The sequence below is a fragment of the Sinohyriopsis cumingii genome, chromosome 10 (genome assembly GCF_028554795.1).
Source record: "Sinohyriopsis cumingii isolate HCF-2022 chromosome 10, ASM2855479v2, whole genome shotgun sequence".
Taxonomy (NCBI): domain Eukaryota; kingdom Metazoa; phylum Mollusca; class Bivalvia; order Unionida; family Unionidae; genus Sinohyriopsis; species Sinohyriopsis cumingii.
In genome coordinates, this window is record NC_142970.1 from 111,150,460 (window position 1) to 111,294,638 (window position 144,179).

Here is a 144,179-nt window from a genome sequence, read left to right on the forward strand (position 1 = left end):
AGAGTTTTTCCATTCATCTACAGGAAGTGGTCTTGTCACTTGTCCCAGCAATATTCTCTCCGAGATAGAAAGACTAGAAGTTCTCATAGGAGGAAAACGTGCTGGTAATAATTCTCCGGAAATATTTAATGAAGAAGCTGATATTTGTTAGTGATTATTTCAAGTTGGTATCATGGATATTAGTGTTTACCGAGAACATATTGATGAACTCGTTGACGACCTTGACTAAGTGACTAGTTTTCACAATGATTAGATAAATGGCAAGTAAAATAAGATAATCGTACACAATAGTCAGGGTGGAGCTGTGCTGGTCAGAGAAATAAACTCACGATTACTAACCTACAGAGCGATTTACGGAGATGGATTTGGTGATGTTGTTCAGGGATTATTCAGAAGGCTAGATCCAAACGTAGCACCTATTGCAAAACAATTATCAATGAGAGATATTGCGTTGTTCGTGAAAAAGCTCCTGGTGCAATCGGCAACGTTGCTGGTAAAGCATTCTCGGCAGTCAAAGAAAGACTAGCACGATTAATACGCAGACAGCAAGCAGTCCGACCACAATCAGTTAAATTACCAAGTACTGAAGTTATGCCTAGAATAATCAAGCTGCAAATCAGAAACTGGCATGGCTAGCGGATCAAGGACCCAGTAAAACAGGGCATACTATTTCAAAGGGTTAATCCTCATGTTCGACGAAAATAATTATAATAAAAATGTTTACGCGCATATGCGACACAGCATTTGACAAGGAAGCACCTGTCTTTAAAGACGAGTCTGTGCGTGATTATCAATTTTTATTCTTATGACGCACTACCAAATCAGCGTGGAAGAACTGAACTGCAAGTCCATGATACAAGTAGAGGTAGAAGGTGAAATTATAAAAACAGATGATACTGTATATGCAAATGAAGTATGAGTTGGTTTTGTCAACTACGGCATCATGGCATTGTTTGATAGCGCCACCTATATGATCGATGGAAATAATATCGAGACAATTCAGAAAGACGTTGACGTTGCTGCAACAATAATGGATTGGCAAGATAATCTGATGATTATACAAAATCAGCAGGCCCTACAATGCTGTTTATGAAAGACAATTCTGATATCCCCGACGACAATCAGTATAATATAAGACGGTCAAGAAACAATGCCAATAATTCTGAGGCTCATGTGTGGCCGGTGGTTCATAGTAGTAATCCAGAATTTAACCTAGGATTTGAAACACGCTGAGCAATGATGGAAAGAGGTTGTAGAAAGTTTTCATACTCAATCCCACTGTCGCATATCTTTGGATTTTGCAGAAATGTTAGAAAAGTTATCTTTGGAGCTAAACACACAGCTGCTCTTGTGAGAAAGGCTACCGGCGACGATGCTATCTGGAGACCTCTTGGTATTCCTGGTAAGGTAATACTAACAAAACTTTAATTGTGGATGCCGGTAATGACTCTAACGATCGCAGAAGAACAGCGACTATTATCTTTCATGGATACAGGTGGTAAGTCCCTGTTGTCATGGTTGACAACAACCACGGCCAGAATTCAAACTGATTTTAACGGTCAATTTACATGGCACATAGCATCGCAGCAAAGTGTTTCTGCACCACGACATTTATATGTTGCTTTTCAGAATTATAATCGAGTAAACTCACAAACTCACTCCCACATGATATTCGACAGACTGGGTGTTGCTGAGATTTCTTTCCGGATAAACGGACAACAAGAACCAACAGAAAACATACTACTGAATTTTGAAAACAAACATAGAGCACGTGTATACCATAGGTTAATGACGTTTATGGGACGTGATCAAAACGTTGATACTGGTTTACAGATCTCACAGCATGATTTTAAAACTCGATATCCGATCTATTACTTTTCGCTGGAGCATCTTGATTTGTCCAAACAGTCAGTTGTTGATTTACACTTCAGGGCCAGCGTGAATACAGGTAGTGGTGTTAATGACAGAGCAATCACGGTCATGGTCAGTGACAAATTGATGTTACCTGAAGGTGGTAGTGGTCGAATGAGAGTTGTTGATACCCCAGTGACAAATCTTAATGTTTCATTTTAATCACGTTATTTAGAAACATGAGTATTTTATCAAATGTCTTACCATCATGTTAGTGTTAGCCTGACTCCTGGTCAAATCAAGAAGCTAAAATCCACATCAGCAACAAATTTGGGACCACAATAACGCTAAAGCGCACTCGAATCACAAGCAGTGATAAAAAACTGTCGTTGTTAGAACGTCAGCGCAAACATTTTGATGAAGCCAAACAATGCAAGAGTGGAATAAGACTTAAACTCTCCACTGGAGCCATCAGCGACACCGCAAGGGCAGGTGGGATATTCCCCCTTTTCGCAGCAATACCAGCGCTGATAGCTGCTGCCGCACCTGCCGTCGCAAAAGCAGCTTCGTTAGGTGCTGTTGGAACCGCCGCCGAAAGGGCATAAGATTCCCGGGAACATATCGAGGAAAATGTCCAAGGATTCCAGGGACACTAAGTTGAACACCCAGTGGAGTTTCCCACCAATGTCAAATTTTGATTTACTTGATGCTGCTAAAAACTTAAAATAAAAATCTTCAGAGTTTTTTTATGCGACATCAATTACCACAACAACCAAACAGCTCTGAAACCGGTATTAATAATCTCGATAACAGCAATGGATCTGGAACTCATTGGGTATCATACGCGATTGACCCTCTTGGAACTGTTTAGTTTGATTCGTATGGGTTAGCTCCACCGCAGGAATTAATCAAGTATGTCAAACCCGTTCACGCAAAAGTTTGGTACTCAACGCTACCAGTACAAAAATTAACCAATCTGCCAATATCCGGCCGTGAAGTAATTGCTGTACTCGTCTGTATCAAAGTCATCATTACCACCTCACATATTTGTGCACGATTATGCAAGTCAGCATTAGAAATCTGCGATTTCTAATCACTGATTTAGATCCCCCATTTGAAAAAACGGAGAAAGGAATAATGGTAGAGATTTGCGGAAGATCCCGCGCTGGTATTAATGCGAGTAAAACACATTTGACAAAGATTTGTCAAATTACGCGACTAAAGACGACCTTCATGATCTCATGAATCACTTTGGGGTTGACCGACATGAAGTTGTTGTTTTTAAGGATAAATACGGCGTTTTAAAAACGAGCAATATCAAATGGAATGATATAGTTCGACGAGTACTCGGTTCTACCACGGATAACATTGGTGTGTTTACTGACGGTGGTAAAATCAGAGACTCAAGTACATCGTTTACAACCGTCAGATTTGAAATTGCAAGAAGTGTTGCTAATCGTTTGAAGAATACCGGTGACACAATGACAGGTGAGCTCAGGATGAACGGAAATAAATTAGTAGTGCTCAGAGATCAACATCCGACGAAGACACGGAAACAAAGAAATATGTAGACGTTAACTACAGCACCTTTGATGGTAAATTATCCACATTGCGGGCCAAGTATGACGTTCATCTAAAAATATTTTCACGAACCTTCGTAGAAACTTTAGAAAAATTAACGAAACCGCAGAGGAATTCTTTGGTACCCCGTTGACCTCTGGTGTGAAACTCTATTATATCAAGACGAGCATTGAAACGATTAAAAAAACACTAGAAGATGTCGAAAGTGGAATTCCTGATATCTTTAACAAAATTAATCTGATTAAAATACCATATTAACAGATCGTCAATAAAGTATGCACAGTGTCACCAGGGTTCGCACCATGGTCGTAGCAAAATAATACTATCAAACATACCGCAGATGTCACTGGTGTGTACAGGCTGCCTGTGTTCAGCACTGCAAAATTTTGTATAAACACCACATATCCGTGGCGGCATTCAACCGATAAGTTTTACCGGGTTGTGTCTGTTGTCTTAAATAGCGGGAAGGAAGAGACATTTATACAGGAAGCAGCTGATAAAAAATAACCGCTATATCTTACTGGTGGTGTCTGGAATTTGTTGCTGAAACGCCTCGAATGGTTACTGTGTAAGGTATAATGGAAGTTCAAAAATTTAGATATAATCAAGTACATGAATGGCAAACAGCACTAAAAACCGTTGTTGACAAGTATGCAATCAAAATTAAAAAAATATCGGAGACGTGTAGTTGCCATCTGTGTTGCAGTATACTCGGTATCTACACTCTTTGCGTCCACCGGTGTGGTGTTATCAGCGCTGACCCCGCTAACGGTAGTAATAGCAACAATATGTGTTTCATCATCGGCAGGAATTGCTGGGGTTTTAAATATCGTGAAAAAGATATCAACGTGCACGGGTACAAATTAAAATGACTACGTTGTGCGATTAAGTACAGCCTCAGCTGCGTAATCGAAATTATCGTCGCTGATATCATCAAGCCTCGACGATACAACAATATCAGATTCCGAATTTGCCATAATGGTTAAGACATACACTAAAGGAATTGATTTAGAAAACCACCATTTGAAAAATGATGGTTTAAATAATGACCGAAATACTTAAGCAGATAGCCGCAAATACAAGTCCGGTGAAAACCACAATGATAACAGTAAACTCTACCAACCCTGAATTCAGTACTAATTTTCCAACTGCGATTCTGGTAAAGGAAATCGCTCTTGCACAGTTGCGAGTATACCACACTTGGATAAATATCAGATCGAAATCATTCGTTGGTTTACAATTAAATAATTCGCTGATATTCGCGAAAAAAAAACCACCAGATGGCACTTCTGACTAGACAGTTGTTGGAATACCACCGGAACTTATCAAATCGAACTGATGAATGATGACTTTTCGTGTAGAATAAAAAATATTACCGAGAAAGAATCCAAGATAGCAATTAAAGTTCATGAACCAACACGGTCTGCTGCGATAGAGATACAATTTCCGGATTACGCGGTTGATATATATCAGTCATCAATCAGATCAGTACTAGGATGGCCTGATGTTGCCCTGGAGTCACCACCACCAATACCTGAACCAAAACGGTCTGATTTTACTTAGGACAAATAATCATACTATTATGCAAATATCGTTTGCTTGATATAAAAAAATGCAGTGTTGACTGATTATCTTAGCTTCATTAACAAAGACGATGTAACTTGGAATATCGTTCAGGAACATCTCGGTTTTGGAGTATATAAATATGTGAATATTCGCCTAGATTAAATTATTAAATGCTTTACAAATCATTAATCAAGAACATGCAATACAAAAAGAAAAACTATGGCAAAGTTTCACTGAATATCGTTTTGATATAACAAGTTCACGCGAGGAAATCATTAAACAAACTGAAATATTAAATCAGCTTGTATCTGATATGAAAGATAACAAAATCTGATCTACCAATAACCCAGACGAACTGCAAAAATCCGCTGACGAAATCGTCGGTGAGTTATTTTTTAAAATAGTTGAATCATGAAAAAAAAAACACTACCGGTGGCAACTGTTCTCAAATGCAACAATGATCCCAACAGGGCGGGCTTCCACGTTTCTCAAGGAATCTTAAACATAACCTCGACAATCGTGGTCAATCTTGTGTGTGATGTAATTGTATGAAGCTATCAGACATAAAATACAGAAATATCAGCACAGGCGCAGCAAGGGTATATCTTATATACTTTTACCCCGCAAGTCCCACTTGGAATTCTCATTGTGCAGGAACCAATTAATCCAGTCTATCTTCGACGTCATAATCCTCTATTATCAAGAATAAATTTCAGACTAACTGACCAGTCCGGCAACTTGATTGACCTAAGGAATGCAACGCTTAGTCTGAATTTATATGTGAAATCTTAATGATTTTCAATCGTAAAAATCTACGATTTTCAAAGATTTCCTTGTAGTGTTATCTCTCTTTGATATCAGTACATATTTTAAAAATGACACTGAAACGTTAAAAGCAGCAACAAAAAATAATCTCCGTATATTCCTCCTCCTCCTTACATTCTTGTAATATTTTAAGACCAGAAATACATGTTTTTCTTCAGGATTTAGTTCATCATATATATTAATTCCGTCTTTTTCTATTTTTTTAATAGCAGAAATAATATCACTGATATTTTCGTAATTCATTATACAGTATATAATACATCTTTGCAAGAAAAATGGGGTCATTGCTGACCATTTTTGTTTTTGCAGCATATTTACAGCATTGTATTTACAATATTTACGATATTTGCAAACTTAATTCTTAGGTAGGCACAAACATACGATCTTAATTAACTTAAATCTGTGGAAATCACAGCTCATATAGCAGCATGTTTACATTATTGTATTTACAGTATTTACTGTAGGGACTGCACAACACATATAATATATTCAATATTTACAGTAGGGACGGAAGAACACATATAGTATTTACAATATTTACAGTAGGAAGGACACAACAAACACTTAAGCCATTCTCTACATTCCAAATATTTTTTCACGCCCTCCCTCCGAAATCAACCCCGCGTAGTAACATAGTGAGAGGGTGTTTTTTCCTGTTGAGTTTTGAGGAAGAGGCTGGGCCCGTAATTATATATAAAATCACGAAATATTCGCAACCGTCGATAATATCCGCCACGGAGACTCGATAACCGGACCTCCAGTATCAGAGTTATACGCGCTAGCAATTGAGCTACAGAGATATCTGACAGATATATGTTTCAGAAATTATTATAAAGTTACCTGTTTTGGATTGCAAGATACAACTTGAGTTTATTTCCGAATACAGAAAATACGCTATTCTGTTTTACAAGTCAGATGTGGAAAGTTATTTATTTTCTGGATATACCTGAAAATAATTCAGGAAATGGTGTGGCTACTCGCTGTTTGTGTTTTTTCATGGAAGAAAAATATAGATGAACCTAGAAACCGGACGAATTCAATAAAAATACTATCCTGTTTCTGAAAACAATTACACCTACCTGTACTGACAGTCCTTGATAAAAAATCTACGGGAAGTAATGTTGCAATGGAGATAAGTGTGAGGGCTTCAAATAAAACTTCCCTGAAATCCGTTTGTTGTAAGAGACAGGCTGATTGTTAGGTAGACCGAAGTTATTTACTTCCGTGTTCAATTTCGATTTGCCGAATTAACATTACATTATTACAGGATTGTTTTTCCAACTGACTTTAGAAATACATGACAAGAGAGAATTAACCGAAAAAAATATATTTATTTACAAGTCAATATTATTGTGTAATCTATCCGGTTGATTTCCATCTGACAAAGTCAAGGGGAGCTAACTCCATCACCCGCGTTACATGTCCGTTTCAGAGTTTTCTCCGTTATTCGTATCTAATACGATTGGGATATAAGAAAAGAAAATCCAATTTTCATACTTGTTTGAAACTCTGATTTGGTTATCTGCTACATATTGAACCCCTCGTGGATTGATACCGAAATACTTACCAGCTACGGTCATTGACTGAAATATTATATCCTTACCTGTTTGAATATTGAAAGATTTAACCGCCTTTCTTGAAACAGTCTTACATTTTCCTGTATTACCGTGTCATACTTCTCACTCTGTGTGATAGCTTGAAGGTTCTGTAGAGAATTTTTTATCCGAGTAAGTATGATTGATCACAGGACCGTTTTTGATAACCGGTGAAAAGTCTTGAACACAAACCTGTGACAGTAATACCTTTCTTCGCAGCGCAGAACGCTAGATAACCGGTGTTATCAACAACACAGGCTGATTTTCTCAGTCGACAGTTTCTGATTTCACCAACACGAAATGCTTACCTAATTCTTGATGATAGGTGTCTGACAAATTCTTTTTGTTCCTTTCATATATAATATTATTTGTCTAAATTATAATTTATCTTCAGATCTGGCTTTATAGTCTTCAGGAGTTCTTATAACCTTATCAATGACAGGGTTGTTATTATTTTATCACAAGATCATTTTAGTTTTCTGTATCTTTTACCACCATCTTGCACACACTGCTTTTTTTCCTCTAACTCCAACACCACATCTTAAACACGGCTTTGGTCCAAGACTCTCTCGTCTTACACTTTGCAAATGTTGACCGTAGAATTCATTTACGCAGGATTTGTTACAAGGAGTTGAAGATCCTAACATCAACCACTTGCACTGATTTCTTGTTTGGGTCATTATATTTATATATAATATTTTTTATTTAAATACTTGTCTGAAATATAATATGTAAGAGTTTGAGAGATTATCTACAATTCAGCCTTGGGAAAGTTCAAGATTTGATCTTGACAGATTAACTCCTGAACCGAATAGGCGAGATTTGGGTAAATGGGATTTTTATCTGATTTCTCATATCATGGATGCTAATAAATTTTTCGTAATGATGGAGCATCACACACTTGGTCGACGTTCTGTATTTGGGGCAGGGACAATGATGGCGATTTGTGTATAGATGCCCTTTCTAAAAAAAATTATGAGTGAGAGAAAATATTCTTGATTATCTCGACAATCAAAGATATTTTATCAGAGTAAAGTTTATTGAGCCAAAGAATCCGGATGCATGGATCCCAGAGTGGATTATTCGTGACAAACGTGGTCCTGTCTGTGTTGGTGATAAAATCCTTTCGTTAAGTTAACAGTTCGGGTGGGGAATGCAGGCTGGAATTGACAGAGAATATAGCGCTGAATTGGGTGAACGATACTCGATTCTTTGTGAAATTTTCGGCTAAATGATAACGAATTTTTTTATAAGATTTAACAGTGCGAGTTGTTTAGGAGCATCTGTAGATTGCAGGTTTACGAACTCAGTATTACAATCTTTTTTTTACTTGATCATTATACTAGCATCAATATTACTCTGATTTCTTATTGAAGTCGTCATATATATATATATATATATATATATATATATATATATATATATATATATATATATATATAATATTTTTTATTTAAATATTTACCTAAAATATAATATGGAAGAGTTAGAGAGATGATCTACAATCGAGCCCTGGAAAATTTCCAGATTTGATCTTGACAGAAAAGCTCCTGACTTGCGGTGGCGAGCTCTGACTGATCCGATGATTAATCTGATTAATATTATCATGGTTGTTAAAAAAGAATTTCGTGATGATGAGGCATCTCACACTTGGTCGACATTCAAAATTGTACACGACGACGAAGGTGACGACGACGTCATTGATGCTACAATGAACCTTACGCTGGCGAAAACGCTTATCGATGATATCAGCGATGAAAGGTATCTTTTCAGAATAAAGTTTTTTATTATCAGAAGAAGAGGATTATGATGGGTGGATTATCCATGACAAACTCGACCCTGTCCTTGTTAATAGTAAAACCGCTGTGCTAAGTAAAACTTCCAAGCCAGGAATGCTGACTGGTATCGACATACCATATTACGTTCTATGACAGCAGTTGTTTATGGAGTTTATCAGCTAAATGATAACCCCAACGTTAATGATCTTGCTCGAATTAGATTTTCAAAGCTGAATTGTGTAGCCGAACGAGAAATCGAACATTTTACAAACGCGATGTGTGGAAATGGGTAAACGGATTTACAACGTGAGCGAATAAACAATTGAGCCGAATCGGTCAATGATACCAGAGCTACAATAAATGATGTCACCGAGTTAGGAAGTAAATTCAAAGGTCCAATAGTAGTAAAAACGATAATCGAGGAGAATACGTCGAAAGGAGCGCCATTTGAAATTATTGATCATAATGCGCACGCGTGGACCAGTGCAGTCACAATTTTTCCACGAGATCAAACTGTAAGATTTTACCAAGGAGGTATCTTTGATTTTATTCACGAAATAAGTAAAAGCGATCCTGTGTACGTATGGCTATTTAAAAGTTCAGATGATGAAAAATATGATCAATTTGAAATGAAAATCTCGCGCAGATATTTTCAACAGAGAATACTGAGCAATTACTAAATAATTGTTTTACAGTTACCTCAGTTGCAGCTCACTTTGCAAGAGAGAAAAAATCGTGGAAGCCAACACGATTTGAATTTCTCGAGGACGTACAATTAAGATGCTGTGAATACGGACACGGTGAATTGTGGAATACCAGGTATGACCACAACGACGTTATCTCGGTTGATATGGTCGCGTGTTAAAAGGGAGTTTTCTTGGATTGGGGAAGTGTTCTGAGTATTTTAAAAGATTTGGACATCCCACAAACGAGATGAGAAGAGTATCGACAAATGGAGCCCTGCTCGATTTTGATCTAACCAGATTCGCTTGTATTGTATCATTCGAGTTTGCGAAGGGTCTTCATCCGATCTATTATGTTTGGTTTAGTAGACATTTTTCAGGAAAACGATGGGCACCAATAGTTTTATTACGACATATACTTGATTGTAAAATATCAATATCGTTGATTGTAAGTGAGGCAATTATATCCTATCGGAAGCAGACCGAATTTTGGTTACCACCACCTGATGATGATAAAACAGCAAAGGATCTTGGTAGGAGAAAAATCGGTAAATTCGTCCAAGGCGGGGCATATGATTATAAACTACATTATGTATGATTAATTCTCGATGATCCTGAATATGATTTTATAATCACTGATGGAACAAAGAGAAATATATTTGTAAGTCGAGAAAACGCTAACTTATCTGACGGAACACGGTTAGGTACAATTGCTGGTTATATTGATGGCGAGTCACCTCAGTTTACTCATTAAATATCTTCAATGGTCGCTTATGTGTATATAAATTTATTATCAATGATAAATAGATTCCCTGACACTACAGTCAGAGTTGCAACGGAGTCGTTTGGTATCGATAACAAATATTCAGAATTACTGACTCAGTTTGCAATTACTGATGCATTATGGGGCAAATGAAGAATAAAATAATGAATGTTATATAATTATCTTGAATCTGCAGATGTTGAGATCAAGGATATTTATTACAACAATCAGAAATCAGAATTATCGTCTGCGGCATCTGTGTATGATCCAGTATCCATACACAAGACGGTCTATCTAAACGGGCCGGGAGGTTCTGGTAAGACGAATCGGGTGATCGAATTATTTCGACAGAAGTCGGAGGATATGGTTGTTTTAACACCTACACACAGACTCGCAAGAGAAATGAAACAATTAAGAGTACAATCATGTACTTATCATAGCTTTATTGATGCAAGGGTGACACATGGACTCCTGATCGAATGGGAGAGATAAATATTTCAAAAATTATTATTTGGGATGAAGTATTCTCAGTATCTAAAGATATATTAAAAACGTTTCTCGATTGGTTGTTATTGAAAAATACATCTGTGATAATGTTCGGCGATCACAGTCAACCACCACCGTTTGTTAAACCATATCCACATGATTGGCTAAAGAATTTTGTAGATTATTACGAGGAGATAACTGATGATCATAGATCTCTTGATGCAGAATTAAGGTAGTTTAAAAAATTATTCAGACTACAACCGAATGCAATTCAGTTTGAAATAATGCGTAAGATAATTTCAGAAACTTCAATGAACGACTTTCTACAGGTGTGAGACCAAATGATTTGATAGTGGCAAATATAAAGATAATTCGAGATACTCTTCAACAGCGGTTATTTGAAAAGCATAAAAAATTTCAGATCTACGTGTACTATTGTGCTATATACCAGCTGATACACGACGACAAAATATCGACGTTGATATACCAGGACAGACTGTGAAACTGAATCTAGTATTAAATGATGTTGTCGCAGTTAATGTCAAAGTATGTTTTAGGGATGCGATACACGCTAAAAAATCCCCGTGGAAGTTAGGATACACAATGACAATTCACTCATCTCAAGGTTAATCATTTCTGATACTCGAGTTTGGATTGTCCATGATCGTGTCGAATGTTCAAACTTAGTTTATCTCGCAGTGTCTCAAGTCAGAAGAATATCTCATCTGTAGAGAATTATCATAGTCGTTACAGAAATGATCAATGATGTTAATGACAGCGATATAGTAAGAAAAAAAATAGTTGGTTATTAAAAACGTGACCAAAAAAAATCAAACCGAGCGCGACTTTGATCTAGATGTTGAATTTGTCATAACTCTGAAGCAGCAGCAGAATAATCACTGTGTGAGCTGTAATTGTAAAATGTTGTGGCAGTACTCGAGTAATAATCCAAGACAATTTACCGTAGACAGAAAAGATAGTAGTCTTGGTCATACACGTGAAAATCCGATGTTGACCTGTCTCTAGTGCAATCAATGTCGGGGTGCTAGTTAAGTGATCGGGGTGGTAATTTTATGTCTTCGGGAATTACTTGTATTTGTTCACGTGTAAATCCACGTTGAGGAGCAGTTGAATCTAGTCGGTAGATTGCAGATCTACCCGCGGATCTTACCACGTTGGAACTTTTATGTGTCGTAATACTCCAGACAGGATCAATCGCTCTTTTTTAACCACCTTCAGATACTCCGGGTTCATATAGATATCTTACAGACACATTACCCAGCACTGACTGCGCTGAAAAATCACGTCTTTGTAATGATATATACGCGCTTGTAATTACGTTAATAGGCTTCTTATTTGTTGTTCGAATTACTTAATTATTTAATGCAGCTATCACACTTGGTAATCTTGCAACCCACTCGCGAGATCTAGTATTCTTGAATTATTTCCTTCGCGTATTGATATCCGAATAACCGCTCAGCATGTGTTTGATTAAATCGCTCAACAATTGCCTGATCGCGGTGAATTGCGGTATGTCCTCGTAGTATTTTGACGTTATGTTGCTTCATCAGCGATGATTCATTCTACACCTTGAAATTGTCGCCAGTATCAATCTGTAGCAGTTGTGGCCATCGTAGAAAGCCACGTCGATAAATTCGTTCAAACGCAGAAGCTACTTCAGCAGCTGCCTTTGTTGATAACGGCTCTGCTTCCTTGTATCTACTTGCAACATCAACGAAAGTTAATGCGTTGTTGTGTGTTACTCGACGTCTTCTAATTGTGATAGTATCATGTGGTAGAAATAAAATATCAGCCTGATGAACTTCATTAGGATCGCTAACATCAAAATGTGCGTATTGTATTGTTTTAGGTGGTGGTAATTAATTTGCCATATTGCCTGTCGGACTAATCAATTTCAGCAGTAGAACGTTCTACACCTGCCGCCGAAGCGAGTTTACTAATCGCTGCTCTACCCCCCCCCCCAGTATCCTCTTGGGAATAATAAATCGACTCCATTATGATAATAATCGGTTGATTAATTACCAGCTTAGGAAACTCCGTTTTCCAATACAAGCTACCCTTCATTGCAGATTTCACGAACCAATTAGCTAATGATTCTTCGAAAGATTTATTTTTTTATGGAATTTAGCGCGTGAATTAATTTCATATCTGATATGTGCCTATGCTGCAGATCTTTACTTTCATAAGCTACATCATGAGCATACAAGTTTGATCAATAGCATTTATTGGATATTCATCTGGTTTTGGTTGGTCTTGGTTATCAAGTCTGATATCAAGTCGAGTTCTATGGCCACAGTAATTATATCCTGGGAGGTGTTTTTCTCCTGGGTACTTAGCCCACGGAGTTCCTGGTAGTTTAGCTAACTTGGCGGCAATATCACCTCTTTTTTATATTGTTTAGATTAGAAGTAAACTTTAATTTCTTTGTACCGCATCGTTCACACTTACCTGTGACTGCTGATTTGTTATTTTTTGTTCTAATAGTTGTCAGTGTACTTGCTGAAGTACGCGTCCTGCATTTTACACATAAATCCATATTATGTATTATATTTCTATAACATGAATGTAACTGATTTCTCAGCGACAAGAAAACAAGGGCCGGTTAAGCATCACGCAGCGTTACCAAATTATATCCGAATGATCATAATTGGACTGTCCGGGTCTGGTAAGACGCAACTGTTGCTTAGTTTGATAATGAGGTGGTTGAAATGGGATACATTGTATTTAGTTGCTCCGTATGTAGATGATCAGCGATGTTATGATGTACTGAAAGACTTAAGTGAAAAGGCAAAATTGTTAAATGAAAACGGTGATGATGTTATTGAATTTATTAATGACATTAATGAAGCACCGTCTGTAGATGATATTGACGGGATTATTAATAATTATGTTGTGTACGATGATGTAATGCTAGATAAACAATCAAATCCTGCACGGACATTTTCACACGATAGGCATAAAAACACAGACGTGATTTATGTTACTCAACGATATACACAAATACCAAAAGTGATCAGGGATAACTGTAATATCCCTGCTGTGTTTAACGGAGTTGATACACATACACTGCGAAATATTCATCGGACTTGGTGTTGGGGTGATATGGATATAATTAAGTTTAGAAATTTATTTAGTCAGGCTCAGTTATCCCCGCATGGTTTCATAACAATAAACTTACATGACCCAAGGACGAGATATCGAATTAGCATTGATACAATTTTTGGATAGTAGCAGCAACGAGGGCGACATCTCATACGCGGCACCCAGTCACCGCAATAGCTTCTTTTTACGATTTTCAGGAAGGCTTAGTTTTACGATTTTAGAGAGAGTCAATTTTAGTCTGTTCTCGCGCTCTCTCTGAAATTATTTGTTATAATTTTATTTAACTATAGCAGCGGGGAGGGTAAATGTCTCCTACCTCACTAAGTCACCGCGATTCCTTTCTCCAATTTTTTTTACGATTTTCAAAGGAAGGCATATTTTTGCGAATAGAGAGTGAGTCAATTGCTGTTCGCCCTCTCTGCTGCTGAGTAAGAATACCGATCTGGTAAATCGTATAAAACAGTGTCCGGTGTGCAATTACCATGAACACTGGAAACATTCCGCCTGCCACATTTAATATGCCTCTTAAATGTAGTAATTGGTGACAGGTGTATATAGGATCACGTGTTACGGGACACAATGTCGTGTCTTCCTCGCGCGATCGTGTTTCCCTCATGCAATAGTGCTTCTATCGTGTTTCCTTCAAGCGCTCGTGTTTCATGATTTGCTTAATTTTGTATAATTGTTGAAATGAGTAGAAGTTATGTGACGCTGTTACGTTATCGCTATTTCTTTGCTTTTCGATCTCGACTCGATTAAAAATGATCTATTAAATCCTTATATCGTCCGATATAATCTTATTTGTTCTACTATAGGTTTCTACACTGTATAAATTACCATTCGATCATCTATTTCATCATCACCATTTCCACAAGTTACTACATTTCTGGCACCAAAATCACAAGTTACATATGCCAAGTTAATGGCAACTGCTTGCAGAGACTTACTCCATGCTATCTCTGTTTAAAGATGATTTTATGTTCCTATTCACCAGATGCAACCCTTCTTATCGTATATGGCTCCACGTGACCGCTTGCACTAACGGATAATTTCAGTAATTCTGAATTACACATTCTTTTATTAAGTACAATATGAAGATAAAGTGGTAGAATAACTTCATTTCATGCGTACCCTGCTTGAAACACAATCTAATTGAAACAAATTACATATTTTTCACATCTAACATACTAAGCGAATACTGATAGTGACTAATAAGAATATTTATTTTTCTAGTCTTTTTTGATACTTTGGCGTGAAGTAAGTCTTTATGAAATGCTTAACTTTATCCCTTCGTGTTAATATATTTGGACTACAGATAGCGTCGTTAGATATCATAAAAATGTCTAATTTGCAGAGAAATTGTGGTTTGCTGTTCATGACTTGTGTTGTAGCGGATCTTGATTGAACTTAACGAAGGTAGAAATATTATTTTAAAGAGAACATTATTTGATGGATTTACATGTTTCATGCTACAATTAAAGCAACTATTGTAACGTGTCACCAATGTTGTCAGATAGGTGACAAATATGTTCTTGTTCTGACAAACTTCATAGATAAAGGATAGCTGCGAGAAAAAAAGAGTTAATTTTTCTCAAGGTATGATTTTGTGTGATAAATATACAATAAGTAAAGTAAAAACGACATTGTATTAAATCAGTTTTAATTCAAACTATAGTTTACAAGGCTTGAAGGTAACTATGGCATCGCCTCATAGCCACGAGGGGCCGGTAAATGACGTTAGTTCTTCTCGAAGCAACCTAGAACAGTAAAGAAACTGATTATATAATTAAATTTGCAATAAATTGTTCTATTGCCCAAAGTATTTGGAGACTAAAACATAAGTAAGCAAAAAAAAAAAAAAAAAAAAAAAATCCACCCTGCCACACATAAGAAAAAGCCCACAAACCCTTCCCTGACACACACACACACACACACACACACACACACACATAGACGAACACGCTGTCATACTCAAGAGTTCATCGAATAATGCTAAGGACCTAAAGCAGGCGCTCCCATTCAAAACTTTGAATGGTATTAGAGCATCTTTATTTGCACAAACATATGCACCAAATCGATACTTCTAGCTTAAAAAGAATTTTCTTTCAATTAAAGACATAATAACAATTAAATTAACCGCTTTGACAGATAATCCATTAAACTGAATGGTATAGGCACCCTCTGTTCAAAGACAATACACGTACAATAATCGAATACACAAGAGCGTTTATTGAAAATAAGAATTCAAGACAAAGATCAATGCATGTTTGGGAAGTAAAAAAAATTGTTTAAGATCAGTCAACTTGCATAGTAACACGGTAAGGGACCACTCAGTTTTAAAGTTGATTTTATCAATTAACGTCATCTTTAATATTAAGTTTTAAACTTTTACTTACCTGGAGGTGTTATTTCTGATGATGTACCTGTAATAGTAGTATTAAGATCAGTAGTAGTAGTTGTTGCGATATAATGAGAATATTGTTATAGACAATAATGCAATTCCTACAACTTTTGGATGCATTACATTTACTGTTATTACTATGATAGCTGTGTAGCTTGTGAAACACAGAGTTATTCACTGGAGATGCGCCACTTATTTTGTTTCCATATATAAATATCCGTATGTTTGCTTGTGAATAGTACGTGAGACTGAGCGTTAGGAACACAAAGAAGAAATTGCAGATCTTAAAATGAGGGCAACAGTCTTTGAAGATGTGATCAATATGTAGAGTTTCATATACTGAAATTAATTTCATAGAAATTGGGAGACATGATTCTGCTCTCGTAAGGTATCACAATATAGCTTTTGAAATTATTTATATTGTACATTTTGGTTTTCTTTAGTGTTAAGCATGCTTAAGTAAACATGCCATGTGTCACTGTAACAATCTATTGCAATATTTTTAATTTAGAAGTGTGCTAATGATGTTCTAGCTGCAATATAGACGAGAGAGTTAGGAAGCCAATTACTCATATCTACACTCAGAGTGGTGGTGATTTTGATGTGTACAACTGTAACCATGGTGTTCAAATTATACACGATGTTGTATGAGTTTCGAAATGTACACGTATTCTGGGACAGTTGTTGTACGGCTACACACTGCAATAATTTGGAACATTATAGGGCGCTCTACTACACCTTCTCCTTTTATCAAATTATGACGAGATAGTGTATTCGACTTGAATAATGGATCAATCGATGAATCGATCGATCTATCGATCAACTGGAGAGAGAGAGAGAGAGAGAGAGAGAGAGAGCAAAACTTACCATTATTCAATCCTTTAAACCATATTAAAGGTGTGCTACAAAATTATAAGTCTATATTGTCAGGGTTAATAAACAAAAGTAAAAACCAGGTGAAGTTAAACTTGGACAATCAAATACGCTTCTGAGAGAGAGAGAGAGAGAGAGAGAGAGAGAGAGTGATCGAGATCATATACACAGGTATATTCTTACAGCGTGGTTGGACTTCTTTGGACCACTACTCCTATCTTTGTGTGATTTCAAAGATTCGTCATTCCTGTAAGCGACTGGAAACGGGAAGTCAGGAATCTTCTGGAGACGTATGAATAAAACCTTAATTGAATGACAGGTAAGTATATGTATGTATGTATGTATGTATGTATGATCCAATCCCGCCCAGTTCCATGCAGTTTAACAGTTCAACATCGTGTGCGAATTGCATATAGTTATTAAACGATTGTTAGGAGTATGTATTAAAGCACGTTTTGGTCATAAACACGCGGTTTAAGGATGCTAATCATCGCAATTTATAACCTTTTACACGTTTGTCTTAATGATCTGTTTCTTTCCTTTGTCAAATATGTCATCAATCATCAGGTCAATGACTCACGCATAGACTGATGAAATTGACCATTGAGTACCTACTATTACGATTTACACAATTTAAGTGATTATGTCTGTGATCCGAAATTGTAGAGAATACAAGAGTGACATCTATATCTATATTTACGAATGTTTCTCGAGCTTCTTGCATTTATAAACATTCTCAACAACAAAGATCTCGTATTCACACAAAGTGAGAGTTTATTCCAATATTGTCTTTTGTGTATTTATGTACTTACTATTGGGGCATATTACCTAAAACTTTGTTTTCGCACCTTTATATAAAAATAAATAAGAATTGTGACAAACATTTTACAACGATTGTACAAAATATTATCGAAACCTCTGGCAAATAATCCCAAAGGCGAAGATATTTGCCTCATGACTTCTTTGAAGAAGACAAAATTTAACTTTGTAATGTTCAATTTCTTACTCATGGTGGAAAGTGAGAAATTAATTTGGGGCACCATAGTCGCAACACGAGAATGCGTTAAATCTACAAAATCTAGCAAGGTGTTGTACAAACATGGTTACTATTATGGTTTTCCGATTTACAAAATATCTCAGTTCTTTTCAAAGCAAAGCTGCATTCTTGAACATGATACAATTTATTAGTCTAGTGTTATATATATATATATATATATATATATATATATATATATATATATATATATATATATATATATATATATATATATAATTGTAAACCGACAATGCTATCATTAGAAGTTCAATATGAAGCTTCATTACCATATGTTAACATCTAGTACGAATGTAATAATTTATTGCAGGAACAAGTCTCGCCATTATACTGCAATAGTAATTTTGCCTGTACTTATCTGAAGTTGAATCATCTTTAAAGCTATTATATATTCTATGAAATAATTAATAAACATCTTGTAACATCAGAAACTGTTTTGCTTTTACATACATCTCGTTCTGAAGAATCAGAATCTGTCAGGGGCCAATCTTTGGGTGAGCTACCATCTGAAATTTAAAAGAAAGATAGGTCATTTTCAAAACGTACTAGAGTCAAGATAACGCAACATTAGAAAATAAACTTTACACAAAATTTGACAGACAGCAGAGCAGTATATACAATGTTTAAAACAGGATCGACCGAATGCCACTTATGTAATGACTCAGTTTATTCTTGTAATTATATATCTTTGGATAATCCTATAAATGGCAACAGTTGAATCTGTTAGAGAGATAAATTTTACAGAATTATTCAAATTGCTTAGATAAATATTACTTTATATTTGTTTTTGCGAAATAGTGTTAATTAGTCGCTTCCTGATTTTGCAATGTTTTTCTTTTTAAAACCAAATTTACAATGTGTGGAGGAAAACTGAATAGTTTATTTAGTCCAACAATGTGAATCAATTATACTTTTCTCAATAATAAGTAGAGATATGACTACAGATGATCAAAGTCAACATAACATGGTTTATCTTCTGGTAAGAATTCCTAATATATTTGATATAAATTTACGTATTTCCTTTCTCCTGCTATCATCATTGGATGAGTTCTTCCCGTTATTTTGTTTCGTTGAACATTAATCTCCCCTAGAAATGTATTTACTTTCTCTCTAGTATTGCAACATTGTTATATGCTCAATAGGTATGACTATTTCGTTCACTTCTGGAAACGACGGGCATTTTAAACGCTCGATAGTTAACATCTCTGAGTTCCTCGAGGATTTGGAATGAGGACGATACAGCCAAAAAGACGTCAAATTGTACGCAATACTAAATCTACCGTCATTTCACTGCGTCATCAATCTGATAATATAGCAATTACGAAATATTATCAAATAGGTGGAATAAATGCAAATGTTACAATATGAAATGGGATATTTTCCAAAAACATGACGATACCATCAAAAGAAGCATACAAAGTGCGGTATCTGAGGAATTATTGCCAAAATCGGAAGTTATTAATTCAGCTAAAGGTCACATGAGCCATGGATGTTTATTCCTTAAAATATTCCTAAACCGAGTTGTTACCTTTGGTTGTCATTATGTTATATGCGCCAATCTTTTAACAAGATATCGATGAAACGCTCATATTTACAAATACTGTACGTTCTTTAGATTGCGTAGATACCTTCAAGGCAATTCCATCTGATTCGACTTAATTGAAGAAAATACAACACAACACATCTGCAATAAACAGCCTACACAGGTTAACTTGTATTGCTTCATCTTTCCAATAAATATTGAGGATATTCTAGTAGTCTTCAACCATGCAAGTTTAAGGGATGATACGACCCATATTATATAAAACCAAGGCAGAACGATAGAGGCGCTTGAGTTTCGAATTACATTAAGGATAAATTCTCCTGCCCAACGCAGAATCTGAAACGTGTTCTTTTGAAATGCGAACCTGGGCCGTAAATACAAGTTCCAGAATGAAATATAAAATCGGGACATCGACATTCTTCTATAGAGGTAACATTGTTATTTATATTATCTTATTTCAAATATCTTAATCCTACCCAGGATAACCACTTATATGAAGTTCATTTATTTTATTATAAAGACTTAACCGCTCTCCGGAAATCAGATTCCGTTAGTGCATCTACATTCATGTGGCTCTAAATTTCACTGCCATTTTGTATCTGACGAAATACTGTTTCGTGATATTGAGGGTTTTAGCATCAGAATTGTGATATAACCTTGTTCAGCCCAGTCTGTTGGGGAGGGTGTATCCGAAGGCAACTTCGCTGCTTCAGATATATTGAAGACTAAATAGAAACATTACGGAATATCCAATGAAGAAATATAGACAAAACTACAAGGAACTTAGACAATGCTAAATTTAGTTTTATAAATGAATACAATAATGCAAATAATGATTTAGTGGAATGTAATCACATAGAAAGCATCTGATAATGTGGAGACAACGTGATTCATTTAGTGTTCTACAGTTCAACTCTACATTCTAATAAACGTATGTTGCTTGTTTTTCTGATAGTTTTCTAAACATCCTACACAGATCTATAATGCAAGAGCTTGCTAAAATAATAATAATAATAATAATAATAATAATAATAATGAGGAATTGTGTATCGCGCCTAATCTTGAGAAGCTCTAAGCGCTTTATAACATTAGACAAGACCTATAACATATATAAGATATACAATGATATGATTACAAAACAAACACCATGCTATCAGAAAATATTAAAATAATAATATACAAAAAAAACAGCAACAAAAAAAAACAAAAAAAAAAAATGCTGAAAATGTTTAAAGCAGGAAACATTAGGTCTTTCAGTTTGTTCTTGCAGTCGAAATAAATGAGTTTTAACAAATCTCTTGAATGTGATCACTTTGTTTTTGTTTCGAAGTTCAGTGGGAAATTCATTCCACATTAGTGGGCCCTGTTCTGCAAAAGAACGCTGTCCATATGACTTTGTTTTCATAGTGGGAATAATGAGTATACGATTGTCACAAGAGGAGCATATGCATCTTGCTGGCGTGTATACATGGGTGGGGTCAGATAAGTATGTTGGACTAGAGTCCAACAGTGGACTAGAGTCCAACAGTGAAACATAGCACAGAGAAAGAATTTTGTGTTTCATTCTAGATCGAATGGATAACCAGTGTAGGGTACAAAGCAGCAGGGAGGTGTGCTCTGATCGTGGTAAATTTATTATGATCCGAGGAGCTGTGTTTTGAACTTCTTGAAGTCTCAGGAGTAGATATTGAGATGAACCAGACATAATTGAGTTACAATAATAAAGTATTGAAAGTACTAATGAACACACAAGTGTTTTAGTGGCATCGACTGAAAGATAATTGCAAATGGAGCTGATGCGTCTCAGCTCAAGCTCTGCAGCCTTGCATATGTTCATGACACGTTGGTGCAATATAAGAGTACTGTCTAGAGTAACACCTATGTTTCGTACTTATTGTGTGAATTCTGAAAATTGGTGTTGCTGATATTTATTGTTTAAGGTAAAGGATGTGAATGAGAAAATTTGAGTATGGAACATTAAAGCTGGAATCTTTCTAACGAAAATATGTATGTCTATAAAATATATTTTCAGAATGTTACGGTAAAGATGGTCTGGACAAAATACTAGCTGGAACATTTCAGACAATACCAAAATTTAAATACATTAAATCGAGCTAATACTAACTTATGCAGAAACATAAATCTAGTATTGATTGATGCAGGAACGTGCATGATTGTTTTGCAAGTACTTCCTCCGCTGACGATTGAGAAGAAAGAAGTTAATATCAAATGTATGAGAGGATTCCTATGACTTTGAAACTGATGTGGCAAAGGCTAAAAGATCAATGCGTCCTGATGAAAACTTATATCCTGAAATTAATGTATCTTTACCCTGTTCAGTTTGCGCTTTCGTACAACTGAATATGATAACCCTACGTTTGACTAAATAAGGTAAAAAAAGAGCTATTCTGTCACCTCTTTTAATATGTATTTGAACGCTATTTATTCAGTTCTCTGAATTTCTCTTCAATCAAATAATTGGTATATGCAGAGGGCTTATCGCAAATAATTTTAAATCGAAAAACTAGCGCATATATTTGTATTTTAATTGTTTTTAAAAGTCGCAATTAAATTCAGCCACTTGCCTGCAGTAGGTCTTTTTAGCTAGAAGTTTCTAATAAGTTTTGATTGCAACTTCATTTTGTTGTTGTTTTATTTAGCGTTTAAGATATTGGAAATGCGATGCAAATTTTAAGATATTGGAAATGCAATGCAAATTTTCCCTGATGTAAATTATGTGGTCAAGGCCAATCATCCACCGACTCTGATTTAAAAAAAAAACTGATGTGTCAGATCCATGATTTTCGTGTCGCCTGTTTTTGCATAGGATCAATATAGGTTTCAATGATTCTGACTCTGGCGGTGGCGACGTCATCACCGTTGCTTAACCTTTTAATCCACTTTTGGTTATGGTCTTTAGCCACTAATGCTTTCCCCATTACGAGATTGATTCTATACATAGACAAAGATGTAAACTCAGTAAAGAACTAGTAAAGTTAAGTATTTAATCCCCTCACGCGGAAAACTTGTAGGCACAACGTCATTCAAATTTCATGACTACATACGGACATATTGTCTTCATTCTGAGGCCTAGAGGTGACTGCGCGAGGCGACGACCGTAACGATGTTAATTATTTTCTTGTTTCTGTAATGTCCTTTTTGAACCAAATTATCACTCTTAAGCAAGGATAGGGCAGAATCACATTCATAATGTTTATCAGGCCCTGATGTCAAAGGTAACGTTACTAGAAATAGTTTACTTCCACATCTCCAGCTTCTAGAAAGTAAATTTCATTACCTCCAAATTTTCATTACACTTTAGGAAGCCTACTCCTTATGGAGTATGCAATGGATATATGAAAGAGGTCACTAAACTGCATTATAGATATCTGCATAATGATTTACCTAACATGCATTTAATTCTCTTCACATTTCTTATTCATACAAAAAACACATATAATGTCAGCTTCTAATCCATTGCGGTTCGATCGATCTAACGTCACAGTTGCTGCCCCTGAAACTGTAATGCTCGTTACACATCGAAATTAAAGACACACATCCTCACACAATCAGTCAATTAAAGGATTTAAGTCGTCTACGCAACTAGTGCTTTCGTGACTGGTCAAATCTCGAAGGTCGAGATTTTCAATTGATCAGCGCCTGTAGAAATGTAACCACTACAGTCCCGGTTTTATGTGAAAATATCGCACTTTTTAATTCATGAACATGTGCGGCTGAGGAAAGGAGACGTGGGGCCCGCGGGACTCAAGAACAGTTGTACTAGTGGACAGAACTCTATTCCAATGGTGTGTAAGTCACTCATTTAATCTTCCTAATCCTTTGAGTTGTGTAATTTCATTACTATTTTTAAATTAAAGTTGGAATTTGGTGTACATGGTGTAGTTTTGATTTACCGAAATGTTGACAATCAGCTGGGTGTCAGGCACCCTATACACGTTTGGGTCACGCTGTGTTTAATTTCGGTTTTCATTTTGTTGGTGGTATACAAAGGATCGAGTTGGTGTTGTGGGTATAGAGCTTGTATTGAAAGAGGTCTTCAATAGCCGAAGGAAGAACATCATATAAATTGGCAATTTGAAAGTCGATGTCCGTTTTCTTCTTTGCTCCTACTTCACTCGGTGATACCCTCTTTCTTTCTTCTTCGTGCTGTTGTAGTGTTTTGCTATTTTGCTAGAGTTTGCTGTTCTGCTCGACTCGATTTGCATTGGCTTAGATCTTGATTTTGCGACTGGTCTTTTGTCGCCACGATTCTTTGTTTAATAGCTAAACTGAATTTAGAATGTGTATTATGAACCTTTTTGTTGTATAAATTAGTATATTTGGTCTGAGTATTAGTGTTGGATTTACGTGTCATGTTAAGAATTAGGGACTGTGTTGTTGTTATTTATCCTTACACGTTACTGCTAACTAAGATTAGAAGATTTCCATTTCAAGAAATTGCATGCACTCACTGATATAAATTACATGAGTTATAATGTATTGGCTTTTGTATAACAATATCAGATCAAATCAAAACATATCAAGGTATTTCGAGGTACAAATACATGCAATGTTACTGAATACCTATCATAAAAGTCAAGCATATTCAGAAAGCTCTGCAATATGGGATACATGTACTCTTTGACCATCATGCCTCATTCCTACATCAATACGATATGCGGGCGAGATATACAGTTCGTGGGAATCTCTTGGTAAATAGATTTCACATTTAAATTCGTATCATTAAAGGACTCGTCAGTTATTAACAATAACTGCATTGAAATTACCTGAAGTTGTTGTGTCCAATGCTGCGCCTGAAATAATAATAATAATAATAATAATAATAATAATGAGATGATTCCAAACGTAAATTCCGTAATTCGTGCAAGCTTCCTGCAATCTACCACGTGTCAGAAAACTTTTATTTTATTTTCATTCAGAAAATAAAGAGAGCGAGAGAGATAGAGAGAGAGATAGAGAGAGAGAGAGAAGCATTAATGAAAACACAATAAAAAAAGAAAAAGAAACTTAACGATGATCCTTGATTATAATACAAAAGTAAATATTCAAACATTCAAATAATTTAATTACATTTAAACCTGTAGAAACATAGTCACACTGGATCTGTAGGGTCATATTTCCAATGGGAGTAGGGAGTGTACAAAAATAAAAGCCATATATTTGCAAATATATGTATTCAACGGGTCATAATGATATTAATTTTTTTTGCACAGTTGGAAACACGAGCCTCTCATCCTTTAGTGTTCTGCTGTTCTTTCGATCAATCGAGAGAGAGAGAGAGAGAGAGAGAGAGAAAGACAGAGCAAGAGAGACGAGAGAGCGTTTGAAGTCCCACATGATGTTGCAACTTTAAACAATAGTCCCAATTGCACGAATGGTCCATCATATGATATACTTCATTGATTAAAGCACTATAGATAATTTGTTATTTGCTTTAAATAGTATCATCATTCATTAACTATATAACTATATAACATTAAGTTTGAAATAACAAAAGCCACTAATCTTTTATAAGCCCAAAAGCGAAGTTAATTTTGTTACTGTAACCTTTTGGGGCATATATTTCAAACTAATAATTGATAGTTCGTTCTGCTACTGTAGGATGACCATCATTACTTCATCCAAGGTCATCAAGGAATTGACATAATTTACGTCATTGAACGCTTGAATTTCGTATGCGACATTTCAATCAGTTTACTTTTGATCCATTCCAAGAAACAGTTGTATTGTTAAATGTGGTTCAAAGATACATACTTTTAATTCGGAAAATCTTCTCTATGATAACATCACACCATATTTTGTCCTAATATGAGTTTGTTTGCTTAAAAATGGTGATTTTGCTTTCAGGCAGCATTGTTGTTGTTTTTGTTGTTGTAGGGTTTCGCGTCATGTTTCAGCACACGATAGGCTATACATGGCGGCCAGTATTAATGGTGGAGGAAGAACCAGGGAAAACCCCAGAAAGACCCACCGACCCACGAGAAGCTACTGGAAAGCTTTCTCACATACCCACATTGGCTGAATCCGAGACTCGAAGCCACGAAGACAGAGGTGAGATGGCTGTGATCAGTAAGGGAGAGCGCTTTAGCCCAGACGGCCACACAGGGCCTATTAGGGCCCCTCAGTCAGCTTTGTGGATATTGCTATCTACACAACGTATGGGACATGCGTATAATGTATATTATGACTTCACAGTCATCCATATGCATCGTAGTGGAAACTGAGTCATCAGCTACTTCCTAGGGAATATACCTGTATGTAGCTGTCGTCAGCGAGTCTTCAGGATTCTGCGTCAATCAAATTACGTTAAATTCTCAAAGCCCAGCGAAATAAAACTTAAACGTATAGTTTTATTTTGCACTAAAGAAACTAAAGTAACATTAAGGATCTTGTTTTCCACTGTTTGTTAACATGTAATTGATCTGTGATCAAAAAGTTCAATTTTGACTCATTATTTGTCGTCTTAATTATGTAAACGACGATGACAGTCAATTTAATATCATATAGTGACCATTTGTACAATGTTAATATGGTAGATTATCCGATGCCTAGCAGTTCTTTCCTCCATTATCAAAACTTGAGTAGAAATTGGATTTCTTTTTGCCATTAGTTTATCATGGAAGCTGATTCCGACAAAGGTGATTATTTTTCGAACAACCAGGGTTTCTCAAAAGACATTCCTGGATCTATTGTTTTCTTGCCTAGACAAAGAAATGGATTTCAAACTGACCGCGATTAAAGTACATTGCTGGGATGTTTTGAGATTATATAATGTTTAATAAAAACCAAAACTATGCATACTTATAGAAAAATACACATCTCAAGCTTCTAGAAAGAAACTTTCATTACCTCCATATTTACATTAGACTTTAGGAAGGCTACGCCCTATTGAGTATGGAATGGATATATGAAAGAGGTCACTAAACTGCATTATAGATATCTGCATAATAATTTGCCAAACATGCATTTAATTCTCTACACATTTCTTATTTATACAGAAAACATATAGAGTAGCAGCTTTTAATCCATTACGGGTCGATCTATCTAACGTCAGAGTTGCATCCACTGAAACTGTAAAGCTCGTTACAGATCGAAATTAAGGACACATCCTCACACGTTACTGATAAATAAGATTAGAAGATTTCCATTTCAAGAAAGTGCATGCATTCACTGATATAAATTACATGAGTTATAATGTATTGGCTTTTTGTATAACAATATCGGATCAAATCAAAACATGCCAAGGTATTTCGAGGTACAAATACATGCAATGTTACTGAATACCTATCATAAAAGTCAAGCATATTCAGAAAGCTCTGAAATATGGGATACATGTAGTATTTGTCCATCATGCCTCATCGCTACATGAATACGATGTGCGGGCGAGATATACAGTTGATGGTAATCTCTTGGTAAATGGATTTCACAATTTAAATTCGTATCATTCAAGGACTCGTCTGTTATTAACAATAACTGCATTGAAATTACCTATCGTTGTTGTGTCCAATGCTGCGCCTGAAATAATAATAATAATAATAGTGAGACGATTGCAAAAATAAATTCCGTAAATCGAGCAAGTTTCCTACAAACTACCACATGTGAGAGAATATATATTTTATTTTCATTCAGATAATAACGAGAGAGAGAGAGAGAAGGAGAGAAAAAAAGTATTAATGAGAACAAAATGAAAAAAGAAAAAGAAACATAATGATGATCCTTGATTTTAATACAAAAAATTAAATATTCAAACAATCAAATAATTCAATTACATTTATACCTGTAGAACCATAGTCACACTGGATTTGTATGGTCATATTTCTAATGGGGGTAGGGAGAGTAAAACAATTAAAGCCATATATTTGCAAATGTATGTATTCAACGGGTTATAATGATATTAATTGTTTTTGCCCAAGTGCAAGCACGACTGTCTCATCCTTTAGTGTTCTGATGTTCTTTTGATCAATCAAAATATATAGAGGAAGAGAGAGAGAGAGAGAGAGAGAGAGAGAGATGGAGGGAGTAAGAGAAAGACAGAACGATAGAGAGGAGAGTGCGTTTGAAGTAGCACATGATGTTGCAACTTTAAATAATAGTCCCATATGAACGAATGGTTCAGATTATGATAGATTATCCTTCATTGATTAAATCATTGTATATAATTATTATTTGCTTTAAATAGTATCATCAGTCATTAACTATATAAGTATAGAATGTTACGTTTGAAATAAAAAAAACCCGACTAATCTATTATAAACCCCAAAACGAAGTTAGTTTTGTTACTGTAACCTTTTGTGGCATATATTGCAAACTAATAATTGATAGTTTGTTCTGCTACTGTAGGATGACCATTATTACTTCATCCAAGGTCAACAAGGAAATGACATAATTTACGTCATTGAACGCTTGAATTTCGTATGCGACATTTCAATAGTATAATTTTGATCCATTCAATGAAACAGTTGTATTCTTAAATGTCGTTCAATGATCCATACTTTTAATTCGGAAAATCGTCTCTATGATGACATCACACCATATTTTGTCTTTATATGGATTTGTGTGCTTAAGAATAGTCATTTTGCTGTCAGGCAGCCTTGTTGTTGTTGTTGTTGTAGGGTTTCGCGTCATGTTTCAGCACACGATAAGCTATACATGGCGGCTAGTATTAATGGTGGAGGAAGAACCCGGGAAAACCATAGAAAGAACCACCGACCCACGAGAAGCTACTGGAAAGCTTTCTCACATGCCCACATTGGCTGAATCCGAGACTCGAAGCCACGAAGACAGAGGTGAGATGGCTGTGATCAGTAAGGGAGAGCGCTTCAGCTCACACGGCCTCCTGGGGCCCATTAGGGCCCCTCAGTCAGCTTTGTGGATATTGCTATCTACACAACGTATGGGACATGCGTATAATGTATATTATGACTTCACAGTCATCCATATGCATCGTAGTGGAAACTGAGTCATCAGCTACTTCCTAGGGAATATACCTGTATGTAGCAGTCGTCAGCGAGTCTCCAGGATTCTGCGTCAATCAAATTACGTTAAATTCTCAAAGCCAAGCGAAATAAAATTTAAAGGTATAGTTTTATTTGCACTAAAGAAACTAAAGTAACATTAAGAACCTTGTTTTCCACTGCTTGTTAACATGTAATTGAACTGTTATCAAAACGTTCAATTTTGAATCATTATTTGTTGTTTTTAGTTATGGAAATGACGATGACAGTCAATGTAACATCATATAGTGACCATTTGTAAAATGTTAATATGGTAGATTATCCGATGCCAAGCAGTTCTTTCCTCCATTATCAAAACTTGAGTAGAACTTGGACTGCTTTTTGCCATTAGTTTATCATGGAAGCTGATTCCGACAAAGGTGATTATTTTTCGAACTACCAGGGTTTCTCAAAAGACATTCCTGGATCTGTTGTTTTCTTGCCTAGACAAAGAAATGGATTTCAAACTGACCGCGATTGAAGTACATTGATGTGATGTTTTGAGATTATATAATGTTTAATAAAAACCAAAACTGTGCATACTGATAGAAAAATAAACATCTCAAGCTTCTAGAAAGAAACTTTCATTACCTCCATATTTACATTACACTTTAGTAAGGCTACGCCCTATTGAGTATGGAATGGATATATGAAAGAGGCCACTAAACTGCATTATAGATATCTGCATAATAATTTGCCAAACATGCATTTAATTCTCTAAACATTTCTTATTTATACAAACAACATATAGAGTAGCAGCTTTTAATCCATTACGGGTCGATCTATCTAACGTCAGAGTTGCATCCACTGAAACTGTAAAGCTCGTTACAGATCGAAATTAAGGCCATACATCCTCACACGTTACTGCTAAATAAAATTAGAAGATTGCAAGCACTCACTGATATAAATTACATGAGTTATACTTTATTGGCTTTTGTATAACAATATCAGATCAAATCAAAACATGTCAAGGTATTTCGAGGTACAAATAGATGCAATGTTACTGAATACCTATCATAAAAGTCAAGCATATTCAGAAAGCTCTGCCATATGGGATAGATGCACTCTTTGACCATCTTGCCTCATCGCTACATGAATACGATATGCAGGCGAGATATACAGTTGATGGGAATCTCTTGGTAAATGGATTTCACTTTTTAAATTTTTATCATTAAAGGACTCGTCTGTTATTAACAATAACTGCGTTGAAATTACCTATCGTTGTTGTGTCCAATGCTGCGCCTGAAATAATAATAATAATAATAATAATAATAATAATAATGATAATGATAATAATAATAATAATGAGACGATAGTAAACATATATTCCCTAAATCGAGCAAGCTTCCTAAAAGCTACCACATTTGAGAAAATTTCTATTTTATTTTCATTCAGAAAATAACGAGAGAGAGAAAAGTATTAATAAGAATAAAGTGGATAAAGGAAAAGAAACATAATGATGATCTTTGATTTGAATGCAAAATTAAATATTCAAACAATCAAATAATTCAATTAAATTTATACCTGTAGAACCATAGTCACACTGGATTTGTATGGTCATATTTCTAATGGGGGTAGGGAGAGTAGAAAAATGAAAGCAATGTATTTGCAAATATATGTTTTTAACGCGTTATAATGATATTAATTGTTTTTGCATAAGTGGAAGTACGATCGTCTCATCCTTTAGTGTTCTGATGTTCTTTCGATCCATAGAGAGATATAGAGTGAGAGAGAGGAGAGAGCGTTTGAAGTCCCACATGATGTTGCAACTTTAAATAATAGTCCCAATTGAACGAATGGTCCATCATATGATAGATTATCCTTCATGGATTAAAGCATTGTATATATTTGTTATGTGCTTTAAATAGTATCATCATTCATTAACTATAGAACTATATAGCCTTACGTTTGAAATAAAAAACCCACTAATCTATTATAAACCCCAAAACGAAGTTAGTTTTGTTACTGTAACCTTTTGTGGCATATATTGCAAACTAATAATTGATAGTTTGTTCTGCTACTGTAGGATGACTATTATTACTTCATCCAAGGTCATCAAGGAATTGACATAATTTACGTCATTGAACACTTGAATTTCGTATGCGACATTTCAATAGTATAATTTTGATCCATTCCAAGAAACAGTTGTATTGTTAAATGTGGTTCAAATATCCGTACTTTTAATTCGGAAAATCTTCTCTATGATAACATCACACCATATTTTGTCCTGATATGGATTTGTTTGCTTAAGAATGGTCATTTTGCTGTCAGGCAGCCTTGTTGTTGTTGTTGCAGGGTTTCGCGTCATGTTTCAGCACACGATAGGTTATACATGGCGGCTAGTATTAATGGTGGAGAAAGAACCAGGGAAAACCCCAGAAAGACCCACCGACCCAAGAGAAGCTACTGGAAAGCTTTCTCACATACCCACATTGGCTGAATCCGAGACTCGAAGCCACGAAGACAGAAGTGAGATGGCTGTGATCAGTAAGGGAGAGCGCTTTAGCCCAGACGGCCACTCAGGGCCCATTAGGGCCCCTCAGTCAGCTTTGTGGATATTGCTATCTACACAACGTATGGGACATGCGTATAATGTAAATTATGACTTCACAGTCATCCATATGCATCGTAGTGGAAACTGAGTCATCAGCTACTTCCTAGGGAATATACCTGTATGTAGCAGTCGTATATACCTGTATGTAGCAGTCGTCAGCGAGTCTCCAGGGATTCTGCGTCAATCAAATTACGTTAAATTCTCAAAGCCCAGCGAAATAAAACTTAAACGTATAGTTTTATTTTGCACTAAAGAAACGAAAGTAGCACTAATGATTTTGTTTTCCACTGTTTGTTAACATGTAATTGATCTGTGATCAAAAAGTTCAATTTTGAATCATTATTTGCCGTCTTAATTATGTAAACGACGATGACAGTCAATTTAATATCATATAGTGACCATTTGTACAATGTTAATATGATAGATTATCCGATGCCTAGCAGTTCTTTCCTCCATTATCAAAACTTGAGTAGAACTTGGATTGCTTTTTGCTATTAGTTTATCATGGAAGCTGATTCCGACAAAGGTGATTATTTTTCGAACTACCAGGGTTTCTCAAAACACATTTAATATTCTAACAATCAAATAATTCAATTAAATTTATACCTGTAGAACCATAGTCACACTCGTTTTGTATGGTCATATTTCTAATGCGGGTAGGGAGTATTGAACAATTTAAGCCATATAATTGCAAATATATGTTTTCAAGGTTTTATAATGATATTAACTGTTTCTGCACTAATGAAGCACGAGCGTCTCATCCTTTGGTGTTCTGATATTCTTTCGATTAATTGTGAGAGATAGCGAAGAGAGAGAGAGAGAGAGAGAGAGAGAGAGAGAGAGAGAGAGAGAGAGAGAAAGACAGACAGAGAGAGAGAGAGGAGAGAGCGTTTGAAGTCCCACAAGATGTTGCAATTTTAAATAATAGTCCCAATTGAACGAATGGTCCATCATATGATTCATTATCTTTCACAGATTAAAGTATTGTATATAATTGTTATTTGCTTCAAATAGTGTCATCATTCCTTAACTATATACATATATAACCTTTGGTTTGAAATTTAAAAAAAAACACTAATCTATTATAAACCCCAAAACGAAGTTAATTATGTTACTGTAACATTTTGTTGGATATATTGCAAACTAATAATTGACAGTTCGTTCTGCTTCTGTAGGATGAGCATCATTACTTCATCCAAGGTCATCAAGGAATTGTCATAATTTACGTTATTGAACGCTTAAATTTTGTATGCGACATTTCAATAAATATAATTTTGATCCAATTCAAGAAACAGTTGTATTGTTAAATGTGGTTCAAAGATCCATTTGTTTATTTCGGATAATCCTCGCTATGATAACATCACACCATATTTGTCATAAGATGGATTTGGATGCTGTCAGACAGCATAGTTGTTGTTGTTGTTGTAGGGTTTTGCGCCATTTTTTCAGCACAGGATAGGCCTTACATGGCGGCCAGTATTAATGGTGGAGGAAGAACCCTGGATAACCCCAGAAAAAACGAGCGACCCACGATAAGCTACTGGAAAGCTTTCTCACATACCCACATTGGCTGAATCCGAGACTCGAACCCACAAAGACAGAGATGAGATGGCAGTGATCAGTAACGGAGGGCGCTTTAGACCACACGGCCCCTCAGGGCACCTCAGGGCCCTTCAGGCAGCATTTTGGATATTGTTATCTACACAACGTATGCGACATGCTTTTATTGCAAATTATGACTTCAAAGTCATCCATAAGCATCGTAGTGGAAACTGAGTCAGCAGGTACTTCCATAGGAATATACCTGTATGTAGCAGTCGTCAGCGAGTGTCCAGGATTCTGAGTCAATCAAATACTTTCAATTCTCAAAGCCCAGCGAAATACAAATTAAAGATATCGTTTTATTAAACGTATAGTTTTATTTTGCACTAAAGAAATAAAAGTAACAATAGGGATCTTGTTTTCCACTGCTTGAAAACAGGAAATTGATCTGTGCTTAAGCTATTCAATTTTGAATCATTATTTGTCGTCTTTAGTTATGTAAATGACGATGACAGTCAATTTAATATCACTTGGTGACCATTTGTAAAATGTTAATATGGCAGATTATCCGTAAGTTCTTTCCTCCATTATCAAAACTTGAGTAGAAATAGGATTGCTTTTTGCCATTAGTTTATCATGGAAGCTGATTCCGACAAAGGTGATTATTTTTCGAACTACCAGAGTTTCTCAAAACACATTCCTGGATCTATTGTTTTCTTGCCTATTCAAAGAAATGGATTTGAAACTGGCCGCGATTAAAGTACACTGCTGGAAAGTTTTGAGATTATATAATATTTAATAAAAGCCAAAACTATGCATACATATGGAAAAATACACATGTCAGTCTTCTCGAAAGAATCTTTCATTACCTCCATATTTACATTACACTTTAGGAAGGCTACTCCCTATAGACTTACCGCGAAGACTGCTAAATAAGATTAGAAGATTTCCATTTCAAGAAATTGCATGCACTCACTGATATAAATTACATGAGTTATAATGTATTGGCTTTTGTATAACAATATCAGATCAAATCAAAACATGCCAAGGTATTTCGAGGTTCAAATACATGCAATGTTACTGAATACCTATCAAAAAAGTCAAGCATATCCAGAAAGCTCTGTCATATGGGATACATGTACTCTTTGACCATCATGCCTCATCGCTACATGAATACGATATGCAGGCGAGATATACAGTTCATGGGAATCTCTTGGTAAATGGATTTCACGTTTTAAATTCGTTTCTTTAAAGGACGCGTCTGTTATTAACAATAGCTGTATTGAAGTTACCTGTAGGTGTTGTGTCCAATGCTGCGCCTGAAATAATAATAATAATAATAATAATAATAATAATAATAATGAGAATATTAAAAAAATAAATTTCCGTAATTCGAGCAACTTCCTACAAACTACCACACTTGACAATACAACTGTTTCTTGGAATGGATCAAAATTATACTTATTGAAATATCGCATAAGGAATTCAAGCCTTGAATGACGTAAACTATGTCAATTCCTTGATGACCTTGGATGAAGTAATCATGGTCATCCTACAGCAGCAGATGACTGTGAAGTCATAATTCATAAAATAGCTCTCATCGCTACGTGAGTACGATATGCAGGCGAGATATACATTTGATGGGAATCTCTTGGTAAATGGATTTCACATTTTAAATTCGTATCTTTAAAGGACGCGTCTGTTATTAACAATAACTGTTTTGAAATTACCTGAAGGTGTTGTGTCCAATGCTGCGTCTGAAATAATGATAATAATAATAATAATAATAATAATAATAATAATAATGATAATAATAATAATAACTGTTATCAAAACGTTCAATTGTGAATCATTATTTGTCGTCTTTAGTTATGTAAATAACGATGACAGTCAATTTAATATTATATAGTGACCATTCGTAAAATGTTAATATGGTAGATTATCCGATGCCTAGCAGTTCTTTCCTCCATTATCAAAACTTGAGTAGAAACTGGATTGTTTTTTGCCATTAGTTGTTTATGGAAGCTGATTCCGACAAAGGTGTTTATTTTTCGAACTACCAGGGTTTCTCAAAACACATTCCTGGATCTATTGCTTTCTTGCCTAGGCAAAGAAACGATTTCAAACTTACCGCGATTAAAGTACATTGTTGAAAAGTTTTGAGATTACATAATGTTTAATAAAAACCAAAACTATGCATACTTATAGAAAAATACACATCTCAAGCGTTTAGAAAGAAACGTTCACTTTACATTACACTTTAGGAAGGCTACTCCCTATTGAGTATGCAATGGATATTTGAAAGAGGTCACTAAACTGCATTATAGATATCTGCATAATAATTTGCCAAACATGTATTTTATTCGCTACACATTTCTTATTTATACAAAAAACATATAGAGTAGCAGCTTTTAATCCATTACTGGTCGATCTATCTATCGTCAGAGTTGCTGCCACTGAAACTGTAATGCTCGTTACAGATCGAAATTAAGGACACACATCCTCACACGTTACTGCCAAATAAGATTAGAAGATTTCCATTTCAAGAAATTTCATGCACTCACAGATATAAATTACATGAGTTATAATGTATTGGCTTTTGTATAACAATATCAGATCAAATCAAAACATGCCAAGGTATTTCGAGGTACAAATACATGCAATGTTACTGAATACCTATCATAAAAGTCAAGCATATTCAGAAAGCTCTGCCATATGGGATACATGTAGTCTTTGACCATCATGCCTCATCGCTACATGAATACGATATGCGGGCGAGATATACAGTTGATGGGAATCTCTTGGTAAATGGATTTCACATTTTGAATTCGTATCTTTAAAGGACGCGTCTGTTATTAACAATAACTGTATTGAAATTACCTGTAGGTGTTGTGTCCAATGCTGCGCATGAAATAATAATAATAATAATAATAATGAGAATATTACAAAAATTAATTTCCGTAATTCGAGCAACTTCCTACAAACTATTAAATGTGAGAACCTTTTGATTTTATTTTCATTCAGAAAATAAAGAGAGAGAGAGAGAGAGAGATAGATAGAGAGAGAGAGAGAGATAGAGAGAGAGAGAGAGAGAGAAAGAGAGAGAGAGAGAGAGAAGTATAAAGAGAACAAAATGAAAAAATAAAACGAAACGTAATGATGATCCTTGATTTATTGCAAAATTTGATATTCAAACAATAAAATAAATCAATTAAATGTATACCTGTAGAACCACAGTGACACTGGTTTTGTATGTTCATATTTCTAATGTGGGTAGGGAGAGTAGAACATTTAAAGCCATATATTTGCAAATATATATATTCAACAGGTTATAATGATATTAGTTGTTTTTGCACAAATGGAAGCAAGAGCGTCTCATCCTTTATTGTTCTGATGTTATTTCGATCAATAAACAGAGATAGAGGAAGAGAGAGAGAGAGAGAGAGAGACAGAGATAGAGAGACAGAGAGAGTGAGGGAGAGAGAGAAAGATAGAGCCAAAGGGAGGAGAGAGCGTTTGAAGTTCCACATGATGTTGCAACTTTAAATAATAGTCCCAATTGAACGAATGGTCCATCATATGACAGATTATCCTTCATTGATTAAAGTATTGTAGATAATTGTTATTTGCTTTAAATAGTATCATCATTCATTAACTATATAACTATTTAACCTTACGTTTGAAATGATATAAAAAAACACTAATCTATTATAAACCCCAAAACGAAGTTAATTTTGTGACTGTAACCTTTTGTGGCATATATTGCAACTAATTATTGATAGTTCGTTCTGCTACTGTTGGAGATGACTATCATTACTTCATCCAAGGTCATCAAGGAATTGACATAGTTTACGTCATTCAACGCTTGAATTCCGTATGCGACATATCAATAAGTATAATTTTGATTCAGACTTATAATTTTGTAATACATCTTTAATATTGTTTAAAGGATTGAACATTGGTAAGTTTCGCCCTCTCTCTCTGTCTGTCTGTCTGTCTCTCTCTCTCTTTCCAGTTGATCGATAGATCGATCGATTCATCGATTGGTCCATTATTCAAGTCGTAAACACTATCCCATCATAATTTGATAAACGGAGAGGGTGTAGTAGAGCGCCCTATAATGTTCCAAATTATTGCAGTGTGTAGCCAATCTTCGGGTGAGCTATCATCTTAAATTTAAGTTATAGATAGTTAGGTCTTTTTTGAAAACGTACTAGTGTCAAGATAACTCAAGATTAGAAAGAAACTTTACATAGAATTTGTCCAACAGCAGAGCAGTAAATAAAATGTTTAAAGTAGAATTGACTGAATGCCACTTATGTAATGATGCAGTTGATTCCTGTTATTATATATCTTGGAATAATCCTAAAACTGGCAACAGTTGAATCTATTTCCTTAATATGTTAGAAAGATAAATTTTACAGAATTATTCAAATTGCTCAGATAAATATTACTTCCTTTTCTTGCAGAACAGTTTTAATTAGTCGTTTCTTGATATTGCAATGTTTTTCTTTTTATTACCAAATTTACAATGTGTGGAGGAAATCGTAATAATATATTTAGTCCAATAATGTGAAACATTTATACGTTTCTCAATACCAAGTAGAGATATGGCTACGGATGATCAAAGTCAACATAACATGGTTTAACTTTTGGTAAGAATTCCTAATATACTTAATATAAATTTACGTAGTTCCTTTCTGCTAACGTCATTTGACGAATTCTTCCCATTATTTTGTTTCGTTGTTCTTTAATCTCCCTGTAGAAATGTATTTACTTTCTCTCTGGTATTGTAACATTGTTATATGCACAATAGGTAAGAATGTTTCGTCCTGTTCGGGAAACGACGGGCATTTTAAACGCTTGACAGTTAACACCTCCGAGCTACGAGGCTTAAGAATGAGGACTATACAGACAAGAAGACGTCGAATTGTACGCGTTACTAAATCTAGTCATTTCTCAGCATCGTCAATCTTATAATATAGCAATTACGAAATATTATCAAATCGGTGGAATAAATGTAAATGTTACAATATGAACTGGGATATTTTCCAAAAACATAACGATGCCATCAAAAGAGGTATACATAGTGCGGTATCTGAGGAATTATTGCCAACAATCTGAAGCCATTAATACAATAAAAGGCCACATGAGCCATGGATGTTTATTCCTTAAGTATTCCTAAACTGAGTTTGTACTTTTGGCTTTCATTATGTTATGTCCGCCAATCGTTTAACAAAATATCGACAGAAACGTACATCATTACAAATTCTGTACGTTCTTTAGATTGCGTAGATACCTTCAAGACAATTCCATCTGATTCGGCTTACCTAAAGAAAACAAAACATAACAAATCTGCAATAAACAGCCTACACAGGTAAACCGTTATTGCTCCATCTTTCCACTAGATATTGAGAACTTTCTAGTAGTCTTAAACCATGCAAGTTTAAGGGATGATAAGACTACGACCCATATTATATTAAACCAAGGCACAACGATAAAGGCGATTGAGTTTCGAATCACATTAAGGATAAATTCTCCTGCGCAACGCAGAATCTGAAAGGTGTTCTTTTGAAATGCAAACGTGGACCATAAATATATGTAGGAATTAAGTTCCAGCATTTAAATATAAAATCGGTACATCGACCTTCTTCTATAGAAGTAACACTGTTATTTATATTATCATATTCCAAATATCTTAATCCTACCCCGGATAACCATATATATGAAGTTCATTTATTTGGGATAAAGACTTAACCGCTCTCCGAAAATCAGATTTTCTTAGTGCATCTACTTTCCTGTGGCTCACAATTTCACTGCCATTTTGTATTTGACGAAATTCTGTTTAGTGATATTGAGGGTTTTAGCATCAGAAATGTGATATAACCTTGTTGAGCTTAGTCTGTTGGGGAGGGTGTATCCAAAGTCAACTTTGCTGTTTCAGATATATTGAAAACTAAAGTAGAAACAGTACTGAACAGCGAATGAGGAAATATATACATATTAAACGGAATTTAGACAATTCTAAATTTAGTTTTATGAATACAATAATGCAAATAATGATCTAGTGGAATGTAATCACACAATTATCATTTTATGAATAATGTGGAGACAATGTGATGCATTCAGTTCTCTACACGTCAACTCTACATTTTAAGAAACGTATGTTGCGTGTTTTTCCATTAGTTTTTAAACATCCTAAACAGATCTATAATGCAAGAGCTTCCTGAAATATGGAACCATAGAGCTGGAATCTTTCTGACGAAACTATTTATGTCTATCAAATTTATTATCAGGATTTTACGGTAAAGATGGTCCAGACCTGAAACTAGTTAGAAAATTTCAGACAATACCAAAGTTAAAATACATTCAATCTAATAGTAATTGACGCAGGAAAACAAAGACAATGAATCTAGCACTGATTGGTGCAGGAAAGTGCATGATTGTTATTGGACTACTTCCTCCGATGACAATTCACAAGAAAGAAGTTAGTAGCAAATGTGTGGGAGGATGAGTATGTTTTTGAAGCTGATATAGCATAGGTTAAATGATCAATGCGTCCTCATGAAAACGTACATCCTGAAATGATTGTATGTTTACCATGTTCAGTTTGCACTTTCCTACAACTGAATATAATAATAATGCTTTTACTTAAATAAGTGAACAAGAGAGCTAGTCTTTCACCTGTGTTAATATGTATATGACTGCTATTTATTCCGTTGTCTGAATTTCTCTTCATCAAATAATTGCAACATGCAGAGGAGTTATCACAATGACATATTAAATCGAACAACTAGCACATATATTTGTATTTTAATTTATTTTAATAAAAGTCGCAAATAAATTCAGCCACTTGGTTGTGGTAGGTCTATTTAGCTGAAAGTTGCTCACAAGATTTGATCACAACTTCATTGTGATTTTTGTTTTATTTAGCGTTTAAGATATTGGAAATGAAATGCTAATTTTCCCTGATGTCAATGATGTGGTTAAGGCCAATCATCCACCGACTCTGATTTCAAAGAAACGATATGTCAGATCCATGACTTTTGTCTCGCCTGTTTTTTCATAGGATCGATATAGGTTTCAATGATTCTGACTCTGGCGGTGGGTACGTCATCACCATTGCTTAACGTTTTAATCAACCTCTGCTTATGATCTTTAGCCGCTAATGCTTTCGCCATTAAGCGATTGATTTTATACAAAGACAGAGAGATAACTTCAGTAAAGAACTAGTAAAGTTAAGTATTCTATCCTGCACACGGAAACTTTGTATGTACAATTTCATCCAAATTTCATGACTAAAGACTGACATATTGTCTTCATTCTTAGGCCTACAGATGACTGCGCAAGGAGACAGCCAAAAATAAGTTAGTCTTTTTCTTGTTTCTGTCAGGTCGTTGTTTGAACCAAATTATCACTCTTAAGCAAGGATTGGGCAAAATCACATCCATAATGATTATCAGGCCCTGATGTCAAAAGTCACGTTACTAGAATTTGTTTACTTCCACATCTCAAGCATCTAGAAAATAACTTTCATTACCTCCATATTTGCATTGCACTTTAGGAAGGCTATTCCCTATAGAGCATGCGATGAATAGCTGAAAGAGGTAACTAAAATGCATTATTGGTATCTGTATAATAATTTACCAAACATGCATCTACTTCTGTATACATTTCTTATTTATACAGTAAACATATACAGTAGCAGCTTCTGATCCATTACGGGTCGATCGATCTAACATCAGAGTTGCTGCCATTGAAACTGTAATGCTCGTTACACATCGAAACCAAACACACACATCCTAAAAAGTTGCTGCTGAATAGCATTAGGAGATTTCTATTTCAAGAAATTGAATGCACTCACTGATGTAAATTACAGGAGTCAGAGGCAGCGTTAGCAGTACGCAGGGCTTGGGGCCAACCATGACAGCGCTGGGCCAAAGTATCGATATCTCGATTGGTATGCTACTTACTGCAAACACTGATTATGTCTAGACTAGATTTGGCGCACGAATTTAGTTTTTTCATTATTCATAAAAGAATTCCTGTTTGTCAACAACGGGCTTTTTAATCGAAATAATAACATGATGACAATGCCTTTGGCCTAATAAACTAATTATTATTGTCATTTTTCAAATAACACGAAAGCACGAATTAAGAACAATAATTTGCGTGCGTTACGTGCGGTCTGGAGAATATAGCTTGACAAACTCATAAGGACGACCTTTGGCTTGAAGCGCTGGGCGCCCTCAAGAGCGGGGCTTGGGGCGATCGCCCACTTGCAACCCCCAAATGACGCTTATGAGAAGGAGTTAAATATATTAGTTTTTTGTATAACAATATCAGATAAAATCAAGACGTGTCAAGGTATTTCGAGGTACAAATACATGAACTGTTCTTGAATACCTATCATAAAAGTCAAGTATAATTAGAACGCTCTGCCATATGGGATACATGTACTCTTTGACCGTCATGCCTCCTCAATAAAATTTGAAGCGAATACATCGCTATATGAATAAGATATGCAGGCGAGATCTTCAGTTCATTGGAATCTCTTGGTAAGTGGATTCCACATTTTAAATTCCTATCATTAAATGACTCGTCTGTTATTAACAATAATTGCATTTAAATTACCTGGAGGAGTTGTGCTCAATGCTGCGCCTGAAATAATAATAATGATAATAATAATAATAATAATAATAATAATAATAATAATAATGAGACGATTACAAAAATAAATTCCGAAATTCGAGCAACTTCCTACAAACTACCACATGTGAGACTATTTTTATTTGATTTTCATTCAGAAAAAAGTAATGTGAAAACGAGAATAAAATAAGATAAAGAAGAATTTTAATACGCTGAACTTGAGCAAGGAGCTTAAAAATAATACATAGTGCTTTAAATTATATGCATCGTGGAAGCTTTATTAAAAGTAGTAAACATAATTTCATTCAATATTGACAGCGGCTATGTGGTTATTATCACATGAGAGAGAGGGAAGCATTAATGAGATTAAAATTAAAAACAAAGAAAAATAATAATGATACATGATTTTAATGCAAAATTAAATATTCAAACAATCAAATAATTCAATTAAATTTATACCTGTAGAACCATAATCATACTGCTTTTGCATGGCTGCTTTTCTAATGGGGGTAGGGAGTGTACAAAAATAAAGCCATATATTTGCAAATATATGTATTCAAAGGGTCATAATGATATTAATTATTTGTGCATAAGTGGAAGCACGAGCGTCTCATTCTTTAGTGTTCTGCTGTTCGATCGGTCAATCCATCGATCGATCGATCGATCGAGAGAGAGAGAGGGATGGAGAGAGAGAAAGACAGAGCGAGAGAGAGGAGAGAGCGTTTGAAGTCCCATATGATGTTGCAACTTCAAATAATAGTCCCAATTGAACGAATGGTCAATCATATGATAGATTATCCTTCATTGATTAAAACACTGTAGATAATTGTTATTTGTTTTATAAAGGTATCATCATTAATTAACTATATAACTATAACAGTACGTTTTTGATTTAAAACAAATATTCACCTCATATGAAACCCAAAACAAAGTTAATTTTGTTGCTGTAATCTTTCGTGGCATATATTGCAAACTAACTCTTTTGATAGGTCGTTCTGTTACTGTAGGATGGCCATCCTTATTTCATCTAAAGTCATCAAGGAATAAACATAAGTAACGTCAGTGAATGCGTGAATTTCGTGTGCGACATTTCAATAAATATCATTTTCCTCCATTTCCAGAAACAGTTATATTGTTAGATATGGTCCAAAGACCCATTATTGTAATTCGGGTTAATCCTCTCTATGATGACCTATCTCCATGTTTGTCATAATATTTATTTGCTCTCTTAAGAATGGTCATTTTGCTGTCAGGCAGCATTGTGGATATTGTCATCTACACAAAGTATGGGATATGTGTAGAATCTAAATTATGACTTCACAGGCATCGATATGTATCGTAGTGGAAACTGAATCATCAGCTACTTCCATGGGAATATATGTAGCAGTCGGAGCCAGTGTCCTGGATTATGCGTTAATCAAATTACGTTAAATACTCAAAGCCCAACGAAACAAAACTAAGGGTATAGTTTAATTTTACACTAACGAAACTAAAGTAACATTAAGGATCTTGTTTTCCACTACTTAAAAACAAAACGTAATTGATCTGTGATCAAAATATTCAATTTTGAATCATTATTTGTCGTCCTTAGTTATGTAAATGACACTGAAAGTCAATTTAATATCATTTCGTGACCATTTGTAAAATGTTAATATGGTGGATTATCCGATGCCAAGCAGTTCTTTCCTCCATTATCAAAACTTGAGTAGAACTTGGACTGCTTTTTGCCATTAGTTTATCATGGAAGCTGATTCCGACAAAGGTGATTATTTTTCGAACTACCAGAGTTTCTCAAATCACATTCCTGGATCTATTGTTGTCTCGCCCAGACAAAGAAATGGATTTCAAACTGGCCTCGATTAAAGTACATTGCTGGAATGTTTTGAGATTATGTAATGCTTAAGAAACACGAAAACTATGTAAACTTATAGAAGAATACATGTTGATAGTTTTGTTTGCATTTGAGAAGCTCTAATTGAAATTATGGTTTTATACTGAATTTTTCATTATGTATGAAACTTGGTAAGAAGCAAGTAACTTCTTTTAAAAGACCCGTTAGATAATATTTTTTCATGGAGCTCAGTTAATATATACATGAAATTCATTTTACGATAAAACATGTACTGCTAATGTAGATGTATAATACGGGCCTTTTCTTTCCGTGAAAATGTTCTCACATTGGGAAGTTGAATTATAAGTTAAACTGTAATATACTTTGTTCCAGTCAGTATGGTAGAACATTAAGGTAAACCAAAAATATAATTGTGCCGAGAACGCGTAAAAGTTATCAAAAGTTTACTGTTAATTATTTCCGTGAGTCTAAGACATTCCCTATCCTTCTTGGCTGGACCTTGATTGTAATTATATACCACTAAGAACATTTAACTTACAAGAACATGAACAGTTGACTAGAACATGAACAGATTGACTCGAACACAAACAGCAAACCAATTTACAGTTAAGCATTATGTATGACTATGTGCTTTATTGTTATCCCGCGCGGTACACCTATATCACGACTTAATATCTCTGGTAAGATGTCACTCATACTTTCAAGGATGGCAATCTGAATCAGTGGAATGCAAAAAATACAATGCAATTCATAAGTAGTGTTTGGAAATTTAATAGATATGCATATTTAAACCTTAACATGTGTATAGGGTGACTATATCCCTGTATATCCTTACACTTTGGATGAAATTCGTTCACGCAGCACTCATCTGAAACGAAGAATTCGAACAGTTCCCATTTTCCGTTCTCGCATAAGTAGATCCTACAGTCTTGTACACGAATGGAACCCGGATAACAGTCAGAAGTCGAGACTGAAATAAACATTCGGTATTGTTTATCCATTTTTGCATGTATGTACTATTTATGTCCTCTCTTTTCATTCTGCATTATGTCTAAATTTAAACAGCAAAAACAATCTAAATATACTCACATTATCCTATCTTTTTCTAACCTTTCAGGCCCCTTCATGTGGAATAAGATGCAAACTAGACCGCATGTTAACAAATTTGTATCCCAGATAATAAATTGAGCCAATCGTTCTTTTCAAACGAGTTGAGAATCTCTCGTTCCCAAATACCTCAAGTGGCAACTAAGTACACAATACATAATATGATGCCATACATCACCATTAGACGAAGAGTATACAAATAAAGGTTTCCTAGACCTATCCATCAACTCAATATGTAGACTGCACATCAGTATGGAACATTTCCCTATCGATTATGAGGGGAAATTGCGAACGATCAAGTTCATTAAGTCTATAGAGTAATTAAGTTTGTACCCGTTCGAAGAGTCTCGTTTTCTGAATTTAATTTCATTAGATTGCACGGTTAGTCTACACGTCGAAGCGGTATACTGTAATGTATTGGTGAGTCCAGATTTTAAATGTCAGAGTCACCAGAACTAAAACTGTCATTTTGTACTTTTAATACTAGTTTGTTTAGCTAGGATTTCATTATTGTATAAACTTCATAGTTCCATACATGTTACGAAGATATACTCTCTTTTCTGTGTATCATCAATAGGTCAGGGGCCGATATCACTGGATTTGAAAATGCACCACTTTGTTCTTGTTAAATAATCTAGTATACACTTAGCCAATTTTTAATAAATTAAATAGGTATGATACGCAAGAACAGGAAAAGTTCCAAATCTCTTATTTAAGCCGATATATCAAGGGATTAATTTTGCTACGACTAAAGTTGTACTTTGTTACAAGTACAAACAAAACACCTCCGTCTGCATGGAGAGCAGGATTTTTTATGTTGGTTATTTATCTGTATTTTCGTTGTTCTAAGGAATTTCGGGAGACAACATTCATTGGACAGTCCTTCAAGATGTTATATCATATCCTTCCAGTGACCCTCGTGCAGGATCAAGGTCATAAGAAAATTTTCTGTTAAAGTTATTTCTGTATGGAGTTAGGGCTCAATGCTATTGTACTTTATAATTAAGAAACTCTCTCTCAAAGTAATACTAGTGTTTCGTTTACCTGGAGGTGTAAATCCAGTTTGTTCATCTGAAAAGAATGATAAAAAGCAGTTATAAGACGAAAAAAGCACAACTCCTTAAAATAGTAATGCTGCCTACACTATTAATTCGTGTCTTACTAAGCTGATTAGGTGTCACCAACAAATCGTTATGAGGGATAGCCATATCAAATTTGGTTTCGTAAGGCAATTCTGGTCTTAAAATTCTGAGAAAAATATAATGTAAAATGAGAGAAAAGACAAAGAAACCAGAAAGTACATGAGCTGAACGTTCGTTGCATGTTGTGCAGAATTGTGGATACTAAAATATATTGTTACGATTTTCATGAAAGGAGAGATAGATGCTTCAGCTCACTAATGCCAACAATGATAAAGGCGCTATAGTCTCGAATCACATTAAGGATACACTGTCCTGCTCATTGCACAAACTAAAACGTGTTCTTTTGAAATGCCTGCGAGGACCATGCATAGATGTACCATTTAAGTTCCAGTATTTAAATATGAAATTGGGACATAAACAGTCTTCTATGGAGGTAAAATCGTTTTTGTTTATTGTCATATTCCAAATATCTTAATCCTACCCCGGATACCCACGTATATGAATTTCATTTATTTGGGATAAAGACTTAAATGCTCACCGAAAAATAACAGTATTTTGTTAGTGCATCTACATTCACGTGGCTCGCTCTTTCACTGCCATTTTATATTTGAAGAAATACTGTGTGGTGATATTGGGTGTTTTAACATCATAAATGTGATATAACCTTGTTCAGCTCAGTCTGTTGGGGTGGGTGGGGTGTATCCAAAGTCAAGCTCGCTGTTTCAGATATATTGAAAAGTAAAGTAGAAATAGTACTGAATAGCGAATGAGGAAATATAGACACGCTACACGGAATTTTGACAATGCTAAATTTAGTTTTATAAATGAATACAATAATGCAAATAATGATCTAGTGGAATGTAATCACACAATTAGCATTTGATGAATAATAAGGAGACAAAGTGATTCATTTAGTTCTCTACTTTGTTTTGACTTTGCTAGCATGAAGTAGATCATGGTAGTGATAATTATTATATATGGACACTCTTATGAGGAAGCTATTCTCTTTCTTGTCCATGCACCACTATATCGCCTGTAGTCAGTATGCAAAGTCAAATTCATCTGAAAGTCTCGATTGACTGCCGGTCAGTGTGATCTAAATGGCCAAATGTCCAAATGATATCACATTTTAAGGTCATAATAAGAAGAGTACTCAGTACATATTCCTGTGACCGTGGTGCAAAATCAAGGTGAGAAACTGTGAGATGTATAATTCCGAGAAAAATTTTGCCAAAAATTGTATCACTTTACATTCATTTTATATGAAATATTAATAATTTGTTTACCTGTAAATCCCAATACTATGCCTGAAAAATAAAGATATGAGAATAAGTGGCCAGAATGTAAATGCTAGTACCATACATGAAATACAGCACTGTTTAATTGCGATGCAACACAGTAACACTTCTCTAGGAGAGATCACTATTAAGTGTGTTGCAAGTAGACTGCAATCTAATGCGTGAGCGAAAATGATAGGAGGAAATAAAATATCTAAGCAAGGTATATCCAAATGCATGCTGAATGTTTGATATTAAGTCTGTTATGGCGACCTTTATTGAACGATGGATGTCGTTTAAATTGCTAACAATGACGCATGTATTGATATTTTAAAGACAAATATAGAGAGAGTGGTCATTAAGATTTAAAATTCAAACTTATATCTAAACATTTTGTATGAAGATTTCCATGAAGTCAATATTCAATTATAGATATAAGAAATTATGGAAGGCGAACACGTTGTTGCTCGATAGTCTAGAAGCATCATCTACATGACATTTGATATACACTGTATTAATGGAGTCAGAATAATTGACATAAAGAAAGGGAGAAACATGGGAAAAATTGATCATGTTCGCTTAAAGTGATGAAATTTATCAATAGGTTGTTTTTCAAATTTAGTTTAAATTATGTCCTGAAAGATATGACAACAAAGTGTAAAGAACTAAATTTGCCGTAATTGCATTGTTTCTGACTATAACAAAAATTATTACCTTGAAGGCAGCTCAATATATGATCGAATAAAATGCATGTGATAAAAACAGAATTTATAGTTCCCGAGAATGATGTAAAGCAATATAACCTTATAGAAATCATACGATGTATTTGATATTTAAGCATTTCAAGACAGGGTGAGTGATCGTGAACACATCAATGGAATGCATGGAGGGAGTGAACACGATGAATACAATTCAAGAATGAAAACAGTAATTTCTATAACCTTTATATTATATTGGCAATCTTCTCTCACTGTTCAGCAGATGGCACATTGAATTAGGAGAAATGATTTTTTGCAGAGGCAAATATGTATGTATGTATGTATGTATGTATGTATGTATGTATGTATGCATGCATGCATGCATGCATGCATGTATGTATGTATGTATGTATGTATGTATGTATGTATGTATGTATGTATGTATGTATGTGCATTATGATTTCGATATATTACATATAAACGTGTATATTCTCACATATTGGTTGAAATTCTTTCAAGCAACACTCCTGTGAAACATCGAATTCAAAGGGCAGCCATTCACCGTTGAAACATATGGAGGAAGTACAGTCTTGTCTAAGATCGGATCCCTCTGCACATGCAGGAGCCAGAGTGGTCGTAGTTAATATAGGCTCTGTAAGAAGAATATATGCGTGAACTTCGTTACATTTTATATTATATTCCTCCTTTCAGCAATATTCTTTAAAAGGAAACAAAAACATTTTAATAGTCTGATTAGTCTATCTTTCATTGTAAATATCACGATGAGACAATACATAAAGTTGAAACATCGACAATATGATGTCTGCAACGTTTTTGATTTTAAAAAGTAAGTTATGGAATTGTTTCTCGAACCTTATGTGTGCAGTATTGACTGAAGAAACAGATTCGTGTTTATTTCGCGATGCTATGTCCAAGTTAATGACAGAATGAATGCAATAGCAATCGAAGATCAAGGACTAGTACTCGTGAGAAACGGAGTCTAGACCTAAGAAACCAGCTATCTGGATGCAGTTTTACAAGATGGCACGGTGACATTTAATTTACAGTTTATATGAGGAAGAATGATAGAATAAAGAAGATGTATATGAACAATCTTGGCCACGTTTGATATTTTTGTACCTGAAAGGCTTGACATTAAATACATGTCTCTTTGGACCTGACACTTTATGAGGAAGTAATCATTACATCTGTGCCAGTCATATTTATTCTGTGTTCTGTATTCCGGTATTGTATTGAGATATAGGCACCCATGATATCAGAAAACTCTGAAACTACAGCACAATATTCCTACCTGAGTATCAAATACAAATGAATATTTGACTTATATAGTAACGGTAGCTATCGGCGTCAATCAGCTCCAAATGATGGAACTCCAACGAAATAGTTTGTAAATTTGGTTCATATAATACTAGTCGACATAAGTTCCAAATCCTTGCAAGCGTTGAAAACAAATGTCTCCTTTAAGTACACCAATACCCCCACCGTTTCCAAAACACCAGTTGTGTGACCTCAACGGTTGGTATAAGCCATTCAGTAGTCCTGAGAAAGAGTATACTGAAGCTTATGTTGTATTTATGAATAGCCACTGTTCTAATATGTAAAGCCTAGGACAGCATTGTAATTCTGTTTGCATGCACCCTCGCCATCATTTGACGTGGGATAGTGAAACTAATTGTGGGGCACTGATTAAAACTTGCCGTGTATCGGCCCGCTCATGGACGGAATGGTTTCTGGAACACAGTTTGAGTTTTGTCGTGGAATCGTTGATCAGTCCTTACATGTGACCTACGCAATGTAAGGTGAAGCATCGTATTTTATTCGAACTGCGTCGTTGCAAAATAAGACGATTGGCGAGGGCAATGATATTTTTGTCACCTAGATTTTTTTGTCACATCATAGACTGACTAACAAATGCTAAATTCTATGGAGCCGATAATTTGTTTTTATTGTATTCATAACATTTCAGACTCCATCCATATACATATTAACAATCATGCAACCTTATGAATATTTAGAGTCAGCGTCACAGGAAATTAAATTATCATTTCGGGTTCAACATTATCACCCACCTACATCAAGGTTGTTAGAAATATTTGGCAATGAAGATTATATTCATTTTATAATTGAGACTGAAAAACTAATATAACTACCATCAAAGGTAAACGTTTATGTATAATAACATAACTTACATTAACCCAATATTTGTCAAATTCCACTGGTATAGCACACACGTACCTACAGAAACTGCTATTAATCCTGCTTCGTATTCGCTATGTAAGGTCATGAATGCTTCCACTAGATTTGTAAAAATTTATTTTATACATCCAAAACAGGCACACACCATGTTCTGAGCAACTTAGAGAGTCGAGTATTTCATTTAAGGAAACAAATTAATTGAAATTTAATAATTATCTTACTTTATGCATAGTGATGGCAAGTGTTGTAAAAGTCTCAAGGAAATTTGAGTTGCAATTATGTTTGTTTTTCAATATTAATAATAAAGGTGGGTCCGGGTGATCAGCCGTCCATCGTTTGACTATTTGGTTTATATAAGCATAATTTATATGGGATATCAAATTAGGGAGTAATTTCCTCTCTCACTCATACACTGCTATCATCCATGTAACCCACATGCAGGATCATATTAATTTAAAAAATGTGGATTGACCTCTTGGTAAAATTTTAATATGAGTAGATCCTCGTTATCCCTTCCTTTGAGGGTAGAAACAGAAAGACCTTCCAGTCCAAATGTTTGCACCTAGTATAAATGTGACCATCGTAAAAGCCTAGTTTGTTTGTGTTTGAAAATATATCTGCATTAAGTTGGAGAGCAAGTCGCATGAAATATCTTCTCAATTCGTGAGCACAGTGTTAAACAATGTTGGTATATATGTTGTTACCTGTAGATGAAAAACCCATTTCTGTTCATGATGAAAAGATCATTTCATTAGCCAAATCAGAATTCGTAAGATCATTCTTGCATGTCATTTTAAGAAATGTACTAATAAAGTGATTATCTATCATGCAATCTGCTGCCTGATCTTGAGGAATGATACACCGCATGTTTCTATTTTTTTTAGATACAGTATTCTGTTCTTTAGGCCTTTCAGTAGGGAAACGTGGTAGGAAGGGAATGAGGATGAAAGAAACAATTTTATTGCATTTCTTGTTGTTTTGGGTTTTAACAAAATTTCTCAAAGCAAGATAGGCTGTACATGGAGGCCAGAATAAATAGTAGAAGAAGAACGGGTGAAACCCGTGTAAGAATAACTTACCGATAAGAAGTTACTACCAGCGATCTCGCATACCAACATTGGCTGATGTGGCAGTGATCGGTAAAGGCGATTGTTGAAGACCAATAGGTCACTCGGGGCCCAGAATAACCTGTAGTACCCGAATGACTAACAGTCGTGTTGACTCATTGATAGCATTTTTGAGGCGAATTATTCTGTTATACTAGGACATGGCTTAGCTAAATGATGAACACGTATATGTTGTGTTTTGGAAGAGAGAAAGAGAGCGACAGAAGGAGACAAATAGAGAAACGACGATGATGATGAGGACAACGACAACGACGTTGACGAAAAGAGAGGGAGAGAAACCATGTGCAAAGTTTTGAATAGAAACTGTAAAAATGTGGAAGCTTGAGCATTAAAGGTCACCTGCCACCTATATTGTACAGACGTGTGATATTATTATAGTTATAAACAAAACGCATTGGTCATGTAAGCACACCATAAAAATGTTTAATTAGACTTAAAACTCCGCTTTATAAAATGAAAATATGATTCGGCAATCTCCGTAAAAAATCGGTAGTTTCCGCGTGCCAAAACCGGATATGACGTACATTTATCCCTTCTATTCAACTTAGCCGTTCAAGTGCTTAATTTCCCCACGTAAATGTCTATGTGATATAGCGTATGATCGTGCTTTTGTACTGCAAATATGGTGCACTGTGTTGCATACGGATGTAACCAAAATAGTGATGATGGGGAAAAGGCATTCTTTCTTTTTCCGAAAAACCATGTTTACCAGAAAAAAGTGTATTTAATCTGTGGGATCGAATAGGGGAGGGATGGGAAAGTTGTATCATTTGTGCCGGATTATAGTGAATTTGGCCCGAAGACAATTCGGCCCATCTCGAAATACAATTTGGCCAAACTTACAATAGTTTGTACGTTCATTTTCTTCAACAAAAGAGTAGATTCAATGTAAGATAGGTTTTAGGGGGGAAAAAACTAAATTTAAACAAACTATTTTGATATGCTTTGAAAGAAAATAATCATACTTCGTAACGTACATATTTATGAGAGAAAACACAAACTGACTTATCTTGCTTATTCTAATTAAAACATTTATATACATTTTTTATGCTAAAAAATATATGCATCTGTACAACCACGTTCCAACAAGGGAGAGAGAGACGATAACATGGAAATGGATTGATAGATCTGTAACAATCAGCAGGTCCAATCTAGCTTTGTCATTCCCGTACTATAGGTAAACATAGATAAGATACAAAGAAGCGTTGAAAAACTGTTAAAATGCTGGGAATTCTAGACAAGAAGACATATAGATTACGAGCCTATAGTCTTAAAATAAGAAATAGAAAATCTTGAGAAAAGAACAAGTCAACAATTAATTTGTTTCCCCAAAACCAGAAAATAATTATGATAAAGTAACTTACGGTATTGAGAATTCAGTCCCAGAATAATTCTATAATTTTGAACTCAATGCTAAAACAGTAGAGTATTGAATAAATGTTAGTAGCAATCAAAATTAAACAAGAAGTGTTGATGTTCCCGTGGAGGCAATTGACGTAGTTATGTACCAACAGTCTTTTGCTGTATCACAATAATGCACCTAAGAATATATATATGAAAGTTCACTATGAATCCAAGTTTACAAGTCGAAGAACATTATTGATTGATCATGTTGTGTTTCATGAAATAACAAAACAAAACGAAAACTAAATGACATACAATACAGACTAAATATACATAGCATACATGTCATTAATAAAAGTTATACAACATTCAACTGGATAAAACAGTTACACTAGGTTTAACATACTATAACTTCTATACTATAATATTTGTTGCACATTGATATAAAATCTTACACAGTCAACTAGTTTTAATTTGTTAAATCATCGTCTTACCCTTACATCTCTAAATATGCAAATATTTCGAATTCGATAAAAAGAAAACTCTAATCATTTGACCAAGGTTATCTTTTCTCCATCGGCCATTGGATGGAGCGATGACTAATCTTTACCATGAATAACATTGATAATCGTACGACATTACTAAGATATACAAACCAATATATTAATGCATATGTTTTTCTTTTTCATTTCACGCTGGTATTAAAGTGAAAGAGTTGCTGAAATGTTTTGTTAATTTTCTAGTGTAGTTATTGCATACAGCATGCTTACTGCATAGGAACAAGGACAAAAACATGCATAGTTCTCGAGATATTGTCAACCTAGATTAATAATTAGAACTATATGTAAATAACCTCTAATGTATTATGCTCGGCATAGTTTTTACGTCCAATTCGAAATATAGGAAAAACTGCACAATTTTCGTCTGAAACCAACATGTTCTCTCTCTGTCGCGTATAGAAAAGGATAGAAGTAAGATAATGGATTTGTACTAGCATCGTATAGCATAAAAAATATATTTTAATAACTGAAACAGACTACATTTGTGTTTACTAAATGCAGTGCAGGCGTTTCAGAAAACCAATATCGGGAAGAGTCGGCCTTTATACAAAGAGAAAAGTAAATAATCTCAAACTTTAACATGGAATCTTAACACAATGTTCTCTCTGCAATATGGATTATTTAATGTGGCACAAATATAACATATAACACTGGATTAAATGTCCTGGCAGAGTTTTGCTTAAAAAAGAAGACTTACTGAATATTTGTAGGTTACTGCACTTGTATGGGAAAATAGAAACGAGTTTTGGGATGGAATACTGCACAAACTTGGGAGTGCATTATATCCATCCGACAAAACGAGCTCATATTTTCCCATATAAATGCAGTAACCTTTTTATCATATGCTCATTTTCTTATTCTACATAAGGCTTAATTATATAAACAAAATACACTACGAGAAACAACTTAAATAAACGAATGCCGTATTCCAAACTAAATACATAAGTGCACTAGACTACAACATCATTATTAATGCGCACATAACTCCGCCCAGATAAATTTGAACTTAGTCACTCGCTCGACATAACTGTCGAAAGAAATAGGCGTGTCTAGTTAAAATTCAAATTTGGAGTCATATTGTGAATGAATGTGCATTGCAATAACCTTTTCATTTGATCTGGCATTTTGCTCGAATCTTGGAAATTTCGTGATCATGGACTGGATTTGTATGTGACGATTCCACATGAAATACATGAGATTTAAGAGGCTAGGGAGAAGCGTGTTGACATCTGCAAATGTGTTTCTGTTTCTGTCATTGAATGTTTGAAAACATAACGTGGGAAAAATATGAAGTCTTTCAACTGAAATTATCGAAAAGACGATATGGAATTTAATGCTTATTTCATTTTGAGTGCAGTAAGGAGGCTGCAATTGCACTTATCATCGAAATTACAGCACAATTTCGAAATTTGTAATCCAGATTGAAAACCTATGACATGGCTCATGTAATTCGGATTGGCAGAATTAAGAAAATACATTTTGAGGAAATTCAGGATGTAAAACTATAAGTATATTGTATTTTGCCGTTCTTATCATCAGCTAAAGAAGAGAGTATATGACTTATGACTTGTATATTGTTTGTAAGGACATTATCTTGCGTCTGTTATGTACTGTAGCTAGCTTAAATCCGTAACATTGTATCAACGCGTCATGTGCCAAAGCAGCTGGTATGTGGCAGTCCACGAAACATCTGTTTTAGTTCATTCAGAAACAACCACAACGTAAAGAGCCTCTTACGCGAGTGTACATGATTTGTGTACAAATCAAAAGTGCTGGCGTCTGCGTCCATTGTTTGTTTACAATAGAAAGTAGTTCCTTTATGCACGCGAATGATATATGTGTATTGTCTCGCGCGTTCATATTGAACGACTCTGGCAATGTAAAGTTAACGGGGAAAAAAATTAGCATATAATAATACAGAAGATATCTTTGCCTGAAGCAAACTGATTCCTCTTAGTTTTCGGAATCAGGATCCTCTTGAGCCATGCTATCGGAACATTATACAACGCACTCATGCTGAAAGAAAACACCCAGTCATAATAGACACCTTTAGAATAAACAAATGATCGTAACGAAATGAAATGAATACCTTTTATTCTCTTCTACCTTCCCATGCCAAATATAACAAACTTTTAACAAGCACATGTAAACACATAGTAATGAGAACAATAGCTGCTAAATAATCCAGTGATTGAGGTTTCAATACTCAACTTAGCAAATGCAACACAATTACAAATACAATTCATGCCTTCTTTAATACCCCTTCAGACCAGAAACCATTTAAGATGTAGAATATGGAAACTTCAAGCATGACACTAATATAATTAGGGATTTGTTTGCTAGAAACTGAAATCACTATAGATTTAACAACAATAACATCCAGGGTATTTTCACGTCTACACAGCAAATGATAATAATCTAAACATTCTTCATTTTAGGTCCCAAGTCGTACGGGTAGAGATAACGACGTTTGAGGACACCTAACAATGAGGGGCCTGAATCTGAGTACAGATTATTATCTCCATAGAACATTATTAACGGAATGTACTCAGGTGAAATGGATCAAATTAATAACAGTTAGTTTGACATTGTATATAAAGTTGTAATATAGAAAATGAGAGCATTTGACGCCTGTTAAACAAAATTAAACAAAATTAAACAAAATTGAATATTTTATACCGCACAGATAAACAAATACCAGCTGATTAGAAGAATAGGAGAGATAATTTTTGCTGATAGGGTTTCAAGTAGTAACTTTTAATGTAAACATACAGCAATTTTAGATAACATATACTTCCCTGATGTCATAGAATGAATTGTATTTACTCGAACTAAACATTTGTATAGCATAGCAAAGTACAAATCAAGCATACAAAATCAGTGATTCAAGAAATGTCATCTTGAATTATAGATTATACCAATCGTAAGCCCAAATATGATATTTTTATACATGTGCATGAATTACTGGAAGGATAAAATATTGTCGCTAGGAGGCGATGTTATGTCAAAGACATTAGCCAAACACATTGAAGCTTTATAAAGTATAATAAAGCTGGATGGAATAACTTGCACACAACGTAGGATTGTTTAAAATACACATATATTTTTCAAAGTTTGTGCTATGAAGAAGTAGCAAACACGATAGTAAATATTGCAGTAATCTGTATCTGTCTGTCTGTCTGTACGTCTGTCTCTGTCTGTCTGTCTGTCTGTCTCTCTCTCTCTCTCTCTCTCTCTCTCTCTCTCTCTCTCTCTCTATATATATATATATATATATATATATATATATATATAATATCGTTCGATACTTATATGCGCACTTTGGATGAAATTCTTTCAAGCATTAAGCATTTTCCACAAAGCCTGTTTACAGCCTGACATCTTTACATGTCTGCACATTAGTTTAGTCCTAAACTTCATTACCTTCAATTCACTCGTTAAAAAATATATTACTGCTTAATTAAATATGGGAAAAAAACACAGAAACGCAGTACTAAAGTATAGCAGGCTGAGCGACCTTACCTGGTGGACAGTTGCGATGATGTGAAAATATGTCTTAAATTCGTTTGTTCATTCATACAGTATCCGTCAGTGGCCATTATGTTTGCGGTCAATAATTATTAAACGGTTAGATATGCTGTTCTGCTATATATTCAACGTAGTCATTATCAGTGTGTATGACCTTTATTTGCACTAGTCCGGATGCGTAAGGTATGTTTAGTCTGTCATCTCTTTTCGGGACATGCAAAGAGCCAGAGAAGCGGAAGAAAAAGAAAATATTCAATCTGATTGAGAAGAAATGTCTGTTCTTCTTCCAGAAATAAAATCAACCTTCCCAATTGCCCCTTCGAGTCATGTCATATGTTGTAGGGTTCAATCTCTGGGTGAAAAGTGTAACTAAGATTTTTGTAGTTCGGCGAAACAACGTGGACGCTCATGGAGATTCTAGTTAACGTATTTGGTTAATATTTCACGTATTACCATAAATGACAAAACCGTACAGGGACTGGTTAACCACTGCACCGTGCATAAACTTCAACGCACCCCCCATAATTCTTAATATTAATAAAATAATAACGAAACTCAATGAAAAAATAATAGAGTAGAGTTTAGCCTTAGTTTACAAAAATTGTAGAAGAATACAACAATGGCTCCTGAATATAAAGTCAATCTATCAGCAGGGGTATGTATAAAAGCATCCTTGCATATTTCCACTTATACAGAATTTTGGATATCTTGAAACTAATAGTCTAAAGAGTTTTAGCGCAAGTTTAGCTGTGCATGGTTGGATATTTAGTAACTGACCTTTGAATGAATGTACTTCTTTGTAGCTATTCGATTAAATATAGAAGCGCGGAAGAAATTTGGTGAAAGAAATTCCCTTCTGGCTTTAAGAAATGATGACTTATAGAACTATGAATCATCTAACGCGATTATCTAAATCCAAATTATTTTTTACAAGTGCTTGGTATACATGTGTTATTATATAATTTTATTTATGTATTTATGTTCATGTCTTCAATTCGTTTGCTCATTCGTAAACTTCCCGGTAGTTCCATTATATTTTCGGTCTTTAAATACTAGGCGGTTGCAATGTTCTTCTCCCATATATTCAGCCTAGACATTATAAGTTTATACTATCTTTCTGTGCACTAGTCTGTATCCGTAGGGTTAATATATTCAATCTTCCCTTTCCGGGAAACGGAAGGAGCAAGAGATGCGGGTGAAAAAAGAAAATATTCCAGTTGGTCAGGAAGAAGATGACTCTTCTTCTTCCAGAATACAAAATCAAACTTCCCAATTGCCCCTTCGATTCATGTTATCTGTTGTAGGGTACAAATCTCTGGGTAAAAGGTGTAACTAAAATGGATTTTTCCTTTTTTTGGCGAAACAACATGTACCATCCTGGAACCTTTCGTTTATGTATTTGCTTAATATTTCACGTGGTATCATAAATGATAAAACCGTACAGGGACTGGATTACCCCTGCACCGTGCATAAACGTAGAATGTGACCCGACCCCATCCAACTCCACCAGCCTCTACATAACAGAAACACATGTTTGCCGTCCCTCTGTTGGGACAGTCACTATTATTTACCTGTCGTAGTAAAATTAGTTAATGGTCGTCCTGCATGACAATGAAGAAAATGAAGCCAACTCTTGTGCGATTGCACGGATGACTCTTATAATATGATGGAAAGTGAGGTTGGTCCCTTCGTGTTCCTGGACATTGGAGGTCTAACAATATATTCAAAGGCATCAGTTTCGCTCTTTCCAACAATACGAATGAATCTTTCTTGGGTTAATAAATTAATCTATACATACGTGTAGAGATAATAACCACTACGATACGACGTAATTAAAGGAAGGAAACATGGTAGGATGTTATCAGCTATGTGGTGGGACAACAGAATTGAAACATTCAAAAGTTATAATTAGAGTTAATTCATCGTTGTACCGCCGAAAATATGTAGAGAACTCCAAGATATTCTTTAAATCTTCTAACAAATCGTTCTTACTTCACATTTCGACGGTGTTCTGGGTGGCGATTCGGTGGTAGACATAAACTCTGAAATACATTTTCTACAACGTTTTTTTACACCTTCACAAGTATATATGTATACACTGAGTTTTATTCTATGCTTTATTTTTGCAGTTCATTATTTCTGAAATATATTCCTCCTTAAGTAAACATGGATAAAGAAAAACAGCAACCTGGGCGCAGTAATAGTAAATGGCAAGCTATATAACCTTAGCTGTTTGACGGTTGCGATGATGGGAATGTACGTCTTCAATTCGTTTGCTCATTCATTAACTTCCCGAAAGTTCCATTATACTTTCGGTCCATAAATATTAGACGGTTGCAATGCTCTTCTCCTATATGTTCAGCGTAGACTTTATGAGTTTATATTATCTTTCTTTGCACTAGTCTGTATCCTTAGGGTTAATATATTCAATCTTCTCTTTTCGGGATACGGAAAGAGCAAGAGAAGCGGGTGAAAAAAGAAAATATTCAAATTGCTCGGGAAGAAGATATCTCTTCTTCTTCCAGAATACAATATCAACCTTCCCAATTGCCCCTTCGATTCATGTTATCTGTTGTAGGGTACAATCTCTGGGTGAACAGTGTAACTAAAATGTATTTTTCCTTTTTTGGCGAAACAACGTGTACGATCCTGGAAACTGTAGTTTATGTATTTGCTTAATATTTCACGTATTATCATAAATAATAAAACCGTATAGGGACTGGATTACCCTTGCACCGTGCATAAGCTTAGAATGTCACCCGTAACCATCCAACTCCACCAGCCTGTACATAACAGAAACACATGTTTGCCGTGCCTCTATTGGTAAAGTCAATACCATCTAGATGTCGCAGTAAAATTAGTTAATGTTCGTCCTGCATGAAATGAAGATAAGAATATAAAGCATAAGAAGCAGTATCGAAAGACTCGTTCTTTTTTCCATTGGTATTACAACTGCATGTATTACAAAGTTGCTTCCGTAAAATCTATTAAATTGGCTTTAAGTCGGTTAACATATAAAGGAAAAAAGAAAAGGAGGAAAATACAAGCGCTATACGCAAACCTATTATATATTTACTGATGTATGCGTGTATGTATATGTATGCATTGATACGCACACTTTGGATTGAAGTTTTGTAAGCATCATTTCTCTGATGCGGTGACCTGCCGACCGACCGACCTGCCATCGTCTATTCTGACAAAAGAATATACTGCAGTCTTGTGCGTTCATCAAGCCGGAATTACGGGTAGGAGGCGATGATGTCGTGGATGGGGATGCAGTGGATATAAGCTCTGTTTTAGATTTTCCATCAAAAGCTGTTTGATTTGTTCGGCCTTTTTTTTCTCTCTTTCCGTTCTTTCCCAAGTATTTCCATTGTTAAGGAAATATAGGATAAAACCAGTAACATGGAATCAGTATTACAAACGTTTAGTTTGCACGATCATACATTTTGGAAAGTACTCATGATAGGAAAATATTTCATAGACCTTAGATTTTACGAGTGGGTATGACATTCTTCAGCAACAGTCTGCACGGGTAAGGCAAATGTATTCTGACCTTTGTTTTCCTCGTGTCAGTTAAAGACAAACATCTGATAGTGATAACAACGCGAATAGGGCTAGCTTGGTGATGGGTTCAGTACTTTCAAGTACTAAACCTACCAGATCCTCATATGCCAGGAGACCGTCCACCATCAGATGACATTATTGGCGTCGATACCAGCCTATCTACTCAAACAGATTTTCAAGTAATCATCAAAGCCATGATGAGCGACAAGGCACCTGTCATTGATTCCCTACAAGCTTAGTTGCTGAAAGCGGACTTACCCACAGCTGCAATGTTCTGAATGACCTCTTTAGAAAAATATGAGAAAAAGATATCATCCCAGAGGACTGGTGTAAAGGCTTTGTTGTTAAGCTATCAAAATGGTGACCTCATGAATTACGACAACTGACGAGGGATAACAATCATTTCCACCCCAGTAAAATCTTCTGCAAAAATCATCTCTGAAGGATTGACACATTCATAAAAACAAACTCACACATGAAAAAGCAGGGATCCTCAAAGGTGCGTAGATCAGTTATTTGTTCCACGTAACATCATTGAACAGTGTCTACAGTGGAAAGTCACGATTAACACCATCTTCATTGACTTCAAGAAGGCACTCGACAACACTCTTACCGAGTCACTCAAGATGACGTCTGATGTTATTTACGGTTGCACTGTCTTCTTTCCATTCTGTTCTTCATCACCATCACCTAGATAATGTGTCAGACAACATCTGGCCATGCCAGAAGTATTCAGTGGACACTCTTCTCACACCTTGGAAACACCTTCAAAAAATCTAGACTTTCCTGATGATCTTGTTGTCATTTCGTCTAGGCACACTCATCTTCAAGATAAATTTAACAGACTAAGCAAGTACGCTAAACATACTGGCCTGCAAGTCAGTACAAAGCATATCCAGTTGATATACATAAATATTACAGATACTCCTCCAATTACCATTGATTGAGAAGCGCCTGAGTTTGTGGAGGACTCCATGTACATGGATAGCCTAATTAGCAACGACATCGGAGCAAAACGGACATCAAGGCCAGATTAAATATAGGCGGAGGTGCTTTAAACAGACAGCCCCAGATGGAAATTGAAACAATATAGAGCAGCAAAGAGGGCGAACAGACCTTTTGCTGAATTGTAACTTGCTTAAAATATAACTTCATACAGAAAAAACGTAAAACAAAATTAGGTCAATAAATCCAAACGGATGTCTCTAACTTGCAATGTAGTTAGATTATGTTGTTACTTTATTGTGTCGTCGTGTTTTTGTCTGAAATTAGTATGTGTTTTTGTGTATATAAATTACACTTTATTGAGGTTGCACCCTCTCTGATGCTGTAATCAAATCATTGTCATATAAATAATGCCACCAGCAAAGGAGTCTTACACAGCTAGATTGGCATGAGAACGACTAGAAGCAAGCAGAAAATTTCTTCCTGTTCGTGAGTCTGTTAGACAAAAATTACAGCAACGTCAAGAAGCACAAGTTGAATTTGCAGCAGGCACAGAACAGTTATTTAAACCAATCGTCGAACCAACCAAGAAAATTGTTACAGCAACAGAGGCGGTTCAAAAACTCTTGATACATTACCCGCTGATATTGCTGGCCATCTTCCACCACCCCAGCAACCTCCTCAACCGCAGCCTGAAGTACCACAACTGCCAAAAGTTAGAGTCGCCATCATGGATAAATTTACGCCTGAACGTATTGCAGCTATCAAAAACCCAAACCAAGTAATTAAAATTGCCGCGTTTGGATATCGTGAAAGAGAAAAATATGTAAGACCCGAATATGTTAGAAGGTTGAGATCTGTCGATTGGATTAAGGATGTATATAGCATCACTCCAGATACTCCACAATCAGATCTGAGCAAGATATAATTAGTTATGGCACTTTAACAATGCAGTATATGAGCACATTGAACAAGTAAAGCAAGAAAGGATACCAAAAGAAGACACAATACAGCTACTACTTGAAGAAGCAAAAGTTGAAAGAATATTAAAAGAAAAAAGAATAGAACAGCAACTTAAAGAAAAAGCAGAAAAAGCAATTGTTCTCATCGCAGCGAAGAATGATGTCGGAAGCTGAAAAGTCTAAAGAGATACTAACATATCAGAAGAAGAATTAAAATTGTTTAAGAAAGAAGGGGAAACAACAACTAAGGAAAAAGGAGCAGCTGGAAGTGATTTCCTAACTACGTCAGGAGGAAGTGATCTTATTGCTTGCTCTAACAATGTTCTTTCTGACGTAGAGCGACTAGAACTACTGATTGAATGAAAACGAGCAGGAAATAAGTCGCCGGAAAATATTAATGAAATATCTGATATTTGTCAAAGAATATTTATGAGTGGTATCATGGATCGCAGCGTTTATCGTTCCCTTATTGATGAAATTGCTGACGATTATTATAGTGATTAAAATCATCACGACTAAACAATTAATTAATCAGTATATAAAAAAATGATCACACACGCTGCTCAACGTGGACCGATCATCATCAGGGTAATTAACTCATGACTGACAACTTACAAAGCAATTTACGGAGATGGACTTGGTGATACTGTTATGTTTTGTTTTCTTCAGAAGGACGGCCCCAAAAGCAATACCGAGTGCAAAACAACTAGGGATGAAAGCTATTGAGACTGTTCGTGATAATGGCATCGGCGCTATTGGTAATCTTGTTTGTAAAGCATTCTCGACAACCAAGGATAGACTAGCTCAATTAGTACGAAGAAAATCTCAGCATGTAAAATTACCAAGTACTGAAGTTATGCTAGCGAATGTCTGTAAAATAATAAATCAAGCCGCAAATCAAAAACTATCACAGGTGGCTGGTGAAGGAGAAAAAAATATGGTTTCAAGGTTAATAGCAGGAAGTGTTCTTCGTGTTAGACGACATGATTTAGATCACGGCAATTATAATAAATATGTTCAAACGTGCATCCGATCCGGCCTTCGATATAGACCCACCAGATCTCAAAAATGAATCAATACGCGATTATCAATTTTATTCCTACAACACACGAGAACCAGATCAAAGTGGAAGAATCGAATTACAAGTTCATGATACAAGTAGATACTTTCTACCCGCTTAGGCTTTCATTCAGGTAGAAGGTGAAATTGTAAAAAACAGGTGGTAATAATTACGCAGGAAATGTTAGAATTGGTTTTGTCAACAACGGTATCATGGCGTTGTTTGACAGTGCCACATCTATTATTGATGGAAGAAATAATGAATCAATTCAAAAAGACGTTGATGTTGCTACAACAATCATACGATTGGCAAGGTACTCAGATGATTATACAAGATGAGCCGGTCAGACAATGATGTTCGCAAAAGACAGTTCTTAACACCCAGATCACATACTGTATAGTAAAAAACGATCAAGAAATTTTGCCAATAACGATGATGCTGACGTGGGGCCGGTTGTTCTTGAAGCTAATCCAAATTACTATCGAGGATTTTTAACACGACGATTGATGTTAAAAGGTGATAATAGAGGATTTTTATGCGCGATTCCATTATATCACACCTTTGGATTTAGTAGAAATGTTAGAAAAGTTATCTTTAGTGCTAATCATACAATTGCACTGGTAAGAAAAGCTACCAACGATGATGCAATTTGGAGAACTGATGGCTATGTTGGTAAAATAAAACTAACAAAAGTTTCATTGTGGATGCCGGTAACGACTCTAACATTCCCTGAAGAACACAAATTACTTTCTTTTATGGATTCAGGCGGTAAATCATTACTATCATGGTAGACAGTAACCACAGACAGTGTTCAGAGTTCTGATGAGGGTTTATTTACAGGGCATATAGCTTCACAGCAGGGTGTTTCCGCACAACGACATATATTTGTTTCTTTTTAGGATTTTACGCGGATAAATTTACAAACACGTAGTCATATGGTATTTGACAAAGTTGGAGTTGATGAAGTTTCCCTGTGGATAAATGGACATCAATAACCAGCTTAAGTTATATCATTAAACTTTGAAAATAATCACGTAGCGCGTGTATATCATCGTTTGATGTCATTCATGAGACGTGATCAAAATATAGATACTGGCTTTTCAAATATCACAACTGGATTTTACAACATTGTATCCAATCTATTACTTTTCGCTGGAACATATTGATTTATTTAGACAATCTGCCGTTGATGTTCACTTTCGAGGTAAAGTAACACAACCTCCTGCTCACGTAGCTGGTGCACCATTTGTTTGCGGTGCTTACAGAGCAATTGCGTTTAGCGGTAAATCAATGTTGCTTGAAGGTATTAGTGGACTAATGAGAGTTATTGATGCTCCAGTTGAGAATCTTTAATCCACGTTATTTAAAAACACGAGTATTATCATAAAATGTCATATCATCACGTTAGTGTTTGTCTGGCTCCTGGTCAGATTAGAAAATTTCATTCTAATTCATCAAAGAACTGCTAAATGAAAACATCACTAAAGCGAGATCAGATCACAGGTGATCAGAATAAATTATCACTATCAGAACGTCAACTTAAATATTTCAACAGCGCTAAACAATCAAAAAACAGGCGTCATACTTAATCTTTCTGCGGGTGTGATTAAAGACTCAATAAAAACAGCCGGTATATTTCCATTTCTTGCAGCTATTCCAGCGTTAATTTTCGCAGCCGCACCTGCCGTAGCGAAAGCAGCCGCATTAGGTGCTCTTGGAACCGCCGCTGAAATGGCATTAAAAAGAAGCATCAGGAAAAGGATTAAAAAAAGAGTGCAGTCCTCTCCTGGACTTGGTCCAAGATTACCTGGAACCGATAGAGGAAGAGGTCTGAGGCCTCCAGGAACACTTCGTTGTTATTCCAGCATCAAATTTTGATTTATTTGATGCTGCTAAACAACTAAAAACAAAAAAAACTTCAAAGGTGTTTTTATGGGAGATCAGTTACCACAACAACCAAGCAATATTGAAACGGGTATTATTAATCTTGATGATATTTCAGGACCCGGTACTCATTGAGTATCATACGCAATTGATCCATGTGGAATCGTTTATACCGATTCCTAAGGGTTAGCTCCACCGCGTGAGTTTATCAAGTATGTCGCGCCACTTTACGCAAAAGTTTGGTATTCAACGCTACCAACACAAATAATGACGGATTCACCAATAAGCGGTCGTGAAGTAATTAATGTACTTAACACTATAACACAATCTTCCAAGGCACCTCATAAAGTGATGCATGATTACAAGTAAACGGTTCGTTTTAAACAGATCTGAAATTATAATGGTTGATTTTTACGGAAGATCTTCTTCTACCAGTGTTAAGAAAAAATATGATATTGATCTGTCAAAGTACGCGACTAAAGATGATCTTGCTGATATTATGAACCTTGCTGGAATAGACCGAGATGAACTTGTTGTTTTTCAGGACCGATATGGTGTTTTAAAAACGAGCAACATCAAATGGAATTATAAAGTTCGATGAGTACTTTGTGCGGTCACGGATAACATTCCAGTATTTACCGACGGTGGTAGAATAAGGGACTCACATATGTCGTTTACAACCGTCAGAGATGAAATTGTAAAAATTTTGCTAATCGTTTAAAAAACACCGGTGACACAATGACGGGCGAACTCAGCATGAACGGGAATACAATAGTTTTTTAAGAGATGCAACATCTGATGAAGATGGTGCGACAAAACAATAAGTAGAGGTTAACTACAGCAACATTGATGGTAAAATATTCACGTTGCTGGCCGAGTATGACGTTCATGTAAATGCGTTTGCAAATCTTCGCAGAAACGTTAGAAAACTTAATGAAATCGCATATGAATTCTTTGGTGATCCATTACCTGTTGACGCAAAACTCTCTTATATCAAAACAAATATTGACACGATAAAAAAACACAAGAAGATATCTTTAGCGGGATTCCTGAGATCGTTAACAAAATTAATCTGATTAAAATCAACCAGGAGTAAATGCGGAGCGGATTACCAACATATTATACACAGTATCATCTTGATTCTCAGCATGGTCACTGCAAAAAAAAAACCTCAAACATACCGCAACGGTTACTGGTGTGCACAGGCTGTCTGTTTTCAATGCAGCAACATTCGAGATATTTACAACGTATCCATGGCCTCATTCAGCCGATACGTTTTGTGGGGTTGTGTTTATCATTAAATAGCGGAGATGAAGAAATATGTATTCTGGAAGCAGTTGATAAGAAATTAACCGCACCATCTTAGTGGTGGTGTCTAGAATTTGTTACTGAAACACCTCAATTGGTTACTGCATAAAATATAATGAGTACCTCATCGCAACACTATGGGTACACACAAGCACGTGAATGGCAAGCAAAATTAAAAAAATGCCGTCAAACAATACACAATAAAAATAAAGAAATGCCCCTTACGTTTAGTTATGGTTGATGTAATTGTTTATTCAGTGTCTGCTGTTGTTGCTGGAACCGGCGTGTTATATTCAACAACAAAAATGACGGCGCCAGTAGCTGTAACAATCTGTATTTCAGCTACAACAATTGCCTGTATTCTCAGTATCAATGCAAAAAGGTATGTACTTTTACGAATGAAAAATTAAATGATTATATGATAAAATTACACACAGCGACAGCAGCATACTTCAGATTATCATTATTATTATCAAAGAGCCTTAATGATGGAATAATATCTGATTTTGAGTTTTTAGAAATGATTGAAATATATCACGATGGCGCAAATGTGTCTACTTTGAATAATAATAATAATAATAATAACGTATAATAATAACGTCACAAGAGCTGCTTCAACAAATTGTAACGAACACAACTCCGTTGAAAAATAGGGTCATTGCTGACCTTTTTGTCTTTGACGGCACAACATATAGCATTGTATTTACAGCAGGGATGGCACAACATAAAGTCTTAATTAACTTAATTTTGTGGAGGCACAACATATAATCTTAATTAACTTAATTTATATGGACGGCACAACATATGTAGAACAATATACATGGGAGCCACTCCCTACGCTCAACAGACGTTTGCTCACCACCTCCATATCAAACCTGTGGGTGATGCAAAAACGAGCACCCACGACGTTGCCTGACCTGGCGAGGTATGTTTTTTTTCTGTTGAGGTTCGTGTCTGGGCCGGATCGGACCCCCAATTATGTACATAAAAACCGCTAATATGCGTAACGATCGACAGTTGTCAGTCGTGGAACTCGATCGCCAGAACTCAAGTATCACGGTTCTATGCTTTGGCAATGAGCAACGGAAGCATCTATCATATATATTTTAGAAATCATCATAGTTAGCCGTGTAGGAAAATATAAAATTTTCATCTCACACTGACTTGAATAATTCTGACCAGAAGAAAAACGTTGTATAAACATATTTCTGCTCAACAAGACAGATTTGAAAATTTGGTTATTTTATAGATAATATATGTATATATATATATATATATATATATATATATATATATATATATATATATATATATATATATATATATATATATATATCCGAAAATAATTCAGAAAACTAAGTGGCTTCTGTTTGTTTGTTTTATTAATAAAATCGCAAAAACTACAGATAAACCAAGAAAACGGACGGATTTGATGAAACAAAAATATTGTTTCTAAAAAAGTATATTATTTTCCCTTAATAAATGATAAACCAACCTGCACTGGCATCCTTGATATAAACCAACGGAGAAGTACAAGGAAGATTATTGATACACTTCCCGTAAGCCGCTCTCGATAAACTGAATTTAAGAAGTACGGTTTGTCAAATTAACATTACAATATTACGGATTAATTTTTTTTCAACTGACTTTAGAAATGCATGACAAGGGAGAATTAACTGCAAACAAATATCTATTTACAAGTCACTAATATTGTAAATACTTGTAAAATATTTGTTTAGATGTCTGTTTTATTATTCCTGACTGAGTCAAGGGAGAGAATTTAATCACATGACATATCCCTATCAGCGTTATCTCTCTTGGAGTAATAGGGAATAAATTGACAATTGTATAATTACTGAGCAACAGTCTTCCATGGCTTCTAATAGTCCAGAATTACTCCTTTCAATAACAAAACAAAAATTAAATAATATAGTAATACCCAGCGGAGATAGCTTAGCTTGACAGTTATCTGTAACAAGAATGGAAAATGATTTTTTGTTTATATGTTTTTGAAAACGCTGATTTATAAATATTTTCTGTGACCTTTCGTACTGAAGGCATGCAGATATCAAAATACTTTGCAGGAGCATGCATTGATTGAAATGTCATTTCTTCGCCAGTGTAAAACTTTGTGGATACAACTGCTTTGGCGCGCTTATCATTACAGCCAGTGTTTCCAAATCTACAATTCTTACTTTGTGTGACAACTCTTAGATTGGATAAACCATTATCTTTTTTATAACCTTGATGTGATCAATTACAAAACCATCTTTGATCACCCGAAAGAAACACTCGTATATAAATCGGTGACTGGAATAAAGTTTATTTCCTTTAGTATTAATCGTTAGATAACCGTAATTATTAACACAACCAACTGGTCTTTTCAACTGATAGTGTTTAATCACACCATCACGGGATGCTTCGTAGTTCGTATCTGTAGGATGTTTCTCAAATTCTTGGCTTGAGGCGTTAGCATATATGTAATATCATTTGTTTAAACTATAACTTGTCTCAATCATTACTTTGAGAATATTATTATATAATCCTCTACAAATTTTATAGTCATGTCAATGTCATATTTTTATTATAATATCTTTTGAGGTCTCTTTATCTCTTACAACCACTTGTACATATTGCGTTTTTCCTCTAACTCCAACGCCACAACGTAAAAACGGTTTTGGTCCAAGACTTCCATTAATAATAACCAGCAAATGATATCCGCAGAATTCTTGTACGAAGGATTTATTACAAGGAGTTGCAGACGCTATCATTAACTACTGGCATTTATCTCTTGCTTGAGTCATTGTATATACAATACTTCAATTTAAATGTTTGTCTTGATTATAATATGAAGGAATGTGAGAGATTATCCAAGATCAAGCCTTCTGAAGATAAATTTAATCTTGACAGAATATTTCCTAACTTGCCAATAAAAGCTCTGGTAGATCCGAAGAATAAAAGCTTAATTAATAAAATTCTCGACGCCAAAAAGGAATTTCACAAAGATGGCGCATCTCACGTATGGTCAACGTTCAAAATTATATGCAACGGCGTCATCGATGCTACGATGAATGACAAACACTTTTTCAGAATAAAATTTGTGTACTAGCAGAAACAGATAACTGGATTATCCGTGACAAATATGACCCTATTCTTCATAATGAAAAAATGGCTATACTGAGTAAGAGTTCCAAACCAGGAATATTGACTGGTATTGACAAACCGTATTATGAGCAAGCGAATCTGTAGCAGCAGTTATTTATGGAATTTATATTATGAATAAAAAACCCAGCGTTGATAATATTAAGCCTATGAAAGTTTCAAAAATAAATTGTGTACCCGAGAAGGGTAACAGAAGATTTTGCAAACGCGATTCGTGGACACGGGTTGACGGATCTACAACAAGAAAAAATAAACAAATAGGCTGAATTAGTTAAGGATACCGGAGCTACAATAAACGATGTTGATAAGTTAGAAAAAGCACTAAAATTCCCAATAACGGTAAAAACAATTACAGGAGAACTATTATACGAATCGAAATATAAATCGAAAGGAGCTTCGATAAATATCGTTGATCATAACGCTCACGTCTGGACCAGCCAGTCACAATATTTCCAAGAGATCGAACTGTAAGATTTTACCCAGAAAAAGACTCTTGGGTAAATATGTTCGATTTTATTCAAGAAATAAGCAAAACCGATCCTGTGTCAGTGTGGCTATTTCAGAGTTCAGATGATGAAAAATATGAGCAATTTGTCCGACCTAACGGCGAAGTATATTGTAAAAAATCTCTCAATGAAGAAATGAAAAATCTTGCACAGAAGTTTTCATTTGTCAATACTGACAAATTACTGGGCAACTGTTTCACGTTCAGTCAGTTGCAGCTAACAATGCAAGAGAGAAAACTTCGTGGAAGCCAACACGATTTGAACTTCTCGAAGACGTACAATTACGTTGCTGTGAATACAGACACGGTGGATTGTGGAATACCAAGTATAATTATAGTGACGTTATTTCCGTTGATATGTTCGCGTGTTATCCAGGAAGTTTACTTGGATAAGGGGAATGTTCTGGATATTTTAAGCGATTTGGACACCACACAAACGAGATGACGCGAGTATCAGTAAATGGACCACTACTTGATTTTGATCTAACCGGATTCGCTTGTATTGTGTCATTCGAGTTTGCTAAGGGTCTTCATCCAATTTGTTATGTTTGGTTTCGAAGACACTTTTCAGAAAAAGCGCTGGGCACCAATAGTTTTATTACGATATATGCTTGATTGTAAAACATTAATATCATTGATTGTAAGTAAGGCAATTATGTCATATCGGAAGCAGAACGAAGTTTGGTTATCACCACCTGATGATGATAAAACCGCAGATCTCGGTAGAAAATCAATCAGGTAAATTTACTCATTGTGGGGTATATGATGATAAACGTCATTATGCACGAATAATGATGGACAATGTTGAATATGATTTTATAATCGCCGATGCAACAAAGAGAGATATATTTGTGAGTCGCGAAAACACTTATTCATCTGACGACACACAGTTAGGTACAATTGTTGGTTATATTGATGGCGATTCACCTCAGTTCACTCATTTAAGATCTTCAATGCTCTCGTATGTTTCCATAAATCTATTATCGATGGTAATTAGATTCCGTGACACTGCAGTCAGAGTTGCAACGGATTCATGTTATATAAAAAATACTCAAAATTAATGACTCCTTTTACAAGTACTGATGCATCATGGGTTCGAGGAGAATAAAACAAGAAATGTTGTATGATTATTCCGAATCCGCAGATGTTGAGAGCAAGGATATTTATTACAGCAATCAGATATCAGAATTATCGCCTCGACATTTGTCTTGGGCGGCATCTGTGTGCGATCTAATATCCAGACAAAAGATTGTTTATCTGAACGGACTGGGGGTTCTGGTAAGACTACTCGAGCGATCGAATTATTTCGACAGAATTCAGATATGGTTGTTTTAACACCTACACACAGACTTGGAAGATAAATGAAATAACGAGCAGTGCAATCATGTACTTATCACAGCTTTTTTCGATACAAGGGTGATGCATGGACTCCTGATCGAATGGGAGAGAAATATATTCCAAAGATTATCGTTTGGGATGAAATATGTACAGTGTCCTTAGAAATATTAAAAATATTTATAGACTGATTATTAACAAAACATACAGCTGTATTAATGTGTGGCGATAATGGTCAACCACCACCGTTTGTTGGGTTATCTCGATGATTGGCTAAATAATTTCATGTATTATTATGAAGGAATAACTGATGACCATAGAGCACATGATGTATAATTAAGAGAATTTTAAAAAGTGATCAGACTACAACTGAATAATATTCAATGTAAAGTAATGCGTGAAATAATTTCAGAAACCCCTACTAACAATTTCTGAAATTTGTGGAGACCAAATAATTTGATAGTTACAAGTAGAAAGATAGTTCGTGATAAACTTCAACAACAATTATTTATGTTACATAAAGAAAAATTTCCGGAATTACCAGTGCCGCTGTGTTTTCGACCAGCAAATACGCGACGGCAAAATGTTGACGTTGATATACCAGGACAGACCGAGAAACAAAATCTTATATTAAATGATATTGTTTTAGTTGATGTCAGTATTGTTGAAGATGTGAATGAAACAAATAAATCTCCGTGTACGTAAGGATACGCAATGACAATTCATTCATCTCAAGGATTAACCGTTTCTGATACGCGAGTTTGGATCGTCGATGATCGTATCGAATTGTAAAATTTAGTTTATCTCGCGGTGTCTCGGATCAGAAGAATATCTCAGCTGCGGAGAATTGTCATTGACGATGCAGAAACCATCAATGATGTTATTGACAATGATATAAAAAGAAAAAATTAGTTTGTTATTAACAAAGTGACAAAAAAACCAAAACAAACGCGACTTTGACCTTGATGCAAAATTTATCATAGCGCTGAAACAACGGCTGAATAATCATTGTGTAATCCGCAATTGTATAACGTACTCGAGTAATAATCCAAGACAATCTACCGCAGATAGAAAAGATAGTAGTCGTAGTCATACACGCGAAAATGTGATGCGGACCTGTCTTGAGGGTAATCGACGTCGAGGTGCTAGTTAAGTGATCGCGGTGGTAATTGTGTATCTTCAGGTATCACTTATAATTGTTCACGTGTAAATCCACGCTGAAGAGCAGTTGAATCTAGTCTGTATTGCGGGTCTACCACTAGATCTTGTTTTATCATATGCTAAGTTTTTTCCCCGTTAACTTTACATTGTCAGAATGGTTCAATATTCCCCGATACCGAACGCGCGAGACAATACACATATAGCATTCGCGTGCATAAAGGAACTACTTTCTATTGTCAACAAACAATGGACGCAGACCCCAACACTTCTGATTTGTACACAAGAGGCTCTTTACGTTGTGGTTGTTTCTGAATGAACTAAAATAGATGTTTCGTGGACTGCCACATACCAGCTGCTTTGGCACATGACGCGTTGATACAATGTTACAGATTTAGGCTAGCTACAGTACATAACAGACGCAAGATAATGTCCTTACAAATCACAAATCATATACTCTCTTCTTTAGCTGATGATAAGAATGGCAAAATAAAATATACTTACAGTTTGTCATCCTGAATTTCCTCAAAATGTATTTTCTTAATTCTGCCAATCCGAATTACATGAGCCATGTCATAGGTTTTCAATCTGGATTACACATTTCGAAATTGTGCTGTGATTTCGATGATAAGTACAATTGCATCCTCCTTACTGCACTCAAAATGAAATAAGCCTTAAATTTCATAGCATCTTTTTGATAATTGCAATTGAAAGACTTCATATTTTCCCCATATTATGACTTCAAACATTCAATGCCAGAAACAGAAACACATTTTGCAGATGTCAACACGCTTCTCCCTAGCTTCTTAAATCTCATGTATTTCATGTGGAATCGTTACATACAAATCCAGTCCATGATCACAAAATTTCCAAGAATCGAGCAAAATACCAAAATCTATTCACTCCAGATCTGATGGAAAAGTTGTTGCAATGCACATTCATTCACAATATGACTCCAAAATTTGAATTTTAACTAGACACGCCTATTTGTTTCGAAAGTTATGTCGAGCGCGAATAAGTTCAAATTTATCTGGGCGGAGTTATGTGCACATTAATAACGATGTTGTTGTCTAATGATAAATCTGCACTTTTGTATTTAGTTTGGAATACGGCATTCGTTCATTTACTTTGTTTCTTGTAGTGTATTTTGTTTATATAATTAAGCCTTAGGTAGAATAATAAGAAAATGAGCATATAATAAAAAGGTTACTGCATTTGTATGGGAAAATATGAGCTCTTTTTTCGGATGGATATACTGCACTCCCAAGGTCGTGGAGTACATTCCGTTCCAAAACTCGTTCATATTTTCCCATACAAATGTATTGACCTATAAATACTAGATATATTGTGCGCCGTAATACACCAAATGGGATCAGTTGCTCTTTTTTAACCGCTTTCATGTTCACCGGGTTAATATAAATATCTTACAGTAACATTACCCAGTACTGGCTGCGCTGAACAATCAGGTCGTTGTATTGGTATATGTTTTTTTAAAATTGCATTAATGGTTTTAGTGTTGGTTGCTCGAATAATCTCCTTATTTAATGCAGTTATCACACTTGGTAATCTTGCAAATCATTCACGAGATCTCGTATCCTGAATTATTTCCTTCGCATATTGGTATCCAAATAACCGTCTGATTTTGACATTATGTCGCTTCATCAACGATGATACTGGGCCAAGAAATTCTTTGCCGGGATTAACATGTAATAGTTGTGGCCATCGTAGACCACCTTGTAATCCGGATCCTCGTTGATAAATTCGTTCAAAAGCGGTTACAACTTCAGCAGCTGTTTAATTGATAATGGTTCTGCCTCTTTATATCTACTTGCAACATCAACGAGTGTTAACTCGTATTTGTATGTTATTTGACGTCTTCCAATTTTGATGGTATCATGTGGTAAAAATAAAATTTAAACCTGATGAACTTCATTAGGAACGCTGACATCGAAATCTGCGTACTGAATTCGTTTAGGCCGAGGTATATAAATTTGCCATATTACTTGTCGTGCTATCCATTCTGCGGCCGCAGAACGTGTGACATTTGCTGCTTCAGCAAGTTTACTAATAGCTGCTCTACCCCTCCAGTATCCTCTTGGACTATACAAAATTGATTCCATTATTTTAATAATTACCGGCTCCTAATGCTAGTTTACTTTCGTCGCGTACCTTACCAACCAATTAGCCAGTGATTCTCTGATATTTTTATCTTTTATGGAATTTAACGAATGAATCAACTTCACATCTGCAATACGTCTATCTTATAGGTCTTTATTTATTTACGTTACATCATGAACGTGACATGCTCAATCAATATCTTTTATAGGATATTCAACTGCTTTTGGTTGATCTTGATTGTCAAGCCTGATATCAAGCTGAGTACCAGGACCAAAGTAATTATATCCTGGAAGATGTTTTTCTCCTGGGTATTTAGCCCACGGGGTTCCTGGAAACTTTGACATTAATGTAGCAATATCACCACCGTCTTTACGCTGAATTATGGGTAAAACCCAAAATTTCTTTCTGTTACATACTGCACATCTTCCACCATATGCTTTTCTTTTATTTTTGTTGTAACATTAGATAAATCATTAGTCGGAGTTTTAAATCTGCAACGTAAACAATATAAATCCATATTATATAAATATGGATGTAATTGATTTCTCAGGGACACGAAAACAAGAACCGGTTAAACATCATCCAGCGCTACCAAATTCCATCAGAATGATAATAATAGGCCCATCTGTATCGGTTAAAAGACAATTATTACTTAATTTGATAATGAGGTGGCTCAAATGCGACAAGTTTTATTTAGTAGCTCCGTCACTTGTTGATCAGAGATGCTACGATGAGCTTAAAGATTTTGATGAAAATACAAAATTGCTGGATGATGATATATTGATTTTATAACCGATATTGATGAAGCTCCGAGTGTTGATGATTTAGACGGATTTATTAATAATTTAGTGGACAAACAATCAAGTCCGGCTAGAATATTTTCACGAGGGAGATATAACAACAAAGATGTTACTCAGGGATATACACAAATAATAAAACTGATCAGAGATAATTGTAACATTTTAGGTGTATTTAATGGAGTCGATACACACACGTTACGAAATTTTCATCAAACTTGGTACAGCAGTGACATGGATATAATTAAATTTGAAAACTTCTTTTTACGAGTACAGTCAACCCCACCCGGATTCATAACGATAAATTTACGTAATCCTCAATCACGATATCGTATTGGTCTCGATACAATATTTGGTTAATAGCAGTAGAGAGGGTGCCACCTCAATAAAGTGTAATGTGTATAAACAAAAACACATACGAATTTCAGAAAAAAACACAACGACACAATAAAGTAACAAAATGATCTAACTACATTGCAAGTTAGAGACTCCGGTTTTGGTTTATTGACCTTATTTTTTTAAAAGTTTTTTCCGTATGAAGTTATATTTTAAGCAAGTTACACTTCAGCAAGGTCTGTTCGCCCTCTCTGCTGCTTATAGTATCAAGACAAATGTCTGACTATACAACATCAATGTAAAGTCTGTACCGTTGTAAGACTTTGTGTGTTGAAGAGTAGTGAAGACGGACATGAGAGAATAAATTCATTTGATATTAATTTCCTCAGTAAATTCTTTAAGATCTACTGACCAAACAAGATCTCAGATGTGAAGCTATATGAACAGAGTGATGTAACATTTCCCAAATGGTTCGGACGCATAAAGAGCATGCCCTACGAACGGATACTCAAGGAAGACCTCAAATGGGCACCAGCTGATAAGCGCAAATGCGAACGGCCAAAGACATTACGAGGAAGGACCGAGCTGGAAGAGAGGGGAATTTCCTGGGGCAAAGAACGAATCATTTTTCAAATCCGACCTTGATGGCGGAAGATAGTTGTAAACTATTTTCCTGAAATGCAGAGCCAGAGGTGTTCGTGAAATGATAAAATATTCAAACTGATAGGAAGAGGCTTCTTCTTCTTCCAGATCTTTTCATTTCCTGCTCTATTCATTTTGCATTAGGAGAATACCCACACTGGTGTTACTACAGCTTATTTGTGTCTTTCGCTGAAGTGCGGTGCAGGGTATTCAAACATCGAAGTTGTTGGGGCGTATACCTCTCATTATATATGATGGAAAAATGGTAGGGCTACTTCGCTTGCGTGCATTTTAGAAGCCTGGTAGTATATCAGAAGGAGTCATTTTTTTTCAAATTATATTAATGGATTTTTCCCTCAGTTGATTAATATATAATCAATTATAACCGTTTATTATCTCTAAATTAGTACGTAATTAAAGCCTAGGCAGATAGAACTTCGGATGTCGTAGGTCGAATGACAGGACTGAAGCAACCAAAAGGTTACATTTAGCCTACGCATCCTTGTACCAGCATACAAATAGGTGGGTAGGTGTTTTTTCCGGAGTTTTCCCGTGCTCTTCCTCCACCAGTCACACTGTCCGCCATGTATAACCTATCTTGTGCTGAAAAATGGCGTTACACCTTACAACAATAATAATAACAACAACAAATATGTACATAATACTAAAGAATGGTTTCAAACCTTAACCTATCCAACTTTAAATAGCATCGTACTGCTGTAGTACAATATATTGCAAACATATAATACTTAGATTGTTTTTGTAGTCATTTGTCCCGCCTAAACGGCATATCTCTATCATTTGTTTTATTAAAAAGCGAATAATTGTTATTCGGATACTGTAGATTTGATTCCTATTGCTGAACCTAAAGGAAAATTAAAGAGAAGATTATAAATGTAATAACGCAATACCTAAAGAATCAATCTCATTTTCCATGCGTGTGTGTGTGTGTGTGTGTGTGTTTGATTTGGATTTTGACGTAGCTTTAACAATCGTACAGTCATATCGCTACAATGTCTGCAGTCTGGCATTTTGTAATCATGTCTAACACCGGGGCATCATGTCGCAGACTTGTAGCATGATGTCCCACCCAGTCACATTATTATGACACCAGGCTGACCAGTCCCAACACTAACCTCTTAATGCTGAGCGCCAAGCGATGCAACTGTTAGTACCATTTTTTTTAGTCTTTGGTATGATTCGGCCGGGGCTCTAACCCGCGACATACCGCATCCAGGGCGGACGCCCTAACCACTAGGTCACTGGAGCGGTCATATTCCATGATACTTCTCTAATAACTGATGTTCAGCAAAGCTGGATCCCTATCATGACACCAAATTAAATCTTGTTAATTTGGTATTTTGGTCGAATATGTTATTCAACTGTGTGTATGTGTGTTTGTGTGTCTGTGTGTGTGTGTGTGTGAGAGAGAGAGAGAGAGAGAGAAAGAGTAATTATGATTAAGTTGATGAACGTTATAGTTTCAGACCCAATCCACGTGTAAATATATCTGTATGATATTATTTGTATATAATATTATTTTTGCCAGGCATTATTAAGCAAGGACCTGCAGAATGCGTAGATCAATCATCCCGTTCTGTTTGGTGGATATTTGAAATTTTCTGTATATATATATATATATATATATATATATATATATATATATATATATATATATATATATATATATATATATGTATCTATATATCTGCATCTATATGTATGTGTGTGTGTGTGTGTGTGTGTGTGTGTGTGTGTATAGCTGTGAAAGACAGAAGCAATAATGGAAGCTGAATGTGAAATGTGGGTAAGTACCTTTGGGGGTCATGCTGAATTCTTCAGAAAACATGTTGTGGAAACTGTTTTGAATGTGGAGCTAATGAATGCGTTCACATATGAATACCCATATGTTGATATCATACAGCAAGAGAGAGAAAGGAACATATACAGAGTACACACTGATATGGCTAGGACTTGATGTTTGAAAACATATCGAAACCTCGTTAAGGAGAGAGAGAGAGAGAGAGAGAGAGAGAGACTAACTTCACAGTTCGCAAAATTACAATAGTTGTTTAAAGAAACACTGTCTCTCAACTAATGGAGCGTATTCTCATCTCGAATACACTGCATAGTGTTCAAGTTGTGCACTACATACACAAAATAAAAGTGTTGTAGTAAAAGCTCTTGAAGGCACGTGACGTGCACTTAGTTTACATAAAGCCTGGTAGCATGTAACACAGCCTCATTTTCTTCTGTTCTCAGCGCATGCTTGAATCTATACCTCAGGTGAGTAAGTCTATAATCGATTGTATAGGGTTCAACAGCTCTAAATGTATATGCAACTGAATCCCAGGGGCACTATTAAAGTAGTGTGATGGGAGGTGCTATAATAGATTTACAACAATCTAAAATTTAAAACTAGTTTTAGCCTTCAGGTAATACTATACAGACATGTATAAAACACTAACAAATATATGAAATATACTGGTGATCGTTCACTCGAAGACACAGAAAATTTGTATTACTGCAACAGTGTTGCAAGTATTATCGTACTGCATCAATACAAGAATTGTTCTTGAACACTTATGTAATTTCTTATATGGTGAACTAGTTCGAACCCGTTGGAATATATTCATACCCTTGTATTAGGAAATTTCCAAATAGAGGAAGGTTAAAAATATTGCAGCATTTTTTGTGTGATACCTACATATTTTGTCCCTGTGGCTTATACAAAAGGACAGATAGTTTCGAGACTCTAAAGATAATGAATATGGGCTTACGTTGGACGGCTTCGCCTATTTTAAAAGTAGAAAAGACGTTTATATACTAAATGCATTAGACGTGCCCGTGAAAAGGAATGAGCAAGTCTCTTGGCAAATAGAGTTGTCTGAGACGTATGAACAATCAGTAATTTTAAACTTTTCTTAATTTATTAGAGATAGGCATGGCAGAATCATCTACATCTACTTTGTGTACATCTATGTTTAGAATTATCTATAACTTCGGTGATGCTCCAGGTTGAGTTGGGTCTGCATTGTGATAAGACTGTTGCTTTTCACAATATAATTTAGTTTATCTTAACATGTATAGCTCAGTTTGGGTAAATTGTCAAGATACATTTAGCATCATCCTACTTGTATAGTTTCTATTTCTCAAATTACACAAATATGTTGAAAACCTTTCCCTATCCTCGATTCATTTGCACAAGTTCTTATACTAAGCCCTTCCGATTTTCTGACAAGGATCTCTACTGACTAGCTTTTCTCCCTTTCTATTTCAAGCATATTTATTGATTTTCCCCTTATAAAATAGTAATATCATTTGTAATTTCATCTTCCTATCCAGTCTGTTGTCTTTTCTTATACGAAGCATAATAAATATAGGTTACCCTCTTATTTCTAACAAAAACATTAACAATATAATTGGTCATTAATCTAATCAAAGAAGCTTTAGCTTGTTCCAATTTGTGGGAGAAACATGTTTTTTCGGGCACTAATGAATTTTCTTAACAAGTGCTATGTATTCTAAATCGTTCAACAGATAACTGTTTAATTTCTACAATGTTCTGTGCATTTCTGTTTCTCGAAAAAAGAAAGGGTTAGTTGGACTAGAGAATGGTCTGTTCTATAACCTGGTTCTAGAGCGGCATAGTTTGCTATTGTACAAAACATTCAACAAATAGGAAGAAATCTGACCCTGCATAAGCATCGTTTTGAATCTATATTTCGTTCTCGTCAGATACCATGTAGATTATATTCCGCACATACATCAATTCCTGCATATTTTGCCTAAGGGTATTTAGTGAACTGTAATTATATGTATCGATATATATATATATATATATATATATGTATATATATATATATATATATATATATATATATATATATATATATATATATATATATATATATATATATGAAGTTCACCCCAATGATTATATGTTTTTAAGTCTACCATATTCCGCCTCTTTTGAGTATAGAAATATCGTGTGTCAACATTAGGACATGGCTTGTTTTAAGTGTATACCTGTAACTGTTAGTTGAATTATCAAATGCAATCTTGCTGCGATTTACATAATTTATATATCTATGTATAGTTAAGTGTAGGGTATTGTTCAAAAGAATATCTGCTCTCATGTTTACTCCAACTTAATGATGATGTAATATTCATTAAGTTGGAAACTTTTCTCTCCTTTAATATTGATCTGTTATATAGAGAAATTAAATTGAACGTTGGGTATTCATTTGATTATGTGAAGTATACGCAAAAGTTGACTAGAGAACGTTGGAATGCAAAAAGAGAAACATTCTTCTTTTCCAAGTGTGGATCTTCATCTTGATAGTTTGGAATCAAAATTACTTACATTTTTAACTGATCATGAATGCATACAAAGTTAAGTGATCTGTTCGGTTATATTGATAAGGAAGGACTATACCACATAAATAATTTTCATAGTTAATGATATTATTTAATTTTCCTTCAAGTGAAGTTATAGTTTTATTGTTATATTGTACATCAAAAATGTTATCAATCAGTTTGATATTTGGTTGTCCGCGTAGCGTTCTTTAAGTAGTCATTGAAGTCATCCATTTCTTAACATGTTTCAAAGTCATCATCCACCCCACCCCACCCCATCCGTAAAGCTAAGCACATTGCTTTATCATTTTGATGATTGGAAATATTTTGATTTGCTAAACTTAATAAGGAGGATTGCACAATTCACTGTTTTAATGTTGAACCCCTTCCCCCCAAAACAGATACTTTCATTAGATTAAAATTTAAGTAGCCAAGACAATGATTGTGCAAGACATATATATATATATATATATATATATATATATATATATATATATATATATATATACTAAATAATAAACACCCTAAGTAAGATATAATGGTTGTCCCCACCATATAATAGTATGAAAACTCGAGATATCCTTTAATTTACTCAGAAAGCTTTGTTGATATGCGTCGCCTTTGATCAACCTTTTTCTCCTTGGTTTAGAAATAACAGTAATGGAATTCCCCTTGATCAATAACGCGAAGTATTTTGTTTAATCTAGGAAAAGTTTTTTTAGGGTCATCTTGACAAGATATGCGCATTTCCGATAAACGTCCCATGTCAAAGTGACTTCCATTTAAGAAGAGTTGAAATACGATTGTTTTCAAGATGGCCATCATAGTGACCGTTTGTGACAAACGCTCATCACCATATTAATGTCATAAATGTGATTCTTAAAGAAGTCCTCAGGTGAACCCCCATGCTGATATGAAAGTGTGATTGGGAGGAATAACAATAACACGATTTTCTAAATAGCATCCATGGAGGCCATATTGGATATCATATATACATCACTTACATTTGGATGATCTAGACTTGATAGAAGTTGTCTGGTGAAACCACAAACTATTTGTGACCTGTGATTGAGGACAAGCAGCAATCATACTATTTTCTAGATATCCATTATGGTGGCCATGATGTAGATCAGACTGGTGTAATTTACAATTGAGATTATCAAGATATCATACAAAGTCTTAGAGCGAAAATACCATACTTATATCCATCATGGAGAATTCAAAATTACGCAGTTTTTCTAATTGTCATTGATGTGGCCATACTGGATGTCTGAAATGCACAATTCGACCATCATTTCATAAGAATTAGCAACGAAAACACCTTTATGATGGAACCGCGGTAGCTGTATTGGATGTGCCAGTAGTACTATATTCATTTAGGACCACTTATATATGATAAGACATGATAGGAATTCTTTGGACCATAACCCAAGGGATTTGTTTAGTAAGAGCAACAATAGTGAGATGTTCAGCACTGCAGCTGTAGCTCTCAAATTTGGTATCAGATCGGCACTGATTTCATTTATAACCTATCTGTTGGTAAAGGAAACGTTGTTGATATGACTATCCATTTTTTATTGGATCATGGTAGGTATCATAAGAAATCTTGTTGTTGAAAACCACATGCCAGTACGACTTTTCATTACTGAGGCGTAGCTAGAACAAATTTAAAGATCGCTGCCCTGGCTGCCGTATTAGAATTAAGGAGGTTCCAATTGTATTCAGGACAAACTGGTAGGTATGATTAATTCGTGTGTGTGTGTGTGTGTGTGTGTGTGTGTGCGTTTGTGTGTGTGTGTGTGTGTGTGTGTGTGGGAAGTGTCGTGGCAATCCTCCAAATAACTTAGGAGTGGTAATATGAATATGTTGTAACAGACGAAGTGACAACAGACGAAAGACTATCACGTAAGGTATTCCGTTCTATGACCAGTAAAGCTAGAAACACTGTACTGGATGATACGGTCTAGTGTTGAATTGATTAGTTGGTATACCGGTAAAAGATATCGGATATTTTCTTGGGTAAATGTAATTAATCAAATCTACCACTAAGTGTGTCACGTGATCGAGTTTGTAAACATAATTCATTAGGATATTTCGATTGTATCTATCACCACTAGTGGCGATTATTAACTTCACCGAGACGAAAAATAAAACAGTAACGGGAGCAAATGTTAAAGATGACTCCGATTACATCAGTAACCATACCTAGATTAGACAATGTGTGTGTGATCTGGATTTTTAAAGTAGCTTAAAAGAAGCCAATTCTGTCATATCGCTACGTCACGATGCTATTCAGTGAGGCAGTTTATAGTGATGTTTAGCACTGGGGTATCATGCCACAGATATGTAATTTCATGTCCAACCATTGTCCCTCCCAGTCACCTTATTCTGTGACGATAGATAGATAGATATATAGATAGATAGATAGATAGATAGATAGATAGATATGTGTTATGTGAGTGTTCGTTAGGACTCTCCTGGTGCACATTATAATCGGAGGGGTTCGTACTATGCTTTTGTTATGCCATTAGAGAACATAGATACTATTACATATCATCCAGTTCCGTTTTCAAGGTAATTTGGGTACACAAACACGTCTAAAAAAACCACAATCACGTCCCAAACTCTCAACATTAACAATTGTTAATAGAAGTAAAGAACTGTACCGTGAAATACAAAAATAAATCTTGTTTTGGTGAGCAAATCTTCATTGAAAATCTTTCCTGACTGTTCTGACTGGCAAATTAATTTCTCGACATAATTGGCATCCAGCCAGCTCCTCAGCATATGACAGCAACGTTATTCACATGAAATAACTGCATCAATTACACTGTTTAGTATGATATGCTGCTTTATAGTTGTATATATAGCTGGAGTCAATTGATTTCAGAAGTGGTTCCTTCCTGTTAGAGTGTGTATATATACTTACAAGAACAGCAGAGTTTTACTATACATTGTAGGGTTAAATCAGCATCCGCTACCGATATGCCCTTTCTTATCAAAGGATTAATCGTTTAAATCTGAGCAGAAATATAATATTTTACGATAAGAATGATAATAAATTGAAATTTAATCTTTTCAAATGTATTTGATCTCTTTTTCCCTAATTGATTTGTTTATACGGAATGCAAGAAAGATCTTAAGTTTGATAATATTATATTTTAGAGTTTGATGTTATGCATAATTGCATTGCAATTAATTTACGTAGGATAACAAAATATGGATGGCTTACAAAATAAGCACGTTTCCTATATACCATCATGCTTGATTCTTTTAGAGTTTTAAAAGACATCTCTACAAAATATCAAGTTAGTATTAAAAATGGAAAAAGCTTTAGTATCGACAAGTTTCTTTATCTGTATTCTCTTAAAAAGTTGCACTTGTGATCGTTTCTCTGCCAACCACCTTTGTTGTGGATCACTTGTACAATAATGAAACAGTGGATGCATGTGAATACAAACTTTCTGACAATGTCTCGACTGATTGTTAACATACTAAGATGTGTATGCTGAAATATATAATATACATTTTCGGTCATTGCTTACCTAAAATAGCAAACGTTTCAAATGAAATCAGAGGTACTGCTATGCCTGGAATACGATTTTGGAAAAGTCAAATTACTTAAGATCGTCAAACTTGAAAAACTCTGGGAGATATAATTATACACGTATGTATAGGGCCTGTATTGTTTATAGGTGAACTGATTATCACACGTTTAGCACATTTCAAATAAAAAATCGATACTGTTGATATAGCAGCACGCTATGTGAATCGGATAGGTCTATATAAATATATGTAATCCTTGTTCAATTGTCTCGTCATTTTCTGGATGCGACTAAGAGAATACTTGATCTACTTTATTTTACTATTACTATTAACACTATCGTGGCCATCATTCCAATCAGCACAGGAAAAACACTCCAGATGATGTATGCCGCGGTTTTCTACAGGGGTCTGTTCTTAGATCTGTTCTCTTCATTTTATACACTCAGCCGCTCTCAAGTGTTATAGATCATCATCCCGTGTGTCGCCAATTGTACGCTTATGATACCCAAACATACAAATCTAGCCACCCAACGGAAATTGATGCTACTATCCAAGCTGTAGAGAGGTGCATTTCTGATGTGAAATCATTGATGACATGTAACAAGCTGCAGATGAATGACGATAAAACTGAAACCATTCTGATAACAACAGAAAAAAACGTTATCATGCATATCCTTTATCTCTAACAATAAATATTAACAACATCAACATTAAATTCACACAGTACAAAATTTAGGTGTTACTCTTGACAATTCTGTCATAGTGCACCGGCATATCATAAACATATGCAAGGCTGCATTTCTTTTCAAATATATTTCAGTTTATGCCCCCCCCCCAAAAAAAAAAAAAAAAAAAAAAACATTTGTTCATTAGTACTTTCAAGACTGGACTTTTGCAACTCATTTATGTCTGGTTCGTCTCAATATCTACTCCAAAAACTTCAAAAAGTTCAAAGCAAAGAGGCTCAGATCGTCCTTGGCGTACCATGATTGGAGCCTACATCCTCCCCCCACCGCCCGCTCTGTACCCTAAACTGTCTACCCATTCGATCCAGAATCAAACACAAAACGGACTCCAGTCCAACATACCTATCCAACCTCACCAATGTGTACACACGAACAAGATACGTATGCTTCTCTTCTGACAATCATATACTCATTATTCCCACTAATGCAAACGAAGTCATATGGACAATGTTCTTATGCATACCAGAGCTCAACAACGTGGAATGAATTGTCCACTGAACGTAGATACAAAGACAGTGATCTCATTCAAGAGTGCTATCTAAACTAATCTATCTCGATTGCAAGAACAAACTTAAAGACCTAATAATATTTCCTACCTTAAATATTTTCAGAATATTTTATGTGTTCTAATTTCATGGTGTTTGTTTTTGGTAATCATATCATTATATACGTTGTCTTTTATGTGTTATGTGTTTTCTAATGTTGTAAAGCGCTTACAGCTTCTAACGATTAGGCGCTATGCGAAGCCCTCATTATTATTATTATCATTATTATTGTTATTATTATTATTATTATTATTATTATTATTATCACAACAATCACATTAGTAGTTACGTATTTCGGAAAATGACCCGTTTGCCATACACATACTTTTCTGAATTGAAACTAATGCTAGAAGATGTGTAAAACCGTTGGATATTTGTGTGGTTTAACCTTAGGAGAACCAAGGATTTCTATACTAGTGTCCAAGACCAACCTACTGCGTGTATACAGAGAATGGTCCAGCAGCCTATTGTAATACAGGAAGTCCCCAGTACATTGATGTTAATGCAGACAGTCCCCAGTACATTGATGTTAATGTAGACAGTCCCCAGTACACTGATGTTAAATTAGGCAGTCCCCAGTACATTGATGTTAATGTAGGCAGTCTCCAGTACGTTGATGTTAACGCAGGGAGTCCCCAGTTTATTGAATTTAGCATGCGATGTTGGATCATAATTCCACCCGAGGACAAGCAGGGGTTAAATCACAACCTGTGCGAGTAAATACACTAACCTATTTCTAAAAAGAGTGTTGACAAATGTTCAATTGGCGATAGTTACTCAACAGCAACATTTGTCCAAATCAAATACTACAAATATTTGGTAAAATGAAAATTCAAACTTGGAATCACTGACTGGTCATATGATTGCAAAACGGCGAAACATGTTTAGATATTGAATGTTTCCTATATTCGGTAATCATCGACCATAAAAATATGAAACAGCTGGATTAATTCATGTTTTCTACAATATCTAGTACTGCATTTGCGGTGAAAGCTATGTAGTTTGTTTCATACATTCAATATTCAATCAATACTCAATCAATATCCTTTACATAACGCATATATATATATATATATATATATATATATATATATATATATATATATATATATATATATATACACACACACATATACATTGTAAGCAATAATACGAACTCCATTATACGAGTGAAAATTCAGCATCAATCACCAATACTATCAAGGTGCAGTAGCCGCAAATATGTATCATAGATGATTCTAAAGCTGTACGCTTGGTGACACGTCAAATCGTTGTTAAAGAAGATGATTAAAAAGTTATATCTCCATGGCAATACCTACGTAAATATTTCATTTACCTGAATATGTTATTCCCCATTCTGCACCTGAAATAATAATAATAATAATAATGATAATAATAATAATAATAATAATAATAATAATAGTACCAAGAAGAAGAAGATTTTATTGTTGTTGTCGGGTTTAACGCCATTTTTCAGCACACGATAGGCTATGCATGGTGGCCAGTATTAATGGTGGAGGAAGAACCAAGGAAAAGCCCGGGAAGAACCACCAACCCACAAGAAGCTACTGGCAAGCTTTCGCACATACCCACATTAGCCGATTCCTAGACTCGAACCCACGCAGAAAAAGAAGAAGTAGAAGAAATAGTAGAAGAAAAAGAAGAAGAAGAAGAAGGAGACTGGATGATGGATCGGCGTAAACAAATATAAAATAAAACAATTGTTAAAAAGAACAACGTAATAATTGCCAGTGTTATCGAAATAACTAGTTGCACGTCGTCAAGAATTGTATTGCAGATAATTGTCGAAAACTCGTTGAAGGGCATAAATGGTAAATGTTCCTAATATAAATTTTCATTATTTATGTAGCGATTAGTAACGAAATAGTCGAAAGCAATCTAAGGCTAAAACCAAAATGATCCAAACGAAAAGGGAAACTACTCAAAGGGTCAGTGCTCTTTAACAGCCATTCTCTGTCTTCTACAATTCGTCTAAAACGATGATATAAACATACATGATATACAATATTCTGGTGCATGTTAATATTTATTTTCATGTAGACTTTTTAGTCCCCTTGTTATGTCTGCGATCTTATGGATAACCCCTTTGCTCTGATTACATGACAAGTTTTAAAGAGTAAAAGAAGCAGCCAACACAGCATGAGCAGCAGTGAGGGCGAACCCTACGAAGAATTAGGAGGCCCCAAATGTTAAAATAATCCTTCTACGAAAAATCATTTGCCTGAATTGGGAGGGGGGGGGGGGTAACGATATTTATATTTGAGGCACAGCCCTACAAATTTTAGAAGGTTCCAAACGTCAAAATAATCCTTCCACGCAGGAGGATTAAAATGACGAAGAAAAAAACGTAACTTTTTTAGGACCCGGAGAGTGTATCTTCAAGTGTTCCTGTCCGAGTTAGCTGCGTTGTTTTCCTGCTGGAAATAGGTTAGGTGTGCAAAACGATTACAAAAAATGAACCAACTCGTTGTCGCCGCCCTTCCCGCTGCTATGAATTAAAAAATTATGCTATTGAAAATGGCCAACATCGGAGAAGCAAACAGTGCTAGATTAGCACGAGATCGACTAGAAGCAATAAAGAAATATCTTCCCGTGAGAGATTCTGTAAAACAAAATCTATAACAACGACAGGAAGCACAAGTAGAAGACGTTGAAGGTACATAACAGTTATTTAAGCCTGTCACTGCAGCTACTGGATAAGTCCTAACTGCTATTAGTGTACCTAAAAAAGAGCCAGGGGGAAAACAAGAAAGTCTTCTTCAAGTATTAAAAAAGACTGCAGAACAAACTGAAAAGGTGGCAGCAAGAACCAAGAAAACGAAAAAGATTTTACGAGATCTTCCAACTGCAATAGCCGCAGCTCAACCTCCACCCACCGGTGAAGAAATACTTGAAGATATTGGTGAAATTCGTACTTAAGTTGCTGACGTGAAGAAAGAACTTGAGTCTAAACAAATAAAAGAGAACGTTGCACTGATTAAAAAATTTAGGGAAGGGTTTGTTGAAGATATTAAAAGTACTAAAAGTGAAGAACTACCTGAAAAAATATTAATTAGTATATTTAATATATCTAATATTTTAAAACCTGGGTTTGAAAAAGTAAATGATGATAGTCTTATTAAATGTATATATCGTATATATATATAATTAAAAAACAAGCCAGAGATGATGATTTAGAATATAGAGGGCTTTTTGAAGAAGTACGGAGGCTTTATAAAGAGAGAGTGAAACAAATAGAACAACAACTCTCCCAGCAGGAACCTTCTTATCAACCTCCTCCACTCCTGCAACAAAAAGAACAACAACAATCTTTTTCACCGCAGCAAAGGTTGATGTCGGAACCTAAAGGGTCTGAAGAGATACTTAAAAAAATCAAAAGAAGAAAGATCGCCCTTAAGACTATTTAAGAAAACAATAAAAGAAGGAGCAACTGGTATTGGTTTGGGAAGTCATATTATTTGTCCTGATAGTGCTGTCAATGATGTATCGCGGTTAGAAGTTCTCATAGGAGGCAGACGAGCTGGCAATAATTCACCAGAAATAATCAATGAAGCAGCCGATATTTGTCAGCAATTATTTCAGGGTGGTCTTATGGATATTCATATTTACCGAGAACTCACTGATGAACTCGTCGACAGTGACTGAAGTCATCATGATTAGATAAATGTTTAACAAATAAAATGATCATATATGAATCTCATCAGAGACCCCGGCTGGTCAGAGTAGTGAATTCACGATTACCCGTTTATAGTGAGTATTACGGGGATGGACTTGGCAACGTTGTTCAAGGATTATTTACAAGGATAGCTCCAAGGTAGGGCCAATCGGAAAACAATTATCAACGAAAGCTATTGATGTTATTCGTGAAAAAGCTCCTGGTGTTCACGGCAATTAAGGACAGAATATTACAATTATTGCGTCGACGAAGGAAAATTCACCAGCCTGTAAAATTACCGAGTACTGAGGTTATGCCAGCAGATGTTAGTAAGATAATAAATCAGGCTGCAAATCAAAAATTGACAGCATTAGCTAATGTACCCTCCGCTAAGGAAATATAAAAAAATATAACTTCTAGTTTGATAGCAGGAAGTGGTCTTCGTATTATATCATAACAATTATAATAAAATGCTGAGTCTACATCCAATGAAGCATTTGACATGGACAAACTAGTCAGAAGGGATAAGTCTTTACGCGATTATCAATACTATTCTTATGATGCATAAACACCTAACTCATACTCAAGAATTGAATTGCAAGTTCATGATACAAGTAGATATTTTCTACCCTGTGAAGCATTTATCGAAGTTGAAGGTAAACTCGAAAAAGCAGATGGTACTGTATACGAAATTGGTGATCGTGTTGGTTTTGTTAATAATGGTATAATGGCATTATTTAACACCACTGCATACGTCATTGATGGAAGACAAATTGAAATATGTCATAATTATGTTGATGTTGCCACGACAATACTCGGTCTTGCAAGATATTCCGATGACTTCGCAAGATCCGCTGGTCCAACGATGATGTTTGCAAAAGATACATCCGATCATCCAGAAAACAGAAATGTAAATATAGGTAATGTGAGAAACGCAGACGGAGCCGCAGAAACGCCTGCAGTAGTATCAATGAATGAAAATTTTATTTTAGGTTTTGCAGCACGCAGATCGGTGTTAAACGGTGATGAAGAGTTTTCATGCGTCATTCCTTTATCTCATATTTTTGGATTCTGCAGACATGTTATATATGGCGCCAAACACACAGTAGCACTTGTTAGGAAACAAAATGACAATGATGCCATATGGCGAGATGCAGCAGTTGATCTTGATAAAGTAACGCTGACAAAGCTATATTTGTGGATGCCGGTCATGGTTCCATCTATCGCTGCAGAAAAGCGACTACTTTCCTTTATGGATCAAAGTGGTAAATCATTGTTATCATGGCTTTCAATGACCGCGGATAGCGCACAAATTAACGCTCCTGGTTTGTTCACGTGGCAAATATCACAACAACAGGGAGTGTCAGCACCACGACATATATTCGTTGCGATTCAGGCAAATTCCAGAGTAAATAAGACAAGAAGGAAATCCTATGGTATTTGATTCATTTGGAGTTTCTGAGGTTTCCTTAAGAATCAACGGACATCAAGAACCCACTGAAGACATACAGCTGGATTTTGAACACAATCATGTTGCACGTGCGTATTATCGATTGATGTCATATTTGGGACGTGATCAAAACATTGACACTGGGTTGCAAATATCTCAGCGCGATTTTACAACGTTGTATCCGGTTTATTACTTTTCGTTGGAACATCTGGATTTATTTAGACGATCTGTCGTTGATGTAACGTTTCGAGCGCGTCTTGCTCGAGTACCAGCAGAAGTAGCTGGTCCACCGATCATTCCTGATGGTTGTAGAGCAATCGCGGTCATACTCTCTGACAAAGCAGTGCTACTTGAAGGTGTTGGTGGCCGAATGAGAGTCGTTGATGCCCCAGTAGAGAATATGTAACAATTAGATCAACCGCGTTTATTATAAAAATGTCGTACAGTCACGTTAATGTCACTCTAACTCCCGGTCAGATAAAAAAATTAAATCGAGGAACGCAAGCACATGTGGAGCAACAATAACCCTGAAACAAGACCAAATTGCTAGTGGCGGTTCAAATAAACTATCACTGACTAAAACTCAACTTAAACATTTTAATAAAGCCCTGACAGCCAAAACCGGAGTTCAACTTGATTTTGCTCCGAAAGCTGTCAAAGATATGGTTAAAACCGGTGGTATTTTTCCACGTCTCGCAGCTATATCCGCACTCATAGCCGCTGCTGCTCCCGCGGTGGCCAAAGCCGCAGCGTTAGGTGCTGTTGGAGCCGCAGCCGAAATGGCATTAAAGAAAGCAATTGGGAAAGGATACAAACAAAGGAAGAGGTCTAAGACTTCCAAGAACTCCACCTTCATGGTACCCAAAACGTTTTCCGAGATGAAACCAATGTCAAATTTTGATTTACTCGATGCTGCTTAACAATTAAATATAAAAAAGTTCAGAGGCATCGTTATGCGGGATGAAGTACCACAACGACCGAATAATCCGGAAGCCGGTATCATTAATCTTGATAACAAAAACGGCCCTGGAACTCACTGGGTTGCTTACGCAATTGACCCACGTGGAATTATTTATTTTGATTCTTATGGGTTAGCACCGCCGGTTGAATTTCTGAAGTATGTCAGTAGAGTGCAAAGCATTCCAACTTGGTACTCAACGCTTCCAACACAAACATTAACCGACCCACCAATATGTGGCCGTGAATCATTAAACGTTCTCGATATCGAGATTGACCAAACCACTCACAAAGTCGTGCTCGAGTATACCGCAAATTTAAACAATCCCCTAAAGAATAATGGTCGATATTTACGGAAGATACCTCATCGAAATAAAAACAAAAAAAAAAAACAGGATATTGACGTATCAAAATACGTAACAAAAGATGATCTCAGTAATCTCATGAATCTTGATGAAGTTGGCCCAGAAGAAGTTATTTTTCAGGACGAATACGGTTAATTAAAAACCAGTAATATTAGGTGGAATGACATAATTCTCAGGGTACTCGGTGCTGCCAGAGACAACATCCTTGTGTTTACCGATGGTGGTAGAATCAAAGATTCAAATATATCGTTTGCAACCATCAGAGATGAAATAAAAAAAAGTATTGCTGATCGTTTAAAAACCACCGGTGACAAAATGGCAGGCGAACTCAGCATGAACAAAAATAAAATAGCGGTTTTAGCGGATCCAACTTCCCCGGAAGATGCCACAACAAAAAAGTATGTTGACGCGACGTCCAACACCATATGCACTAAATTATCCACGTTTCGACAATAGTATTACGTTCATGTAAACCAGTTTCCAAGACTTCGTAGAAATTTTCAAAAGACTAATGAAATCGCAAGTGAATTCTTTGGTGATCCGCTGACCGTTAACATGAAACTCACCGATATCAAGACGAGCATCGACACAGCCAAAAAACACAAGAAGATATCGTAGCGGGGATTCCTGAGATTGTTCACAAAACCAGCTTGATTAAAATTCCAGCCGGAGTAACCCCAGGGCATATTACCAACATAGTATATACAGTATCATCTGGGTTCGCAACATGGTCGAAAAAAAATAATACTATCAAATATACTGCAACAATCACTGGAGTGTATAGGTTGTCTGTGTTTAGTGCTGCGCGATTTGAGATTTTCACAACATATCCTTGGAGGCATTCCACTGACAGGTCTTCTGGAGTTGTGACTCTCATATTGAATAGCGGAGCCGAAGAAGCCTTTATACTGGAAGCAGCTGATAAGAAATTAACCACAACAACTTACTGGTGGTGCGTAGAATTTGTAGCTGAAACATCTCAATTGGTCACTGTGTAAAAAAATAAAATGACCCTATTGACAGCGTCAACGACGAAGTCAATGACAGCGTCAACGACAAACGTCCAACAGTATAGATACAATCAAATGCGCGAATGGCAATCAGAGTTAAAAACCATCGTTGACCAGTATACGTTAAAAGTCAAGAAATACAAACGGCGTGTAATTCTCATTGATGCTGTAGTTTACTCAGTATCCGCGTTAGTTGCATCCACCGGAGTAGTATTATCAGCATTAACTCCAGTAACAACTGCAATCGCAGTAACTATATGCGTTTCATCATCCACTGCCATTGCAGGAGTTTTTAATATTATCGCACAAAAAATATCCACGTGCACGAGCATGAAATATCCTGACGCGGTTACACGATTAAACACGGCCATGGCAGCCTATTCTAAATTGTCGTCGTTGATATCATCAAGCCTTAGCGACGAAACGATATCAGATTCCGAATTCGCGCTCATGGTTAAAATATACGATGAAGTCCTTGGTAATAATTTAGAACTTCAACAGTTATAAAATGTCCGAACTACTTCATCGAGCTCTGCTCGACATAGTCGCAATTACAACTCCGGTAAAAACTACAATGTTAACAATAAGCTTGACTAACCCAGAATTCGGTATTAATTTTCCAACGGCGATTGCAGTGAAAGAAATCGCATTATCACAATTACGAGTCTGTCACAGTTGGCCAAATATCAGATCAAAATCATTTGGTGGATTACCAGCCAATAATTCGTTTGTGTTTGCGCGGAAAAATAAACCGGATGGTACACCAGACTGGAATGTCATAAAGTTACCCAATGGGTCTTATCAAATCGAAGAAATCAATGAAGACTTACAACGCAGAATAAAAAATATCACTGGAAAAGAATCCAAGATAAAAATAGAGACTCATGAACCCACACTGTCTTGTGCGATTGAGATAAACACTCCTGACTATGCTGTGAATATTTATCAATCTTCGATTAGATGGATATTGGGCAGGCCTGAAAATCCACCACCTGCACCACCATCGCCGCTAGAACCTACGAAATCTGATTATGTCACTGACCAGCAGTCATACCATGATGTTAAAATGTCGTACAAAGATAATTTATTCAACATAAAAAAATCAAAACTTCGTGATAGTTTTGATTTCTTCAATGACGATATCACATGGGGTTTTATGTTTGAAAAAATACCGCGACAGATGTTAGCTGGGGTTTTAGACTTGAAGATTTCATTGAATTCTTTAAAGAAATTAATTAAAAACATAAAACACAACTGCAGCGACTGCAACAAAGTTTCCAGGAACATCTTTTTGATATATCAAGTTCAGGCAGTGATATCTTTAAACAAATTAAGATCTTAAATCAGCTCGTATCTGATATGGAATATATCAACCGGCGAGCAGTCCAGACAGTAATTTATGACCGTGGTAACAATAAACAAAAATTTCTTGACAAATACAAGATAACAGAAGCTGATCTACCAAATTTTAAAATTCCCGGATATAACGCAGACGAACTAAAAAAATCAGTCACCGATATCATCGATGAGTATTTTCCTGATATATTTGAACAATACAAGCGAACACTACCACCTGCAAATATTCTCAGACACAACAATAGCCCCAAAGGGACAGGTAGACATGTATCCCCGGAATCGTAAATATCACCTCTGTGGTCGCGGTCAATCTTATGTGTGACGTAGTCGATGACAGCTATGCCACGGACACAACATTAACAAATCAAGCCCAGCAAGGATACATTCTTTACTCGTTCACCCCTAAAGAACATCCTGGATGTTTGATTGTGCAAGAGCCGGTCAATCCGGTCTTTCTAAGATGTCATAATCCGTTGTTATCAAGAATGAATTTGACACTCACTGACCAGTCTGGGAACCTATCGGACTTGAGGAATGAAAATTTAAATATTAATTTACTTGTAAAATCCTAAGGATTTTGTCTTTAGATTTCCATGCTAGAGTGTTTTACACTCCAAAGTGTTTTACACACACACTCCAGGATCTCTTAATCTGCAGGTGTTACAAAAAATATTCACTGACAGAGACCTTTGATTTCTAATTAATCAGACTAGAATTATATAATGTACCAACACGTAAAGGTTTTTATACACAACAAGCAAGTACTTTAAAACCACATCAGAGAAATATTTCATCAGCTTCTAGTCGACCCAGTTGAGATAGTAATTGATGTACTCGGTAACGAGGATATTTTATTGACACAACCACAGCTAGATAAACTACGGCAAGAACATATTTCAATGATCACGTGTGATAGAGATCAAATTCTAAATTATGCGCATTCTTGCATTAAATTTGTTCGACTTCAGGAAATATTATCAAACCCATCAGCGAATGCAGGTACAAGGTAAAACTCATCAGGCAAAAACAAAAAAATTCAGGTTACCAGGTGAAACTCATCAGATTGACAAACTAAGACCTGTAGGAAAATACATACAAATTTGTACTTTCCTCCAGCTCATAGGTGAAAAAAATGATATAGGTAACAGGTACCCTTTTTTTTTACTCCAGGTATAAAAGGGGGATTTAGCTTTCGATTGTTTCACTGGTAACTTCGTTACTGGATTGTTTCACAATCAGACACTAATTTTGCCAATTGCCGTACGCGTGAATTTATTAATTTCTTAGATTCGTATTCTTGTGATAAGTGTAATCTAATTTTTTCAATTGCACGAGACAACGAAACAAATTCATTTATTTGTGAGTCTTATATCGAAGCTAGCAATTGATACATTGCAGTTTGAATTCTTTTGATAAATCTGTAGTTAGATGGTAAAATATACCGTAGTTTCTTGGTTAGCTTCTTGCAGAGTCTCAAAATCAAGCATAATTTTTTGAGGACTTAATTCATCAGATAATTTTATACCGTTGTCTTCTAATTTTTCAATAGCATCAATCACATCATTAATATTTTCGTAATTCATATTATTATATATACCGAATATTTACTTATTTAAAAGGACCAAAAATAAACAGTGGCATGTGATGAGCGGTTATCACTTCCATGAGTACACAGCACTAACCTATGTGTCTTCCACGGGGATCCTTTCGGACTTTTGTTTTGAGATTTTTGTCCTACAGAGACTTTTCTTAATCTTCTCGGCATTCCCCGTGATCGTTTCTTTTTGGCTGCATTCTTTCTGAATGTTTTATTTTGCGAGTTACCCATGTGACATAGAGCTATGCATCCACTGCCATTGTTTATTTTGGGGGGAACCGGTGCGTCACAAACATACCTCCCAAACGAATTCTCGAAATGTTAGAAATTTCAGAAGGCTGTTTGTGTATATTGTACATTGCCCCCCCCCCCCCCGGAAAATCCCAAGAGGTGAAAAACGCACCCCCACAATTTAACGTGGAGGAGGAGATGTACATGAGGACCCGATGGTCCCCCAATTATAAAAGCACGAAAAAATGGCACCCGTCGACAAATTTGCCAGTTACGGGATTCGATCATACACATTGGTAAAGTTGGGGACCAAAGTCTGCCGCTTTACCACTGCGCTACGTTCGGATGTAATGAAAAGGAGTTAAAAATGTTTATATAGCTAACCATGACCAGTGGCAGGTTCTGAAACAGACATAGAGTTTATATTATTTATGAAAAAAACCTCCAGAAAAACAAAGTTTTCGGAAAAACAAAGTTTTCGGAAAATTTTGTTTTCTAAGGATAATTTTTTGATTTTGTTAAATGCGGAAATAGACTGTGGTATATTGTATCAGTTACACCATGAACCGTAAAAAAAACAAAAGCCGCATACACTGAATACTTGTAGGCTGACTCATATGTTGACCTTGTTAAGGGGAGAAGTCATTGGAGATACAGGTCGAACGGAAAACCGTTTACCTATTGTAGTGTGTATAGTAAACAATTCGTTACACAGTTAACTGTATAAACGTAGTTATTTTGGGTCGACTTGAATTTTTAGGATTAATATTAACTCGCAGGAGAGTAATGACGATCTTTTGAAAATCAATTGAGAAAACTGATTGCATGATATATGCTTAACGGAGTTATCTCCCTTAAATAACACTGACATTTATAGGATTTTACACAATCTAGCAATAATAAAACACAATTCTTTCGTTATTTTTCTTGGAGATGGACGATTTATATACTTTTTCTGCGATATTTCATATTGAAGGCTCACATATAACAAAATACATGCTAGCTGCATACATCGAATGAAAAATTCTCTTTTCTCCGATCACTATATTTAAAGACTGAATCATTTTAGGTTTTCTAATCCCTCCGGTACCCCCACGTGCAACATTCTCGCGTTGTGTTATAGCTTGAAGGTTAGATAATTCATTATTAAGTTTATTGTTATCTTTGTGATCGATCACAAGACCGTCTTCGATCTCTCCGCAGAAACATTCGAACACAAAACGATGGTTGTAATACCTCCTTTTTCCACTAATAGTAAATTGGAGATAACCAGTATTAGTAACAGCACCAACTGGTTTTATCAACTTGCAATTTCTGACTATTCCATCGCGATTTGCTTCGTAATTCCTAAAAGTAGGTTGTGGGACAAATTCTTGATTCAATTATGCAATACTAATGTCGTTTGTTTAACTAATAATTTGTCTAAAAACTTAGTTATATAATCGCTGTCACATTTTAGCGCGTTACTGTTATTTTGTTTGTTATAATATCGTTTAAGCTCACGAAATTGTTTTCCTTCGCAACTCGCACACAATTGCGTTTTATCTCTGACCCCAATACCACATCGCAGGCATGGTATTGGTCCTAGACTTCCTTTCCTGATGCTTTGTAAATGCATGCCACAGAATTCTTTTCTGCAGGATTTATTACAAGCGGTTACATATCCCACTTTGAGCCACCTGCACCGATTGGTTTGAGACATTATATATACATAATATTTCTTATTTAAATGTGTGTCTTAAATATAATATGGAGGAGTTTGAGAGATTATCTGCAATCGAGCCTTGGAAAGCTTCTAGATTTGATCTTGACAGACTAACCCCTGACCCGCGGAGGCGAGCTCTGACTGATTTGATTAATATTATCAGAGAGGCCAAAGAAGAATTTCGTAATGATGGGTCTTCTCATGTATGGTCGACATTCAAAATTATACGTGACACTGAAAGTGTCGCTGACTCTGTCATTGATGCTACAATGAACGATACACGAGCAAAAACAATTATCGATTACCTCTTTGATAATCAAAACATTTTTCAGAGTAAAATTTATCGTTAACACTGAAGGTGTCAGCGAAGCAGATAATTGGATTATCCGTGACAAACATGACCCTGTCTTGCTAATGGAAAAGCTGTCATCGCGAGTAAAGATTCCAATCCAGGAGCACTGACTGGGATTGACAGACCATATTACGCTCGAGCGTATCCTGTAGCCGCGGTCATTTATGGAATTTATCCGACAAAAAACCCAACATGAATGATCTTGCCCCAATGAGAATTTCGTCGTTGAATTGTGTAGCCGAACGAGTAACAGAACATTTTAGAAACGCAAAACGTGGAAACGATTTAACTAATCTGCGACGTGAAAAAATAGCGAAGTGGGCTGAACAAGTCAAGGATACTGGGGCGTCAATAAATGATGTTGCCAGGTTAGAAAAAACACTAAGATTTCCAATAACCGTAAAAACAATAACCAGATAAATATTATACGAATCGAAATATAATCGAAACGGAGCCTCAATAAATATCACCGATCATAACGCTCACGCCTGGACGGAAGCAGTTACAATATTTCCATGGGATCGAGTTGTAAAATTTTACTCAGGAAATATATTTGATGCTATTTACCAGGCGAGTAAAAACTACCCTGTGTCAGTGTGGTTATTTAAGAGTTCCGAAGATGAAGAATATGATCAATATGTTTGACCCAACGGTGAAATATACCTTCAAGAATCTCTACACGAAGAAATAAGAAAACTCGCCTGTAGGTATTCAGAGGATGCTGAGCAATTATTAAAAAATTGTTTTACAGTTCCATCAGTTGCTACACACGCTGCCAGAGAAACAAATTCGTGGAAACCAACGCAATTTGAATTTCTTGAGGATATACAGTTAAGTTGTGTCGAATACGGTCATGGCGGATTATGGAATACTAAATACAATTACCGCGATATGATATCAGTGGACATGGTCGCGTGCTATCCGGGAAGTTTTCTCGGGATGGAAGAATGTTCTGAATATTTTAAAAGATTCGGACATCCCACGAGCTCGATGACACAGGTGGCGATTAATGGTCCGTTACCCGACTTTGATTTGACAGGTTTCGCTCGTGTGGTATCATTCGAATTCGCTAAGGGTCTTCATGTCATTTGTTATGCTTGGTTTGGTAGACACCTTTCAGAAAAACGCTGGGCATCAATAGTTCTGTTACGATATATGCTTGATTGTAAAATAATGATATCGCTGGTTGTCAGTGAGGCAATTGTGTCATATAAAGTACAGACCAGAGTTTGGTTACCAACACCTGAACGCATCACCGTAGATGAAGTTATTGAGGAACATGCACTAGAATGTCCTAATATGCCCATGTATGTCATCATTAATGGTGCTCCTCGTATTTTGAAAATTAAACTCAACAACAGTGAAAAAACCGCAAAAGATCTTGGTAGAAAATAATCGGTAAATTTACTCAGGGAGAAGCATATGATCATAAACGACAACATGCAAGATTGATTATGGATCCCGCCGAGTATGATTTTGTGGTCGCTGATGCAGTAGCGAAAAATATACTTTGTAATCGAGAAGATGTTTTTCTACCCGATGGGAAAAAATTAGGTGCCATTGTTAGTTTTATTAGCGGAGAATCCCCTCAATATACTTATGTAAGATCCTCAATGCTTTCCTACGTTTCTATAAATTTGCTATCGATGATAAATAGATTTCCTGACACTGCAGTTAGAGTTGCAACGGATTCATTTTATATTAACAAAATATACTTAAAATCATTGACTCGTTTTACAACCAATGATGCATCATAGGGTTCGTGGAGAATAAAACAGGAAAAATTACATAATTATTGTGAATCAGCAGATGTTACGATCAAAGATAATTATCGTACTGATCAGATATCGGAAATGTCGAGTGCACCGTCTGTGTACGATCCAGTATTCAGACACAAGACCGTTTATCTCAATGGGCCGGGGGATTCTGGTAAGACGACTCGAGTGATCGAATTATTTCGAAATTCGGATATGATTGTGTTAACACCAACACACAGACTCGCACGAGAGATGAAACAACGAGGAGTTAATTCTTGTACTTATCACAGCTTTTTCAAATACAGCGGTGGTGTGTGGACTCCTGAACGAATGGGAGAGTAATATATTCCAAGGATTATAATTTGGGACGAAATATGTACAGTAACATTAGAAACATTAAAAATATTTCTCGATTGGCTGTTAACGAAGAATACCGCAGTGATAATGTGTGGCGATCACGGTCAACCACCACCTTTTGTTGGACCATCTCCACATTTGTGGTTAAAACATTTTGTTGATTATTACGAGGAGATAAATAATATTTATAGAGAGCTTGATGCAAAATTAAACGAGTTCAAGAAATTAATCAGATTACAACCAAACAAAATTCAATGTGAGATAATGAGTAAAATAATTTTAGAGACTTCAATAAGCGACTTTCTGCAAGCGTGGAAACCAAACGACTTGATAGTGGCAAGTAGAAAGATAGTCAGGGACACACTCCAACAACAGTTATTTCAGTTACACCGAGAGAAGTTTTCAGCGTTACGTGTGCCGTTGTGTTACAGACCAGCTGATACACGACTACAAAATATTGACGTTGATATACCAGGACAGACGGAAAAACAAAATCTCGTATTGAATGATATTGTCGCAATTGATATCAATGTTGCTGAAGATGCCCTACACGCTGATAAAACCCCGTGGGTGTTGGGGTACGCGATGACCATACATTCTTCTCAGGGACTGACTATTACTGACACAGTTGTCTGGATTGTTGATGACCGTATCGAATGGTCAAACTTAACTTATCTCGCAGTGTCCAGAGTCAGAAAAATATCTCAACTGCAAAGAATTGTTCTGGATGAGTCAATAGCCGATGAAATTAATAATGAACACAGAAATGATATAATAAGAAAACGATTAGCTGGTTACAGAGTGACGAAAAAAATAAAAAAAATAAACGCGATTTTGGTCTTAATGTTGAATTTATTATAGCGTTGAAACAACAGCAGAATAATCACTGTGCGAGCTGTAATTGTATAATGCTATGGAAGTATTCGAGTAAACATCCAAGACAATTCACCGTGGATAGAAAAGATAGTAGTCGCGGTCATACACGAGCAAATGTGATGCTGACCTGTCTTGAGTGTAATCGACGTAGGGATGCTAGTTAAGTGATCGCGGTGTAATTGTGTGTCTTCGGGAATCACCTGCAATTGTTCACGTGTAAATCCACGTTGAGGAGCAGTTGAATCCAGTCTGTAGATTGCAGGTCTACCGGGAGATCTTGTTGTGCTAGATACCTTGTGTGTGGTAATGCTCCAGACAGGATCAGTCGCCCTTTTTTTACCGCCTTCGAGTTCACCTGGTTCATATAAATATCTCACAGTGGTATTACCTAATGCTGGTTGTGATGAAAAATCACGTCGTTGTACAGTTATATTTTTTTTGGTAATCGCGTTAATGGGTTTCATGGTGGTTGTTCGAGTTATTTCTTTATCTAATGCAGCTATTACACCTGGTAACCGTGCAACCCATTCACGAGATCTCTTGTCCTGAATAAATTCCTTCGCGTAATGATATCCAAATAACCGCTCAGCATGTGTTCGATTAAATCGCTCAACAATTGCTTGATCACGATGAATTGCAGTATGTCCTCGTCGTATGGTGACGTTGTGTTGCTTCATCAACGATGATACTGGACCCTGAAATTCTTTGCCAGGATCAACTTGTAATAAATTTGGCCATTGTAGACCACCTATTTGATAAATTCGTTTAAACGCAGAAGCAGCTTTCGTAGATGTCTTTGTCAATAAAGGTTCTGCCTCTTTGTATCTACTGGCAACATCAACAACAGTTAGCGCATATTTTTATGTTTTGCGACGTATAGTATCATGAGGTAAAAACAAAATATCAGCCTGATGAACTTCATCAGGAACACTAACATCAAAATGTGCAAAGTGAATTTGTTTAGGCGGTGGTTGGTAAATTTGCCATATCGCCTGCTTGGATAACCATTTATCAGCGGCTACACGAGTCACTTTTGTTGCTTCAGCGAGTTTATTAATTGCTGCTTTACCTCTCCAGTATCCCCTTGGTGAATAATAAATCGACTCCATTTATAATTAATTAGCAGCACCTAGCGCTAATTTACCTTTCATCGCAGATCGTACTAACCAGTTAGCGAGTGACTCTCTGAAATATTTATTTTTTATAGAATTTAGCGCGTGAATTAATTTCACATCTGCGATATGCCTATCTTGTAGGTTTTTACTTTTATAAGCTACATCATGAGCATGACATGCTTTATCGATTTCATTTACTGGATACTCACCCGGTCTTGGTTAATCCTGATCATCAAGTCTGATATCAATTCTGGTTCCGAGTCCACAGTAATTATATCCTGGAAGATGTTTTTTTCTCCTGGGTATTTTCCCCATGGAGTTCCTGGTAGTTTTGTTAGTCTTGCGGCAATATCACCTCCGTGTTGCTTTTTTTTTTTACTTGACTTTGACTTTGGCTTTGGCTTTGATTTTTTACCTGACTGTGTTGACTTGCCAGTGGAGATGAATTTACATTTCTTTGTACCACACCGTTCACATTTACCTGTAACTGCTGATTTGTTATTTTTTGTTGTGATAGTTGTTATGTTTGCTGTTGGGGTGCGCGCATTATACTTTACACAATATAAATCCATATTTACTTTATACTACTCTAATGGAAATCATTGACTTTTCTGCTACAAAGGGACGGAAACCGGCTAAGCATCATGCAGCGCTACCCAATTCTATCCGTGGGATTATTATAGTTCCATCTGGACGCGGTAAGAGGCAGTTGTTACTTAACTTGAAAATGAAGTGGATGAAATGGGATAAACTGTATTTGGTAGCACCATCAGTTGATGATCAACGGTGCTATGATGTACTTAAAGATTTTAATGAAAGTGCAAAATCGTTAAACGAAAGCGGTGAGGATGTTGTTGAGTTTATAACTGATGTTAATGAAGCGCCATCTGTAGAAAATCGTGATGGGTCTATTAACAATTTAGTTGTGTATGATGATGTAAAACTGGACAAACAGTCCAAACCTGCCAGGATATTTTCCCAAGGCAGACACACAAAGACTGATGTGATTTATGTGACTCAGCGGTATACCCAAATCCCTAAAGTGATTCGCGACAATTGTAATTTTCTGGCAGTGTTCAACGGAGTTGATACTCATAAGCTACGAAATATTCATCAAACATGGTGCAGCGGCGATATGGAAAAAAATAAGTTTAAAAACTTCTTTTCACGAGCACAAGCTACTCCGTATGGTTTTATCACGATACATTTACATGGTCACAGAACACGGTACCGAGTTGGGTTAGATAAAATATTTTAATTCACAACAGCAGGGAGGGCGGCGACAACGAGTTGGTTCATTTTTTGTAATCGTTTTGCACACCTAACCTATTTCCATCAGGAAAACAGAGCAGCTAACTCGGAGGGGAACTCATGGAGATATTCTCTCCGGGTCCTAAAAAAGTTAGTCGTTTGTTTTTTCGTCATTTTAATCCTCCTTCGTGGAAGGATTATTTTGACGTTTGGAACCTTCTAAAATTTGTAGGGCTGTGCCTCAAATATAACTATCGTTACCCCACCCCCGAATATTCAGGCAAATGATTTTTCGTAGAAGGCTTATTTTAACATTTTGGGCCTCCTAACTCTTTGTAGGGTTCGCCCTCCCTGCTGCTGCATTTTGGCATGCCGGGAAGTCAACGAAATATTTTTTACAAACAAAATAATTTTTTTGTTGATTAAACAGGGTATACGAATGCATTTATGCAAACCTATCATTTAAATTTATCAACCGTTGATCATGATAAAGATATATAATAAAGATGATGACGCTCAGGTTTGACTAAAGAAATGTGAAGGTATGTAAAATAATATCTCACTATCTACATATGTATGCCCAAAGGGATCGATGTGATAGAATTTAGAATTATATTATAAATATATATGCATACATGCAGGATGGTAGGATCTCAAGCAACAATCAGGGGTTCGTGTGAACTCAAATTCTTGCCACTGTCCATTCTCGTCACAGCTATAAGACATGCAGTCATTCACACGACTGGAGCCAGGTAAACAGACCAGAGTCGTTGATGGTGCAGTAGAAATAGAGGCTGAAATAAATTTCCATATATATATATATATATATATATATATATATATGTGTGTGTGTGTGTGTGTGTGTGTGTGTGAGTGTTTGCGCATGCGTGTTCTGATGTATGTATGTATGTATATTCTGATTTCAGCCTTTTTGAGAGATAAAAACACTATTTATTTTGTTTTCACGACATCTGTGTATTGTTCTATTTAAACCAATTATGTGAAAATGGTAAATGCCTTTGAATTAAATTCAGTTCACATCGGAAATTCAGACAAAATGCTTTAACATATGCCTTGTTTTGTATCTAAAATAAATACACACAATCTCATAAAGTGGATGGAAAACAAACATGGGCAAGCAAAGATATAGGTACTATATCTGATACGTTTCTGAATCTTGCTTTGACTCGTATGTTATACTAGCCATCTTGCAAAAACAGTGTTGAAAAATACGTGAATTAATTATTATGGCTATACACGAATGTTGTATCCATCAGCGCATGCACAATACACGAATATATATTTGAATGCATCTATGTAGAACTTCCTATGTTTTTTTTAGAAGTAACTTATTTCACTTACCTGACAGACACAAGTGTGCCAAGCAATTCATCACGATCAACTTTACTAGCTGGTTATCCATGGTAAGCGTAGACAAGCCGGGAGTTTGCCTTATCAGAAAAGTTAAGAAGTGTTCATCAACTTAATTGTTTGACTAAATAAATCATTAATAGTTAGTTACGTATCGTCTCTTTACCTGCAGCCAATATAACGACTACAAGCTGTTGTCTGGATGGAAAGATTGCACGTTCTTGGCATGTTACAGGTAAACATGTGGAACATGAACGACCGGGTTCCACAAATCAAGATAAAATGACAAGATTTCTAGCATGTATCAAATTTGAGCTTTGACAACAGTAGGCTTAACAATTAGATTTAGCTAAAATGCTGAGGTCAGATCATCTTTAATAGCAGAAATATATCTGCTCTGTATGTTGCTGTTACAAATGAAGTTATAATTGCAAATGAGCATGGTCATGGCTTAAGGGCAAATAGTGGAAGTATATTTAAACATATATTAAGCAATCAATTGTTTTAAAACAATTTTAGAGGTATATTGTTCCCAACTACTAAACCAAGTTATGCACTTGTCTTTGTTTCAGTGTCAATTGTCTTCTGATATGTTATTGCTACAGACAGCTTTGACTGTATGAAGTACGCTGGTGTGTACTTTAATATTCATATAATTTAACTCAATTTTCTCTATTTGTGACAATGGTTGCTAGAAAAAATCTTGCACGACAAATTTGTGTTGCTCTCTGAATTCGTAAATTGATCAACAATTTTTATTTAATACACAATAACAGAGAGAGAGAGAGAGAGAGAGAGAGAGAGAAAATTGTCACTTCAGCTACCCATACTTCAAAACTTTTAAAACTTAGACATGCCCAAGATATTTATTCATGTTTACATGATAATGAAAATTTGGAAAGCTAGAAGCGCAGGCTAGATTGTCATTGAAAGAATAACTGAAAACTTCGATCTTGTCTGGATAGGAGGCAAGTCCGTTTCAAGAAAGACCCTTGTCTGGTAGAACTGACCAGTTTTCTCTCCCTACTTGTCTTGTCTAAAATCATGCGGATAGCACAGTTCGAAATCAATTTATGAGTGTGAAAAGCAGCATGAAAATCAATTGAAGATAATGTGCATTTAAGGAATCGTTTGTAGATGACAATAAAGCATCCACGCAATAATAGTTTAGCAAAGATATATCTTCGATATTACATTGGTTTTGGTCATAGAAACTAAACAGTAATAAAGTGAAGTATATGACATAATGATATTAATACAAGGAGAGATATTTAAGCGATGTTATCAGAAACTCAACACAAGCAAACTGCAGTAGCGTGTACCGACTAAACTAAACATTAGAGATGATGAAGGCATACATTTTATATGTAGTAACTACGCTGCCTGCCACGATTATGACCCAGAGCTCCCACCATACTTACATATATGTGTTCTTGCGCTATTGCCACATTGTTTTGTATTTGTTTACAAAGATATTACAAATATTACTCCAATATGCCCTGTATATTTGAGGTTTCAACTCCTTTTAGGAATTCTGGGGGTGAGGCACCATGACCCTACCAATATCACAGATGGCTATCACATGAATCAGCGTACTAAGATTTCCGCCCAGTTTTTTAACAGGATATGTGGTTTCGTACAAACGGACGGACAGAGTAGCTAGTGTTCAACAGATAGCGGGCGACATAACGTGCCTCCCCCATCCAGGTTTCGGGTTAATACATTCCATGTCTTAAAAGCATATCTGAAAATACATTACCATGAAACCTGCCTAACAGCCATATCTAAAAATACAGACATCGTGATAGGTTACTCACACTACAGTCAAATATTCTCTAGCAGCCGTCTTTGAAAGACAATACACTATTATGAGACACTCACACTTTCCAGACACAATTTAATATATTCCCCAAAATTTAATTTCTATTTTAAAGCTGCCTGTATTTTACACACATATATTACTAGTGGAAAATATAACTTTCTTCTGCACATTATGATGCAAATACATCTATCCATCGGACTGCAAAACACATCTGTTGTTAATTAGAATGTGGCCTCATGTCAGTTGATATGTTCGATTTCTTACATTCTAAATTAAATTCTATGAACATAGTTGATATTGAAGGCAGACAGCAATCTTGTGCGATTTGAATATTCTAATTGCAGTAAATAAAATGGTTCTCAACTTTCCGCCTGTATGTTATATGAGATGTTAGCTAAAGAAAAATAATCATTTCATCTTGACTTTAAATTGAAGTCGATAATTTCAGCATGAATCATGAACCATGTGTTTGTCACGAAATACACGTGATGTTGGTAATATCATCCTATGATTTACCATGAATTGCGAAACATTGCATCAATAAATGCATGTAATATGGATATTTCTTTTCTAAAACTAAAATCTCATCTCCCTTATATAGGTCCAGCGATTCAGGAATTTGTTTTCTTAAATTTGATTAAAGTGTGAGATAATCTCTTGTTTATCCCTGGTCATACACCGATACAAAAATAATATATTTTTATACGCGTTTAGTGATGGTTTGGTACTATTAAATTTGCATTTATAAGTCATCTTGTATTCACTTTTCTTTGCTGTAATAATGTAGCATTTTAGCTTAAATCATTAAATTCACAACCGAATCATGGAGTTCAAAAAAGAATGAGAGATATAGTATACACTGTATTACCAAGCGTTGGGCTTTTAAATACCGCCTGTAGTACATATTAAAAATTATTAGATAATGTGTTGCAGTGTTAGTGGGTCATCTGATTGTGTTAAAAGGATATTGCTTAATCATATATACTGATTAGATCACACGATTTGTAAAATATTTATTTGTTACGCTTTCAATACATTTCACAGCTGTAAGGCTTGTGTATTTTTGATAATTATCGATACAACGTGGCAGGTGGTTCTAAGTGCTCAAGGCGTTGTGGAGCCCTGCTGTAAATTGATAATGTGGCTGACATCTATAGTTATTTCATCTTGCTGCTGTAGACTCCAAATAAATCAGTATAAAAGGTGTTATAAAGTTATAAATAAAGACACTAGTGTAAACTATCATTTATTTCTGTGGAAATATTGTCACAAATCTACCTTTTTAACACAGATGAATACAAAGTGGATTCAATGAATATGATGTAAAATGAATTACTGAGATCAATGTTTTGATCGTCTTAACGTGGTCCGTGAATCATTGTGTCGAGTAGCTGTACTTACACCGATTTATCCACTAATCATTATCTTCTACAATGTACCCATAATAACATTATATTTTGAAATGTGTGTAACATGGTCTGCAGGTTTCGTTTCTAAAGACTACAGAGAAATATGATACTTATTTGCAGAGATATCTGGAGATGCAACATCTATCGTAACCATTATTGTCAGTCATGCTAATACTTGTACTCAGATGAAATTACCGTCAAGGTTCGTCATTATCATGTACCAATTCAACGGTTATGTTAGGTAGTTTAGTGTTGTCGCTAACGGTTGACATTTAGCAATAATGACTGCAGCTTAAAACTGTAATCACCGCTTTCTTGGATATTGGACTCTTGACTGCACCCAATGAACTACTTCTAGCTACGGCAAATAAAATACTCGCTATATGCATTGTTTTAGGTCTAGCTATCCTCCAAATAAAATATAAATGACTAAATTAAAGAACGAAATTGCAATGTGAGAGAATAAATACATGTGATTGCAAAAAAATATAATATATTCTAAATGGACTACTGCTGTTTACACGAGAGAGAGAGAGAGACAGACAGACAGACATACAGAGACAGAGAGAGAGAGGGACAGAGAGACAGAGATGATCAACTTTTATTTCACACAAACAGCTCATATTTATCAACATTGAAATATCATCGTTTTTTCTTGTACCGGAAGTTAGATGAAACAAAAGCGATTTCAAAACAAATATAAGATTTACGGCAAATATGACTTTTACATAGGATAGAGGCAATCACAACAACCACATTTAGACGGAATATTTTGGCTCAATTTTTCATACCTGAACATTTAATTGTCATTTACATATTGCGTCATCGTTTCAATCATATATTTTGTAATATTTGATTTTACTAGTTCTTCATCTGCCAAATGAGATTAACCCATCGAAGAGGGCGCATCCTTGGCAGTTATGTATATTACTGCATGGTAAACTAGGTTTCATTCACACAAAGAACGACACGTTAAATGTTATTTCAAGCCTTTCAATAAAGTTTTTTCTTTTTCAATTGTGGCAATAATGCACAAAGGAGCCTTGTTAATCCGGACTCCATTTTATCCGGAAACCTCGCTTACTGAAATATTTCAAAGTTAACGGAATTCCTAAATGTTAATTGGCTACGTCAATCCAGAAATTAGCGTTCCGGATCCGGTAATCAAAATCAGGGACCAAAATACAAATTTACTATAACATTTGCCGGAAATAATATCCAAAAATAAAAATTCAAAGAATCATATACGAAAATACAATCCGTCGGATAAGACAATTTGACTTACGCAGATTAGGAGGTGTGTCAGTTTATCAGTCTCTAATTAATCAAATTATGTGTGAGTGTGTGATTTAGATTTTTAACGTAGCTTTAACAATTTTCCAGTCATATTGCTACGATGTCTGCAGAGTGACAGTTTATAGTGATGTCTAGCACTGGGGTATCATGCCGCAGACTTGTAGCATGATGTCCCACCCAGTCATATTATCATGACACTCGCAAACTGAATTTCCACACGAATCTGGCCAGATTTTATAGGGTGGAAATGTCCCTCGTCGCTGCCTTGGTCAGGAGTGAAATCGAAAGCCCACAAAGCATAGCCTCCTGCATAATCGTCGTACGTAATGCCGTGACTGGTGTTGGTTCCTAACTGTCCGGTAGCTTCGTACAGGGACAAGTACGATCTCAAATAATTCTTCGCTGCTACACCAAAGTTAGGCTCAAAAGGTCGGGTACACAAAGTCTTGCCATCGTGACTGACTTCAATCCTGGACACATTGTAATGATTAAAGTAGAAAGGATTTTCGTTGTAGGCTCCATTGAAAGCTGAATTCTTGACGATACCAACAATCAAACGCTTGGGTAACTGTCCTTGGAACAGATGATCTTGGATCATGGATCGCTGTCCAGCAGGAATGATGAAGGTTTTCACTTCCACGCGTCGGATCGGATACTTGGCGGTCGTTCTGCTCAACGTCTGACTGATGTCGTTTCCCACTTTAGGCAACACTTCCACACGACGCACGTAGAGCCTGGCTTCTTGGATGATGGTTTTGTAAGTGGCATCAGCAGCAGCCATCAAATGGAAAGCATCACTACTGCGATTTAGTCTCAGGCGGATATCCACCCCGTTCAACAAATACTTTTCTTGTAACCACATGTCCAAATGCAAGCGATCCATCAGTTCTAAACTACGACTTCCAGCAATTTTCTTTTGTCGTTCTACAAATCCTGTTGGATTTGAAGCATCCCCAGCAAGTGTAATGCCGTTGAACTTAGTCGCTTGGTCAGGTTTCCATACCACGCAAGCATCCAGATGACTGTTCTTGGCTTCTTTTCCGTACGTCAAGAGATTTTCCAGGTACGCTCGATAAGGGTAAGTATCCATGCTGCTGATGACCAGTTTGTTATTCAAGTACAAGTCCACTTCGCTGAACAAGGAATGCATGAAATTATTGACGGGAGCTACTGCTTCATCAGCGTCTATGTTAGTGGGGGGGTGTTGTTCCTTCCTTCACTTGCCCTTTCAAGTACAAGTAACTGCTATTCAGATCGATGTAATCTTCGGGCTGTCCTTTGATTTCGAACTCGATGGGAGCGGAATCGGTCAATGAGGAGACGGGATGAAATTCCACCCACTGGGATTCTTGCATCGTCATCATGGTGGGGGGCATGGCAAACAGATCCAGTTCTGCCTTGGAACAAGCGCAAGACTCTAGGTGCATCATTTTGTTCTGTTCTTTCTCAATAATCGAAAACGTCTAAGTCTCGAACGGTTCTTCTTTTCTTGGCCTTTCTAGCTTGAAGTCTGGTGAAAGGGTGTTTTCTTCTTCGTCGTCTCTTTCTGCCTTGTCCTTGCTGAATGCCTGACTCGGTAGCGTGCAGGGCATTTATAGGTGTGTCTCGTCGGCCCAAAATGTCTTTGCCCGTTTGCAGCAGACATTTTTGCCTGCCCTCATGAAGGCTTCTTTAGGGTTTTGTTTGTCGATGATGACATTTTGGAGAAATTCTTTGCCTTGCGTCAGTGCCGCATCTTTCAAGGCGTACAATCCGCGTGTCACCATCGGTTTCAACACCGGGGCCACCGAACGAAAGGCCGATTTTAACATATCTCCTAAACCGTGTCCTCGCTGTCGAGCAACCCCTCGGTACACTGGATACATGACTTACTTACGAGCCGTGAGAGAACCGTTTTCGAAAATGGAGTTTCACCGTGACTTTTCCTTTGGTGAATGGAATATTTTGTCCCAAATCTCCTTTTATAGTAATGTTGACCGTGTCCAAATACGACTTGCTGACGGGCAAATAGTGAGGATGGACAAATTCGCGGTGGACGTGGTAAGTGTTTCCACCTTCCTCGTCAGCGTTCGTGGCAGAATCCACTTTGAAAGGAATGACACGCAGTAACGGCACGGAGGTGTGTCCCACCACGTTGTATTCCACCACATCGGAATACACGAACATCAAATTCATTCCTTGGTTCAGTTCTACCGGGGTACGAAAATACTTGGCAAAAGAATCGTTGTCAGAAATGACTGATAATTCGGGTTTTGGTTTTTGTTCTCCTCTCTTCCTCAGCTCCATGTCACCGCCCAATATGGCAAACAATTCAGGACAAAATAAGAAAGACATGATTATATCCCCCTCAGGAAATTTCATCAGGAAGCGACGAGCTGTTTTGTGGTACTCCAGGGTGACACTTTTTTGGACACTCACCAAAGCTTTCAGAAACACACCATTAAACCTGGTGGCTATGGTGTTGACCAAATGTTGACCACTAAAATAATAACGTGGGGGAATGAACAAGTGATAGTCGGTCCACTTTGGATTTTCTTTGTTAGGGTTTTTCATGTCATATTTGCTATGGGTATCCATCCACTTTTGCACTTGCTCGTCATGAACTTGCACCGTAAAAGTATTTTGATTGGGAAGGACATTGAGGACTTGGGTCCGGTGAATCATTTCTACTAAAGCCACTTCCCAATGGGCTTCGTGATCTAAGGGGATGGCTTGAGGTAATTTGGCCGTGTAACAGCACAACGTGTTATTGGGAAACACCTCCATGGAACTGTCACTGGGTAAGGTCAAGTAAAATTGGTTTTCGTGACTCATAATTCCAGAGTTCTGTGGCTGTCCGAGGGGATATTACTGGACGTCAGAGGCGTGTCTCCACCCAAAATGGGGTTCTGGTTGTTATTGGAGTGGTGACTGGCACTGGACACAAGGTTCCCGTTGGAAGAGAATTTCAGGGAGGGATTAGGAAGCAGGTAACCGATGCAACTGCTCAATAAAATGGTCCACAATTGTTTGTCTCCTTGTTGCAAACTCAAATTGGCAATGGCTGCCCCGATGACACAATACACCACGAAGATTTGGCAGAAAAAGACGATTTGCGTTTTAGGCACACGTTCTCCACACCACACCCACAAGGGTTGTTTTTGTAAATCTTGCACAGAAGAACTGGGTGAAGAAGGAGTGGTCGACGTAGCTGCGTCTGATGTGTGAAAGGGCATGATGGTCACTTCTTTTTATAGTCGATGACTTGCGAAGCGTCGATCCAAGAATCGAAACTGGGTGGATATCCTTTCCAACGTACTTTGACTTCTTTGACACGTCGTTTGCCCACTTTACGGGTTCTGCGTTCGAGAATGCTTTCGATGTCGTACACGTCGTCTTCTTTTTTGGTGACACGTTGTAGCTCGGGCAAATAAAACGTTCCTTTGAGTACTTCTCCGTTCATGTCTTCCAATTTATAGACGGCAGGATGACGGCCATGCACTCGTCCAGTGACGCGAAACAATTCGGTCGTCCAGTTAGGTAAGTAACCTTTGTCGAAAGTGTGTTTGGTTTTGCCAATGCGCACCCAATCTCCTACGGTCAACACTCCACTTTTTTTGGGGACAGCCCTCGTCGGGGACGTACCAAACAGGCGCTCAAACACCAGCACTTCGTTGTCGGGAGTCACGTCTTGCGGGGCACGTCCGATGCTTCGATGGTAAGATTGGTTGTATGCTTGCACCAGGTGCGGTAAGATGTCGATGTACTTCAGAGTGTGGTGATGCGTAAAATATTTCCACATGCGTTCTTTCAAAGTGCATTGAAAACGTTCCACGATGCTGGCTTTGGTTTCGGGATTCTCGGTGGTAAAAAAATGAATGTCACGTTTCTTTAATTCTTTTTGGAAAGCTTGGTTCAGAAATTCGGTGCCTTTGTCCGTTTGCCATCGAAGAGGGTGACGACCGCTTTGTTTCAACACCCGTTGCAGGGCTAGCACTAACTCGCTGCTCGATTTGGAAGTCAAGGGCACGACCCAGGCAAATTTGGAAAAGACGTCGATGACACAAAACAAATATTTGTAGCCACGACTGTAGCTGGCCAAATGAGAGACATCGGCTAAATCGGCTTGCCATTGATGATCGATGCCTTCCACTCGGGTGCGACTTCTGGCAAACTTGCGTCGAATGGGTTTGTGTAAAGTGTAGGTAGCTTGTTCTTGTAACCATCGTTGCACTTGAGGTAAACGGAGACTTTTAAGTCGCGTTTTGGCAGCACGATACAATTTTTGAACTCCTGCGTAACCTGCAGGATGCGAGGGATCGTAGTAAATGCTGGCTAAGACTTTTTCCATTTTGTTGGTGTGTTAATAAGTCACCCACTCTTCGGTGATGCTACTTTGGGTGGGTCGAAAGGGTGGTTTGGAAACGGATTTACGTGTCCGATGGGCTACGGGAGTATAAGTCGAAGGTAGTGGTGGTGGTGGTGGTGGAGGTGGCAATGGAATGGCTTTGGTTTTCTTTTCTTTTTTCGCTTCTGGTTTCCCTTCTTTCTTTTTCACTTCTGTCGAAGGAGGCGTGGACATCATCTTTTTAACCCAAGCTTTCATTTCTTCTCGTTGGGGTGTGGGGGACGGGGTCAACAAGGATGCTGCAATCTTACTCGAAATGGGAGCTGCTGACGGTGTTTGAAACACTTCGCGCATCTCTTCTTCCTCAGGCCTTTGTGGGGTAGCATCTCTGGTGACCCTTGGGGATGGTAGTGGTGGTGGTGGTAATGATGATGATGGTGCTGAACTTTTCATCAAGGTCTTAAAATCTTTTAGAGTGGGCAAAGCTGTTTCGTCTAAAGCTTTCTGGTGAAAGAGTTGCAGTCTTTGCAAGAGTTGACCGTACTTTTGCGATTTTTCTGTTTCGGACAAATCTTGGCGATCCAGCAAGGATTGCAATTCGTGTTGTAACTGGGACATCTCGCTCAAATTGGGATTGGGAGGTAAATGCGGGGTGCGTTGTTCTTGCCACGATGGTATTCCATCCATCGTTTGTAAGGCACTAAAGCTAGTTTTCGTCCTTCCATGGGGTTGTCAGGGGTGAATTCTGAGATCTTGGGACTTCCGAGGGCCTTTTTATCTTGCTCCCACCAGTCCTCCCAACATGGTTCCCAAGACTCCTTTCAGTATGGGGCCTAACAAGAGAGGTAAAATGCCTCCACGTTGGACCAACATCTTCTTTTTTTGACGAATGGGAATTTTCTTTTGAACCATTTTCCGAAGAACGTGACGATGTTTGCCTAAGCATTGTTTCTGGTGCCTTTCAAAACGTTCAAACAGCATTCGCACACGGTATCGATGACCTCTTTGGAGGCCGTTTGAATGAGTTTTTTTCTTAGGGGTGAAGAAGCTTTGGACAGGACAGATAACATGTCCCCATGTTTGGCTAAACGTGGTGGCAGTCCTTTCCTTTTCTTTCCTTGGGGTTTTCTGGAGGGTGACATTTTTGCTTGTGGGTTCCGGGACATTCACCGAACAGACACTAACGTCGATGACTTAGCGCACACCCTTTTATCTTTTTTTTGGGACTATCGCTTTGTCATAAAGGTGACAATGTTTTTCACAAAATCGCCAAGGAATCCTCCCCTTTGTTGACGCCTCTTTTTCTTGGAACGACTGTGTCTTTTCTTAGGGTAATGTCGATGCTTGGCTAAGCGCTTTGTCGGATGACGCGTCTGCCTTTGTCTCTTTCTTTTGTGGCTTCTTGGAGGTGACATCTTTTACAAGTTCACTGATACCCCGACTTGGTCACAGGCCTTTTTTATACTGGAACGCGTCGCCACTGATTGTCTTTACGTCGTATCAGTTTGAGGACAGGCATGACACGTCGTGCAGGGGTACGCAACGGACTAAATCGAGCCAGTTCTTGCTTGGACAAATCCAGTAAACTTTGTAACATGCCCGATCTTTCATGGACTTTGATTTTGGGAGAAGGTACTTTGTGAGCAGCAGCCACTGCCGCTAAATTGGAAGGTCCTGCCACTGGGGAAGTTCTTTTGGGGGTCATCAACGGAGAAGTTCTTGGTGTGATCAACGTCTCCAAGTACTCTTCAGTTCCTGGTGTCATCAACGGAGAAGTGGACAAACGTGAGGATACCGGAGACGCAGTCACTGCCGTGGCAGGTAGTGGTTTGCGAGTGTAAGGTTGCGTCCTGGCCGAAGTGCCTCTCTTGCGACTAGTTTTCTTCTGTGGACTTTTCTTTTTCTGGGGACTTTTTTTCTGTTTCTTTTTTTTGGGGGCTTCTTTTCTTTTTCCGGGGTGGTGTCTGGTAAGAGGAGGGTCCTGCCACTGGAGAAGTTCTTTTTGGGGACCTGGTCTTTTTCTTTTTCTTCTTGGGGCTTCGTTGGACTTTTGTCTTGGGGATAACTTTGGGGGCATTAGGATCCCATCTTAAGAGAGAGCGAATGATGACCCCTCCTAGAGTACCGCTCCCTCCAGGTTTCAAAATGATTTGTTTTTTGGTTTGAGTGTCGATGCGGGGATCGGCCAGTTGGACCAAAGCGACTTTGTTTCGATCGAAAAAGCGTTTGGTTTGATGAGGAATCTGAATGATTCCTTGGAGTATTTGACGTGCCGTCACCGTGAACCATCGTAAGACTTCTTTGAGACTAGCTTCTAAGACACGAGCTCGTGTTTGTGGATTTTTTTCTCGACTGATGCCATACAAGGCACGAATCAATTTGACGGGAAGATGCGACTGAAGGGACGTCATGTTCACACTGTGTGAGACAGACGAAAAAGGGTCTGAGGTTTTTATAGATTTTTTTACGGGGAGTGAAATGAAGTCGAGGACGGAGACGTGTACAGGACAGGCCCTCCGTCTTGGCACCAGTGGTGAAACAAGTGGGTACGAAATCGCAAATCCTCGGGGGTCGTAGGTTTCAAATCGACGAGTAAATAGGCGTGTGGCGTTTGAGTGGCATCGTCGTACGCCTGAGTCAGCCAAGGCGTTCCTAACTCTTTGGCTAAGACTTGCACTTGCAATTTATCTCGAGGGCTTTTAAACAAGACCACGTAATGCGCATTGAGACTGATGGTGCGATGGGCTTTACTTTGTTGAAACAAATTTTGGGTGATGTAAACGACACTGGCATTACGGTGATGCCCTTTGCGCGTGAACCACAATTTAATTTCTTTTTCGTCTTCTCCTAACATGTCGTCGAAAATGACCAAATGGGTTTGACGGGAGTCAGAGACGATGCCGTCGTCTTCTTTAGGAATGCCTTCCACAAACACGATGGAATCGCCTTGACTTTCTCGCAAGAGGCTGTACGCCGATTGCCACTCTTTGTAACACCACACGATCCGTTGAGGTGGCCGATCGATCAAATGATGTTTATGTTCGATCAAACGTTTGACGAATTCGGTTTTGCCTGAACCACTAGGTCCAGCAATGAGCATGTTAAAGGGATGGCGAAGATACAAAGCCTCCCAACTGGCACGATCTAAGTGTTCGTCGATGACTTTGACAGTAGAGGAAGAGGGAGCAGAGACAGCAGAGGTAGCCATGGTGTGAGAAATGTCACTTGTGACACGAAAAACAAACAAGACAAGAGTTTATATACTTTTTCAGAACACGTTTATTGAATGTTTTTTTTTTTTCAAACATGAATACGAAAGACAAAAATACATAAAAGCCAAAGGCTTAAGTACAAGGATAAAAGGCACATGATAACTATGAACGTGGAATAAACACAAGTGTCTGTACAACATGTTTTGGGTAATGTTCTAACCAGTTCTATAGTAGGGGGTAAGGTCACACAAGTGTCCTCCCGAAAGGGTCTTTCAGGTCTGTCCACGACAGTCCTGTCCTGGGTGACGGGTTCTTCTGGCACCGTCACTAACACGGGTTGAAAAGTAACTTTTTTCCTTGAACAACTCTCGTGCATACTGGGCCACTTCTTGGGTCCAAGCCTCAAAACCCCATTCTTTCCAGGCACGGACATCTGTCCAATGCGGATGTAAGTCACAAGCTACACACACATCGTCATACACGTCTTGGGTAGCTAAAAGTTGACGAATCTTTTTTTCCTGTTGAGGTCGAGAAGTATCCAGATGAAAACGCAAGGTTTTGAGCAAAAGGAGTTTTTCGTGACCATTTAAGGCCATTGAGGTGGTAAATACTGATCGTAAAGAGTCCACAAAGAATCGGCTGGTAAACGAAATCCCAGAAAACAAGTCACTAAGACACACACCACTTGTCGTCCCAAATTGAACGGATACAGTTCTTGTAATAATCGATGGTAATGATCCACGGTTTGAATATGGTCATTGAGTTCCTTTCACGGAATCTGTTGAATGATATGTGACATAATCCGTGGCATGGCAACTTGATTTTATAGTGTCTTTGTTTCGGAAGCAATAAAGGTAATTTCTAACCAAACACGTTCGTTCTCCAGTAGGGAATTTAAATGTTACATACTGTAACTGAAACGTCAGAGTTTGTCTAGATGTTTCGTCTTTTTCTAAGCAGATTCCATGTAACAAATGTTGGTAATCCTTTAACTCGTCTTCCTCAATACGTTGCAGTAAGTGAATCTCCAAGTAACCAAAATTACGAACGTCTGGCCCATCATCATCATTCATATACTGAAAGTATTCAACAAGGTCTGACCAGTGAAAAAATTTCTGACGAATCAGTCCTCTTATACCATTCAGGTACCAGTGGTTAAAGATCTGGTGACGTAACGGATGCAATTGTTCTTTACGTTTCACTTGTATTTTCACCAGCTCTCGGTAAATCCTTTCTCTCAACTCCTCAGGCAAGCCCAAAATGTTCTCTTGTAAAGTATCCATAAGTATATACACTGTTTTTGGAATCGTTGGGTGGTGGCCAATAGCCTCGTTTAACTTTGTGCCTAATGTAATATCCACTCATAATCAGTCTTCTTGTACTTTGGAACATAGCATAATTTAAAAACGGACGAATCACTTTGAGTTTGCGTTTCACTTGTATTTTGATCAGTTCTCGGTAAATGCGTTCTCTCAACTCCACAGGCAAAGCACGAATGTTCTCTAGCAAAGTATCCATGAATAGGTCATACTAAATCCTCTTTGGTCTGACACAAGAAATGTACTCTTTGCACAAGCATGGTTTTACTTCAGTGTCGAATTTAAATCGTTGAGTCACTAATCTACACATTACAATTCGTTCAGAAGTTTCCTCTTTCACTAAGTTGACATTGTGTTCAAGATGTTGGTAATTCGTTAACTCTTCCTCTGGAATTCGATGCAGTACGTTTACAATGATGTAACTACAATCGTCCATACCAAACCAATCCTTTTTAAAACTAGAGGATCGTTGATCAATGTCTGTCCGATGGAACACTTTCAATTGAATCAATCCTTGTATAGCCTTCAGGTACCAGTGGTTCAAACACCGGTGACGTAACGGATGTAATTGTTCTTTACGTTTCACTTGTATTTTGACCAGCTCTCGGTAAATGCGTTCTCTCAACTCCACAGGCAAAGCGCGAATGTTCTCTTGTAAAGTATCCATGAACAGATTATTATGGTAAGAAGTTACTTCAATGTCTCGGTCCCACTAAAGGTAAGTAATGACAATTCGGTGACCATCGAGCATGTTCTACGTAGGCCGAATCTTGCGGTTCCCAGTGGTGAAGTGACACACCGCAACTGAAGCACTTGACTTTATCTCCTTCGCCCAAGTAGAAAAATCCGGCTCTGGCTAATTCTTCGGGGGTCGGTCCTCCCAGATACTTAGGCCATTTTCCTTTGAACGATTGAAGACGATTTTCAAAGTCGCAGTATTCGGACAAACGCACAGGAAACGATTATTCGTTTTTCACAGGTTCGTTTCGATGAGGGTCGGGTGACAGGAACAGGAGTTTGCTCAGGGCTGGATGACATCCGTAGGGGGGTAGACGTGAAGGTGAACATTCCCCTTTAAACCCGGTAAAATGTCTAAGAGGACGAGCGGCATCGCTTTCGCATCCCTCAGGTTTGACACGCACAGCATCACTTTCCATGACAGGGGCAGTGAGAACAAAGTTCCCATGATGCTTTACGGCATCGCTCAGGTCACAACGTACAGCATCGTACCCATCGCAAGGCTCACAATCGCACTCGTCTGCAAACTCCGTTACGCAATTACAATGGTAACCACATGGACAATCGCAGTTTCCTTCCGGACATTTTCCGTCGCAATGCATGGGTCTTATCCATCCAATATTAGTCACACTAGAGGAAGATACAACTTTTTTACAATCCCCAAACTGGAACGATGTCTCTTTCAAAGTATTCATCTTGTTCGCTCGGTCTTGGTAGTCACAATGAACTATCGATCTTGACCATAGCCCCCTTTTTATACTAGTCGCAATGCAGTCTCCAGCTTGTACATCTTTCCTTTTTACGTTTTTTATGTCTTGTTTCGGAAGGTACCGTCTTTAAGGTACCGTCAACATTGTACCGTAGTGTGATGGATGGAAAGGCCATAGAAAGGTAAGGGCAGTGCGGAGACCATCGAGTATGTTCCAGAATAGCTGAATCTTTATAGATACATAGATCCATTCGTAACTTCAGTCCGCAAGCGAAACACTGTACCTCGTATCCCAATCCTGACTCAGGTCCCAAGTAGACAAATCCTGTTCTAGCTAAAACATGCGAAGAAGGTAATCCTTCCCTATCCGTAGGCCATTTCTGAAACGTGTCCAATCGACGGGCACAATCACAATAGTCAGGTAAGAAGACTGGAAAATGGTAGGGTTTGAACTTGGAGTTCTCATCGGGTTTCTCACTCGATTCTTGCTGTGGCGAAGTCATCTTTCTGGTGGGTGGCTATCCTCTTACAACCAATGTTTTATACCAACGTGTCCATACGGTAAGGTGAAATGATTGGGAAGTCGAACTCGCTTCTGGTACACGATTTGATAAACTTTTTCCAAAGGTCGACTGACGATGTGGTGAGTTGGTAAACGTACAATCTTGTTCGGTTGGTAAGTGGTTACTTTAAAGTTTCCATCCTCTCCCGATTGCAAGGCTTCTTTCAATACCCCAAAGTTGACCACTCGACTGGTACGATAATTCAGAGTCAATCCTTTCACTTTGCACGTCGTGTGCACTTCTCCTTGTTTGTCCCGGTATTCGGAGCCGTAATTTTTGGGACCGCCACTGACGAAACTTAGAATCTTGTCGTCGGGATGCTCGTCTGTCCAGGCTCCTAAACGGTCTCCTTCGATGTTAGGGTGATGTTGAATCGGGTGATGGATGTAAATGCAACTGTCCGTGTCAAAGTACAGGACGCGTTCTTCTAACAGTTCTAAAGCTTCGTACAATTTTAAGCGAGCATGGGCTGTCACGTAAGCCGCAATGATGACATTTCCAAAAGGGTCGTCTTGTACAAAGTCCAGATCTTCTTCGTAATTGACCAAGATCAAATTCTCTCGAACGACGTCCACGTGTTTCATGTATTTGGTTTTGTCGTGAATCATCTGGAAGTAGCGGAAAGGTTCTGTCAAATATTCCGTCTTGGGTAAACACGGTCGTTGTGCCATTTTACCCCACAAGCAATTTAACATCACTTTGGCAAACGATCGCCTGCCTTCGTTTTTCTCGATGTGGTCTAAAGTGATGCCTTCTTGTTCGTAGTATTTCTCTTTGAATTTTATTTGGTCTTCGGGAGTGTGACACCAGGAAGGATAGCCGCTAGCTTCTTGTTTCAGTTTCAAAAAGGCATCCACGTAGTCGGCGAAAATGCCTTTCTGACTGGGGTCACCCTTGTGGTATTGTTGTGTCTTGGGAAAGTGGCAAATTTCGTACACTTCTAACAGTTGGTATCCCATGTCCAGAGCTTTGAACAATTCTACGCTGACCCAGGTTCCCGTCAAGGCCCGTTCTTCCTGGGTGTGCTGACAAGCTTGGTCTTGGTTGCACGTTTCGGCACAAGTACGGCACAAGGGAAACATCAGTTTGCCTTGACAATGGTGAGGTAAGACGGGATGGTATAGGTTCTTGGGAGGCAAAACTTTGCACTTGATCAAGCCTTCGTATTGTCGAATGTTTTTCAGGTCGATGTTTTCCGTGAGCAATTGTGGGTGCCATACAGGAAAGCGACAATATTTGCACACGTAGGGATACAGCGAACACACGTCCAAGTATTTGATTACTTCTCCTTTCTCTTCGTCGGCTTGGTACAGCAAACAGGTGGCATTGGTCCTTCCTCCGTACAAACTATCCCTCGGGTTCAGCGGGTCCATGAACTGGTAACTTTCCACGAGGCGTTTAAATTCGGGATCGGTTTTCATACGGTGATCGTACACGTGTTCCCACATTTCCACCACTTGGTATCCTTCCTGTTCCAACTTTAGGCGTCGCTGACAAGTGTCCTGGTACAAGTCTTCCATGGTTCGTTGTAAAAACTGATTTTTAGTGCCACGGTCAGGGTAACAGACGGGACATCCGTGAAATAAGCAACCGTTAAACTCGTACACGATCTTGGGGTTTTCAAAGTCCCAGCCATCGACCGAATACGTTCCGATGGTCTTTTCGCCCCCTCCATTGCGGGCATGCTGAATCCACTTGTCTTCCTTGTCGCACAAGTAATGTAACCAACGTAGGGCTTTGACCGAGTATTGACGCTTGACATAGTGAGTCGTTTGAGGGCTGATGACAGCCACGGTGTTTTCAGGCATGAATCGTTGTCGATACACTAAGGAACACGCTTTGGCAATGGTGCAAGCTTCTTTCAAAGGATCGACCCCGTCCGTGTTCCATGAACAGTTCTCGAAATTTTCCACAACAACGCCGTAAAATGTCCACGTCGGAACGACAATACTTTAGCATTTCTTCCTGAAAGTCGAAAGGGTCCGAGGCGTGAGCCTGGTACCAAGCGTAGAAAGCTTCTCGTTGTTCGGTACGCATGTTGTCGGGGTCGTAATAGTGAGCCTCAGGTAAATGGGGTAGAACGGCATGTTGATTGGCTTCCGTATTGAAAAAGTGTGGAAAGTACCCTTTAGCCATTTCTGTCATTCCAAACGTTTTAGGCATTCGACTCAAAGGCATGGCCAAATAGCTCATCGAATCTTTAAACTGTACTTGTCCCACTTGCATGAAAATGATTTTGGCTCCGTTCAAAGTCACTTTAGGACGCTCGGTGCCTTGTCCCGTATAGTACCTCAAAAGAAACTGTCCATCGTATCCGGAGAAATTGTGAGCCATCACCGTGGCATGACGATGACCATCTCCGTAACGTTCGATGTCCTCTTGGCTCCACGTCTTGTCGACGGGGTCTAAGACCCATTGGGCAAAATCGGCTAACGTGTTCGGCCCCCGAAAGATTTTTTCACGCCCTCCGGGAATCTTGCTGCAGTGAGGGCAATGACTGAAGATAGGTTCTTGAATGCACTTCTCGCACGCTCGATGAGCCACGCAGAAATTAGGAATGTGAATGCCGGTTTCTTGCATGCATTCGAAATCGAAAAAGATGAAGTTGCCTTTCTTCTTGTGACCGTCCTCTTTCTCTGGTGGGGGTTGGTATTTTTGCACGTAGCATTGGTGTTCCAAGTCCACGATGTGGTGACAAATGTGACATTTTTTCTTTCCTCGACATACGTGTGCCTTGGCAGCATTGGTACATATGACTTGTTCACACGTAGGGCACAATCTCAGGAGTTGACAAGCATATTTCTTCTGTGAACCTTGCGTTTTCAGATGTTGTTGGTAACAGGTAGGGCTGACAAACGTGCGCAGACAAGTCGAACAAGGCACTGGTTCTTCGCTCAGACAGGGTGAAGAGGCCAAACATCCTGAGCATTTCAATCCACAATGCTTGTGTTGCTCTCGATTATTATAACCATGGTCACATTTCTCACAGTAATAACCGTATCCCAGGAATCCGGTGATACTGGTAATGGTATCGAAATGGTCATCGTGATGATAAACATGAATGTATTTTCCGTCCTTAAAATCTTGCCCTCGAAACAACAGAGGCCCGCGCACTTCTTGAGGGTGCACTTTCAAGGTGTATCGTGGAGCTAGGGCATCTTGCAATTTTTGCATCTCAGGAATGCCACAGGGTGTGTCTTTGGACAGGCCAGCTTGTTGTAACAGGAGTTCTGCTTCGTTTCGTTGTTTGGCTCGATCGCATCGTTGAATAGTTTTCCAGGTTCTTTTCCATTCTACCGTGTCGTTCTTGTTGGCATAGGTTCGTCCCACCACGATGGCACGGGCTAAACACATCTGGTCATGAGGATTGTGAATTTGGACAAGGCTACGCTTAATGCTGCGAAGCTCGTTCACCAATAACATCTTTTTGCGTCCGGTCCCTTGAGGAGGAGAGACGTGGGTCATGTCCAATGTGGCTTTTCCATCGGTGATGTCAAACTGGTCATTAGATTGTTGCACGTGTTGAATCTTGTCCATGACTTTGGAAGCGGTCAATTCTGCAGGGGTGCTAAACTCGATCCAAACAGGGGATTTCAAACCGTCGTGTTGTATGGAAAGTCTCAAGCGATCGTCTTCTTTGGGTTGACATTGTCGCTTGAGTGCAGTGAGCAGAGAATCCCACACTCCGGTGATGAACCCTTCTGCTTTCTCTAACGGTACTTCGGACTTGAAATCTTTAAACTTCACCGTGTATTTGTAAGCCGTGGTTCTAAATTTTCTAGAGGAGCGCTTTTCCGTCTCTCGAATGGAATATTATTTTTCAGGGTTGACTAAGGGTGGTGAACTTGGTTTAGAGGTTTCAAATTCTGGTTCACTCATGTCCTCTTCAAAATCACTGGCATGAATTTGTGCCAAGATTTCAGCCCTGGTTCGAGGCGATAGATCACGTTTCTGCCTCTTACTTTCTTCTTTCTTCTCAAATGAATGGGATCGTTTCATCTTGAGTGCAAAACGTCAAATGACTCAAGTGTAAACACCATGAGCTACTTTATAGTCATGGCAGACCAACGTATATAAAAGGGCCCGTGTCTTGTCCTTTCACTATTCATTTCACTCTCAAGCCGAGCACAACGATGGAAGAGACTAACCAAATGGAACGTTTCGTCAGAGCTTTGCGAGGGGTCATTAGAAAATTCTCTTCAGACCAGCCGACGGACTACTCTCCTTCCTTTCGAGATAAAAGTCAAGATACTTGCTCTATCTGTCAGAAGAAAGGGCATTGGTCTTCAGAGTGTCCAGACCGTCAAAAAAGAAAAAAAAACAGGGACTAAAAAACACAAAAGTCAAGATACCTGTTATTATTGTAAAGAAAAAGGACATTGGTCTCCAGATTGCCCAAAAAAGAAACAAGAGGAGTCAGAAGAAAAGAAGGATTCTTCAGAAGAAGAGAGGGATTCTTCGGAAGAAGAGAGGGATTCTTCAGAAGAAGAAGAGGAAGAAAGAAGGCAATTCTATTTACAAGAGGCAAAGAAACAGGAGAAGAAAAGAAGAAGGGAAGAAAATGAGGAAAAGACGGTGAAGAAATTGAAAAAACAGAGAGACTAAACAAGGAGAAAGAAGAAGTCAATGAACTTTTATTTAAGTGTTGTGTTGTGAATTGTGAATTGGATTGTAAAAATTGGATAAAAGAATAAATTAATGATATAAGGTAAGTGTCTTTGAGTTTTGATTTTAAAATAAGAACGTACACTCACGCACTCATACACAGACACGTACTATAAGGGTAAAAATGGGTGGGTTTTTTTTGAGTTATTGGCAAATTGAAATTGTATTTCTTTTCGAGAAATGTGGGTGGCCCTGAAAAGGGCCGTTTTTATTTCGGTGTAGGGGTGAGTTTAAGCAATCAACTTTAACTGCCTTATGCCTTTGCCACGGCCAAGGCCTACTTCTGGACTGCGTAATGTTGATGATGATGATAATGATTGGGTTGAAATCACTAAGGGTGGTACGGTAGGCTTAGTCACAGGGTTGACGTGTTTAGCTCGGGAAGGTCGTATTCTCTTCGGTCGTGATAAAGAAGTCTGATACATTTGTTTCAGACTTCTTAACTCCGCTAAAATGTCCAACAGTACCGTGACCGTTTGATTTTCACCCTCTTGTTTCTTTGCTGCTACTTCTTCTTGCTGTTGTTGCTGTTGTTTTTTTCTTACCTCTTCTTCTTGCTGCTGTTGCTGTAGGAGAAAAGCCTGTTCCGCTTCCTTTTGTCGTTGTATAAATTTATCCAATTCTTCTTTCTGTCTCTGTCTAAAATTCTCCACTTGCGGTAATGAAGAAGGTAACGAAGGTTCCGGAACAAATTCTTGCGAGGAGAGAAAATCCACAAAATCCCAATTCACCTCTTCTGAAAGTAAGTCCGGGTTCCCTTGGGCGGTCTCCCCTGCTGGTGCACCCCATTGGATCGTTTTCTGAGTTTCCGTCATGTTGAATCACTGTCGCATAGATTGACTGCACACAAGCGCTAGCGAATCTATATAGACTACGTGACGTCACAGACTGCTCTCTTCGGATTGGATGCGGGCTGACTGAATTTTGTAACGCGTGTTCGGATTGGTGAATGAACTCAATCCGTTTCAATCCTACCTCTGCCTATAAATAAGCGCAGTTCACTGCATTGATTCACCTGTTCTCGTCGCTTCAAGATGTGGATCACAGTTGAGTCATCCACCCTTGTGTCTTCCATGATGTTTCGGACAGACTTGCTCATGTATGTCCGATCCAAGTGGACCGTTGTCCACAGTACAAACACCAGCCTGTGGATACGTAGGATCTACGTTGAAAGACAAGGATGCCTGAAAAGAGTGCTGATTTACGGACCAACAGTAAGCAGCAGGGAAGTCGTACAGACCAGGTGGCTCAGATAAAATTAATCCTCCTACCAAACATTTATCCGTAGAAGCCTCAGAAAGCAGAAATAACGCCTCCTACGCAAATTAATCCGCAAAATTTCAACCCAAAGTGCATTTTTAGGCATAAAAAAAAACAGCATTTTTTTGGGGGGGGGGTATTGTAAAATTTGTTTGTGATTGCAAGATTGGGTTGCAATTTTATGAGTAAATTTGATCAAGACCGATTCGATATCTACTACGTGGATCATGAAGATTAATCGTGACAAAACCGTGTGGTGTTGCCTGAGCGTGACTGAAGAAATTTTTAAACTTATTTATATCCATATCGCCATTACACCAAGTTTGATGAATATTTCTCAGCGTGTGAGTATCAACGCCATTGAAAACTGATAAAATATTACAATTATCTCTAATCACCTTTGGAATTTGCGTATATCGCTGCGTCACGTAAATCACATCGGTGTTCTTATGTCGGCCACGCGAGAATATCCTAGCTGGGTTAGTTTGCTTATCCAGCATCACATCATCGAAAACAACAAGATTATTAGTATCACCATCTAAATTTTCCACTGATGGAGTTTCATTGATATCCGTTATAAATTCTATTGTGCCATCCTCAGTTTTATCGCTAAATTCCTTTAGTACTTTATAACATCGCTGATCATCAACAGATGGTGCAATCAAATACAATTTATCCCATTTTAGCCATCGCATTATCAAATTTAGTAATAGTTGTGTTTTTCCAGATCCCGACGGGCCAATGATTATCATTCTTATCGAATTTGGTAATGCCTCGGTGTGCTTTACTTGCTCGCGTTTCTTTGTGGCTGAAAAATCAATTACATTCATGTTATTAGAATATTATGGATTCATATTGTGTTAAGTGTCGCACTCGAACTGCTACGATAAATCCAATCGAAGTCGTTACACGCAACAACAGAAATGCAATCAAGGGAGAATGTGAAGTTTGTAAGACAATTAAGTTTAGATTTGTAAAAAAAAAAGTAGAACCGGAGGAGACATCGCAACCTCCTTAACAAATCTGCCTGGAGCTCCCTGGGCGAAATATCCCGGAGAGAAACATTTACCAGGATATAATTACTGCGGACCTGGTACAAGGCTAGATATAAGACTTAACGATAATAATCAACCAAATCCTGGCGAGGATCCAGTAAACGCTATCGATAACGCATGCTACTATCACGATCTTGCATATCGCAGCGGAGATTTACAACAAAGACATCTCGCTGATATTAAATTAATTCACGCAATAGATGCTATTCCTGATAAAAATTTCAAAGAGAAATTGGCAACTTGGTTGATAAAAGGAGCAATGAAAGGTAAATTAGTACTAGGTGCTGGTAATTTATAATGGAGCAAATATATTATTCTCCGCGAGGATTTTGGCGAGGAAAATCAGCAATAGCCAAACTTGCTAAGGCAGCAAAAGTAAAGCAATCTGTCGCTGAATCGTGGTTATCGAGGCAAGCAGTTTGGCAAATTTATCTTCCTCCGCCTAAGAAAATATCATATGCGAGTTTCTCTGTCAGTGTCCCTAATGAAGTCCATCAGGCTGATCTTATGTTTCTTCCTTACGATACCGTTGACGGAGTTATATACAAATATGTTCTGACGGTTGTTGATATTGCTAGCAGATACAAGGAAGCGGAACCATTATCGAATAAAACAGCAACAGATATTGCTAAGGCGTTTAGCGAAATTTATTCACGATCTCCATTAACATGGCCAAAGCTTCTCCAGGTTGATCCAGGTCGAGAATTTCTTGGCGCGGTTACTTCACTGATGAAAAAGAATAATGTTAAAATCCGTCGCGGTATTGTAGGTGTTCATCACAATCAAGCTATCGTTGAGAGATTCAATAAAACTCTTGCAGAACGATTATTCGGATATCAGTACGCGAGAGAATTTATTCAAGATAAACGATCTCGCGATTGGGTAACAAGATTACCTCACGTGATTAATGCGCTAAATAACGAAGTAACACGAACAATATCAATGAAACCCGCAATTGCAATTACAAAGACAAAAATACCACTAAAGCGAGATTCTACTATTCCACCTGTGCTAGGTAGTGTCACGGTTAGATATTTATACAAGGAAGGAGAAGCAGAAGGTGGCAGAAAAAGAGCAACTGATCCAAACTGGAGCGTTACGACACATAAAATATCAGCTGTAACAAGATCATCAGGAAGGCCAGCGATTTATTTTCTAGATTCACTAGCGCCACAACGCGGATTTACCAAAGAAGAATTACAAATAATACCAAAGGATACTCAATTACCGCCATCTTCGTTAATGTGAAATTTAATCCTACCTAACTGAGATAATTTTCTTACTCGAGAAACTGCTAGATAAACTAAATTTGACCAGGAAATTCTATCATCGACAATCCAAACTTGGCCATCTACTGTTAATCCCTGTGACGAGTGAATCGTTGCTGCGTATCCAAGTTTCCATGGCGATCTTTCTGCGTTTATCGCATCATTGACAAGATTAATATCGACGAAAATAATATCGTTTAAAACTAATATTTTTTCTTCTCCACATGGCAAAATAACATTGATATTTTGTTTCCTAGTATCAGTTGGCCTATAACACAACGGCACCTGCAACGTTGGAAATTTCTCACAGTGAAGCTTAAATAGTATTTCTTGAATATTATCACGAATAATTTTTCTGCTAGCAACGATCAAATGATCTGGACGCCACAAATTTAGAAAATTATCCATCGAAGTTTCGTCGATTATTTTTCTCATCACATCACATTGAAATTTATTAGGTTGCAATCGAATCATTTTTTTAAACTCGGTCAGTAAAATATCATTAGATCTATAATCAGCGTCAATTTCTTCATAATAATCTACAAAATTTCTAAGCCACCTGTGAGGAGATTCACCATCAATAGGATCAGGTTGGCCGTGATCTCCGCACATTATTACAGCGGTATTTTTTTCTTCTAGCCAACCCAGGAATAATTTTAACACAACTAAATTTACCGTGCAAATTTCATCAAATATTATAATCTTGTTGATATATTTATTTCCCATTCGAGCTGAATCCCACAATCCACCGCTGTACTTGAAATAACTATGATACGTACAAGAATTAACGCCACGTTGTTTTATTTCTCTCGCTAGTCTGTGAGTTGGAGTCAACACGATCATATCAGAGTTTGAAAATAAGTTTATTGCTCGTGTTGTTTTACCACTACCACCAGGACCATTTAGGTAAACAAATTTGTTTCGTGAAATTGGATCAAACACTGATACTGCTGTTGATATTTCATCGCATTTATCTTTATGAAATTTATCGCAATCTTCTACATCCGCGTCCTCACAATAATCTAGAATATCCTCGTTTTTTATTCTCCAAGTTCCCCAAGAACCATCGGTGATTAAATTTTCTAATCTACATTGAAATTTCTTATCGATATAAAATGAATCCGTTGCAACCCTTACCGCGATATCAGAAAATTTATTTATCATTGACAGCAAATTAATACTCACATAAGCGAGCATTGATGATCTTAAATGAGTATACTGTGCTGATTCTCCATCGAGATAAGTGATCACGGTACCCAACTTTTCTCCATCAATAATAATATTTTCTCTGTTGCAAAATATTCCACGCGATACTGTATCAGCAATAATAAAATCCATCTCGGCATCATTGATAAATAACCTAGCGTGTCTATGCTTATGATCAACTGATCCTCCTTGAGTAAATTTACCAATTATTTTTCTTCCAATATCTTTCGCGTTCTCACAATCTGTCGGCAACCACACCTCGGTCTGCTTTCTATACGATATAATTGCTTCACTTACCGTCAATGATATTAACATCGACGAATCCAACATAAATCTCAACAATACCGTAGGGACCCATCTTCGCTGAGATAAATGCCGACCAAACCAAATATAACAAATTTTATGCAAATTTTCAGCAAGTTCGAATGAAGTAACATGAGCGAATCCTGTCATGACAAAATCGGGTAACGGTCCGTTAATTGCAACTCTCGTCATCTCGTTGGTAGGATGACCGAATTTAGCAAAGTAATCTGCACAATCGCCATACCCAAGGAAACTTCCAGGATAGCATGCGCTCATATCAACGGAAATCATATCTTCGAAATAGTATTTGGTATTCCATAATCCTCCATGGCCGTATTCGATACAGCTAAGTTGAATATCATTGAGAAATTCATTTCTTGTAGGTTTCCACGAATTTCTTTCTCTAGCAGCATGAGCAGCAACAGACGGAACAGTAAAGCAATTTGTCAGTAATCGATCTGGATTTGACGAATACTTCTCCGCGATATTTTTCATCGATTCATGTAATATTTCATCTCGGTAAATATCTCCGCGTGGCAAGATAAATTGATCGTATCTTTCTTCGCTCGAGAATAACCAAATCGATATTGGATCGGACTTGGCTAATAGTTTGATATATCTAAACATTGCATCGGAACTATCTTTGGATTCCACGGGATAAAACTTAACAACACGATCTCGTGGGAATATCATTACCGACTGACTCCACGCATGTGAATTATGATCAACAATTTCGATTGGTGTTCCTCGAGAATTATACGGCGATGAATATAATATTTCTCCCGATAGTGTTTTAACCGTAATAGGAAATTTAAGTTTCTTACTTAACGCAGCAACATCATCGATTGATGCGCCATCAGTAACTGTCTTTGCCGATGAATTAATTTTATCCAATCTCAATTGAGTCAGACCAGATCCGCGACGGGCATTCCTCATATGTTCGATAACTCGCTCAGCCACGCAGTTTATTATCGGAGATTCCCTCATCGCAGGTAGATTTTTCACATCAGGATTATTATTCAGCCGATAAATTCCATAAACAACAGCACTAGAAGGATACGCCCTAGCATAATAAGGACCATCAATCCCCAGCAGCAATCCTGGTTTCGAATTTTTATCAAGAACAACATTTTTCTTACCGCCGCGTACCGGATCTCGTTTATCACGAATAATCCAAATGTCATCGGGCATTTGTGCAATAAATTTTATTCCGAAAATAAATCTCTCTTCTTTGTGTGAGTTTTTTATATGTTCGATTATCTTCTTCGCTCGCTCCAAATTCATCGTAGCATCAACAAAGTTAGTTTTCCATGTCGACCAAACATGAATCGCTCCATCATCAAAAAATTCCTTCTTCGCACTATCAACTTCAGGAATGATATATTCTGCCTCATCGAGATCAAATAAATCCATTATTATATTTTAGACAAATATCTAAATTATAATATGCAATGCAAATGGATAATAGTCGGATCAACAAAGTCATGTGACAAATCCTGCAGAGGCGAATACTGTGGTGCTCACATATACGAAATTCGACGAGGCAACAAAGGACCACAACGATGTTTAGTTTGCCAAGTTGGTATTCGAGGAAAAACAAGATTATGTTTCTCTTGTGGAGGAAAAAAATATCGTGAATTACGAAGATATTATGAGAAAAGATCCTCGTCAGTGATATCTTGTGAAGAAGATTATATTAATCGTTTCAAAGCAAATTTCGATTTAAACAAAGAGAATATCATATATGGAAATGAAATCAACGATTCCCATGAGTGAATATAAATCGCATCCCATCATCGAAGGTTACGAAGCATCTGAGGATGGTAATGTCAGAAACATCAAAACAAAGAAACGTGTTGGTAGTATTTGTAATTCGGGATATCTCAAATTTACAGTCCATAAAAGAAATGAAAGAACAGAATGTTATTCAAATCATAGATTTGTGTTCGAATGCTACAAAGGACCAATAGAGAGAGGACTTGTTATCGACCACATTGACGGTAATAAACTTAACAATAAACTTTCCAATCTGCGCGCGGTAACCCAGAGTGAAAATTCAAGATTTGGTAATAACCGTGGATTTCCTAATTATTCGAAGACTGTTAAATCAGTGAATCAGGCAACAGGTGAGGAAATCGCGTTTACATCGATGAGTGCAGCAGCAAAACATTTCTTTATTGAACCACGATCAGTACAATTTGTGGCAGAAGGAAAATATAACGCAACATTTTCTTATGATGCTGATTCATGGATCAAATTCTCCTACGTACCAATAATATTTGATTCGGAGAGTGACGAAGAATAATTGAATATCTCCGCAAAACAAAAAAAAAAGATTAATTTTTTGAAAATTCTCCTGGGTTTTATTTATTTTTTTCGCCCATTTTTCCCACGGAGACAGATTTGGAAAATCTCACTTGCGATTTAAAAATCGGGAATCAGAGATTCTCACGATTTCACCAAAAGATTGATACTTACAGTTTCTCCTCGTATATCAAGTAAATTTCCTTTCTGATCCGTTAGTTTGAAATTTATTCTTGTCAATAATCGATTATGACATCGCAGGTAAAACGGATTCATTGGTTCCTTGATTATCAAGTAACCAGGAGATGCGCTAGGTGAAAATGAATACAATATAAAACCCTGATGAGCTTGATTTGACTCTGACGCATCAACATTGTAACTACCCTCGACAACGTCCGCGTGAAGATAAATCGCGATAACTTCCGTTATATTAACGATACCCGGCGATATATGTCGTCCACCTTTGTCAGGATCGTTATTGTGTTTAAGAATCAATTCTGAATGTATTTTTTTGGTCCATGCGGCATATAATTTCGGAAATAAATCATCGATGGTATCAGTGACGGATTTTCTCATCGCATCAAAATCAGAATTAGGAAATTTAAATTTTGGCAGTGTTTCCTCGGTTAATTCAAATACTCTCATGAATTTTTGTTTCTCACCCGAGTTCTTGATCAACTCGAATTTGCTAATAGGAAGAACATAGTCGGCAATTGATATATCGTCGACTATCGCCCGAATAAACATATCATGATAATATTCAATATCATTCGCAAGTTGATTTAAAATTTTCACGTGCTTTATAATTTCGCTACATGAACCAGATTTATTTAGGATGCATTCATGAAATGATCCGCGCAATAAATTTAATTGTAATTCGTGTTCTTGAATAAACTCGTCTAGTGTTCTTCTTACCAAGATACCGTCTATGGGGGCTATTATCCTGTTAATGTGGGTAGCGTCGAAGATTTTCACATCTGGGGGGATTTTAGGAAGAGGCAACCACGAGAGAATTCTTTCGTTAATAAAAGTGAAAGCGAATATTACTAGGTTAATTTTGTGGTTATTCATGAGATTGATGGCGCTGTGGATCAGAGGTTTGTGTTTGATATCTCCATACCATCCTTCGTCGGTTGTAAAATCTTCCTTTTTTGGTTCCGGTAGTTCTGGAAGGGTTTCATCATACCAACCTGGAATAATAACATCCGATTTCTTTGGTTTTATCAGAGGTGCGACCTCGGGCCAACCTAATATATTTCTAATCGATGATTGGTAAATATCTACCACGTACGGTGATTTCACTTCTATCATTGACGATAGTGTTGGATCATGTGAAGATATCTTTATTCCCGGAGTAGCATCGCCGGTTAAATTTGATATTCTAGTGGTAAACTCATTATTCAGCTGATCAATTTCGTAACTACCGGTTGGTATACCAACGACGATCCAATCGGGTGTTCCATCGGGTTTATTCTTATTTGCAAAAACAAGTGAATTATTTGGCATCAAATTACCGAATGATTTTGATCTAACATTAGGCCAGCTGTTGTAGACGCGTAATTGTGTTAATGCAATTTCGTTAACGCTAATTGGTGTTGAGAAATTAATGCTAAACTCGGGTTTCGTTGAACTTAACGATATTAACGTTGTTGTCGGCGGCGTCGTGTTTGTCACGATCTGGGCTAACTCGGACATTATTAATATTCATTTGTTCAATCTCCGAGTAAATACTGATCATTGCAGAAAATTCTAGATCGGATATAATACCGTCGTTGAGACTTTCAGAAAGTAACAATGATAACTTCGAGTACGCATCATTGATCTTAGCAAGTTTATTTTTATATGATGATAATTTCTCACTTGTGCACGAGGATATCTTTTTCGCGATGATATTTAGAACGACCGCGATTGTTGTTGTTGACGAGATTATTATTGTTGCTACAATTGGCGCTATCATTGTTACCGCGGATAGAATTATTCCTGCACCAGCGACCACAGCAGATACTGCGTACACTGCAACATCAATGATAACTAATTTGCGCTGGTATTTATTTATTTTTATCTGATAATCGTCAAGTTGTTTTCGCAACGAATCCTGCCATGATCGCGCCTGATTATAACGGTAATCCGATGCGTTCATATATAAATAATTCTCTATACAATTCTGGGGGTATTTCGGATAAATATTCGAAAACTACAAAAAAAGGAATTGGGGTTGTTATAGTTCTATCTGGTGGTTTCAGTTCGATAAAAAATACTTGCCCTTCATCTAAGGGTACAATAATAAAACCGGGATAATATTCAGTGAAATATGCATTAGTGGTTTTTGCATTGAATTTTATCCTGGAGATAATATATATTCGATACATACCCGTAATTAGCGCTTGAAGGGGAAATGGGTCAACCCCAGGTGTCCATATACCCTTATATGTCTCTACCACAAATGGTACACTACAGGTAACATTACGTATTTCTGCTTTTTTTGGTATCGAAATTCGCGATAATCTTCCAAGGTTCATTGACGATATTTTTGTGGTTATTTCGATAATTTCCTTACCTAATTGCTTTACGTCAGTGGCGTGACCAGTTTTATCGACGGATTGATCAATTTTTGCTGTTGCAGCAAGAAGTTTCGTGTTTAAATCTTGAATTTTTTCATCGTACGTTGATGTATCGACCTTTTGACGCGCTAATTCACGTACCACGTTAATTTCATCGTTGATGGATTTTATTTGTCCTTGCATCACGTTAATCCCCTTGGTAAATTCGGGAACAACAACATTACCGAGTTTAATAATTTCCTCGTTGATTTTTTTGTTGAGATCGTCGATCGATGGTTTCTGACCAATCGAGATATTTACTTCGTTAATTTTGGCAAGAATATTAGTAATTTCCTCGTTGATTTTTTTTATTTTTTTGTTGAGATCGTCGATTGATGTTTTATCGATTTTCTGACTCATCGAGATATTTACTTCGTTAATTTCGGCAAGAATATTAGTAATTTCCTCGTTGATTTTTTTTATTTTCTCGCTAAGATCGTCATGTGATGCTTGATCGGCTTTCTTATTTGCTAGTTCGTTTGCGGCGGAGGAAGTATCACTGGATGTTTTTATATTCTCGTCAAATTTTTTGCTAAATTTAGCTAAAATATCGTCAAGTTTTTTAAGATCGTTATTTAGTTTGTTAAGTCTTTTTGTCATTCTATCTTGAAGTTCGTCGTGTAATGTTTTATCAGCCTTCAGGGGTAACTTTGCTATAATATCGGCGATATCAACAACAGATTTTAATACCATCTCCGATTGGCGAGTAAATTGACTAATGTGATCGCGGTATTCGTCTCGCTTGATTATGTCAGTTATTTTAACGTTACTAGTTTGTAATCGCCCTTCTGTATTTTGAAATACAGCAACTTCACCAGGATCAACTTCTGACAGCGATAAAAGATTATTAATATCACTCTTGGTTGCAAACTTTGATGTATCGATGTCGACTGCGTCTTTTTTTTCTTTTCTGAAGAGAGACCTACCGTAAATGTCAACCATGATATTTATCTACGGTATATTCAAATAAAATTTTGCGATAAGGATTGGATGATTTTGAAATTGCATCAAGGACGTTAATTGATTCTAAACCGCATATTGGTGGATCCGCTAATGTTTGTGTTGGAAGTGTTGAATACCAAACCGGAAGTTTTAGTTTTGACACGTATTTGATAAATTCATTTGGTGGTGCTAATCCGTATGAGTCGAAGTAAATGATTTCGCGAGGATTAATCGCATACGCAACCCAGTGAGTGCCAGGACCGGAATTTTTATCAAGATTTATTATTCCTGTCTCGGTAGGATTTGGTTTATCTGGTAGTTGATCTCGCATAAATACGCCTCTGAAAAATTTTATTTTCTTTTTTTTTTGCTTCACTGATTAAATCTAAATTTGAGGTTGGTAGGCTCGACTTAGACCGGATCCGTACGGGGGTCGTCTTAGGTAAAGGCCGGATCCTTGTTGCGGCAGTAATAATTTTGCGAGAAGAGAGGGGAAGAGAAATCCTCCCTTTTTTTTGCGATATCTTCCTCCGACGACCTTTTTTGCTAATGCGGAACCTACTGCTCCAGCAGCGCCCAATCCTACTGCCTTTGCAATCATGGGGGCCGCTGCAGCTATTAATCCTGGAATAGCGGCGAATAAAGGAAAAATACCACCTACTTTGATCATATCTCTGATTGCACCTATCGAGAGATTCAAGCGAATACCAGTATTTGCTGATCTGGCTCTGGTGAAATGTCCGTGTTGATTTTTAGTTAACGATAGTTTGTTAGATCCACCGTGAAGTTGATTACTTTTTAAGGTTAAACTTAAACCTCGTCGCGCTGTTGTTGCTGCATGAAGTTTTTTCACCTGACCGGGAGTCAGAGTTACGCTGACGTGATCGTATGGCATATTAATAATCACTTAATCTAAATTTAGAATTTATCACATGTTCTCTACGGGTGCGTCGATAACTCTCATTCTACCACTGATACCCTCCAGGATCATTGTTCTATCACTAAGAATAACCGCGATTGCTCTTGCTGGTCCTCCTGTGTTAATTCTGGCTTTGAAATGAATATCAACGACCGACTGCTTTACCAAATCGAGATGTTCCAGGGAAAAGTAATAGATGGGATAGAGAGTATTAAAATCTAACTGTGATATTTGCAATCCGGTATCAATATTTTGATCGCGGCCCATGAAACTTAGTAATCGATGATACGCGCGTGCCGTCGAATTGTTCTCAAAATCGATGGCTATTTCCTCGGATGGCTCCTGTTGGCCATTTATTCTCAACGATACGTTTGTTGCCTCTAATCTATCGAATATCATGTTACTATGTAATTGATCGTCTCTAATCATGCTTTGCAGGGCAACAAAGATATGTCTAGGTGCGGAAGAGCCCTGCTGTGACGCAATTCGCCAGGTAAAAATTCCGTCCATATTAACATTTTCGTTGGAGTCAGTCATTGTTGTCAACCAAGACATGATGGATTTTCCTCCTTGATTCATAAATGATAATAATTTTTCTTCTATGATCATCGATGGAACTATTGCTGGCATCCACAAGGTAATTTTTTCAAGGACAACTTTACCAGGATCACCAGGATCTCTCCAAATGGCTCTGTCATCATTGGCATCTCGAACGAAAGATATCGTATGCTTCGCTCCGTAAATAACTTTTCTGAAATGTCTGCAAAATCCAAAAATATGAGATAATGGAATTGCACAGGAGAATTTTCGTTCATCTCCCTTCAACATATTTTTTCTTATGGCAAATCCAAGATTGTAATTGCCATTGGGGGCAATCATCGCTGAACGAACAAGAGCGGGGGCGCCAGCGGGGTCTACCGGTCTACCGATATCAAATGGTAAATGTTCAGGGTAGTTGGAATTATCCTTGGCAAACATCATACTAGGACCGGCTGACCTGGTAAAATCATCCGAGTATCTCGCTAGACCTATGATAGTCGTTGCTATATCAACGTTGTTCGTAATTGATTCAATCTCTCTTCCATCAATCATGTAAGTGGCATTCTTGAATAATGCCATGATACCATTATTGACAAAACCAACACCAAAATCCGCATCGTAGTTGGTACCATCAGCTGCCTTTACAATTTTACCAACAAATTCGATATACGCCTCAGATGGAAGAAAATATCTTGTTGTATCGTGGACTTGAATTTCCTTCCGATTTCTTGAATCTGGCTCAACTACATCGTACGAGAAATACTGAAAATCTCGCACTGATGTGTCCCTACCTACTGGCTCGTCCATATCAAATACTTCATTTGACACTTGTGCGAACATTTATTACTAATAATATCGTTTAAAACGAAGACCACTACCTGAAACAAAACTTGTATTTGCTAAATTTGTATTAGCAACATTCTGTGCTGGATTTATATTAGCAACTTCCTGTGCTAGATTTGTTATAGCAGCTTCCTGTGCTAGATCATTTATTTTTTTATTTGCCGCATCATTTATGGCCTTACTGACTTCAGGTGGCATTTCTCTGGTAATAGGTAATTTAACAGGTTGCTTTTTACGTACTAAACTTAATATTTTATTTTTGATAGCGTTGAAGCCTTTACTGGCCAAATTACCGATACCAGAAACAGCAGTCTCACCTATCTTTCCTATTGCTTTCAATCCTAGTTGTTTTACCATTGGTCCAATTTTAGGTATTACTCGCGTGACAAGACTTCCAACGATATCGCCGAATCCATTACCGTGAATATATTTGTATACTGGCAATCGAGAGTTTACTATGCGAACCTGATTAGGTCTGCGTTGATGTTTGTGAATAATCATATTATTTCAATTGTGTTGATTTAATCGATGAGTTCATCGACAAACTCCTTGTAAATGTGAGAATCGATGATACCACCACGGAATAATCGCTGACAAATATCTGATGCTTCGTTGACTATCTCACGGGAGTTATTTCCGGCTCGTTTTCCTCCGATTAATACTTCGAGGCGAGATACATCGTTGACAACACTATCGGGACAAACTGAATATCCGCTTCCTGTTTTTTTTGTTTCTGGAGATTCCAATGGCGTTACGTAGAATAAATCGTCTGACGGCGATGAAGATTTCTTCTCCTCTGCTGATCCTGGTGATGTCCCTGACGATGTCAGTGGTGAATATATTTCTGGTGGAGATGGGGGAGTCCCAGCCGGGTGTCTTTCTAGTTTTTTACCCTCAGGATCGTATAATAAATATTTCTCAGTGGGACCCCTGTAGTTTGACGCTGTTGGTTCCACAGGTGGGGGTCTCCAAGAGGGGAATGCAGAAGGTTCCCTTGGATATAATGTAGGAGAGAAAAGAGGAGAGTGGTGAGGATCAAAGGAAAATGATTCAGGACTATCACTTTTAGGCGGTGAATCTTTATCTTTAGGTGATGAACTTTTACTTCTAGGTGGCGAAATTGTCTTTCTCGCACTCGCAGTTCTATATTGAATAACATCTGATGAAAATTTTCTAAAATTTTCATCATCATATTTTACTGGTTTTTCTATACTACCAAAATACATCATTGCTAGCCAATCAATTTCGTCAATTTTATCAGCATCAATATCTTTTCGCAAAAGTAATCTTTTATTTTCCGGAGAATTATCCGCAGCCATTTGAACTGTTGAATCATAGTTGCGAGTTAAATGCAACATGTTTTTATCCAAATAATTTTCAGCAGATATTCTAGGACTAAGAACAAACGAACTACTAGCCGGTGATGGTACATATTCGGGAACAATTATTGGTTTATCACTCTGATCTTTTTTCTTTCTTGATTTTCTTTCTTTTTTCTGTGGTGGAATATCTTCCTTTGGTCTAGCTCCTAATTCCTCTGGTTGAAATATTGGCTCCTGTAGTTGAATATCTTCCTGTGGTGCTGCTTTTCTTCCTCGTGTTTTAGTTTTTTCCTTCTTCTCCTGTTGTTTTCTTTCTTTTTCCAGTTGTTTTCTTTCTTCTTTTTCCTGTTGTTTTCTTTCTTTCTCCAGTTGTTTTCTTTCTTCCGCCTCTTGCTTATTATATCTTTGTGTATCTCTTGCCGTTTCTAAAAATCTTCTGTAACGCGGATCCGCTGTCTTACTTATTGATGTTGTTTGTGTGTAAATTTTATATACCATATCATACCAACTATCGCGAGTTGCATATCTTTTTTTTCCCACTGCAGTCAAAAATTCAGTTCGACTACTAAAATATTCCTCCGCAAATTGGCCAATCTCATCTATGTTATACAATGTCGAGAGAGGCTGCGATATTATTTCCCATCCCTCATCGGTGAAATTTTCTCTTAAATTATCGATATTAAACTTCCCTTTTATCATTGCGATTTTTCTTCCTCCCGGTTTTCCATCTCCAGGTTTTCCTCCATCAGTAATTGCAAGTTGTTGCGCCGCTGCTGCTATTGCTAATCGCTCGGGTAATGTTCGTGATTGATCCTCAATACCTTTCAACATAGGAAAAATTCCACGTTTTCTAGCATCTGGATCTTTTTCGTCGCCATATACAACCTGCTCAATTGTTCCGGTCACTGGCTTCAACCATTTTGCCGAAGTTTCTGAAATTCCATGTTGCATATCTTCGTAACCACGAACATTTCTCTTAAATAATCGTTTTGTCGGAATTAGCTTCTTTAATGCCGCTAATTGATCTCGCGCTAATCTAGCAGATTGAGGTTCTCCAACTGTGCTAACTTTTCGACTCATCTTATTTTCAACTATATTGTTTTATTGTGAAATAAAATTAGTATCCGCAGTCGGAATTTGCAATCACAAACAAATTTTACAATACCCCCCCCCAAAAAAATGCTGTTTTTTTTTATGCCTAAAAATGCACTTTGGGTTGAAATTTTGCGGATTAATTTGCGTAGGAGGCGTTATTTCTGCTTTCTGAGGCTTCTACGGATAAATGTTTGGTAGGAGGATTAATTTTATCTGAGCCACCTGGTCTGTACGACTTCCCTGCTGCTAACAGTAAGACGCAGCCTAAGGACAAGAAGAAGACCAATGCGGTGCCCTTTATGTTAATGAATACATTAACATAAACCCAAAGGCCCTTTTCAGGGCCAGCCATATTTCTCGAAAAGAGATAGCCTTTCAATTGCTTACCCCTTTTTTAAAATTTAAATTTTTTTTAAAAAAAAAAGATAAAAAAATCCCATGTTCAATTCCCTTGTCGCTAAACAGTCCCACGATTTTTCTCCATATTCAATTCCCTTGTCGCTCAACAGTCCCACGATTTATTCCCATGTTAATTTCCTTTGTCGCTATATGTTCCCACGATTTTTCTCCATGTTAAATTTCCATTGTCGCTATATGTTCCCAGGGGTGTTTTTAATGCTAATTCCCATTGTCGCTCTAGTATCCCTATTCACGACTTGTATGTAACAATCACAGTCTGTTGATGGCTGTACCAATAAGAGTGATTAATATAAGCTATGGGCAGCAAGGAGCTTCATTTCAGATTATAAAATGACGGCACATACAGGCTCATTAGCATACTTCTTATAAAATTACTGCATTTTATTAGATTAATCATATCGCACTTAACTGCAACATATCAGTTTGTATCGTTTGAACGTTTTACATTACGTGTATTATAGAGACGCATCAAGCAATGCAACATATCAGTTTGTATCGTTTGAACGTTTTACATTGCGTGTATTATAGAGACACATCAAGCAATGCAACATATCAGTTTGTATCGTTTGAACGTTTTACATTACGTGTATTATAGAGATGCATCAAGCAATGCAACATATCAGTTTGTATCGTTTGAACGTTTTACATTACGTGTATTATAGAGACACATCAAGCAAGTGTAGACGAATAGAAATACCTGTCAAAATAAAAAGGATTTACCTGTAATTGTTTTTAACTTGTATTTATGTAGAAGTACATGCTATAAAAATGTGAAATAAAACAAGTAGAGAGATGTATTCGTTAATTTACTACAACCATTATTGAATATACGTACACAGCTAGCAAATACGTCTACATTCATACGATATCATAGCATTGTAAAATAAAACTGTGCTTGATCCACTTTTCTGGAAAAAAGAAGTTCATTGATAGGGTATTGAAACAAAAATCATAGGGCACCGTTCATATGGCTCAGAGTAAGTTCCCAAGCATCATAACTGAACATAGATATGCCGAATAGCTAATTTCCAAAAACTCATTTTCCTTATCTGCTTTTTTTGAAAATAGCAGCGGTATGGTTCTAAATTGTAAACTATGGATGAATCGGTAAAATTTACCCAGTGGGTAAACCCATTACAAATTGAAGAAATATTGTTGTCACAATATATTTCAGTTCCTTTTATTGAAATGAATTTTATTTGTTGCTTGCGATGATGTAATGATGAAGGCAACACATAACACGCTATATAACAATTTGTATATGCAAATTATCCTGATAGCTACAAACAGGTTAAGATAATAACTAGTGGAAGGTATTTCGATGGCAACTGTAATTATTTGAGAACGCACATTATGAATTAATGACTACAATACAACTGTCTAAATACAATTTAAAAAATGACAAGAGAAACCAAAGTGAGTAGCTTTGCTAATGAAATGATGTTTGAAGCAAGTCCAAAGCAAACAATGTTTACGGTCGAAATCTTCTACATCTGGGTTCAGAACGTGTATAGTCAGGGACTTCATGCAAGATATTGCTTTTTCTAACTTTCTTCATCCACATTTTGTCAGTAAAATTTCAATAATAATCTGCTTTTTACTAGACACACATTGTACATCGGCCGAGCAAATATTCTTAACTACAAGTTCGATAACTTTGGGTAAAACGTTCTTTTTGTTACAATTTGTAAAAAATATTTTTAGTTTTTGAAGGTATTGAGTTACCTCAATCCATATTTATCAAGTTCATCGCAAAATGTAGCAGGTGTGTGCAAACTTACATGCTTTCTGGGATTTTGTTGTTCCTGAGTAACCTGTTATAATTGTGTTATCACTCATTTATATATTTTTCAGTATACTTTGCTGAATATATGAAACACTTTGTACATGCGTATTTGCAGATACATACACTTTTGTGTGCTGTTGTTTCATTTTTTTGCATAGCCTGTTTGGGTGTGTTATGTTTTATAATTTTTCTGTGATTGAATAATGCACTTTTATAACATTCAGCAGTCAATATTTCAAATTGATTTATCTATCAAAATACGTGAAACTAGAAAACAGCTTGTCATCCCAGTCATGAAATAAATGATGCCATAAATGATGCACTTGTGTACTAATTTTCTTCAAACCATAACTATGTAACATCAATATTTCTTTCTCATGTCATTGCAATAATTGAGGTTGCTCGCAATAGATAATGTTTTGTTCATATCGTCGTGTCTTATTGTTTATTGCTGCTGCATACAACGGAATTTGAATTTACATCAGTGTCAACATGTTTACATAGCGCTGCCACAAATAATCCAATGTATTGTCACTCACACAGTATATATATATATATATATATATATATATAAACACAAACACACACACACACACACACACATATATATATATATATATATATATATATATATATATATATATATATATATATATATATATATATATATATATATATATATATATATATATATATATATATATATATATATATATATATATAAGCATGTGAGTATGTGTGTATGTCTTTTAAAGCTATTTTGATGTTTTTGCGTTTTTGTAAGCTTTCTTTCATTTTTGTTCCACTACTGAACATTAGCAGTGTATTGGGATACTATAGCCTCAGTGGAAGTCCCAGTCAAAATGGTCGTGGGAATATATAGCTTCAAATACTATAGCCTCAATGGGAAAATACATTACAGACACCCCTGGGACACTATAGCCTCAAAGTTTTTTTAGCTCACTCTGTGACACTATAACCTCAAGGGGAATTGAACATGGGGAATATTGGGCCTGTATACCGTCAGTGGAAAGTGGGATTGTTGTGTAAGGACAATATGAATGGAACATGTGTGGTGACATCACGGTAGTGAAGATTGGTACAATGTTGCAAGGGTCTGAC

The 144,179-nt window shown here is 36.8% G+C and overlaps 1 protein-coding gene across 11 annotated transcripts; it reads right to left on the minus strand.

Annotated features, from left to right (window-relative positions):
* Positions 1-15,894: 15,894 nt before the first annotated feature.
* On the minus strand, positions 15,895-105,284 carry LOC149791026 (uncharacterized). 11 transcript variants are annotated; one of them, XM_089972903.1, is made up of 18 exons: positions 105,126-105,284; positions 104,399-104,557; positions 87,045-87,071; positions 48,454-48,609; positions 47,269-47,289; positions 45,885-45,911; positions 44,569-44,703; positions 41,867-41,893; positions 36,113-36,133; positions 34,963-34,989; positions 34,525-34,551; positions 30,352-30,378; positions 27,632-27,658; positions 24,910-24,936; positions 19,030-19,085; positions 17,520-17,554; positions 16,648-16,674; positions 15,895-16,008 (listed from the first exon to the last, which is right to left on the minus strand). In XM_089972903.1, the coding sequence occupies exons 1-16, from the start codon at positions 105,184-105,186 to the stop codon at positions 17,534-17,536; spliced, it is 846 nt and encodes a 281-aa protein (XP_089829029.1). In that variant the 5' UTR covers positions 105,187-105,284; the 3' UTR covers positions 15,895-16,008; positions 16,648-16,674; positions 17,520-17,533. The 11 variants fall into 11 exon arrangements, with proteins under 11 accessions (XP_089829029.1, XP_089829024.1, XP_089829033.1 ...); XM_089972898.1 differs by lacking the exon at positions 17,520-17,554 and adding an exon at positions 17,709-17,807; XM_089972907.1 differs by lacking the exons at positions 17,520-17,554; positions 44,569-44,703 and adding an exon at positions 17,709-17,807.
* Positions 105,285-144,179: the final 38,895 nt, after the last annotated feature.

Coding starts and splice junctions, on each gene's coding strand:
- LOC149791026 (XM_089972898.1), bottom strand. CDS start 105,186: ATGGATAACCAGCTAGTAAAGTTGATCGTGATGAATTGCTTGGCACAC. Junction 34,990..36,112: donor ATTGGACACAACACCTACAG/GTAATTTCAATA, acceptor TCATTATTTCAG/ACGCAGCATTGGACACAACA. Junction 30,379..34,524: donor ATTGGACACAACACCTACAG/GTAACTTCAATA, acceptor TTATTATTTCAG/GCGCAGCATTGGACACAACA.